Source organism: Carica papaya, chromosome 3 (genome assembly GCF_054855325.1).
Source record: "Carica papaya isolate Zhongbai chromosome 3, ASM5485532v1, whole genome shotgun sequence".
Lineage (NCBI taxonomy): Eukaryota > Viridiplantae > Streptophyta > Magnoliopsida > Brassicales > Caricaceae > Carica > Carica papaya.
The window spans coordinates 4,243,856-4,357,613 of NC_142311.1; the positions used below are offsets into that span (position 1 = coordinate 4,243,856).

At 34.0% G+C, this 113,758-nt stretch overlaps 7 protein-coding genes and 1 long non-coding RNA gene across 10 annotated transcripts; 4 read left to right on the forward strand and 4 right to left on the reverse strand.

Moving 5' to 3' along the window:
* Positions 1-24,398: 24,398 nt before the first annotated feature.
* LOC148266621 (uncharacterized) lies at positions 24,399-26,413 on the reverse strand. Its single transcript, XR_015817609.1, has 3 exons — positions 26,054-26,413; positions 25,903-25,983; positions 24,399-24,457 (listed from the first exon to the last, which is right to left on the reverse strand). It is a non-coding gene; the product is annotated as an uncharacterized LOC148266621 (long non-coding RNA).
* A 1,779-nt stretch (positions 26,414-28,192) lies between these two features.
* LOC110814116 (3-ketoacyl-CoA synthase 2-like) lies at positions 28,193-30,507 on the forward strand. The gene is made up of 2 exons (XM_022041471.2): positions 28,193-29,155; positions 29,616-30,507. Exons 1-2 carry the CDS (start codon positions 28,412-28,414, stop codon positions 30,396-30,398), a joined length of 1,527 nt encoding a protein of 508 aa, XP_021897163.1. The 5' UTR covers positions 28,193-28,411; the 3' UTR covers positions 30,399-30,507.
* A 1,475-nt stretch (positions 30,508-31,982) lies between these two features.
* Positions 31,983-33,787, forward strand: LOC148266622 (uncharacterized). Its single transcript, XM_088214686.1, has 2 exons — positions 31,983-33,047; positions 33,114-33,787. Exons 1-2 carry the CDS (start codon positions 32,537-32,539, stop codon positions 33,785-33,787), a joined length of 1,185 nt encoding a protein of 394 aa, XP_088070812.1. The 5' UTR covers positions 31,983-32,536.
* A 19,436-nt stretch (positions 33,788-53,223) lies between these two features.
* LOC110814084 (3-ketoacyl-CoA synthase 20-like) lies at positions 53,224-55,121 on the forward strand. The gene is made up of 2 exons (XM_022041424.2): positions 53,224-54,098; positions 54,274-55,121. The coding sequence occupies exons 1-2, from the start codon at positions 53,370-53,372 to the stop codon at positions 55,048-55,050; spliced, it is 1,506 nt and encodes a 501-aa protein (XP_021897116.2). The 5' UTR covers positions 53,224-53,369; the 3' UTR covers positions 55,051-55,121.
* A 3,019-nt stretch (positions 55,122-58,140) lies between these two features.
* On the forward strand, positions 58,141-60,548 carry LOC110814038 (3-ketoacyl-CoA synthase 20-like). Of its 2 annotated transcripts, none has more exons than XM_088215201.1 (2): positions 58,141-59,072; positions 59,495-60,548. In XM_088215201.1, exons 1-2 carry the CDS (start codon positions 58,362-58,364, stop codon positions 60,266-60,268), a joined length of 1,485 nt encoding a protein of 494 aa, XP_088071327.1. In that variant the 5' UTR covers positions 58,141-58,361; the 3' UTR covers positions 60,269-60,548. The 2 variants fall into 2 exon arrangements, with proteins under 2 accessions (XP_088071327.1, XP_021897047.2); XM_022041355.2 differs by having other exon boundaries at positions 58,143-59,090.
* Positions 60,549-60,695: 147 nt separating this feature from the next.
* Positions 60,696-71,492, reverse strand: LFR (ARM repeat superfamily protein). Of its 2 annotated transcripts, none has more exons than XM_022041458.2 (9): positions 70,989-71,492; positions 63,909-64,215; positions 63,358-63,527; positions 63,090-63,232; positions 62,724-62,980; positions 61,610-61,715; positions 61,377-61,515; positions 61,161-61,288; positions 60,696-61,051 (listed from the first exon to the last, which is right to left on the reverse strand). In XM_022041458.2, exons 2-9 carry the CDS (start codon positions 64,096-64,098, stop codon positions 60,796-60,798), a joined length of 1,389 nt encoding a protein of 462 aa, XP_021897150.1. In that variant the 5' UTR covers positions 64,099-64,215; positions 70,989-71,492; the 3' UTR covers positions 60,696-60,795. The 2 variants fall into 2 exon arrangements, with proteins under 2 accessions (XP_021897150.1, XP_088071325.1); XM_088215199.1 differs by having other exon boundaries at positions 63,909-64,275.
* Positions 71,493-79,932: 8,440 nt separating this feature from the next.
* On the reverse strand, positions 79,933-82,290 carry LOC110814119 (uncharacterized). Its single transcript, XM_022041477.2, has 3 exons — positions 81,052-82,290; positions 80,749-80,938; positions 79,933-80,630 (listed from the first exon to the last, which is right to left on the reverse strand). The coding sequence occupies exons 1-3, from the start codon at positions 81,475-81,477 to the stop codon at positions 80,131-80,133; spliced, it is 1,116 nt and encodes a 371-aa protein (XP_021897169.2). The 5' UTR covers positions 81,478-82,290; the 3' UTR covers positions 79,933-80,130.
* Positions 82,291-95,260: 12,970 nt separating this feature from the next.
* PKP-ALPHA (Pyruvate kinase family protein) lies at positions 95,261-113,499 on the reverse strand. Its single transcript, XM_088215202.1, has 6 exons — positions 112,759-113,499; positions 112,331-112,421; positions 110,958-111,151; positions 110,349-110,470; positions 109,450-109,928; positions 95,261-96,060 (listed from the first exon to the last, which is right to left on the reverse strand). Exons 1-6 carry the CDS (start codon positions 113,335-113,337, stop codon positions 95,759-95,761), a joined length of 1,767 nt encoding a protein of 588 aa, XP_088071328.1. The 5' UTR covers positions 113,338-113,499; the 3' UTR covers positions 95,261-95,758.
* Between the last annotated feature and the right edge of the window lie 259 nt (positions 113,500-113,758).

A 113,758-nucleotide genomic window follows, 5' to 3' on the forward strand; every position in this document is an offset into this window, starting at 1 on the left:
AAGTTTAAAAGTAGTGAATGCAATATCCGTTATTAGTCCCCTAGAAACAAAAGCATAGTCAAGAAAAAATTGACTTAGCAATTGCATTTGGTAACAAATTTCATCATAATATTACAGAGCCAAAAAGGCCATCAATTAGAAGGAATTTTAGGTTTGAGAACTTTGACATAAGTGTAATAAAATTATGATTAATGATAGCTAAATAAAATCTATAAGATATCTTGTGTATTTGGAATATTAGGGAACATTTTTATAACATCCCGAGCCCAGAATTTAGGCTTAGAATGATATAATTTAATTTTTTAAATAATAATAAAAAAATTGTAGGGCTAATTTTAATTATTTTGAGATATATGAAATTTGGATGAAATTGAAAATAATTTTAGAAAGCAAGTCGAAACTATGAATAAATAGAGGGTGTGTTTAAAAGAAAAGTTTAAAAACAATGGTCAAATTACAAAAAATGAAAGTGCGGTCCACGTAGGACGACTATGTCAGTAGCACGGTGAGTTAGAATGCATCGCGTGGCAGGTACGCTGACACGAGCTCCACGCGAGCGATCCGCATGCCAGGGCGATCCGGCGGCCCATGTTCACTCCCCCCCGCATGAACGGTCCGGATTGAATTCCCAGATAAGTGTGATCAGAGGCCCACACATCTTCGATTAAACGGCCAAATCTATTTCCCTAATAAGCACGAGCGGATGGCTGAAGAGGATTCACGCGGGCCCGGATAGACGGCGAAGATCGAGGGAGGGGGTATTTAAGCGTCTCTTCCAAATAAAAACCCTAACCGTAACCGACACTGACTTGCTGAAGAAGAAGAAGAAAAATGACTAGAGGAGAAGCCTAGCCACCAGTGTCACCGCACCGGAGACCCAAAATGCATAGGTGAGTGCGATTTTTGTTCCTATTTCTTCGCCCTTTAACCGCCTAACACATTTTTGATGCAGAATAGCCGAAAACAACTGCGACCCGCGAGGAAGAACAATAGAGCTTGGCTGAGCCACCGCATTGAAAGGCGAAAATCGTCGGTAAGCTTTGGTTTTCCCCTATTTTCACTAAAAAAACCTTATAACCATGATTTAAATAGATTTTCACTGATAACTAGTTGATAACAGCCTGACAAAGAGGAAAAACCTCCAGAGAAGGAGGACCAGGTGGCAGAGCATAGCAGCGCTGCCATGTTGGAACCCCAACCCGACCTCCAGTGAGATATTTGTCTTTTTTTGGTCGTTTCTCACGTATTTTCACGTCATTTTGACATACATTTTAATCCTAGGAAGAAAATCTAAAAAATCTAATAACCGAGAACCATATAGTAGCGTAGTGAAAAAGACGGTGTTCTAGACACCGATCCAAGGTAAGAATCCATCACCCTTTTCCCCTGCTATGGTGAAATTGAACCTAAACTGAGAATAAATAAAAAATTTAGCTAATTTGCGATCCTTTAATTGATTAAAATATAGGTTTCCAATGGAGTAAGTAACCAGTCAGTTTATGCCTGTTTGAGTTTTAATTACAGTAGTTATTTCTTTAGTCATTTATTATGCTTATCTATTCACTATACTGCTTACTTTAATTTATTCGTTTTAATTCTATAACTAACGTGATAAAGCTTCTTAATCTATATTGTCCTGTCATTTTATTGTGTATATAATACGTTTTTTTTTCGATATAATACATGTTTATTTTATGTACGTACTCTAAAATATGAATTCCATACTCATGTGTTATTTGGAATACAGATGTATGTGTCTCTTAAGCCTAAATAATAAATAAAAGAAAAAATATGTGTGAATTAATGGTGTTGAATTAAATGGACTTACTAGGTATCTTGAAAAAGAGTGTACGAACTTGATGCATAAGATGAACCCTATTATAGATGTTACCCTCAGTTGTACGAGACTAAAAAGTCTCATACCATAAGGGGTTGAGAATTGTTTTAATTACGCTCATACCATACAGGGTATTGAGGTGGTTGTGTATTTTGGCACCCATTACCGGACGGGATATGTGGATGATCATTTGATTGTAGAATGAATGTTTGTGTCCACGTGTAGTGGAGATCCCTATGGACCCCCAGCACCACCGATAGGCAAGGTAAAATGATAAAGATAAATATGGTAAGAAATTCATTTTTGAAAAATAACATAAGGTCAATTGTTATATGTCCTTTAGAATGCGCCTTGCAGATTGCTATTCTAATTCTTACCTTAATAAATGACATTTAAGAATTTACAAGTGAGTTGAGAAAATATTAACATTTTTAGTGAAACGAATAATGAATACACTAGCGTTCGAATTTTATTAAAAATGAGCTCCATTGGTTGTTTTATGTTTTCTACAATCTTTTTATTTTTTGTATCAGTGATAAGGTATTGATATTCTTACTGAACTAGTGTAGCTCACCCTTTATTATTAACCATTTCATATCAGGACGACCAAGACCCAGATCTTGAACAACAAGAAAACTAGTTAGGAGATTGTCTCTTCCGCTTCTCCAGTTTTGAGGAGAGGTTAACCGTATTTATTTTCTTTTATTCTTTTTCCATTAAAGTTTTCAAAGGCATTCCTATAACCCTATTGAGTATTTTAAGTAAATTGTGCAAAAGATGTAACCTTAAACTCTAATTGCTTCCGTTAAATTACAAGTTTCAGTATTGTTTATTTCACTATTTTTGAGTTATACGCCCAGAATCCTAGTAGGGGGTTTGGGCTTTTACAGTTGATATCAAAGCCAGGTTTCTCAGAACCATTCCTTACATATAAGGTTAGAGTAAATTTAATGTTACCCGAATCTCAAACCATTGTTATGAACTGTAAGTAAATGAACATGAGAAGAGGAAGGCCCCCGTTAAATAGAGCAGCCCAGGAGGGATCGTTTTAGAAGGATGTTGATCGACTCTTCGAGATGTTTGAGAGACTCATTTCTACACAGCAGACTAGGGAGGAGAGAAGGGAGTTGTCTGATCCCCTTCCACCCCTCCCACAATATGAGCCACCTCCACATCGAGAGGATCCAATAACCCCACGTTACAACTCAACTCCTCCACAATACCAACCTACATCGCTGCAGTACAATCTGGTACCTCCACCGTACAACTCGGTGTTGCCACAGGGCCACCTGATTCCTCCCCAGCATAATTTGATTCCCATCCAACAAGAACTAGCTCCACCTATAGTGGACATAGGTTACATTGAGAGCTATGAGAGACTTAATCCATATATTTTTTATAAGGGCATCCACTTTTGAGAAAGCTGAGTACTAGTTAACAGAGATAGAGAAGGCTTTCGCAACCCTTATGGTGGTTTCTGAACAGAAGGTTGTCATTACCACTTACACACTTGTATGTGAGGCAGGACGTTGGTGGCAACTTAAGTAGGCTACTCTACCCACTCTAGTAGTCACTTGGGAATAGTTTTTAGCAGCCTTCAATGATGAGTATCTTCCAGAAAACCGCTGACATTTGAAAAAATGGAGTTTGTACACCTAGTCCAAGAATATTTGTCAGTATCAGAATATGCTCAAAAATTTTTGAAGGTAGGCCGATACTCCCTTGAGATCATGCTAGATGAAAGCAAGAAGGCAAAAAGGTTTGAATGGGGTCTTCATCCTTAGATCAAATAATAATTATATGTCTTCAAGCTTGACACTTATTCAGTGAGACATAATTAATGGAGATGAACCTTTGTATTTTTTCCTCAGCAGTGGATAACTCTAGGCCCCTAGTTTCTGATTGCAGGCCAGCACCTACTACATTGAACCAAAAGAACAAGATACCAAGGCCCGCAACTCAAGCTCCTCCTTAGGCCCCGATAGTAGGATGCGGTAACGTTTGCCAGCACTGTAGCAATAATAATGGAGACCGACCTTACTATCGCCTCAATAATACCTGTTGCATATGCGGGAGTGCCCAATACTACACGAAAGAGTGCTCGAGGAATCAGAATAAGACCAGACCTACAGTGCAAGACAGAGTCTACAAACTCACCTAACATGATACTGACGCCAATCCGGATGTGATACAGGGTATGTATACTATCTGTAATCACGTTGCACATGTTTTGATTAATATTGCTGTTTCACATTCTTTTATTTTACATACTTTTACTCAAAATTGAAATATGTTACCTAAAAGTCTTGATTTGATATTATTTGTATCTACACCTGGGAACGAAACATTACTAGGGAATGTTATATACAAAGCTTGTATCATAGAGATAGTTAGTAGAGAATTGAGCGTAGATATGAAAGCATTTGACACGAGTGATGTTGATGTAATTCTGGAGATGAATTGGTTACTAGCGTATCACGCTACTGTGGACTGTTATCACAAGAAACTTGTATTCAATATTCCCAATGAAGTACTTTCACTAATTAATGATATATTAGATATTGTTGTCGCATGGTGACTGTATTGTTTATTAAATGCCTTTAACTTAACTATTCTTTTCCACGTTAGGCAAACCTAAAGAAGAGATTTGCATTCAAGATATCCCTATTATCTAAAACTTTTCAGACATATTCCCTGATGAACTACTGGGACCACTAGTAGATTGAGAAGTTGAATACGCCATTGATTTTCAGCCCGATACCCAATCCATCTTGGTTGCCCCATACCGAATGAGTCGTGTCAAAATAGAAGAACTGAAAAAACATATCAAAGAGTTATAGGATAACAAGTTCATCCGACATAGCATATCTCATTGAGGCGTCAGATTCATGTTCGCAAGAAAAAGTGATGGGTCTTTGAGATTGTGTATAGACTAAGAGAATTGAACATGATCACAATCAAGAACAATATCCCATTCCTAGGATTGATGATTTTTTTGATCAGTTACAGGGTGCCTAGATTTTTTCTAAGATCGACCTACATTCAGGATATTATCAACTAAAGATCAAGGTAGAAGACATTCCTAAGATGGCCTCTAAGACCCGATATAGGAATTATGAGTTTCTTGTTATGTCGTTCAGATTAACTAATGTATCTACAATCTTTATGGATTTGATGAACAGGATCTTCAAGCCATTCTTGGATCAATTTATTATAGTTTTGATTGATGATATCTGGGTTTACTCTAAGAGTAAAGAAGAACACGCTCAACATCTAACTCAAGTCTTACAAGTTCTCAGAAAAAAAACACTATATGCAACGTTGAGTAAGTGTGGATTCTGTCTTGAGAAAACTTCCTTTCTAAGACATATAGTATCAAAAGATGGAGTATAAGTAAATTCCAACAAGATTGATGCAGTGATGGGTTGGAAGTAGTTGACTTCAGTCAAGGATATTATAAGTTTTTTGGATATGACAGGTTATTACCGTAGGTTTGTGGAAGGGTTAACAAGTATAGCAGTCTTCTTGACAAGACTTACGAAGAAAAATATAAAGTTCGACTGGAATTAGAAATGTGAAAAAACTTTACAGAACTTAAAGGACGACTGACTACTGCACCAGTGTTGACTCTGCCGAATAGGACATGTGGGTATACAGTATACAGTGATGCGTCCTACTAAAAACTGGGTTGTGTTCTAATGTAGCACGAAAAAGTCATAGCTTATGGGTCCAAGCAATTAAAAATTCATGAAAAGAATTACCCCACCCACAATTTGGAGCTTGCCGCCATTATTCACACCTTGAAAACCTAACACCATTACTTTTATGGGGACTATAAGAGCTTAAAGCATACATTCACCCAAAAGGACCTCAACATGCGTAAGAGGAATTGAATAGAGCTCCTTAAGGATTACGATTATAAGATCTTGTACCACCTGGGCAAGGGTAATTTTGTAGCCGATTCCCTTAACAAGAAGAATACACGTATGTAAGTTCACATAATAATCCCTGAGTGTAGGATGATAAAGGCCACATACCATATACAACTCCAAGATTTAAAAAGGGTCATATGTCTAGCTCACTTAGCAGTATAACCCAAGTTAATCAAGAGAATAAGAGAGGCTCAACTGGCGAATTTCACTCTAGCAGCTCTCAGAAATGATATAGAACAGGGTTTGAATTTAGAGTTTCTAGTCTCTGTAGATGGGTTTCTCAGATTCCAGGATAAGTTGTGTGTTCCTAGTGATAGTGAGTTGAAGAGAGATATCATGACAGAGACTCACATTTTGAAGTTCATCATGCACCCAGGAAGTAGCAAGATGTACCAAAGCATGTGGCCCCAATTATGATGGATGGAAAAAAAATTATTGATTTCATCTCCAAATGCCTTATATGTCAACCGGTCAAAGCAAAGCATCAACGCTCAAGCGGACTACTTCAGTCGATGCCTATTTCAGAATGAAAATGGGAATATACCACCATGGGCTTTGTAACAGGATTACCTAAGGTACGTTCGAGACATGATGCGATCTGGGTAATTGTTGATTGACTCATTAAATCTTCCTATTTCTTAGCTATCAGAATAATGGATCCCTTGGAGAAGATAACTAGAATTTATATTCGGGAGATAGTCTGTCACACCCCGAAATCCAATAATGAAGCACAAATCTACTCATATCATTCTTCATATAATGGGCCCATAAGACATGCATATATACAGCTCAAAGATTTAACATAAAACTTAACATCTCATGTGATATATACAGTAGTGATATATACAGAACATGATATCAAAATTTAGAGTTTAACAAAACAAAATAAAAATTTCTAGAATATGAAAAAGTATACATGCACTGAAATCCTTTCACAAGTTTTACTTGTCCGACAACAGTTTTGTCTCTTTTTTCTCATCTAAAAAATATCAGGGTAAAATTTAATGAGCTTCACTAGCTCAATAATCATTCTTCTAAAACCTAGATCAAACATCATGCAAAACACACAACATGTGGCAAATGCAGTAGTAATGTTTTTAATACAAAATTTATTTATAATTTTCACCATTTTCTAAACCAAAATTTATTATTAAACACAATTATTTCAGACAATCTAATTTTATATTTTTCCAATCAAATTTTCAATTACACTCGAATATCATTTATAGTCTCGAAGTATCACCACATACACTTGAAAGAACATATATACACTTGAAAAATAATCTCTAAGATTTCATCGTGCGATGTCGTTTATATCGTCATCGAAGAGAGATAAAATGGATCCCTCCATCACATGGATAGCACACACACAATATCACATTGGCCACAACAGTTATGTTTGCTAAGTGATCCACACCCACAAACACCTATCCACGTCTTGACTAGGTTTCAAATTCTATTTATGTGCAGATTCACCATACCCGCTGAACTTTAACCACACACACACTCCCCTCCTCGATTCAGACTAAACGAGAAAGTATCTAAGTCCATACACTATTCACTCACATCCGTTCCTTTTCTAATTTCTTATTTATTTTCCTTTTATTCTATTTTCCCTTTAAATATATTTAAGTTAATTTATTTCGTAACCATAATTAATTCATTTTCTACTTTTATTTGTTTTCTTATGTTATTTCTTTTTTCTCAACCTTTCACTTTATTGGTGGTTTCTTTTCACTTATAAATTTTATTCCTTATCACACATTCAAATATTTATCAGTCCTTAAATTTTTTTGGTTTCCATCTCTTCATGATGTCCAAAAAAGTTAGGATTCACTTGTCATATGTCCCACAATCAAATGAAACCATGTCCAATGATACAAAGACCAGGAAAATCAAGTGTCTCAAACTCATTCCTGGCAGTTTCCATTACCGGAAGATGTCCAGGTTTTGTTCTTCATCAAGGAATCAAGTCAGTATATGTTCTATACTAAAACACACACAAATTTAAGAATACACATGCATAAACTCTTAAAATCCCAATTCAGGTTTGGAATGAGGAAATATTTACCAAAGTTCCTCAAACGGATTGCATTCCACTCGATCAACAACCTAAAATTACCAGACATAAACATAATCAAATTTAATTGACAGAAATGAATTAAACCTAAGGAAAACTACTAATAGTGGTTATTTTGGGTAATTACCGACAACAATCTCATTCTTCGGTATTCGACGAACCACCACTTCAGCTCCTTACGCAGGTGTGGGGGATTTAGTTCCCAAAATCTATATGTATACACATACATACGTATTAGCATCCATATTCACCAAAACTCCACAACAAAAAAGGAAAATAAAGGTTACCTGATTCGGTTTGGGTGCTGTGAAGGCCAAACAACTTTACGTTTCCCAATTTACACCACTAGAGATGATTTCTGGTTTTCCCGAGAAGACCCTCACACTCACCGTGTTGAGGTAAGCACTCTAGCTTCCAAAACCTTCACACACGCACGTGAATACCCATTTCCATCAAGAACTCACATCAAAAGAGAAAAAAGAACTCACCTGGTTCGAGTGCAATGCCCTAAAAACTCGGAAAAGCCCCGAGTTTGATTCCCAGCTTTTGGAGAATGGTCTCCTTGGTTCCTCGAGAGCACTCCTCACTTGCCACAAAGGTTGGATGATTTGGTTTCACACCTACATGCCAGTTAGAGTGAGATATGAAAAGGGATTCTCAGAAAAATAGAAAGGATGAAACTTACCAATTTTTAAAACACCAATATCACGTGTGACACAACTTCAGAATCCACCAGCAAAGTGGCCTTTCTCGATCGTGGTTCCCGTCCCTTTTTCTTCCTTTGGCCTTCCATCTTTGCAATACCTCTTCCTTCCTCTTCGGTCGCATTTCCTTCTTTCCTTTTGGTTTCCTTGCTCGTCTCTTGCTCACGTGGTGTTCTCTTCTCCTTCTAGGCCTAAGCCTTACTCAATCTCAGCCTCCTCTCTCACTCGATTAACTCATCTATTCTCCTTTCTAATTTTCAGCTCTCATTTGTTGAATGGAGGAGAAAAGCCTAATTATTTCTTTAAATACCCATCACCCTAACCATCTGATCTTGTAAAACTTAATCTGGGCCATTCAATTAGATGAAATTTCAAGTTGTTAGATCTCTTAGATGGTGCGATCAGGACTGTCCATTTCCTGATTTCTTTTTACCCCATTTAATTCTTATTTAATTGTGCTTTTGCCATCTTTTTTTTCACACATTTTCATCTAGGTCCTTAAAATTTATAAAACCCCCTAATTACTAAAATTTCTTTCATTTAGACTCTAAACCCTAATTTAATTTATTTATTTACACACCTTTTTATTTTGGAGACCGGATATTACATAATCAGACTGCATGGAGTTCCAGTGACAGTGGTATTAAACAGGGATCCTAGGTTCACCTCTAAGTTTTGGACAAGCCTTCAACAAATAATAGGAATAAAATTATCTCTCAGTACAACATTCCACCCCCAGACAGATGAACAATTAAAACGAACTATCTGTACGCTGGAGGATATGCTCAAGACTTCTATTCTAGATTTTGGAGGGCACTAGGATGACCAGTTACCCCTAATAGTGTTCACTTATAATAATAGTTATCAGGCAAGTATTGGTACGGTTCTATATGAGGCATTGTATGAACAATCTTGTAGGTCACCGATCTGTTGAAAAGAAGTAGGTGACAGGAAATTGATTTGCTCAGATCTTGTAGATGAAACCATAATGAAGATTTCCAAAATTAGGAAAAATATTCAAACAACCCAGAGTAGATAAAAGAGTTATGTGGATACCTGAAAGAGAGATTTAGAATTTGAGAAAGACGATCGAGTGTTCTTTAAGGTCACCCTTTTTGAGGGCATCACTAAGTTTGAAAAGAGGAAAAAGTTGAATCCCCAGTTCATCAAACCATTTGAAATTTTGGACAAAATTGGGATATCCGCCTACAGACTAGTACTGCCTCCATAACTATTCAGAGTCCATAACATCCTTCATATGTCAATGTTGCGCAAGTATAACCCTGACCCATCGCATGTTTTATCTAACAAGCCACTTCCATTTTAAGAGGATTTATCTTATGAGAAGATACTGGTTAGCATTTTGGACCAAAAGAGCAGAGTGCTTCACAATAGAAATTTTTTTTAATCAAATTTCTATGGCAAAATCACTCGCAAGACAAGGCCACCTAGGAGTTGGAATCAGACTTTAGGGCTAGGTATCATCAACTGTTTGACTAGGGGGCAAAAATTTAAGGGACCAAATTTTTTTACAAGGGGAGAGTTGTAACATCTCAAACCCGAAATTTAGGTTCAGAATGATATAATTTAATTTTTTAAATAATAATAAAAAAATATGTAGAGTTAATTTTAATTATTTTGAGATATATGGATTTTTGATGAAATTGAAAATAATTTTAGAAAACAAGTCAAAACTGTAAATAAAGGGGGTTGTATTTGATAGAAAAGTTTGAAAATAGGGGTCAAATCATAAAAAAGAGAAGTGTGGTCCACGTTGGACGATTACGTCAATAGCATGGTGAGTCAGAATGCGCCGTGTGGCGGGCACGCTGGCACGGGATCCACATGGGAGCTATGTGGGCAATCCACATGCTAGGGCGATCCAATAGGTTGTGTTCACTATCGTGCGCACGTGTGGTCCAAATTAATTTTCCATATGAGCGCGATCGGATACGGTCCACGTGTCCTCGATTGAACAACCAAGATTTATTTCCCTAATAAGCGCAATCGGATAGTTAAAAAGGATCCACGCATGCCTGAATGGATGGCCAAAATCGAGGGAGGGGGGTATTTAAGCGTCTCTTCTAAACTAAAACCCTAACCCTAACCGACACCCACTCGCGGGAGAAGAAGAAGAAGGGTGGCCGAGGAGAAGCCCGTCCATTGACGCTGCCGAATCGGAGACCCAAAACGCACCGATGAGTGTAATCTTTCTTTATGTCCTTCCCATTTCTCCACTCTTTAACTGCCTAACACATTTTTTATGCAGAATAGCTGAAAACAATCGAGACATGTGAGGAAAAACAGCAGAGCTCGGCTGAGCCACCGCACTAGAAGGCTGAAATACCCGATAAGCTTCGATTTTCCCCTCCTTTTGTCTATAAACACCTCATAACCATGATTTAAATAGATTTTCACCGATAACCAGCTGAAAATAGTCTGATCGAGAGGAGAAGCCACCAGAAAAAGGAGAGCACAGTGGCACCGCCATGTCAGAACACCAACCAACCCTCGGGTGAGATATTTGTCTTTTTTTGTCATATTTTGCATATTTTTACGTCATTTTGATGTTCAGTTCGATCTTACCAGAAAAACCCAAGAAATTCAGGAATTGAAAACCGTCGGGTACCATAGTGAAAAAGACAGTGTTATAGACACCAACTCAGGGTAAAAATCTCTCACCTGTTTTTCCTGTTACGGTTAAATTGAAGCTAAACTGAGAATAAATAAAAATTTTAGTTAATTTGCGGTCCTTTAATTGATTAAAGTATAGGTCGCCAATAGAGCAAATAACCAGTCAATTTATGCATGTTTGAGTTTTAATTGTAGTAGTTATTTATTCAATCATTTATTATGTTTATCTATTCACTGTACTACTTAATTTAATTTATTCGTTTTAATCCTACGGCTAACGTGATAAGACTTCTTAATCTATGTTGTCCTATCATTTTATTGTGTGTATAATATGTTTTTGTCAGTATAATGCATGTTTATTTCATGTATGTATCCTAAAATATGAATTCCATACTCATGTATTGTTTGTGATACAGATATACGTGTCTCTTAAGACAAAATAGTAAATAAAAGAAAAGATATGCATGAATTAATGGTGTTGAATGAAAGGGACTTACCGGGTATCTTGGAAAAGAGTGTACGAACTTGGTGCATAAAGTGAACTCTATCGTAGACGTTACCCTCAGTCGTACGGGTCTGAGAAGTCTTATACCGGAAGGGGTTGGAAATTATTTTAATTATGCTCATACAGAGCAGATTATTGAGACAGTTGTGTGTTTTGGTGCCCATTATCAGACGAGTTATGGGGACAGTCATTTAATTATAGAGTGAATGTTCGTGTTCACGTGTAGTGAGGATCCCTATGGACCCCTAACGACACTAGTAGGTAAGGTAAAATAATAAAGATGAATATGGTAAGGAATCCAGTTTTGGAAAATAACGTAAGGTTAATTGTTATATGTCCTTTAGAATGTGTATTATACATTGTTATTTTGATTCTTACCTTAATAAATGACATTTAATAATTTATAGATGAGTTGAAAAAATATTAATGTTTTCAGTAAAATGAATAATGAATGCATTAGTGTTCAAATTTTATTAAAAATAAACTTCATTGGTTGTTTTATGTTTTATACAACTTTTTAATTTTCTGTATCAGTGGTAAGACGTTGATATTCTTACTGAGTTAGTGTAACTCATCCTTATTATTAACCATTTCAGATTATGAAGATCAAGACCCGAATCCTGAACAGTAAGAAAACTAATTAGGGGATTAACTCTTCCGTTTTCTCAGTTTCAAGCAAAGGTTAATCATATATATTTTCTTTTATACTTTTTTCATTAAAGTTTTCAAGAACATTTTTATAGCTCTATTGATCATTTTAAGTAAACTATACGAAGAATATAATCCTAAACTCTAATTGTTTCTACTAAATTATAAATTTCAGTATTGCTTATTTCATTATTTCTGAACTATACGTGTAGAATCTTTAGTAGGGGGTTTGGACTTTTATAATTTTTGAAAATATTATATCTTTACGTTAGTTTTGTATGGTGAAGTTTCCTCATTGGCTTGTTAAAGGAGTACAAGGATTTATTTAGCTTAACTTCTTTAACCAATTAAATTTCATATCTAACAGTTCATCACAGTACTATGCTTCAAGTTTACCTAAATAAAATTAAGTAAGTGTTCAAAACAAAATCAAAGAGGTGCAATTTTCAAATAAATGATATATTGACTTGGTAGTTAGTATGCAACTTATTATGGAAAAGCAAATGTTCTCTACCACATGTTGTACATAGCATGTGCACTCCTCTATTTAGTTTATTGGAAAGCATAATACTTTTCAAAGTGGTCTTTACTTTTTAAAGACAATTTTAAAAGATAATATGAAAAATAAAAAATTATATTATATAACATGTGCATTTTAATATGTTACATTTTTTTTTATTAGTAGTTCATAACGAAAAATCAAGTTGATCAATAAAATTAATGAATATATTTTTATTAAACTATTAATGAAAATATAATAGCAAATCAATTAATGTATATATTACATGCTATACAATATATGAAAAAGTATAATCTTAAAGCTTTATTTATTTTGTAGAAACCAACTTTAAGTTATCACGTGTTTAAATGGGTAATTGGCTGTTAGCATATTGTTCTTAATTATTAACTAATGAGAGAGAGGATAGTAATGATGAGGATGCTTTCATGGAACTTTTCGCATTTGTGTTATAACTCTGCTGCCATGAAGCACGTTTGACAATAGCCGGATTAAACCACACGGAATGTCCCATTATTTATTGTGTTTGACTATTATTTATCATATACATATATATATATATATAACAGAAAGCTAATATTCTTTTTCTTTAAGTAATTTCGTATTTAATATTATAATATATACAATAATTATTTACTTAAAATTTTAAATAGTTAATTACAAATCATATATTAAATAAATTTAAATATGAAAATAAAAATAATACATTAATATATAATATTTATTTATCCAGTAAAGTAATAATATATATTATATATATGTTGGATATACATTCAAAAAGTTTTTGTGTTATTCGAAAATATTTAATTTGGCCCATATATTATTTTCCGTGAAATATCACCCTATAGTTTCAAATTTTGTGTGAATACACTCTTAACACCGCCAACATGTCTAAGATCATTATATAGATACCCAAAACTTTTATTTTATTTTATTTTAATTTTTATTAAAATTTTTGTTTTATTTTATTTTATTTTAATGATTAATTTATAAGTTTTTAATTTAATTTAATAGAAATAAAAATAATAATAATAATAAAATAGGATAAAATTATTTTTGAAATTTAATTGAAATTGATTTCGAAAAAAATGGGTGAAAATTTAGATTTTGGAAGTGTTTTTGAAAAGAAAATAAAAAACCGGGGGTCAAAACGCAATTTAGAAAAATAGTACCACGTCAGCAGCCACGTCAGCCGCCCGGTCAGCAGCCCCGACCAACCAGGACACGCCGCGTGGCAGGGACGCTGACGCGGGGAGCTACGTGGGCGATCCGCGTGCGCGCAATCGGACGACCCAGATCCGTTCCCGCGCGCACGTACGGCCCAGATCAAAAGCGCGCATGGACGACCCAGATCTCACGCGTGCGGACGGCTCATATTTGATCAGGCACGGACGGTCTAGATTGCATTGCGATAGACGGTCCAGATTTATTTTCAATTTAATCGCGATCGGTTAGTTCAGATTAAATTATGATGGACGGCTCAAATTAAAAGGAGAAGGTTATAAATAATCGCATCCAGACCCAACCCCAAACCCTAGCCGCCAGAACTCTCGTCGGAGAAGACGACCCAGCCACCGAAGGAACCGGCCGCCGCCACCCGCCACCGCACCGGAGAATTTTTTGGCTGCCAAACGAGGTAAAATTTTTTTTCTTGGCTCGTTTTTCAATGCTAAACCTCCCTGTAGCCAAATTGGAGTCAAACCACCAGCCAATTGGCCGAAAAACACCGCCGAAGTCCAGCGGCGCCGCCGCGGGTTTTCTCAATTTTTGCCTCCGATGAGGCCCTTCCTGGTTCCCGTTCGATGTAATTTTTATACCACTGTGACCATCGTCCTTTTCTCTACAGGTTGACTGGAGCAAAATACCAAATCGCAACTCGCGCCGGAGGAGCCGCGCACCCGAGAGCTTCACCGCCGGTAAGTCTCAGTTTTCTGGAATTTTTTGGCCCACCGAGGGCCCTAGAGATGTTTTATCATAGGAACCAAAGCAAGTTTGGCCGAATTCGGCCAAAAACGGCCAACCCGAGGCAGATCGCCGCCGTGGGCAGCGGCGCCGTTGCCGAAATTTGGAAATTGGCCAAAAGGGGCTTGGATCTGATTTGGGATTTTTTGGGGATATGTGCAGGTACCGGAAGTGTGTTTCAGTTTCTGGAAAAAAAATTTAGGGGATCTAAGGACTGCCCGTAGGCACAGTGAGAACCCGATTTCAGACTCCGAAACAAGTAAGGATCCCTCACCCTATTTTCTATTATGGCATTAAAGCTTAATAAATGATAAAATAGTATGTTATGAATTAATAGATATGTATAATTAATTAAGGTTGCTAATGGAGCCCGAATCTGATGTATTTTTCGGTCAGGTGTTGTTTGATTTATTTTACAGTTTTGAATGCAGTATGGTGTCTGATGTGTCTATTCTATGGTTTCGTATGCATAAATTATGGTTTCATTTATTATGATTTGAATTATTGTGAACCCGATGTTGTGTTGCCTTGTTTGGTGTCAATTACTGGTTTACGTGTTTATGTTTGATTGGATAATTGAGATTAAGAAAAAAATGAAAAAAGTTATATGAATTGATAAATGGATAATGTCGACAGCCTGACTAGATATCCTGAGAGATGGTGGACGGACCGGGTCCATAAGGAACTCTACTGGGAACGTGGTCTCTCATATCGGACGAGGTATGGAGACTTTATGTGTTTTGGCGCCCATACCGGATGGGGTATTGAGGTTTATGGTTTTGGTGCCCATATCGGACGAAGTATGGGGACGGTCCTGGAATTAAGTTATTAATGTGAATGGTTCACGTGTAACGGGGACCCCCTATAGATCCCCATGAATACTAGTAGGTTGATAAAAGAGGAAATTTATTGCCTGATGATTGAAATACAAAAGCATGATATGTGTTATGTTACAGAGTGTGCATGATCTTATGATGTTTATGATGTTATTGTTTCTCATAAGTTGTTTTCATGAATCTCATTGAGGTAAGTGGACAGTAAAGATTTTTATTATTGATAAATGAGTTTGTTATAAATTATGCTCTATTGGTCGTTTTTGTTTTCTACCAACCTTTACTTCTGTGACAGTGAGATAGTGTGATATCTTTACTGAGCTAGTGTAGCTCATTCCTTACTTAACTATTTCAAATCAGGACTTGGTTCCCGAGTCCGTTCTGCAGGAAGACAGTGAGTAGAAGCTTAAGAATTTATTAATTTTCCTTATAGTATTCATTCATAGTAATTCCTTTAGTTAGTTCATTCTTTCATACGTTTTGATTATTGTGTAAGGGATGTTAATCATAATCTATTTTATTTCGCTTCCGCACTTAGGATAAATATATACATTTTCTTTTAATTTTCGGGACCGTTACATACCCACATGGTAGATAATGTGTTCACATATAACATATTGGTATTTCATTCTATAATCTTGCTCTTTATCATGATCTATAAAAAAAAAATAGGATGAAAAAAGAGGCACATAGTTAAACCATCATCGGAGAGAAAACCTTATTAAGATTTTGCAAACAACTACACAAAAATGAGAGTTTTGGAAAATGTAAGATACTTAAACCTCCCGCAAAACAAGTGTACATACAACATGCTTGTACCTCATCATCGTCTCTACATGGGTTTAAATGAAACGTCGCATTTTGGTATTCCCTTCATTGTGGGTTTAACGCATGACCCATTCATTTCAGCCCAATATCCATTAACATCCATCCTCAAGGTAGAGAATAGATGTTTTCTGCTCTCATCTTGATCATATGCTGCTTAAGCAACCAACTAAATGAAGCTTTTATAAAGATATCCGCGAGTTGTTATCTGTTATTTACATGTTTTATCATTACACTTCTATCTTGAATTCTTTGATCAAATGGCACATTTTATTTATCATATAAATCTTCCACAAAAAACTAAGATATTTTAATTGTTTTAAGTTTTTATTAGAAATCTTTTACTTCTATTTATATTTTTTTATTAACATAAAATAAATATCTATTTTTTGTATAATTAAAAATTTTTTGTCAAGAATTATATTATATGGTGTAACACATAATACCGTAACGCCCCGTTTTTTTTTTCCAACGGTGTGGTCTCAAACAGTTCAATGGCCAAATACTAAAATCTCATTCCAAATCAGTCGCACACATAGAAAAAAAATTATCACAACCTACTGTTCAATGTCAAATATAAAACTTCAACCATAAATGCATCATTACAGTGAAGTACAAACTCATACATCCCCAGTAGATACAATCTACACTACTACCAACTATTTACATACTCAATTCTATCAGTAGAAATCCTTGCACTGTTGTTCTATATGCTAGGCTCGGAAATCAGCAACTCCGATCTCGACTCCATCCCTACTTCATCTGTAAATAATAAAGAGTGAGTATATATAACTCAGTACAGTAAAAATTAAGTCACAAGCATAACATGCAAACCAAATTAAAACCCCATTTTTAAAATGTTTTCCCTTTCCGTCACCTAAGTCATACTTTCTTACTACCCTTTAACTCCTCAAGATTAATACGTATCCCCGGTATTTTAAGTGTTACTCATACCAGGTGTGATCATCCCCCGATATCACCCCCTCGACCCTGGTTAGGCCACTCAACTATAGAAATGTTCTCATCTATCACCAGTATCGGCGACCATCAATTAACCTTCTATCACTCGACCCCTAGCAGGCCATTCACACACACTAATACTATTTTCTTCCATCACCAACATCGGCGACTCAATACCTTACCCCTTGGAGACCCCCAACTATCACGACTATCGGCGATCGACTTACTCTTTCTAGATAGCGACAACCAATATCGGCGTCCCCTAGTATTCCCCCAGTGCAACCACCTCAAAGACAATTTCATCCCGTTCTTACTCAAGATGCCCAGTAAACTCGCATACTTGATTTTCCCCACTACTGGTATACCATTCTAAATAGTTCCTACACCACAGCATTGTCCTGAAGCTCTTTTATACTTTTAACATGTGTACAGAACCTACACACATCTCCCCATACAACACACACTCACACTTAGCACGTATATACCAGTACACCCCTACACCTAATGCTCACTTACTAAATTCCTAAACTTACAGCAACTACACCAACCTACATGCACATGCAACTCACACCCGCACACAACACATCTACACCAATACACCTCTATTCCAATCCCTCACACACACCTACTACAGGCCTCCCTTTCCTACTCCCTAATTTCCAGAATACACACACTCTACCCTCACATGCCAACCTTCTCTGTTAGTACTCAACTCACTCTCTATCCCTGCCTTCACTTCTCCCCAAATTGTCTCGGCTTCCCATCCTTTCCTCCTAGAGGTATCAACTCTCACAGTACCCTACTTTTCCTATCCTCCTATGCCAGCTCCTCCTCTACTACTCTCCTATACCTATTTTTTTCCTAACCAATCATCTCTCCACACCTCTCTTATCTCCCTTCACTTACCTCATTCCGTGCGCGTTCTGCCCGTCTTCACTCACTCCTATTCACCTCACCTCCCTACCAACTCGCTGACACCTTTTTAATCATCGTATTCTTCCCTCTAACGGAACTCACTCACTCACCGAACTCCTCAATCTCTCCTCCCGCGGCCTCCTCCATGTACCTCCACTCACAGTTCATTTTCACACCTCCACGGTTTCACCGTCTCTTTCCACTCTCCTATTCCATCTATCATAGTTTCCTACTCCATTTCCTAAGCGATTCCTATATTTCCTCAAACTACGATCACAATTCCACATTCATCCTAATCCTACGCTTGAAATTTAAAATTTACCGTACCTCCCATCTCTATCTTTTCTTTCTGCACTTCCGTGGCTCGCACCGTCACCGTCTTCCTTCTCCTGCTCTCTCTTCTCGTTCATTCCCGCTCCGGCTTCTCTCTCTCTCTCTCTTGAGAACCTTCTCCTCCTCTTTGTTTTTCCTCTTCTCTCTCGAATCTTCTCTTCCCCCGACTCCTCTTCTCTGTTTCTCCTTTTTTTTTCTTTTTCTTCTCCTATTTATATCCCAGCTACCCCTCATCCTGCCCGACTATCTCACCTCATCCCAACCGTCCATTCCCTCTTCTCCGAATGACGTCCTCCTCCTTTTCTCCAAACAACGATGTTTCCTCATCCTCTTCTCCAAACGGCACCGTTTCCTCCTCCTCTTCTCCAAACGACACCGCTTCCTCCTCCTCTCCCCAACTATATAATTATGTTCATATTTTATGATTGTTACCATATACATATATATATATATATATAAATACAAGAATTTTTTAATCCAATATTTAATTACTACAAAAACAAATCTAGTTTTTATTAATTATATTAACATGCTTATTCCATGCATTCAACGAAAAATTATCATGTGCTCGAGGAGTATAAGTGAGTGTTGAAGTTTTATATACAAATATGTGATATTCTTGTAAATTTTACTTTTACAAAATCTTAAGAAAAAAATAAAATGAAATCATAATACTTATTGACACTAACTTATCGTCAAAGATAGGCACAAGGTGAATATGGGACGGGTTCGTCAATTCTCATGCCCTTCACTAACAAAAACATAAATTCATATCCGGCTCATACTTAGAACAGGCTGAAAATTTTTACCCACAACCCCCGCGAATAAAACTTTCTATAATTTGTCTGCACTATTTACACATTTTTCAATTTTAATTTTTTTAAAATTATTTAAATATTAATAAAAATAATGTAACAGTCCGAACTCTCATCTAAAATCTTGACATAATAAAATAATTTTTATAAATAACTTGTATAACAAATCTTAAAGAAATAAAAGTACATTCTGTGTATACTTAACATTAAATACTGTTTAAATAAAAATAAAAATAAAATAATCTTTTAACAAATCTCTCATTGTTTAAGAGTGAAATTCTGATTATCCTTATCTGAAAAAAAAATAATGAATATGTTGAGCTTAATATACTCAATAAGCGTTGAAATACTAATAAATAATAAAATAATTCATCTAAATTAGTAGAAAATATAAACTTACCGATAGAGAGAACTTAAAAATATTTTTTTTTAATTCTAAAAACATGTGGTATCTACACCTTAATTCTTTCACTAAATTTTCTAAATCAATTCATTCAATAAACATCAAAATTCAATATAGACAGTTCGGTAAATATTGGAACTTAATATTTCAATCTCATAATTTAAGCCATGCACATGCACAATTCAATAAACATCATAATTCAGTATCACAGTATTATAATCTAATATATAAATAATTTAGTAAATATCATAATTCAGTATTTCAGCATCATAAACTTTACACATGACTTAAATTTATTCCTATCAATCTAACTCTTATTAAAAATAGTTTTATCGTGTGTGTCATTTATGCTAATATCAACAAAGGCAGTAAGGATCCCCTATACCAAGTGGATACATCACAGTTTACTGTTTAGAGTTCACAATTCCACAGTATCGCTTAGCCACGTTTGACTGAAGCCGTATCTATAGGTAAAGTTCACCATGGTCACACGACAAGAGGCCACACACATACGTATCACCCCTTGTTGATAATGGTTAAATGAGTTTTTCAAGTATTTTAATATTTTTTCTTTATTTTCATTCACTAATAAATTTTTTAAATTTGTTATTTAATTATTTTTATACCTACACATACTATACATAATCATCAAACTAGTATCTTTTATGTATCCTTAATATCCTAACAGTTCATATCATGACAACCAATACATATAAGAATTCAGTTACCAAACAGAGTATAAGAATTCATCAATAAATTCAGTAACAAACATAAATAAGAATGCAAAAATTAATAATTAAATTTCGTCAGAATCCTACACTAATTTATAATTTAATAATAAATTTACTTTTTTATTAGAGACCATAAATTTAATTTTTGAAACAGATTAAACTACATTTGTAAGCACTTATGCACTTACCTCTTTCCACTCCCAAATCTAATTTTCAGAAAGTTCCTGGATGTGAAATCTACTCTATCACAATATATTTTACTTCAGTCAATGGTGAACTCAAATTATCTCCTAACTCACATTCTAGATGTTCTAAATGAATTATTAAGTTATGTATACGTAAAATTTAATTAATATTTAAAGCATTCAAGTTTCCTGAGTTTCGAACCACACGTAACCATTGGAACCTCCGTATATGCCTTGAAACGTCGCCATGCATTGTCATCATCACTCACACGCGCCATTGCCAAAAACTGCCACACACCGCCGCTACCCGACCTGTAACCACCACAGAATCGGCGCGCGTGATTGGATATGCTTCATCTTCATCTCGCACCCAAACCTCGAAGTCAGATCACTAGAACCCGACACTATATGCGCATATAAGCTTTCTTCCTTTGGACAGGGCCGCCGCATTCAGGTTCTTCTTCTCTAGCAGATTAGCCGCACCACACCTCTCTTTCTAGCTAAGACACGCACACGGCGAAGCCACTTTTGCTATCATCTACTTCCATCGCGATCTACATCACACAGGTTGGATCTGTTGTAGCTTTCTCTCTTCGTGCTCGGGATCCCTTTCTTCATGAATCTTTCTTTATCTTTTATAGCTGGAGAAGAGAAGACTCTCACACGACTCTTCTTCCTTCTCCAGTGGCCATCATCTTTCCGTCTTCTTCTTCTTCTTTCTACCAGAGGCTCGCAAGTCTCTAGTTCTCTTTTTTTTTTTCCTTTTATTATTATTATTATTATTATTTATTGCTTTTTTTACAACCAGCTCATCTTGTCTTGAGGTGTTACTAATAAAATATGATTTAAACTAATATTTAAATATTTATTAATAAAAAACTAATTTATTTACATAAAATTAAAATCAGTTAAAATTTTTATTAATTATATATACATAGCAAGCGAGGCAGGCAGACGTGGGATAGATAAATTATTAATTATATATTCATCTTATACTCATCATTATGAAGTTTTGCTCGTCCTACTTAAAAGTATATTTAGGTGGGTCAGCGGGTCACTCGCCTCAATATCTCTACTCATTAAGCAAGATCAAAATTCCTTTCGCATTTGATGGATACAACTCTTTTCCTTAAAATTTGACAGTTTTTTTTATCAAAAATTTATTAGTTTTAATAAGTAAGTGGCATATTTATACTAATAAATAATATTACAATCTTACAACAATAACAAATAAAATGAACAAATAAACTCGAATATCATATTTTTACAAAAAAAAAAAGGGCATTAATCATTCAACTATGAAATAGTTGCTAATTATTATTTTTATAATTTACGACAACTATAAGAACCTTGTCTAGGGCTCTTATTTGAATATAATTCTATGTTTAATATTTTGATCATGCAACCCATTTCTTTAGAAATATTGCAAAAGTTAATTAACTAATTTTATTCTCTTTTCAGAAATCTTCTGCCACATCGCGAATTTTATTACGCCTTATTCTATAGTTAATATATATATATATATATATATATATATATATATATATTAAAAGGTGTGCTTCATGCGACTCAATTTTTGATAAATTTTTTAACTACCAAGCGTACCATCAATTAAAGCTTGCTAAAATTATAATCTTCTGTTTTATGTTGACCTTGTGACATTATTATTTTTATTTCAATTACTTAGAAACTATACTTGGTTCATATTTTCTTGGAAAATTAATTCTTATATCTTTAAGTTTATTAGCTTTATAATTAAAATTGTATGGAAATTGTTAAATTTATCAACAACCAGATTATATCGATTTTTCATTTTTTCTTTGGTCTAAATTACTGTTACTTTAATTATTCATCAATTAAAACATAATTAAAATATTCACATAATGAAATAAAAAATAAGTATAAAATATTGAATATACACACTAATTACAAAAGACAAATAGTAGCATATATAACATCATAACGAAATTTTATTTTTCATTCATAATAGTATATAAAAATTAAAACAAAAATATATTGTTTTTGCTAAAAATTTTATAAAAATTAATAATTGCAAAGTGTTAAAACTGTAACAAAAATTCTACAACATTTTACTGATCTTTTTTTGTTGAAATCACTGTGATAGGTAACATAATATCTATTCTTAGTATATGATCCATTATTTTTTAGAATTAATAACATATATAACCAATAATGTACATTATTAATGATATTAGATTCATAAATATAATTATTAGCATATATTACATATATATATATATATATATATGAGACCCCACTAAGTTTAGTAACATAAAACTAATAATTTTTTACAATAAAGGAAGAAAAATGAGTAGAAGAAACATATAAAAGACTAAATTAAATTAAAAATAGCAATAAAAGATATTGGTCTAATATCGACAAAGTATAAATAAAATTTTGTAAGAATTAAATTTTGTAAATACCGGATATAACATTTCATTCTAGTACAAATTGGTAATACACTTTAAAATTAAGGTTAATTAACTTTTACTAAAAAAGTTTTAAAAAAGTTTAGTTTTTTTTTTTTTAAATGTGCGGTTATTTTAGTAAAATAGTTTTGTAGTTGTATATTAATTATAAAATTTACTTTTATATCGTGCATGTAAATTAAATATTTAGATATACATAATGAATTTAAAAATTAATATATTATGTACGTATGGACAAAGCTGGCCAAGCTACGAGAAACTCTTACTTGGGGGAAATTTCCCCCACTCACCTGAGAGATTTTTTTCCCACTCACCTGAGGGAAAATTCTCCCCCTCTTTAACTCTTTCAATTTTCTATCATTCAAAGGAAATTTCTCCATCTTCATCTCTTCCAAATTTTCTCATCCAATGAATAATTCTCCCTCTTCAACTCTTTCAAACTTTCTCATCTGGAGTTAAGTTTCTTCCTCTTTAACACTGTTGGTAAGATGTAATATTAAAAGAACCGGAGTAAGACACACTTCTAGTGGTGGTTTCAAGCTGCAAAAAACTAAATTAGAATGTGCACGTGGCAAGATTTGTCATAGTGGATCTAAAATTTTTGCTATGAAAAAGTCAGGTTTAATAGCAGAAGAAATTTCTCCACATATGAATTTTTTTGTGGCACTTATTTTTTGCAGCATTTCACCGATGGTTATTTTTTAATCGAAGACATTCTTAACAGCGAAAAAAATGCTATTAAAGGTCGTAAAAAGTGTGACAAATATTTTATTTTTTTGTTTTGATGTATTGAAGTCTAAAAAATGAGATGTTAACCAATTTACTAGGTTTGAAAAGAACTCAACATCAAGTCATGATTATTAAATTTTAAATAGTCATTAATGTATATATATCATTTAACATTATTATTGTCACGTCCCAATATTCGATATGAGGAGCAATTCCTGCTCATGTCATTTCATGCAATGGGTCCAAAAAAAAATATATACATACGTAAATAAAAAATTATAATACAACTTAACATTCTATGTGATATGTATAGTAACTATATATAAAAAATATGATGTCAGAATTTAGAGTTTAATAGAACAAAATAAAACTTTTTGAATATGTACAAAATATACAAAAACAAGAACTCTTTTTACATGTTTTACTTGTCTACTAGTGGCGCTGTCTCTTCATTCTCATCTGAAAAATATCAGGGTGAAATTTAATGAGTTTCACCAACTCAATAACTATTCTCATTCTCTCAACCCAAATAAAATTTTTTGCAAAACACACGTAAGAAACAAAAGTAATAAAAATATTTCAGTGCAATATTCATATTCTTATTTTTACTATTTCACATGTTCCTGATCGATCTGATTAATTCTCTCGAATATCGCATACAAACCTCAAATGTATATCCCCATACTCTTGAAAGAATATAGATACACTCGAATATCATTCATAATCTCAAAACATAATTACACACACACAAAAATCACAAATATATTCGAACAATCATTTCTATTGTTTCATCGTGCAAGGCTGTTTATGTCACCATTGAGAAAAAACGAAATAGATCCCCTTATTGCATGGATAACACACGCACAAATCATACAATGACCATAACAGGTACGTTTGCTAGGTGACTCACACGATTCACGTCTGGATTAGATTTAGAACTCTATCCATGTGTATGTTTACCATACCTGCTGAACTTCAGCCACACACACACACACACTCCCCTCCTCGATTCAGACTAAACGATAAGGTATTCAGGGTCTATTCACTCATATCCTCTCATTCCAAAATTCTTAATTTGTTTAAGTGATCATTTGTTAATCTCAATTATTTCTTTTCCTTTCTATTTTTACCTTTTTATTTTATTTCTTTTTCCTTTTAAATTTTTTCTTAATTGGAAATTTTCATTTTCAATTTCATATTTTATCAGTTCAAATAACTCTAAGTCCATTAGGTCTATTTTCTAGTTTCGTCTCCTCATAAGGTTCCAATTGCGTAGGTCTACTGATCATAATTTGGGTTCTTTTTTTATCGAAATTAGGCCAATGTCCATTCAATTTCAAAATTCATAATTTTTATAAAATGAATGCACATTTCAAAATTTAACCTGGTTAAGATTTAGAAATACTTACACTCCTATGCATCTTTCTGGATCCGTCTGAATGTCTAAATTTTTTTGTACACACGACATAATTAATTAAAATACTTCGAAATACTAAAAATTAATTTAATCAAATTATAGGTTCTAACAACCACCCAACAGAATACCCGAAATTATTGAAATCCGTATCCAAAAAATCTTTCGGCTCCCCGTTCGGCGAATCAGATTCATATTTTTCGAGAAAAACTTTTTAGCTTTTCGGACAGCAAATCAAATTTTCGTTTCCCAATGAAGACTTTTCAGCTTCATGAACAGCGAATCAAAACTCCAAAATGGTGGATCGAGTTTCCATGCTCAAGGAAGACCCTTCGGCTTCTCGAATGGTTGGTTTTCCCCATTTTTGAGGAAACTTCCTTGGTTCCCATGGGGGTAGGTGGCCTAGCCGAGCCCGCGCGGCCAGCCCGACACTAACCCCGCCCCACCACCGCTCAACCACCCCCAAAACTTGAAAAAAAAACTATTTTACCTTTCAGTGTGGGCAATTTGGCCTCGGCTCAGCTCCCGATCGCCTCCTCTCGATCACCCTGCGGTCCTTTAACTCCTAAACCTGCACATACACACATACATGAACACTTGTTTGGTCAAAAACACAAATTAAAAGAAGAAAAGGAACGCACCTAACTCGGGTGCAGTGTTCGAAAATCCAAATAGCCTCGGGTTTGGATTTCACCATCACACGGTGCTCCTCGGCCGCGATTCCCTTTCTTCTTCTTCCTCATCTGCGGTTCTCTCTCTCTCTCTTCTCCCCTTGCACAACTGTTCTCGGTTTCCCTTCCTCCCCCTTGGCCACTCCTTTTCTCTTCCCTTTTTCTCTCCTTTCTTTTTCGTTCCCCTCTTCCCTTCCAGCATCTCTCTTCTTTCCTCTCTCTTTTCTCTCTTTCGACTTCCCCGTGCAACTGCCTTCTTCCTCCTTTCCCCAATTGCCTCTTTCTCTCTTTCTCCCTTCCTCTTTTCAGTTTCTCCTCTCAAAATGAAAAAAAAAAACCTTAATCTCTTCCCCTTTTATATCCGTTCCCTCAACTGTTGGATCTTCATGACTCGATCTAGACCGTTCATTTTCTTTTAAATCTCCTCCATCGATCTCATCAAGCGGTCGGATCTGGGTCATTCATTCTCCTGATTTCTCTTGTCCCCTTTTATTTTTTTTTATTTATGTTTTTGCTCTCCTTTTTCTTTCTCATTTTCATTTTCATTTAGGTCCCTGAGATTAATTAAAAACCTCAAAATTTAAAAATTCCTTTTATTTACATCCAAACTCCAATTTTATTATTATTATTTTTTTCTCTTAGGTGCATATTACAATTATTAAATTTATAATTATGGCAATAACTTAGTTAAGTGTATCTTTTATCATTAAACTTAATAATTTTTAGAAAAAGAAAGAATGGCAACGTTCACTTTCGTTTTTAAAATGATCAGTAAACAATAATTATATTAATTTTCACTGTTTTCATGTTCAACACCTTTCTATTTGCTGAGCTCTTAGTCTGAAGTTGCCCATTTTGTGATGGTCGTTCAATCCATACTTGTCTAAGTGCCCGATTTAAAAGAATTTTTGTTTACCTTTAAAAAATGAGAAAAAAACAAAAGTTATACTTGGTCCCATAGGTAAAGTTTTGGCCAAGTTAAATAATAATATAATTTGTAGCTACTCGCATATACTATTTTTATTTTAGTAATTGAGTGAAAAATACTCAAAACGGAATGATTAAATTCTATTAAAAAATATTATGTCATGTAATAATTAATGCATACGCATATAATTTGTGGTCTTTGAGTAAATATAATTGTAATTATTAGTTTTAACAATAATAATATTTACTGTTGCTATTAAATTATTACAGATTAATTTAGAAAAAATTACAGTACATTCACGTACATGTTTCAACCTTCTAAACTAAGCCTAATATTTCGTATATATGTTTGTTTAATAGCTTCTATAACTAATTATATATTACTTTCCGTTATTCTAAAAAAATAATTCGATTATCACGTGATAAACAATTAAAGTTTCTTCTTGCTAAAGTAAATTAACATATATTTTCAAATTGTTATTTCAAAAATAATAAAATAAGAATTTGTTTCGATTTTTTTTATTTTTTTGGGTGCTTTGAACTACTCATAAATTTTCCTCCTAAAGAACTTTAAGTTTATAGAGCTTTAAACTTGAAAAATCTTAGATCAAAGTATTTATTTTTCAAGTGTTACTAGTTGCTCTTTTAATTTAAAAATAGAAGTTAATATTTTACTAAGCCATAAGAAAATTAGATAAAAAAAACTAAATGCTAAAAAAAGTGATTAAGTCCTAAATTTTATTTTGTGTTAAAAGTTCTTCAACTTTTACTTCAAATAAATTTATAAACACTCTATGTATTTCGTAATTTTTTGAATAAAAATTTATAAATTTTAGTAATTAGAAGAAATTTAACAAAATTAATTTTTTAACAAAAAATAATATAATTAATTTTTTAATGATAACACATTCAAAACTCGCAATTTAACTTAAACTTATAATTTTATATAAAATAATATAAATACTAACATTAACCTCTCTCTCTTTTTTTTTTTTTTTTAAATATGTTTTTAAATAATTTTTGTTTGATAAGAAACCAATATATACAAATACTGAATATATGTTTAATCTACAAAGCTTTTATTATTTTGGCAAATTTGGTAAGAAAAGCTGTCGCATTTATTTTTTATACAATGGAGTAGTTGCTTTGAGCTTCCTCACCTTCATCTATAAATAACACCCTCCTCCTCTGCGCAAAGGTATTACTCTTTCAGTAAGCCCTGTTGTTTTTTCCCTTTTGAAGCGTACGTCAATCTATTTATTTATTTCTTTTGCAGTTCAGGGTTCCCTACTCTCTCTCTCTCTCTCTCTATATATATATATATATATATATCTATTTATCTATCTCTATCTTTTCATCTCTCTAAAAGCTAGCTACTTCGTTTTTCCTCAAAGAAGAAGGATGGAGACCTTACCTGAACCAAGAAACAATAACCTACCCAACTTCTTCCTCTCTGTTAGGCTGAAATACGTGAAGCTTGGTTACCACTACTTGGTCTCCAATGCGTTGTACCTCTTCTTCTTTCCTCTCTTCACCATTATATTAACTACTCATCTCTCAACATTCACCATTGACGATTTCATTGAGCTAAGCAATCACATGATCAAATACAACTACATGGTCTTCATCCTGGTACTTATTTCTTCTGTTTTCTTGGCCACCCTTTACTTCATGAGCCGTCCAAGAAAGGTTTACTTAGTAAACTTTGCGTGCTACAAACCAGACCAGTCTCAAATATGCAGCAAAGAGCTTTTCATGAAGCTCTCTAAAGAGGCAAGGTGCTTCACCGAAGAAAATATAAGTTTCCAAAAGAAAATCCTGGAGAGGTCAGGTTTTGGACAAAAGACATATGGACCCATAGCCTTGATGCAAGAAAACCCTACCCAGTGCATGGCTGCGTCGAGGAAGGAGACAGAGACAGTGATGTTTGGAGCCATTGATGAACTGTTGGAAAAAACTGGAATAAAGGCTAGAGATATCGCCATTCTAGTAGTCAACAGCAGTTTGTTCAATCCAACTCCTTCTCTTTCTGCTGCCATTGTGAATCGTTATAAGCTCAGAGGAAATATCCTGAGCTACAATCTTGGGGGTATGGGTTGTAGTGCTGGTCTCATCTCTATCGACCTTGCAAAGCAACTTTTACAGGTGGGTTTTTTTTTTTTAATTTTTTTAAAGAAAAATAGATTTTCGATAATAATAACCAGAAAATGTACAAGTTATTACACCAACATTTACGTACAGGTCAGTTAATTACATCACATGCATATCTTTCTTTCTAAATAAATTCATACAGACTTTGTCTTAGATTTTTTAAGTATAATAATCATCATCTAAGTTTCCCAGTATTGCATAGTGCGTCCCTGCGTCAAATTAAATGCACTTGATCAATATACTAAATGCATGTAAGATATTTATTGGATACTTGCATCATAACATAGGTGTAGGGTCTTGTTGGGTAAAATTGCATTTATTTATTACAAATATTAAAAAGTAGTGATGAAGTACAAAAAAATCTAAACAAATTAAAATTAAAATTATAGTAATCATCAGATTTTATTTAAATATTATTTTTTATCATTTAACTAATGACTGATTTCTATAATAGGTGAATCCAAACTCTTATGCCTTAGTGGTTAGCACAGAGAACATAACCCGGAACTGGTACTTCGGTAACTATCGTCCCATGCTCGTGACGAACTGCTTGTTCCGTGTGGGCGGTGCAGCAATCCTTCTCTCCAACAAGTCATCAGATCGTCGGCGGTCGAAGTATCAGCTTATTCACACTCTCCGTACACATAAAGGCGCCGACGACAGATCTTACAAGTGTGTTTTCCAGGAAGAAGATGAAAACCAAAACGTCGGCGTTTCACTGTCAAAAGACCTAATGGCTGTAGCCGGAGAAGCTCTTAAAACCAACATCACCACTCTGGGTCCACTGGTTCTACCCATGTCGGAGCAACTCCTTTTCTTGGCAACTCTTGTAGCAAGAAAGTTCCTGAAGATGAAGGTGAAGCCATACATCCCTGATTTCAAGCTAGCTTTTGAACATTTCTGTATTCATGCAGGAGGGAGGGCGGTATTGGATGAGATAGAAAAAAACCTTGAACTCACTCCATGGCATATGGAGCCTTCTCGAATGACTTTATACAGATTTGGGAACACTTCTAGCAGTTCTTTGTGGTATGAACTGGCTTACTCGGAGGCCAAAGGAAGGATCAGAAGAGGTGACCGGATTTGGCAAATCGGATTCGGGTCGGGCTTCAAGTGTAACAGCGGTGTGTGGCGTGCGCTGAGATCCATCAACCCTGCTAAAGAAAGGAACCCTTGGATGGATGAAATCGACGAGTTTCCCGTTGACGTGGCAAAAACTTCCACAATTAATAATTAATACCACATTTAATTAGCTATCTCTGTTCTTTTTGCCTTTTTTATTTTTATTTTTATTTTATTGGTATTTGTTATGCTTAATTTTAAGGTACATGTGCAAGTTTCAATTATGTCATCGTCTTAATTAAGCTACTCCAGCGATTACATGCGCAAAAGTTTGGGTTTATGTATACGCTGATTGGTCAAATATAATGTATTTGACTAAGAAAAAACAAAACGTAAAAAAAGACACGCTTTGCTTTTAAAATTTCTTGGCAAGAATCACACTACCTTAATTAATGATTAATGGTCACCTTTTTGGAATTTTTCAAAATAAAATTCAAATATTAAAAAATAATCAACCCAAAAACTAAATATCTTTTACAAACATTTATATATTTCAAAATTTTAATTAAATATACATTTAATGTTTTGATTCTAAATTTTAAGAACAAATTTCTTTAATTTACTTAATTTATTAGTTTTTACTGAATGATCGTAGCTTCTAACCTCATCCATGCTGTAATTGTCTAGTACTGATGAATATCGAAGACAAAAATTTTGTTGAAAACCAATAATTAGACATACACCACATCAGGGATAGAAACTAGAGGGGACCCGAAGGCATGAAAAACATGGGCATGCTAACCTTTTTTTTAGTACACTGATATTGTTGTTAACTAGTCTAAATCACGAGATTTTATTTTATTTTTTTTTTTAAATATATATAAGCTTTTATTTAAAATTAAGTGGCTATACAATACCACCAGTGTGAATATTGATCGACCAAAACCGATACCACTATAAATCTAATTAAAGCTTAGACAATTTAACTGAAAAGGAAGAAGAACAAGAAGTTTCGTGCGCTCAGATCCTCTGCCTCATTAATATAGTTGTAAACGAAATATTTTATATGCACATAATTTTAAATTATAGAACCAAATTATTACTTATATTTAAAGCTTCTTACTTTTTCAACATATTACCAAGGTAAGTTTGTACATGTTGCTTCTTAATTTTCAAAAGGAAAAAATAAGTTAAAAAGTTTATTAATTTATTTTGTTATTATATTTTATCTAAAAAATATGAAATAACGATAAATAACAAAATTTGTAGTTTTTCTGTATGTATAATTTATAGTTTTAGAATCAAGATTTTAGCTTATATAACTTTTATTACTTTGTAACGAATGCCTATACATACATCAACCAACCATTGTTTTTTCATATTTTAAATTGGAAATCATATTTTAATTTTTCTTATTTAGCTTTGAAATTTATTTTATTTCTCGTCTTTCAACTTTTTTTTTTCAATTAACTTTTTTAATCTACTTTTTTCAAAGGAGAAAAAAGATTAATAAAAAAATTTATTAATAGATGCATAACTAATTGACAAGAAAATCCCATGTTGGAACCCCATATGGTTGTTCAATTGGAAGTGTTCCTATGTAATACCCAGCTGCTGCCCAGCTGGGTACAAAAGAAAAGAGTACAAAAAAAAAAAAAAAAGCAAAACATGTGGAGTACATATACATATATATATATATATGTATATGTATCTATATATATATAATTAAACAAAAAAAATAAAGAAAGAAAAAAAAAAAGAAGAATCCAGAGGTGCACTCTGGGAGCAGAAGAAGGAAACACATAACCATAATATATATATATATATATATGTATACATAAGTAATGAAAAAGCAGAAAAAGAAAGAAAGAAAAACAAAAGAAAGAGAGGAAAGAGAGCGAGGAGACAGAGAAAAGGTGGAGCGGCATCGATGGGAGAGAGAGAAGGGTCGCACGGTGTTGTGGGACGCCACGACCGAGAGAGAAAGAAGAATAGGAAGAAGGAAGGAGAAGAAGAAGTATTAAGATTAATCAGAAGATTTATTAAGATTAGTTTGTGTTAAACTAAAAAATAGAATTAGTTATTTGTAATGTAACCGTTTTAGTTTTCTTCTGCTAGTATACAGCACCAGATGGCAGTATATGTATTCCAGTAGGCTGTAAAAGGTGAATTCAGAGAGTTTGTTTTCTTCATCATGCTGCTCTCTCTTTGCTCCATTTTTGCTCTCCTTTTCTTTTCTATTATGGTATCAGAGCATATTAATTAACCAATATATATAGCGCAGTGATTGAGCTCCAAAACATTTAATCTCCAATGGCTAGAGATCAATCAGATGACCTCCAAAACCCGTTTTTCCTTTACAGTGCCAACCATCCCGGTTTAGTCTTGGTGTCCAATCTTCTCGATGACAACAATTACAACACATGGGAGAGAGCAGTCAGGATAGCACTGAACGCCAAAAATAAATTGGGCTTCATAGATGGAACCTACGATCAACCGAGCAACACCGACTCCCATGCCGCAGCTTGGTCACGTTGTAACAGCATGGTAATTTCTTGGCTGCTGAATGCTGTAACAAAGGAGATAGCTGACAGCTTGTTATACCATGAAAGTGCACAATCTATCTGGACCGATTTGCAGCTTCGTTATCAGCAGAGCAATGCACCGCGTATCTACCAACTGAAACAGAGCGTGAACAACCTTGCTCAAGGGTCACTCAGCATCAACGCATATTATACACGAATGAAAACAATCTGTGACGAACTCAAAACTTATCAACCGGCTCCAACCTGTCACTGTGGAAACATGAAGGCGTGGAATGATTATTAAGAGAAAGAGTTTGGCATGACTTTCTTAATGGGATTGAATCCCTCCTATGCTGCTGTTTGAGCCCAAATTTTGATGTTGGAATGTTCTCCGTCTATTTTGAAGGTCTTCTCGCTGGTGGTACAAGAAGAGCGGCACCGTATAATCGGCTTCGACGCACACGCAGAAACGGGTCAAGGGTCTGGCTCTTCCGTTGCCCTAACTCAAGGTAGGAGACGACCCACCTGTTCACACTGTGGACTTATGGGCCACACTGTGGACAGGTGTTACCGTCTGCATGGCTACCCACCGGGTCTCAAGCCCAAGCCCAAAATACATTCACCGAGTCTCTGCAATGCTTCAGTTGTTTTTAATGATGGACATGTCCAAACACAAGCCCAAGCCCGCAACACCTCAGCTCAGTCTCGGCCCACTCCTGGAACCAGATCATTTAACCCAACTGGCCCTCAATCCAGGCCCGTTTTTTCCTCTGCCAACCAAGCCTTGGCCCATGAAGAATTTTTTCCAGAACACAGGTCTTCGTCCTCCTCGGGCACGCATCCGATTGCGCGACCAGTGCAGAATTTCACTTCCTCCTTCGACGCACGCTTACCGGCATTTAATTCCGTTGCTTCCGTCGATGACTTAAGCGCATCGCAAATTCAGAACATTATTGCTCACCTAAGTGCACGTCTCCACCAACCGAACTCCATCATCTCACCAGACAGCCTCTCTCTCTCTCCACAAATCACGCGGTAGGTATATCCTCCACACCCTTCTGCCTTTCCAATTTCACACACACACTTACCTCTGAATGCTGGATCATTGACTCTGGAGCCACACATCACATTTTTTGCATACCCACCCTTTTCACAAATCTTAAACATGTTGAACCCATCCCAGTCACTTTACCAAATGGTAGTTCAGTGTTAGTCAATCAAGTTGGAAATGTACTCCTCACCGACACTCTAACTCTACATGATATTCTATTTGTTCCTCATTTTTTCTTTAACCTTGTCAATGTCAGCATGTTGACCACTACCCACAACTGCACGATTAATTTTTCTCTTCATTATTGTGTCATCCAGGACCGCACTCGGGACTTGTTGATTGGGAAGGATAGACGCATTGACAACCTCTACTACTTAACTACTACATAATTTCCTTTTCCTGCTGTTAATTATGTTTCCACTAACTCTAAAAGTAGCATATGGCACTTTAGAATTGGTCATTCTTCCTATGTAAAGCTTCAGTATATTAATAAAGATTTACAGACTTCGAATATTTCTCATTGCGAAATTTGTCATTTAGCTAAACAACATAAATTGTCTTTCGTTTCTAAAAATAAATTATCTGACCATCCATTTGATCTAATCCACATCGACATTTGGGGTCCCTTCTCTACACCCACTATCGAAGGATACAAATATTTTCTTACAATTGTTGATGATTGCATTTGGACTACTTGGGTGTATCTCCTTCGTCAGAAGTCCGACATTCTTACCATTTTTCTTAATTTTTATACTCTAATCCTTACACAATATAAAACTCTCATTAAATTTGTGAGATCTGACAATGTGCATGAGTTGAATTTCTATTCATTTTTCAAGTCAAAAGGCATTGTTTCTTATCATTCTTGTGTTGAGACTCCCCAACAAAACTCTGTTGTCGAACGAAAACATTAACACATTTTAAATGTTGCACATGCCTTACTGTTTCAATCCCATGTTCCCATTGTGTATTGGGGCGATTGCATCTTGACTGCTGTTTACCTTATCAACCATACACCTTCTCCTTTGTTATCTAATAAAACTCCCTTTGAACTATTAACTCACAAAAAATCATCCTATGATCATTTGCGTACCTTTGGTTGTCTATGCTACTTCTCCACTCTCAATAGTCATCGCCATAAATTTTTACCTCGCTCTAGGGCTTGTGTCTTCCTCGGTTACCCTTCGGGTTACAAAGGATATAGACTTCTCGACATCGAGAGCAATCAAATCATCATCTCTCGTAATGTCATTTTCATAAACATATCTTTCTATTTCTTTCATCCCACTCACCTGATCCTATTCACAGTGACTTTTTTCATGACCGTGTTTTACCTCTTCCTCTCCATACGCCTACACACTCATCAGTTCTCTTGATACACCTATCCACTCACAATATGAGTCTTCCCAAACACTATCATCTCGCCCACTACGTGTAAGACGACCACCTTCTTATTTGTCTAACTATCACTGCTACCATATAGATACACATGCACTTTATCCCATTTCTTCCTTCCTTACTCATACAAAACTTACACCTTAATATCAAAACTTTATTTGTGCCATTTCCTCCCACACTAAGCCTACAAACTTTTCTGAGGCTATCCAGTCCGATGTTTGGATGAATGTGGAGCTACGTGCCTTAGAGAACAATAACATTTGGTCTATTGTTTCTCTCCCACCTGGGAAGAAACTTGTTGATTGTAAGTGGGTTTATAAAGTTAAATATCAAGTTGATGGGACCGTAGAAAGACACAAAGCCAGTCTGGTTGCTAAGGGCTACACACAATAATTTGGCATTAATTTTCTTGACACCTTCTCTCCTGTTGCAAAATTGGTTACTGTCAAAATTTTGCTTTCACTTGCTACTATCCATGGTTGGAGTCTGACTCAGTTGGACGTCACTAATGCTTTCCTTCATGGTGACCTTCACGAAGAAGTTTATATGACTATTCCTCCAGACTATTCTCCTCGAGAGGGGGAGACTCTTCCACATCAACCTGTTTGCCACCTACACAAGTCAATCTATGGGTTGAGACAGGTTTTCCGACAGTGGTTTCATAAGTTCTCACAAGTGTTACTTCAAGAAGGTTTCCATCAGTCACAATGTGACCACTCCTTATTTGTCAAGCAGTAGGGTAATGTCTTCCTAGCATTGTTGGTGTATGTTGATGACATTGTTATTGTTGGTAATGATGATCAGACTGTCGAAGAGCTCAAAGTTACACTCAAATAAAAATTCGAAATGAAAGATTTGGGGACTCTACGATATTTTCTTGGACTTGAAATTGCAAGAAATGACACAGGAATCACCTTATGCCAAAGAAAATATGCGTTGGATCTGTTAACTGAGACTGGATATCTTTGTTGTAAACCCTCATCTACTCCCATAGATCCCAATATCAAGATGTCTAAAGATGTTGGAGAACTTCTGAGTGATATCACAAGTTATCGACGACTGATTGGAAAATTTTTGTACTTAACCATCTCTCGCCCTGACATATGCTACTCTATCAATAGACTGAGTCAGTTTCTTGCTGCTCCTAGGACCAGTCACCTTCAAGTTGTTTTGCGGATTCTTCAGTATATCAAGAAGACACCTGGACAAGGTCTCTTCTTCCCTTCATCATCTACCATTCAGATTAAGGCCTTTTCTAATGCTGATTGGGCCACATGTCCTGACACTAGAAGATCTCTAACTAGCTATTGTGTCTTTCTTGGGTCTTCATTGGTCTCATGGAAATAAAAAAAAACAGCAAGTTATTTCTCGGTCATCTGCAGAAGCCGAGTATCGCTCCATGGCCAACACTACTTGCGAAATAGTTTGGATTCTGAAATTGTTACGAAATTTAAAGGTGCAACATCAAGGTCCTGCATTACTTTACTGTGATAATCAGGCAGCTCTACACATTGCTTCAAATCCAGTATATCATGAAAGAACAAAACACATTGAACTTGACTGCCATTTTGTTCGTGAGAGGATTCAAGATGGTACCTTGAAGACGATGCACATATCTACTCGGAATCAACTGGCATATTTAATGACAAAGGCACTTCATCCTACGCAGTTCGACAATTTATTAAACAAGATGGGTACAATAAATTTGTACTCTCCATCTTGAGGGGGAGTATTAAGATTAATCAGAAGATATATTAAGATTAGTTTGTGTTAAACTCAAAAATAGAATTAGTTATTTGTAATGTAACCATTTTTGTTTTCTTTTGCTATTGTACAGCACCAGATGGCAGTATATGTATTCCAGTAGGCTGTAAAAGGTGAATTCAGAGAGTTTGTTTTCTTCATCATGCTGCTCTCTCTTTACTCCATTTTTGCTCTCCTTTTCTTTTCTATTAAGAAGAAAGGAAAAATAAAGAAGAAAAAGAAAGAAAAAAATAAAGGAAGCTGTGGGAAAGGAGGAAGAAGAAGAAGGAAGAAGAAATAAAAAAAAAAAAAAAAAGAGAAAAAAAAAAGAAAAGGAAAAAAAAAAGAGAAAGAAAAAAAAATGAAAAAAAGGGAGTGCAGCCACCGAATTTGTTGGTGGTGTGCCACATGTGGCAACGTGCATTGATTCCATCATCAGGGTGTGGCATATTCGATAACACGCATGTGATGGCACGTGGTGACGTTGGCAACTGGGACCGCGTGTCCCAAAGTAAAATTCGTTCTTCATTTCGCGTAATATAGTTTTTAAAATTATTCATAATTTAATATGTAACGACCCTAGAAATTCAAAAGGAAATATATATAATAATCTTAGTGCGGAAGCGAAAATAAAATATTAAGGTTAACATCCCTTACACAATAACTTAAAAGTACTAAACAATATCACGGAATAAGTTCTCTAAAAGAAATACGAGAAATAAGAAAAATAAAGGAAACTATAAAGTGTCTAGCATCTACTCGTCATCTTCTTGTGGATCGGGCTCGGGAACTAGGTCCTGCTGATATGAAATTGTTAAATAAAGAATAAGCTACATTAACCCAATAAGGACATCGCACTATATCACAGTCACAGAAGCGAAGGTTTGTAGAAAACAAAACAACCAATGGAGCACAAATTTTAAAGCAATACATTTATTTAAAATAAAACCATTTACCATTTTTCTTACCTTTGGAGAACCTATGAAAACAACCTATAAAGACAATAACATCATACAAATCACAATTTCATGCATAATCAGTAACATAAAATACATCATAAATCTATATTCATTAACAATAACTGATTATCACCGTTTCTCGTTTTCACCAGTCTACTAATATCCATGGGGATCCATAGGGGTATCTCCGCTACACGTGAACCACTCTCCTTAGCAATCTTAATTCTAGGTTCGTCCCCATACCCCGTCCGGTATGAGGGTGAAGCGGGTCGTCCCCATACCCCGTTCGGTATGAGTGCTAAATGACCAAGTCTCCATACCCCGTCCGGTATGAGACAACGTTCACGGTAGGGTTCCTTATGAACTCGGTCCATCCACCATCTCTCAGGATATCTAGTAAGGCTGTCATCTTATCCATTTATTAAATCACATCTCATTTCTATTTGTCCTTAGTCTCCATTACCAAGTTGAACGTAATCACATAAACAGTAAACATGCACCCAGTAATACAATCATATCGTAAATTCTAAAATCACACAGTAGTGAAGTAAGCAGTGATACATGCATTTAAAACTATAGAGTAGATAAACCAGATACCATAATACATTTAAACTGCAAAATAAATCAAACAGGAATCGACAGAGAAATATGTCTGGTTCAGGCTCTATTAGCAATCGTAATTAATTATGCATATCTATTTAATTTGTACAAAATACAGTATTATCATTTATTCAAACTTTAATTCCATGATAGGAAATAGGATGATGAGTCTTTACTTGATTTGACGCCGAAAACTAGATTGTCACTACGCCTACGGACGGTCCCTGGGTTTCTTAAATTTTTTCTTAGGAACTGAAACGTGCTTACAGTACCAACACATGTCCCAAATAACCCAAAAATCAGGCCCAGGGCCTACTCGGCCAATTTTGGAATTCCGGCACCGCGGCTCCACCGTTCAGGTTAGCTATTTTTTGCCTTTTTGACCGAATTCAGCGAAACTTACATCGATTCCTGTGAGAAAATACACTTAGGGCCCTCGGTGGGCCGAAAAAATGTAGAAAACCGAAACTCACCAGCGGTGGGACTCTCCGGTGCGGCGGCTCCTCCGGCTCACATTGCGGTTGGGTGTTTTGCTCCGGTCAACTTGTAGATGAGAAAACGGTGAAAAAATTACATCGAACGGGAATCGAAAAAAGCTTCATCGAAGGCAAAAACAAAAACACCCCGCGGCGGCGCGGCTGAGCTTCGGCGGCATTTTCAGGCCAATTAGCCGGTGCTTTTGCTCTGATTTGGCCATAGGTGGGTTTAGAATCAAATTCTGAGCAAATGGTAGAACTTTTACCTCGTTTGGCGGCCGAAAATTGCTCCGGTGCGGTGGCGGGTGGCGGCGGTCGGCTCCCCAGCGGCTGGGCTGTCTTCTCCGGCAAGGGGCTATGGCGGCTAGGGTTAGGATTTGGGTGCGGTGGGGTTATTTATACCCATCCGCTTTTGATCTGGGCCGTCGATCGCTTTTAATCTAAACCGTCCTATTATGATTAAATAGGGAGTGAATCTGGGTCGTCCGTGCGCATTTTTTATCTGATTCGTCTGTGCGCATGAGAACGGATCTCTGCCGTTCGATCACGCGCACGCAGATCATCCACGTGGCTCCCTCTCGCGTGGCCTCCCGCGTCAGCGTCTCTACCACTTGGAGTCTCCTGGTTGGTTGAGGCTGCTGACCGAGCAGCTGACGTGGTGTAACTTTTTTAAATTATGTTTTAACCCTCAGTTTCTGATTTTTCTTTCAAAAATACCCCCATAACCCAAATTTTCACTCATTTTTCTCAAAATTAATTTCAATTAAATCTCTAACTAATTTTTTACCCCTTTTTATTATTATTATTTTCAATAAAATAAAATAAATTCAATTCAATTCAATTCAATTAATACATATTTATATTTATATAGATTTAATAAAAATAAAATTAAAAATAATAAAAATAATTGGGTGTTACAACTCTCCCCCCCTTAAAAAGAAATTTGGTCCCTCAAATCTGTCTTTTACTCTCGATCGAACAACTGGGGATACTGGGTTCTAAAGTCTGATTCTAGCTCCCATGTAGCCTCCCTTGGTGTGTGGTTCTGCCATACGACCTTTACAAAGGATATTTTCCAGTTGCGGAGTAATCTGCTCTTTCGATCCGTAATGTTGACTGGTACTTCCTCGTAGGATAAGTCCTCCTGGAGTGGTTGAGGTTCGTGGGTCAAGACATGAGAGAGGTCCGGGTTGTACTTGCGTAGCATGGACACATAAAACACATTGTGGACCTTGGAAAGTTCTGGAGGCAGTGCTAGTTTGTAGGTGGCGATATCAATCCTGTCTAAGACTTCAAATGGTCCAATAAATCGGGGGTTCAGTTTTTCCCTCCTACCGAACCTACTAATTCCCTTGAAATGAGTGACCTTAAGGAACAACTGGTCGCCTTTCTCAAACGCTAAATCTCTCCTCTGGGTGTCCGCATAACTCTTCTGCCTCCTCTGAGCCGTCTGAATGTTCTTTCTGATCTTAACTATCTTAGATGTAGTCTCCTCTACCAGCTCCAGGCCGAACAATTTTCTATCGCCCACTTCTTTCCAACAAATCGGTGATCTGCATGGGCGCCCATATAACGCCTCATACGGAGCCATGCCAATGCTCACTTGATAGCTGTTGTTGTAAGCGAACTCTATCAGGGGTAGATGGTCGTCCCAATGGCCCCCAGAGTCAAGGACACAAGCTCGGAGCATATCCTCAAGTGTATGGATTGTCCTTTCTGACTGTCCATCAGTCTGAGGGTGGAAGGCAGTACCGAGGGACAGCTTCATTCTCATGACTTGCTGAAAGCTGCTCCAAAACCAAGAAGTGAACCTAGGGTTCCTGTCAGACACCACTGTCACTGGGACTCTATGCAATCTGACTATTTCTCGGACATACATTATTGCCAATTTATCTAAGAGATCGGTCATCCTGATGGTTAAGAAGTGGGAAGACTTGGTAAGCCGGTCAACAACTACCCAAATGGCATCATGTCCTGAGCGTGCCTCAGGTAACCCTGTCACGAAGTCTATGGTGATATGTTTCCACTTCCACTCTGGGATCGGTAAAGGTTGAAGTAACCCGCCTGGGCGCTGATGCTCTGCCTTGACCTGCTGACATATCAAGTATTTAGATACAAAGTCAGTTATGTCTCTTTTCATCCCATTCCACCAAACCCGGGGTCGCATACTTTTATACATTTTAGTGCTTCCGGGATGCATGGCAAACTTTGAGCTATAGGCCTCTGTCATGATATCTCTCTTTAACTCACTGTCACCAGGAACACACACCCTGTCCTGGAATTAGAGTAACCTATCGGCAGAGACTCAGAATTCTGAGCTAACTCCCTATTTTGCATCGTTCTTGAGGGCTACTGGGGCGGGATCAGCTGACTGAGTTTCTCTTATTCTCTAGATTAACTCAGGCTGGACGGTCAGATGGCCCAAACATGTGACTCTCATCAAGTCCTAAAGTCGAACCTATTGTGTGGCCTCAATTTGTATGCATTCTAAAACCATCAAATGGGCTAAGATACCTGCACTTTTTCTGCTGAGTGCATCGGCTACCACGTTGCCCTTACCCGGATGGTACAAAATATCATAATCATAGTCCTTAAGAAGTTCTATCCACCTTATCTGACGCATGTTGAGATCCTTTTGAGTGAATATGTGTTTCAAACTCTTGTGATCGGTATAGATCTGAAAAGTCTCTCCATATTAATAATGGCCCCAAGTCTTCAAGGCGTGTATGATTGCGGCAAGCTCTAAGTCATTGGTAGGATAATTTTTCTCATGACTCTTTAACTTTCTGGACCCATAGGCTATGACCTTCCCATGCTATATTAGAACACAACACAGGCCTAGATAGGAGGCATCATTGTAAACTGTATATCCCCCCTATCCACTCGATAAGACCAGCACAGGCACAGTAGTCAACCGCTTCTTTAGTTCTGAAAAACTTCTTTCACAGTCCTCATTCCACTCAAACTTGGCATTCTTCTTTGTGAGTCGTGTTAGGGGAGCAGCTAGACTAGAAAATCCTTCAACAAACCTACGGTAATAGCCCGACATTCCCAGAAAGCTACGAATTTCTTTAACTGATGTCAATTTCTCCCAACTGAGCACCGCTTCAACCTTTTCAGGATTCACTGATACTCCATTCTTTGATATGATGTGTCCTAGGAAGGGGGTCTGCTCAAGCTAGAATCCACACTTATTTAACTTTGCATTCAGCTTCTTTCTTCTAAGAACCTACAAAACCTGAGCTAGATGGTGTGCATGTTCCTCTCTGCTTTTTGAGTAGACTAGGATGTCATCGATGAACACGATAACAAATTGATCTAAGAATTGTCTGAAGACCCTGTTCATTATATCCATGAAGATGGTTGGGGAATGTTGGTTAGCCCAAATGTTATGACCAGGAACTAATAGTGTCCGTACTTGGTTCGAAAAGCCGTCTTGGGGATGTCTTCTGTCTTTATTTTCACCTGATGGTAACCTGATCGCAGGTCTATTTTGGAGAAGACCTGCGTACCCTGCAACTGATCGAAGAGGTCATCAATGTTGGGAAGGGGATACTTGTTCTTGACTGTAACCCTGTTCAATCCTCTGTAATCAATACATAGTCTCAACATTCCATCTCCCTTTCTAGCAAACATGACTCCAGCACCCCAAGGGGACACACTATGTCTGATAAAACTACTGTCTTGCAATTCAGTGATCTGTTTCCTCAGCTCCTCCATCTCAACGCGATTCATGCGGTAAGGAGCAACCGAAATAGGCTGGGTGTCTGGCTGTAGATCTATGATGAACTCGACTTCCCTATCCATTGGCAGTCCAGGTAGTTCATCCAGAAACACATCTAAAAAGTCTCAGACTACCGAAATCTCTTGAATATAATTCACTTTCTTAGGTTTGCCCTGTACCACGTCTGGGTCGGCTTCGGCATCCTGCTGGGTGAGGTTGTAAGCCCTGCCCTGGATAGGAGGTCTGCCCTGATTCTGGTTCCTTGGGCACTCTCTCGCATAGTGTTGGGCACTACCACATATGCGACAGATGTTATTGAGGCGGTAGCATGGTCGGTCCCCGTGATCCCTGCCGCAATGCTGACAGATCTTACCATGTCTTGCCACTAGAGCCTAATAGGGAGCCTGGATCACCAGTCTGGACCTCTTGTTCTGTTGGACAAGTGCAGTAGGTGCTGGTCTTCAGAGCAGACCTGAGGGTCTATGGCTCCCTACTGACTGAGGGAGGGTGTGGAGGCTCCTCTCCACTAATTGTGCCTTGGCTAGAATGGCCGAATAAGTTCTGAGCTCTAGTATAAATAAATGTTGTTTGATCTTTGGGTGGAGGCCCCATTGGAACCTCCTAGCCTTCCTACCTCCATCCATCGACGTCTCAGGAGAGTATCGACCCAACTTCAGGAACTTGCGAGCATATTCTGACACAGTCATGTTCCCCTGGACCAACTAGACAAACTCCATCTCCTTAAGATGTCGGATGTGCTCTGGGAGGTACTCTGCATGAAAGGCTGCTAAGAACTGTTCCCAAGTAACTGGAACATGGAAGGTGGTCTGCTTGAGTTCCCACCAGCGGTCTGCTTCTCCCACCAGCATATAGGTAGCGATGGTGACTCTCTGCTCGGGAGTCACCCCTAGGGTCTTGAAGGCCTTCTCCGTCTCCGCTAACTAGTACTGGGCATCTTCAAAATAGGATTCCCCTGCAAAAATAGATGGGTTCAGCCTCCTGTACCTCTCTATGTAGTCTGGGTCAATTATGAGAGGAACTGGGTCACGTGGAAGAGGGACTAGGCCAAGCTGATGATAGACTGGGGGGCCCTGTGGTGGTACTTGCTGATATGGCGGGGGCACTGGATTATACTGTGGCAGTGTCGGGCAGTACTGTGACTGGGGCACCAAATTATACTGCAACAGTGGCACCAGGCAGTACTGTAGAGAATCAGGGTTGTACCGAGATGGCTCAGGATCATCTCGCTGCAGTGGTGGCTCAACCTGTAGCAGCGAGGGAGGGTCAGGCAGCTCTGTCCTCTCCTTTCGGCTCTGCTGGGCCGCAATGAGTCTTTCTAACATCTCAAATATCTTGTCCATGTCTTCCCTGAGCAAACCCTCCCAGGCTGTCCGATTTAGTGAGGGTCTTCCTCTTCTCATCTCTCTATACTTGATTCACAAGGAAGAGTTGAGTGATAATTCATTATTTGGTGTTTCTCTAAGTATTATTATGTAAGGGACGGGTCCGAGGAACGCAGCTTTGATACCAACTGTAACGACCCCGGAAATTCAAAAAGAAATACATATAATAATTTAACTGCAGAAGCGAAAATAAAAAATTAAGATTAACATCCCTTACAGAATAACTTAAAAGTACTAAACAATATCACGGAATAAGTTCTCTAAAAGAAATACGAGAAATAAGAAAAATAAAGGAAACTATAAAGCGTTTAGCATCTACTCACCGTCTTCTTGTGGATCAGGCTCGGGAACAAGGTCCTCCTGATCTGAAATGGTTAAATAAGGAATGAGCTACACTAGCCCAGTAAAGACATCACACTATATCACCGTCACAGAAGTGAAGGTTGGTAGAAAACAAAACAACCAATGGAGCACAAATTTTAAAGCAATACATTTATTTAAAATAAAACCATTTACTCTTTTTCTTACCCTTGGAGAACCTATGAAAACAACCTATAAAGACAATAACATCATACAGATCATAATTTCATGCATAATCAGTAACATAAAAGATATCATAAATCCGTATTCATTAACAATAACTGATTATCATTGTTTCTTATTTTTACCAGCCTATTAATATCCATGGGGATCCATAGGAGTCTCCCCGCTACACGTGAACCACTCTTCTTAACAACCTTAATTCCAGGGTCGTCCCATACCCCGTCCGGTATGGGCACCAAAACAATAAACCTCAATACCCCGTCTGGTATGAGGGTGAAGCGGACTGTCTCCATACCCCATCCGGTATGAGCGCCAAATGACCAACTCTCCATATCATGTCCGGTATGAGACAATGTTCACGGTAGGGTTCCCTATGAACCCAGTCCGTCCACCATCTCCTAAGATATGTAGTAATGTTGTCATCTTATCAATTTATCAAATCACATCCCATTCCTATTTGTCCTTAGTCTCCGTTACTAAGTTGAATATAATCACATAAATAGTAAACATTCACCCGGTAATACAATCATATCATAAATTCTAAAATCACACAGTAGTGAAGTAAGCAGTGATACATGCATTTAAAACCAAAAAATAGATAAACCAGATACCATAATGCATTTAAACTGCAAAATAAATCAAACAAGAATCGACAGAGAAATATGTCTAGTTCGGACTCCATTAGCAAGCGTAATTAATTATGCATATCTATTTAATTTGTACAAAATACAGTATTATCATTTATTCAAACTTCAATTCCATGATAGGAAATAGAGTGAGGGGTCCTCACTTGATTTGACGTCGAAAATTAGATTGTCAATGCGCCTACGGGTGGTTCCTAGGTTCCCTAAATTGTTTCTCGGAAACTGAAACGTGCTTACGGTACCTACACATATCTCAGATAACCCAAAAATCATACCCAGGGCCTACTCGGCCAATTTTGAAATTTCGACACAGCGGCGATTCGCCTCGGGTTGGCTGTTTTCGGCCGTTTTCTACCGAATTCAGTCAAACTTGCATCAGTTCCTGTGAGAAAATACACTTAGGGCCCTCGATGGGTGGGAAAAATGTAGAAAACCAAAACTCACCGGCGGTGGAGCTCTCCGGTGCGGCAGCTCCTCCGACTCACGTTACGGTTGGGTGTTTTGCTCTTGTCAACCTGTAAAGGAGGAAACGATGATCACAATGGTGGAAAAATCACATCGAACGGGAATCAAAAAGGGCCTCATCGGAGGTAAAAACTGAAATACCCCGCGGCGGCGCCGCTGAGCTACGGAAGCATTTTTCGGCCAATTGGCCGGTGTTTTTGCTCTGATTTGGCCATAGGTGGGTTTAGAATCAAATTCTGAGCAAATGGTAGAATTTTTACCTCATTTGGAGGCCGAAAATTGCTCCGGTGTGGCGGCGAGTGGCGGCAGTCGGCTCCTAGGCGGCTAGGCTGTCTTCTCCGGCGAGGGGCTCTAAAGGCTAGGGTTAGGTTTTGGGTGCGGATGGGGTTATTTATACCCATCCGCTTTTGGTCTGGGCCGTCCATCGCTTTTAATCTGGACTATCCGATCGCGATTAAATAAGAAGAGAATCTGGGCCGTTCATCGTGATTCAATCTGGGCTGACTGTGCGCGATTCAATTTGGGACGTCCGTGCCCGATGCAATCTAGGCTATCTGTGCGCGCGGGAACGGATCTCAGTCGTTCGATTGCGCGCATACAGATCGCCCACATGGCTCCCTCCTGTGTGGCCTCCCGCGTCAGCGTCTCTGGCACCTGGCGCATCCTGGTTGGTCGGGGCTGCTGACCGGGCAACTAACGTGGTGTAACTTTTCTAAATTATATTTTGACCCTCGGTTTCTGATTTTTCCTTCAAAAATACCTCCATAACCCAAATTTTCACCACTTTTCCCCAAAATTATTTTTAATTAAATCCCTAACCAATTTTTTACCCCTTTTTATTTTTATTATTATTATTATTTTCAATAAAATATATTAAATTCAATTAATACATATTTATATTTATATAGATTTAATAAAAATAATTGGGTGATACATAATATGTGTTGTCTATTATAAATAAGAAAAATTATTCAAACGATATCCAAATTTCTAATAGGATTGTAAACCGAGTCAGAAATGATTCTTAAAATTTTTTCGATTACACCGCAAGTAGGAATTGTGTGTATTCCATACGGAGACATAAATTATATGTTTATATAAATATGTATATATAATGCAATATATATGAATGTTTAAATGTATGTGTAATGTAATATAAATATAATTAGTATGTCTAATTTGTATTCGTTTGTGTTTATATAGTGTATATATATCTTCATTGTTATGTATGTGTGTGTATATATGTAAAAATATACAATAAATGAGATATGAATTAGTAAAAATAGAATTGATAAGAACATAGCTGATAAGAACAAATACGTGAATAAATTTATACATATATATGGTATGTTACGTGTGATTGTGTACATGTATTTAAGTATAAACGTGTGTGCATGTTGTTGGGGATATAAGTGTTATGTTCACGATCTAATTATTCGTGTAATATATTGAATATATTATTATTTGACAATTTATTTTAATATATGGCAATAATATTTTATTATCATATTATTTAATTTATGTGATAAAATTCTTAATTAAATTTGTAGGTTTTACATCAAGATGGGGATCTTGATAATGAGAGTAAATTTTTTATAATTTAATTTAAAATGTTCTTAGTCATTGGATTATCAAAATGGGACATTAATGATCCGGTAAGGTTAATATATATGTAACAGTCTCTATAAGATAAAGATTAGTTTATCTCATTAATTAAATCACATATATAATGATGTATATGGAGATATGATCATTGAACCGACCCAATTGAGAATTTCTAATGGTTAATATTACCTTAAACTGTCAATAGAGTATTCTCTTATTTTTTATAAGAGGTAAGAATTTTTTTAGACCTGAGATCATTATGGTAATTGATAAGTCATTTATTATACTTTGATTCTGAACACCTATGGTCATAGAATTGTAGTTGAAAAGATATTGAGTGTGATTAAATGCTTGTAGAATTAGTGATTGGTCAAGACAGAATCTGTCAACTTGGGTAATAAGTTTAAAATTCTATGTTGTCATTTATTATAATGACTAAATTAAGACCTTGAGCATGGCAGTTGAATGAAATGAGAAAAGAGTTTTTTGTGTTATTCTTTAGTCAATTATAATTGACATGAAATATAGTTGTTTACCTATTGGGATTTGATTGTTAAATCGTATCATAGGGTTAATCTAGAGCAATAATGATGGAATGAAATATTACATATTTCTTTAGCGGGTTCTTGAGAGTAATTGTACATTTCATACTATCCAGTCGTTGAGAAGTGTTGCTAGATGCCAACCTTAATTAGTAAATTGGTTTGACCAATTTGCTACCGGTTTAGTATTGAACCTATGGGATCGCACACTAACGAGTGTTCTGACTTTTACTAAATAGATTAATTATTTTAATTATTTGATAATTAAATTAGAGAATTTAATTTAATCAAATAAATAAAAATTTTGGTCTAAATGGAATATTATTATATTCTTTGTTAGCACCAAGAATATAATTAATATTGTAGACAAATTGAATTTTTCTATTTTTGAAATAGAAAATTAATATTCATATTTTGGTTATTATATTATTAGTGTAATAATATAATATGTGTGGCTATTATAATAATTGAGATTATTATAAAATTTATTTTGAAATTAAATTAGTTTATAAAATTATTTTATTAAATAATAATAATTAAAAAGGATGAACATCTGTATATGAGATACATATATAAATATTTAGGTGTTAAAAAAAAGGAAAGTGGATGAGTCCAAACTCATCCAAATACTCATCCAAATAAACTTGGACGTCCACAAGAAGAGTCTAAAAGGAACTCCTCCAGTCATGCCATCTATATATATATATATATATATATATATATATATGATATATATGTGTGTGTGGGGGGGGGGGGGGGGGGTTTAAAAATAGAGAAAAAAGAATTAAAAAATCAGTCGCACATGACAAGAAAGATTGGTGAATTCTCTGTTAAGATTTTGTTAGAAAATTTTAACATATTTATATTGTTTAATTTGTCCATACGTTCCGTTAATCAAAAAGTTGAACGACAAATGTTAGTTTCGGTGTGGATATGAATAGAGTGTTCGTATTTTTGAGCAATTTTAATTTGAGAACCCGCTGTCAGGTATGTTTTAAATTTGATCTTTGACCTGCAATATAATTTTTAAGCACAATTAGATCAGATTGGATTGTTGTTTTTATATTCTGCTATGTGTTATGCACATATTACAATCCATCACATGTATTGGTAGAGATTGTGTGTGTAAATATAAATATATATTCTATGTGAGACATGTAGTGAGGATACATATATGTATTGTAATATATATGTGTGTGTATTAATATGTGTGTACATATGTTATGCATATGAAATGTATAACCAGTGTATGTACGTATAAAATTTGGGTACACTGTACTTGTTGTATGTTCTAGTGCAGATTTACGATGCACTGTACTTGCTGTGTGATCTGGTACAGTTATGTAAAGAATCTGAGTATCATGTGCTTACTGTGTGATCTAGTACAAGATGATTCAAAAAGTATTTTGAAATATATGCCTCTTATGTGTGTGATGATATCATATATTTTTTTTGTGTATGTGTTTATGTTTTATTATGTATAGAAATTAATATGTTAAGTATGAAATAATTGAATTGAACATGAGAGAGATTTGGAAAGAGTGTGAAGTGTAAGGACTCTGGATACCTAATCATTTAGTTTGAATCGAGGAGGGAGGGTGCTTGTGTAGTTAAAGTTCGGCAGATATGGTGAACCTGCACGTGGATAACGTGGATAGGTAATTGTGAGGGTAGGTCACCTAGCAAACATAACTGTTGTGGTCAATGTGAGATCGTGTGTCCTATCCATGCGATGGGGGGATCTTTTTTGTCTCTCCTCAATAACGACATAAACTGCATCGCGTGATAAAATCTTAGTATGATATTCCGAGTGTATTGTGATATTTCGAGTGTATATGTGATATTTGAGTGGATGTATGATATTCAATAGAGAAATATTAAGAATAAAGAATGTGAATAATAAAAAAAAAAATTCATAAATAATATTGAGGAATAAGAGTAGAATATAATGAAAAAGATTAAGATAAGTTTTCGTTAATGTTTATTGTGTATTTTGGTTGTGATATTTTGTTTGATATTTTCTTGATTATAAATATTATTACACTTTATATATTACGTGAATGTATGTACGTAAGTCTCTGTTATATAATTTTCTTTCTTACTAAGCTTATGAAGCTCACCCCAATTCACTTCCCATCCAAGTCATAAGAAGTTCAAGATTAATAGAAGATGGAGAAGGAAACCTTATTTGTTTCTATCTTATATTTGTAAATTAATCTAGATGCTTCAATTATTTGTAAATAAATAATTATCTAGTCATAAGTGATGTGTATTAAAGTGTAATTCTGTTGCATATTTAATATTTATTTGTTACACTAGTTAAAAATATTATGCTAATGTCTGTACCCACCAACATTTGCGTTCGGGCTGTTACATCCTAATTAGAGATAAACCCAAGAAATTGCACCAACTAGACTAAATAGACAATACCAAAGCAATGTTTTATTTGGTCTTAAGTCTAGAATTTAAAAATCCTTGTAGAAAATGGTTTGTTTTTAATTATTAACATTATTTTTTACCAATATAAATTCTATAATTCAGGTGTAGAATTTTTTATGCAAATTTTTATGGGTGAAAGTTAGTTAAAATAAGATTGATAAATTTGGCAAGAAAGTTTCATCAAATATAGTAACTACTTTATCAATGAAAAATGTAGATTTTCTTTGTCCATGATTATGTTCAAGACAACCATGTCAAACTTCATATTTTCATTTTTTTATTAAATTTACAACTATTGCCACTCCTTTTGAATTTATTTTTGTCAATAAACATGATAAAAAAATTTTCCAATTAAAAATTTGTATATACGTAATGTGTACAATAATAGCGACGAAAGAAAGAAGCAATCTTATAAAAATAATTTTTGAAACTAATGAAAAAGTTTCATGATAATCTAACCCTTCTTTTTCAGTAAATCCTTCGATAAAAAATCTCACTTTATTTCTCTTCACTAATCCATCAACATTGAACTTGACTTTTTACACATATTAGCACCTATAGCCCTCTTGTCAGGTGGTAGATCAGTGAGCATCCAAGTCTTATTTTACTCCAGTGCATTAATGTCACTCTTTATAGCTTTTGCCTCATTTTGAATTCCTGTAAGCCTCTTGATAGGAACAGGGTTCACTCTAACAGTTGATGGAAAACTCAAAGCCTTTATGCTTATAAGTAAGTTTGGCATATGAAACACTATAAGATATAGGTATAGGCTTACCTACAAATGTATTCTCATCATCAAACAATTGTGAATAGGTGATTAGAGTATCAATCTATACATATGCAAAGTCCTTTAGGTAAGAGAGAAGTCTTCTAATTCTAGTGGATCTTCTCACTAGTTAGAAGGATTAATACTATATTTATCCTATCTTGGCATCACATGAGATATCTCTTGATCAAGGGATGGTAAAGTAGAGGTTGGACTTGTATCTATATCATTTGGATGATGATTGTAAGGATCTACTTCAGTATCCTTTAAGCTGAAATCATTATCCAATTTTTTTTTTAGGATAAATATTTTATGTAATCTATGGCTCAATGTGTAGCAAATCAGGGGAATTGGGATTAATATCTTTGTTGTTTGAAAATCTGGAAGGAAAAATGTTCTCATGGAATACTATATTTCTTGAAATAAATGTCTTACGGTTCTCGACATCAAGGAGTTTGTATCCTTTAATACTGAAAGAAAACCACAAGAACATACATTTCTTAGCCTTGAGGTCAAATTTGTGTCTATTATTGGTTAAGGAGAAAGCATAAGCTAAACACGTAAAAACTCTTAGCTTTATATAAGTTGGTTTGGTCTTAAATAGAAGTTTAAATGGAGTTTTGTGCTCAATGATAAATGGGGGTGTTCTATTAAGCAAATATATGATTGTGAGGATGAAGTCACTCTAGTATTTTTAAGTTGAGACCACTTTGGAATTTCAAGATTTTAACAAATACTTAATATTTGTTGATGTTTTCTTTTTATCTTTCTATTATATTCAAGTGTTTCAATAGAGCTCTTTTGGTGAACAACTTTTTTCTTCGAGTAGAAATCCCTCATTTCAAATTTCTTTCTATCTTCCTACGTTTGTCTTAAATTATGTCCCCACAAAGGTGTAAAAATTTTGTAGGGTAAAGCTAGTATCATATGAGTAAATTTTTCAAGTGTATCTATTGAAGTCATCTATAATAGAAAGAAAATAACATAAATTTCATTACAAAGTCCTTAAATATCATAACTTATAAAATTAAAATAATATTTAGATTTACCTTAACTAACTAGAAACGGAAGTCTATTGCACAATGTATAGAAAGAATCTATCAACAACGTAGTATAACACTCTTATATATACCCCTCTCCTTCCATTTACCCAAATCTAAGTTCCTCCATCTCTCCCAATTTCCTAAAATTTCTATATTTTGGATAGGTTTCATCTCAGTATCTAACAACAATTTCTTAGTTTGAACACCAAAAAGATCGCGGATTATCTTGTATTCTTTATTTTTGTACAAATTTAATATTAATAGATTACAAACTTACATGTAGAAACTTTTATTTAAGTCAGCATGATATCATTTATTAGTAACCATTATGTAATGCTTTTTATTATTATAGTCCAGTTAACAAGATACATATTTTATTTTTTTAAATGTATATATTTTTATTTTGAACACTAATAATTCCACGTAATTTATAATTTATTGATAAACAGCATACTAACATAAGAGATAAAAAGGATTTTTCTCATCATCAAACATGAATAAGACAATTTATTCAAAATCGAACTTGAAAACACCTGATTTAATCCATCTTCTCATGAAATTATCCATTGAGAGTCCATCCAAAAGCTAAAAAGAAAACAGAGCAAGAAAAGAAATGGGCCAAAAAATATTATGCGTTGATATACTTTGAAGAAATTATATACAATATACATATATGGGGAAGCGTGTAATGTATCTATTATATTTATGTGTCTATATCTCAGCCATCATAACCCCTCAGCAACAAGTCAATATATATATACGCACGCAAAAACGAAAAAAAAGTGTCGATTTGCATACACCCACAATTTATACAAGCCGCAAAGTTTTAACAGATTTTTTGTTTTATTATCCGAAGACATGAATATATCAAGATATGTTTTTATATTGATCACGTGGATGTAACATATTTATGAAGGTTTTGGTAGATATCTCTTTGACTCTTCTCCCTCTCACCTCTTCACTCTTATCTATTTCTAGTTTCCTCTTGCTGATCTATAAATATGTATCCTTTCTCTCGATTTCTATGTCTTGGATACAAATGTTAAGCACATATATTATCTACTCTTATATTTCCTTTTAGTGTTTGTATATATAAATATATATAGTTTGTTGAATCACTCGCCTAAGCATCCACACTTGTTTCGTTTAATTAGCCTCAGAAATTTCTCATCTCCAAAGTAATATCTACTAGTTAAACAAGAAGAGAAAACAATTACCAGATGAAGCAGTACGTGGACATGAATCAAGAGAACAAACAAAGTAAACTTAAATGCCTGAAACTTGGTCATAACTCCTTAGTTTTCACTGTTTTATACCTCCTTTTTTTACTTCTCATCGCCATTAATTTAACCCATCTCCCAACTTTAACCATCAAAGATTTGATTCATCTACTCAACAACCTCAACTTTAGCTCTCCAACAACACTTCTGCCATGGCTTTCCATCATCTTCTCAGCTAGTGCTACCCTTTACTTCATGACTCGTCCAAGAAAGGTTTATGTAATAAACTTCACGTGTTATAAGGCGGAACCAGCCCAAATATGCAGCACAGAGATTTTCATGGAGCTAAGTTCTCGGACGAGACGATTCACAAAGGAAAGTTTAGATTTTCAAAGGAAAATCCTTGAGAGGTCAGGGTTTGGTGAGAAGACGTATGCGCCGAAAGCATTAATGCAGATTCCCTTCAAACAGTGTATGGATGAAGCGAGGAAAGAAACAGAGACTGTAATGTTTGGAGCAATCAATGAGTTGTTTGCAAAAACTGGGATAAAGCCAAGAGATATTGGAATTCTTGTAGTGAATAGCAGTTTATTCAATCCAACACCTTCTCTGTCAGCTACCATTGTCAACCATTACAAGTTCAAAGGAAATATCTTGAGTTATAATCTTGGTGGCATGGGGTGTAGTGCGGGACTTATTTCTATAGATCTTGTCAAAGAACTTTTTCAGGTAATAACTGATTAATTACTTTGCATTCGTCTAAATTAATATTTTTCCATCTCCTCATTTAAACAAATCTGTTTGTTCATATGGTTTTTACAAATTGTTAAAATATAGATTTTGAAAACCAAATTAAATTAATGTTGTAATTTCGAACTTACTGTAATATTTCTTGTCTAACCAGGTGCACCCCAATTGTTATGCTCTAGTGGTTAGCACAGAGAATTTAACACAAAACTGGTACTTCGGAAACAATCGCTCTATGCTCCTCACAAACTGTCTATTCCGTGTTGGTGGGGCTGCAATCTTACTGTCTAATCGATCATCGGATCATTATCGTGCAAAATATCAACTATTTTGCTCCCTTCGTACACAAAATGCTAGCGATGACAAGTCCTTCAATTGTGTTTTACAGAAAGAGGATGAAAGCCAAAAAGTTGGCATCGAGCTCAATAAAGATCTCAAGGTTGTGGCTGGAGAAGCACTCAAGACCAACATCACCACTCTCGGGCCATTAGTTCTTCCCATGTTTGAACAACTACGATTCTTAATAAACTTTGTGGCAAGAAAGTTTCTGAAAATGAAAATGATAAGGCCATATGTTCCAAACTTCAAGCTTGCGTTTGAACATTTCTGTATTCACACAGGAGGGAAATCTGTGTTGGATGAGATAGAAAAAAGCCTTAAGCTTGATCAGTGGCATATGGAGCCTTCGCGGATGACATTATACAGGTATGGGAATACTTCAAGTAGTTCTTTGTGGTACGAGTTGGCATATTGTGAAGCCAAAGGAAGAATCAACAAGGGTGATCGTGTTTGGCAAATAGGGTTTGGGTCAGGCTTCAAGTGCAATAGTGTTGTGTGGTATGCACTCAACTCCATCAACTCAGCTGGAGAAAATAATCCTTGGAATGATGAACTCAAGGAGTTTCCTATTCAAAGTGCTGAAATCATCAACTAAAATATTTCTAACTAGATATCAAATAGTAATTACTACATAGGATTAGGATTGGATTTAGTTGCATATCAAATATCGTGTCTTATATTTTCTTTTTAATTTCTTTCATAATAAAAAATACTAATAAGAGTATAATTAATTATATATGACCTAGTATAGATCACATAATATTCTCATTGCAAAGTTAATTATTCGAGTTCGACTCATATTGCTCACACCCATCTCAAAAAAAAAAAAAAGATTATATAATCTAACTCGTGTATCATGTAAATTTACTTATATGATAACCAAATCACTAATAATTTGTCATATTTATTAGATTATCTAAAACTAATAAAAATAATAAAATATATATATATTTCATCAAATAAATTCATTTGTTTACTCTATTGACTCTATTCATGGAACTTCAACATCTTCATCCCTAATGGACTAGTTAAGTGTTAGCCACCAGACAACAAATCCATCAAAATTCTACTCTCCATCACTTTGGAGAATTCAATTCCATAAATAGACTTTAATATATATTAGTTATAGAATCTCTTAAATTATTTGTTCAACTAATTATTTTAAAAGCTTAAACTCTAGCATAGATCCTCCAAAACTTTGACTGAAATAAATCTTTGATAGAAGTTGAACAATTTAGATTTAAAAATTAGATATCAAATTATTAATATTATTTTAAATAATGAATTAAATTAATTATTTTAGAATATTAAACTTATAGAAAATTATTCAATTAATCATTTATATTCTAACATTATTAACTCTAAAATCTAATAAACAAACCTGTTGAAAGGTCTTACACACTTATGGTAACTCGTTATCTTATTTGATATAACACTAAATGTAGCCTAATGTATTTTGAACTACAGGATTAAAATTAGTCCAAAAATATATAGAGATTCATGGCATGTCTGAGTAAATTAATAAAATTCTAATATCATGTAATATTATATGGGTTCAGTTCCTATTCTTCTTAACTTTTAAACCTTGTTAGAGTTAAACTTGCAAAAAAAAGAGTGTTTCATAACCTTCTTTTTATTTGATGTAGATAGCTACAATATGTTAATTTGGTTTACACTAACTCTATTTTTAGTTTAAAACGGTTAAAATTTTTTAAATTTATCACAAATGTGAATGGATTAAGTGCCTCAAAAACTTTTTAGTTTGTGCTTGTGCATCTTACTTATAGGACTATACCCATCTAAGGGCTCATTTTACTTTCTTTTTTTTTAAAACTTTAACGAACTAGTTGGTTTTAACTTCTTAATTTTTATTTGAATTCTAATTTTGTTTTCTAATTAATTTTTATTACATATATGTATTTATATACCATATAAAAATAATAAGATAATCATAAACTTAAAATATAGACTTCTTTTAACACGTACCAAAGCACCATGTGATTGCGATAGTTGCACATTAAGCTCTTCTTCCCTTAGCCAATTTATCTATATATGGCTAGAATTCCTCTCTTTACCAATCTCATCTTCTCCAATAGATCCACCTAGCATAACTTCTCCATCACACTTAGACCAAAAAAATTCTTTATCATAGAAAACATAATTTATTCCCATAATTAATATATATATATATATATGAAAATGTCCATGGCTTTATTCATAGTACTAGAACTAATTAAATCATCTAAACATATACCTTCCCAAACATATTCATCGGCCAAGATCACTAATCAGGCTTTCTCTTCTTAGTTTCGAAAAAAGCAAATGTGTCTTCTATGAATTCCTATCTCTCTTAATGAGGAGGTCTACCTATAAATAATTAACTTAAAATATTCTTTTGAAGATTGGGATGTTCTCGCCAACATCTTTGGAAGTTAAAAATAATGAAGTTGCAATGGAGTTTTTGAATCTTCAAAAGAATGTCCCAAGAAGAATTCTTACAAGGTGTCTCCTCCTCTCTTAATCCGTTTAAGTTCATAAATTATAAATAAATTTTAAATATCAAGTAATTTAGAATTTCAGAATCAATAGGGTTAAGACTTCCTGTATGACCAGGTTGGGCCAGCCCATTCGTTGTTAGGACGGGCCAGCCTAGCCCAATGACTTGGCCCATGAGGGTCCATGCTCGGGCTTAGCCCACAAGGCCTTATAGGCTGGCTCAAGCTAGCCCCTGGTCCATTTTTAAATACTTTTAAATTCATTTACTAATATTTTGATTATTATTTTGTTTGTTTTATCATTTTAATTGTTTATTATTTACGTTTAAATCTTAATTTCTAGTTTGTTTGGGATGGAGAAAATTGCCCAGCTACCCTCGACTCTTCCCACCCATCACAACATGTCAAGACAGGTCTGGCCTGTTAATTTTTAGGTTTAATAAATTAAAAACATAATAACTCTGTAGTCAATAATTTTATGGTAAAAGTGTCAATAGAAACGAATCATATTTAGTATATTTTTTTTTTCACTGATTATGTCCCAAGCAAACTCAGTTATATGCAACAGGTCGAAATGCATAAAAGAATAAATTGATAAATTATATATATTTTAATATTTTTATTGTAATTAACTTAAGACACATAGATTGTGTATTTCTACATATATTTTAATATTTACATCTATAAATATGTATTCCACAAACACCACAGAAAATACATCTAAAAATTTCCAATTCATCTCGTACTTCTTTAATGGGGGAAAGCTTGAAGGTAACGAGCTAGCTTTGAAGCTTAAATTTACTTTCTTGAATGACTGAAAAGTTTCAAACTTAAGGCTTAAAGGGCTTTTGAATTTAATGAATTTGATGGTCTAAAGCAAAAAAGTTCGACTTACATACCAAACAACCAAATGGGTCTAATTTGGGGGCACGACCTATACATGTATAATAATATTATTAATATTAATAAAAAGATGAAGTGGTATGTGAGAGGCAGTGAGAGAGAGAGAGAGAGAGATACACGCACAAGCTTCCTTGACACATTCACCTCAAAATGCAAAGTTTAAGATGGTAGCAAAGCAGACATGTACATTGTGTACATATTAGGAAAAACGAATTCAATAAGTTTAAGCAAATATATCTGTTAGTATATATGTGCATGTTTTTGGTGTGTTGTCCATATGTCTTTGATCTTTCCATCTTGCTCTTACCTCACATCTTCTTCCTTGCACTATACATTGATACCTTCACCTCTTAATATCTAAAAGCATCTGTTAAATCTTTTCTTTTTTTTTACGTATAAACTCTAATATTTTTTTTTTTTGTAGTCTAATTTTTTGTTTCTTTCTAATTTTTATCTCCAAAGCTCAAATCCGAAAACAAAAAATATATATATATAACATATATGCATTATGAATCCAAAAAGAGAGAATAAGATTGTAGGGTCTTTTTCTTGTGTTAAAAGCAAACGCATGATGCTTGCTTTTCACTCCTTGTTCTCCAATACTTTCTACATCCTTTTCCTGTTTCTCCTCGCCTTCATTTTTTCTCATGCTTCAACGTTCGAGCTCCAAAACTTTATTCAGTTACCTAATCATTATAACTTCAATTATGGAAAAATAACTTTATTATATCTTTCTAATATCTTTCTCGCTATTCTTTACTTTATGAATCGTTCAAAAAATATTTATTTAGTCGATTTTTCATGTTACAAGCCGCCTGCAACTCAAATGTGTAATAGAGAACAATTCATGACACTTTGTGTATTAAATGAAAACTATACAAAAGAAAGTGTAGCTTTCAAAATGAAAATTGTAGATAGGTCAGGACTCGGACCAAAGACGTATGCACCCAAAGCCTTATTACAAATACCTATAAATCAATGTTTAGCCGAGGCAAGAAACGAGACAGAAACAATGATTTTTGAAGCGATTGATGAACTTTTTAAAAAAACTAAATTAAACCCTAAAGATTTAGGTATAGTTATAGTGAACAGCAGTTTATTCAATCCAGTGCCTTCTCTTTCTGCCACGATCGTCAATCGTTACAAGCTTAGAGAAAATATTTTGAGCTACAACCTTGGTGGTATGGGTTGTAGTGCTGGTCTTATTTCTATAGATCTGGTAAAGGATCTTTTACAGGTTTGTGATTATTATTTATATAATAGATACATCTCGTTATTATATTGCATTCTCACATTAACTATTCATATATAAGGTAGAATATTATAAATTTTTTATTGATATTATCTCAAATATTATAATTAACCTCTAATAGAATACAACAATAGTGATATGAAATCTAATAATTAAACTCGAATGGAATAGATAGAAAGAATGTTTATTATTAGTGAATATATTTATATTTGATCTTTCATAAATTTAATTGCTTTTTGGAGTTTTTTTCTTTTCTTACCTAGAGAAACACATTGTAATTGTAACCAAAACTAAATTGTCATCCATTCTTATTAGGGGAAAATAAAGGTGAGTTAATTAATTACTTGTATAGATTAAATTTAGTTTTCATATTTGATTGTTGGTTACAGGCACACCCCAATTCCTATGCTCTAGTTATTAGCACAGAGAATATGACTAGCAGTTGGTATGTTGGTAACAATCGACCAATGCTCATCCCAAACTGCATATTCCGTGTTGGGGGTGCTGCAATCCTTCTCTCCAACCGATCATCTGATCGTCAACGCTCAAAGTACCAACTTCTTCATACTGTTCGTACTCACAAAGGTGCAGACAACAAGTCTTATAATTGTGTCTTTCAGCAAGAAGATGAAGTCCAAAAATCTGCTGTAACACTCTCAAAAGACCTAATGCTTGTGGCAGGGGAAGCCTTAAAAACCAACATCACCACCCTTGGGCCGTTGGTTCTTCCCATGTCAGATCAATTCCTTTTCTTTGCAACTTTTATAGCAAGGAAGTTTCTGAAAATGAAGATGATAAGGTCGTATGTTCCTAATTTCAAGATGGCTTTTCAACACTTTTGCATTCATCCGGGAGGGAAAGCGGTATTGGATGAGGTAGAGAAAAGACTTGAACTCACTGAATGGCATATGGAGCCTTCACGGATGACTTTATATAGGTTTGGAAATACTTCAAGCAGTTGTTTGTGGTACGAATTAGCTTACTCAGAAGCAAAAGGAAGGATCAAAAAAGGTGATAAGATTTGGCAAATCGGGTTTGGATCGGGTTTCAAGTGCAACAGTGCTGTGTGGATTGCAAGGAGAGCAATTGATCCCGTTAAAGAGAAGAATACCTGGTCTGATGAAATTGATGAGCTCCCTGAAGTAGCAGACTTTATTGATTAATGCCTAGTTTAATTTTATTTTGCAAGAACTTATGTTTTTTGTCATTCTTTGTAATCAAAAACTAGTGTGTGTGTATCTCTGTGCGTGGTATGCTTGTGTACGTATGTAATATTAAGCTCTGATGTGGAATTTATACATGTATCTTTTCTTCAAACTATAAATGTGCGTTTGGTGGAATCCTTTTTCTTTGTAAGGCAGCATCAAATGCATATCAATGTAAGAAATGATTGTTGTTAAATTAATGCGCACTGCATGTTTAGCTATGAGCTTTATTGCTATACGAATTTTCTCCCTTTTTTATGTGTTTTTTTAGGACAAAACATCGATGATGATATAGTCATTTGCAACCTAATTATGATTTTTATTAATATATAAACAAATAAATGTGAAGATCGGTGCTGAAACTTTAAAAAATTGCAACAGGAAATGAAAATAAGAGCACTAGAATGTACATTTACAAAAATACAATCCTTAAATGAGTGTTGAACTAATATTCGTTTTACCTAGAGGAAAAGATCAGTGTTAAGTTACATGCCCCAGACACCCCGAGCTGCTGCCACTTTATTGTTAGGTCTAGAAGTTAGTTCATAGAGTATCCTGGCAAATGTATCAGAATACCTACCATCTGAGAAGAGCATCTCTGCAAACGCATTCTCATAAGCAAGCAGTAAAACCCTATTTTGCGGCTCAGACACGAGGCTCTCCAGTATCATTGCAGCTTTTCTGCAGACTTCAGGAACAGGATGTGGCATCTTGATCACTTTCAATAGTCTATCAATGGCCCTAATTTGGTGAAACATGCATTCGATACTTATGTTAGTTCCGCTATAAATATTACCAACCAAAAGTTACACTCTTCAAAAAACAAAGATAAAAGAGTCAACAGAATCACCATCTCTCGTTGGCAAGTTTCAATCTGCAGTCCATATTAACTTCTGAAAGGTTATAGAGTGCTCCAACAGCAGCAGCTTGTGCATCAAAGGCTTGAATGCTCAGAAGATCAATTAAGCGCTTATGTATCTGCAGTACTAATCAAGTCAGCATTACAATTTATAGCAAGTGCAATACATTCATATTGTGGAATCAAGCGCAAGCAAAAAGTATAAACCTGTGGAACAAAGGGAAGAAGAAAAGGTTCATTATCTGGATTTATTATCATACGCCCAAGTAATTCAGCTGCAGCACAATGCCAGGCTTTGACAGGAGATTCTAAAATGCCCATAATGGCTTGAACTGCGCGTTTCTCACTGTTTTGGCAAAGCAAATTAATGAACTTCATAAAGTAGGACTTATAAATAAGAGAAACATATACTGAGGAAGAAAGCAGAACCAAGTTCTCACGTTATTTTGATGTAAGATACTTTTGCTGAGCTAAAAATTCGAAGATCCAGCAGCGGAGCAAGATTTACAATTGTCTCAAGCGCATTTGTGACCAGTTCCTCATCCTCTGCCAATATTTTAGATGCATTTCAAACTAAAGAATCAATGTAAAAACATTTTAAAGAAAATTTCGGATTAGCATGAGCAGGGAAAATTGTTATATAAAAGTATGAAGTTTTAAACGAAGCACCCAGAAAATCTTGGTAAGAAACAAAAATTATCATGCCAAGCCAATGAAGTAATTTCAAAGGAGAAATACAACCACTAATTAGGAACAATCAATATCCTAAGCAAGTGAGAAACCATAGATTATGGATATGCATCTCACATATTGTTAGGCTCATTCGGATACATAAATTATGAAGAGAAAAGAGTATTACTTCCGGGGGGAAAAAACAATAGTTCATCAACATTGATTGAGAAAATGATTTATGTAAATGCATGACAAGCTCAACCATAGTTATTTAGTTAGTATGCTTGTTCCATTTCCATATCTTACTCCCCAGAGAAAGGCAGGACTGAGAATTTTAAAGCAATAATGGCATTGCTTCAACATCTGATGGTTGCCAAAAACAATTAATACGAGAAAAAGAGAACCAATTTTAAACTCAAACTAAGCCGTAACTTTTAGTTTTGCGACAAAACATCTTCCTATGTTAACAAAAATTATTGGAAATGAAAACAACTGAATATTCATTCAGTCAGGGCTACATCCTCTGTTATTTTTGCTAAGCCATCAATGCTAACTCAACAACCTGCTTAAATAAATAAATTGATTATTTATAGACCAGTACAAGTAATGATTTCCTTCCATTATTTTCATTTGGATCAGAATTACAAAATAACAAAGCAGCAGAAGCAGAGTGACAGAACAAAAAGGATGAAAGCAAAATTACAAGTATAGAAGAATTCACAGAGGTATAACAGTCCATATAAATGTCTCCAATCTCTAAAGTAGAACCCAGGTCAGATTTTATTCAAAACAAGCCTTCCCTAAATAATATCCAATTAAAAGAAAGATCTTATGCATGAAGGCAAATTCAAGAGAATGCAGCTTGTAACCAAATTTAATCACCTGTTTTGTGATCTTCAATGCACTGGAACACGGTTTCCAAGCAATGCCTGTGTTGAGCCATAATAACTTCATTATCCGGCATGAACGAGAAGTTACGGATAACATTTGAAGCTCCAACAGCACACTGCTGTTTTTCTGCACGCCCCTCATCATCTAGATTAAACAGCCCATCTTCATCCAACCACCACTGTGGATGTTGAAGTTTGGCTGTAATTTTTATAGTTGAGGCCTCAGCTAAGGAAGAACTCAATCCCAATCTGCCATATATTTCATCCAATTTCAGGATGCAACTCCCGAAACAAATAGCAGGTTTCCAGAACTGGAAAAGTCAAATAGAAAATAGATAAACTATTATTTTTTGCTCACCCAGACCGAGGAAGAGTATCATAAGTACCCAGAGCCTCATACTCATTGCCAAATCCTGTTACCAGAGAATTTGCACCTAAATTCCTGATCCTAGGTCCTTTTGAGAGCTCTTTTGGAAGTGCAATATCACGCCAATCATCTATCTGTTTCATTTAGAATTTATAATCACATTATAAACATTGAATAAATATGTAGCAATAAAAACCAAGTCGTTTTATATGAGAATAAAAACATAACAAACAGAAAATAGCAAAACATAAGCCCATACAACTTGGAGAAGAGCATCCAGCAAGCCGGGTATTTTGGCAAGAGGAGTTGCGTCTTTCCGCATATCATCCTTTTCCTTGAAAGACAGCAATGTGAGTGTATTCAATGCCCATATGAGCTCACTCTTCAGTCCACTTTGAAGAGCAAGAACTATCCTTTTATGGTTCTGATCTGGATATAGAATCAGTGCAGTGAAGACAGAGCGTGTAATTATAACAAAAGAACCTACCCTTTATCATTCCTAAGTTAATCATAGAAGCTTCCTTCTTGCCCTGTAAAAATGTATACACCTTGTAACAATATTTAACAACGACCAATAATGGAGTTCCCATTTCTTCTTTCTAATTTACCAAAACGTAATACATTTGGGCACTAATCTTTATCTTAAGGGGAAAATAAACTCAAAAGGCATACTGTCACTCTCTCGAGAACATCAGACAATAAACACATATTGAATAAACTGTGAAAGATTACCCCCATACTGGTGAAATTTGAAATAAAACCGAGCTGTTAAACAAAGATAATTTCAAAAAGGTAGGGTTACAATCTTACCTGCGAAGGAGCTATGAACCTGGAGAGATGGACCCAGTAGAGCTGACGGAGCCGTAGCGTCGGCTGCTGCAGCTGCAGCGGCAGCAGCAGCGCTACCACTCGTGCTACCAAATGGGCGGCCCCTCTTAGCCGCCGGAGCGGCGGGACCGCCAGCTGAGCCACCGCTCTTGCCCGGCTCTCGCTTCTGCATTCTCTCTCTCGCTCTGCAGTCTCTCGCTCTCTCGCTCTCTCCCTTATCTGATTTAGGGCACGGTTTGGTATTTTCCAACAGAGAAATGGACCAAGCTCCAAGTTGTTGCCCCCATACCTTCACGCAGAAAAGCGTACACAAAGCATCCCATTTTTTTAACATTGGGTCCGTTTGATGCTGATGGTAGTTATAAATTGTGAGTTGGTAAAAAATATTATAATATAAATTGTTATGAATTTTATAAAAATAGTCATAAAAAATTTTATATTTAATAAAAATAAGCACAAATATTGAAATGACTAAAAAAAAATAAGACATTTGAATAATTTTGTTTTTTAGTTTTTTTTTTTTTTTTTTTTTTTAAATTAATTTTAAATTTCAACAAATACGTAATTAAATAATTATTATATGATAAAAAGATGTTTACATGTTAAAAAATAAAAAATTAATTTAATTTATTTGTATGGTGATATTAATAAATAAATTTTAACTTGGTTATTCATTTTTTATTTTAGTAACATCTGACTAGTTAATAATAAGTTTGTGTAGTGATAATTTTGGAAATCATGTGTAAACTTTTTCCATAAAAATATGAGCAATTTTAAAAAAGTAAATAAAATTTGTTTCCATATTTATATAATGTAAAAAGTAGACATTAAACAAAGTACTTTTAGTTTTTCGTATTTGATAACAAGAAAAAAAATCACCAAAAGAAGCAACAGTTAAAAACTACTGCCAAACGGGACCTTAATTACACGACATTTTACTCCTTTTTTCTCCAAGCTACTGCCATTAGCATTTCAGTTAAAACTTAAACAGGTGTTTATATATAAATTCTACATGGCAGGACATAGTTACATTCAAGGTGAAGAGTTATGAAACATACTCCAATTTGACTAAAGTCTATAAACATAGCTAAATGCTCTATTATGTCTTTAGAAATAGAGCTGAACTTTTTTCTATGTTTGTCCTAACTAAGAATTAAATTATTTTCCTAAAAATGTAATGAAAATTTAACTTATTGCACCATGGGAGCTTCATCCAAACACCCTCATCCCCTTTAATGAATAAATACAATGCAAAATAAAGTATTGTTTCTCTGAAACTAAATCATTAGTCTGCCATTATATAGGATAAAGAATACTACTGTTCTCTCAGACTTGAAAACTTATCAATTCACCTCTATCTTAATTAATAAACCTATAATGAAAATATAAATTGTTTATTGGATCTTAGCATAACCGCCAAGAAGAAAAGCGAAAAAACCCAGAAAGTTGCGAAAAGTGAAAAAGGGTAATATGTTTTCCCTCTCTTCCTTGTTTTATACGAAATTAAGGGAGGCCCTGAGTTTACCCTAGGAACAAGAAAAATGCAAGCTCTTTCACACAAACTAGCTTTTCACAAATCTTTTCTTTTCTGAATCTAGCTTTCTATTGACCTTGATTCTAACTCCCTTAGTAAATTAGGATCACCAACATACCTGTTATGTTTAACCATACCCCTTCTGGATTGCTGAGAGATTAATTGGGTTTTCTTTTTCAGGTTATTGTTAGTCAACCCATGCCATCAGATCATGAGGATGGAAAAGGCGACTTCCAAGAAGCACGGAATGAAATAGAATGCAATAAATATAGATGACAAGCTGGCAGAATCCTCCATGTAAAACCACAGGATCATACACTAACTAAATGCAAATTCATCATACTGTGAAGCATCCCAAAATCTCTTTTTTTAAAAAAACCCAAGTTTGTTAGTTTAATATTTTCATTTGACAGTTTTAGATCAAGTTGGAGGATGAGAAGGGAGAGAATGGTGCCATGGAAAAGGAATTGAAGGTTCCAAAAGGTTGCTTAAAGGTAATAACCCATGAGATGGAAACCTTAAATGAATTTTGGAGCCAAGAGGCCATGGCCACCCAGCTCGAATGCATTTGACATGGAAGCTTGAGGTTGGACCACTCAAGTTTGAGGTTAGAGAATTCAATAATTGTCCAACTACTTTTAGGCCTATAGAACTATATATAGATGAGCCCATTATAGAAGATGATCCTGTTGTCAAATAGCACATGCACATAGAAAAAGATGACTGAAAAAACTTTCAAGATATATGGTTCCAAAAAGCAAGCTAAGCAATAGTCCATTGTGTTCCAATTTTCTGGTATTATGGTGGTCACAAGTTTCGGAGTATTTTCTCGGACTTTACACTTGCAATTTTTTAGATGTTTGTATCAACCATAATGGTTTATTATTCCAAGGCTTGTTGATTAGGAGTTTTTTGCTACCATGGGTTAAGGTCTAAAAGCTTCTATTCAATGGTATTCAGAGTCAAGTCCAAATCTTCTTATCCTCTAGTTCACTAATTTGTGAAGTTATTCTATCATGTATAACCCGCCAACCTCGTAATCATGCTTGTGTGATACAGAAACACACATAGACATATATACAAATAGTGTAGCCAACAGATTGGTGAGGAAGCAACGAGGCTATTAACTAAAAAGCTAAAAATAGTCCTCGTGTTTGGAAGAATTGAGTCAGGGAGTTCCTGAGTTGATCAATATAGAGATAGCAATATCTTGACGTTGTAATGTCAAAGATGAGTAATCAGTGCAAGAAGTAAAGGATTACACCCTTGAGAAGTATGAAAATCTGAATGTTATATTCAGCAACATGAGTATTTTAGTCTTTGGGTTTCCTTCCATAACTTGACGTGAACATGTTTGCCAGTAGCAAATTCAATGTTTGTGGCTTTGTTGCGACAACCAAGCACCCTGCTCATCCTATGGTGGTTGCACCCAAAAAGAGATTTGACACCACTATTTTCACATCAAGTATGGCATCTTTGATAGGAGGATCCATGCCACATGCTACAAAATGACCGAAACCTTCTCTGTTAGGTCTGGTCCACTCATAGTGTAGCAAGCTGATAGTTCATAGAATTAAGGTGAACTCTGTCTCACCATTTGTAATTGTCACTCATCTTTCAGTGACTCCTTACAAGATGACATGATGGGGGAGGGATTTGAAAGGATCGTTTTAACTCCTGGAACCTCACACAATGTAAGCAATCAGAAACTTAATCGTCTAATTAACTCTTCCTACTTGAACCACACTCAACGAATTGAATGCAAATGAAGGTAACTGAAAAAATTAAAAGAATAGAAAAGACGTCACGGCTTATCCAATAAACTAATTTCAACTTCTTGACTCAAAAGGTGGTCTAAAGCTCTCTCACTTGAAAAACGTTTAAAAAAACATTCACCCTCAAAATTACCAAAAGCTAACTTAACAATAAACTGAAATTTTTATTGATCTCAAGATTGTAAGTTATGATTACAAACCTAATTGAGAAGCCTTTATATGGGCCTTACTAGACTAATAGGACTAAAAGTAGGATTACATATTCCTACTTAGAATCTTAAACTTAATTAGACTAGGAAACAACAAAAATATTAATTAAATAATCTAATCCTAATCTAAACTTGAATTAAATAATCAAAATAAATACTAATTTACTTGAATAAGACTTCTCTTCCTCTTGGCCAAATCTCCATGTGATTTATCCTCTTTTGAACTTCAAATTTGTGTAGAAATCCTCTTGAAGTGCAGCATAGGAAACACATGTGGAAAAGGACAAGTGAGAGGAGTCCTTCTTGGGTTCCCATTCCCCTTGCCCGCATGCTTCACCCGCGCAGGCAAGGCTTCCTGCATGCACGCAGCTTGTGTGCATGCGGCTCCGCATGCGTGCAGTTGCACGTGTATGTAGGTTGCTTATCCTGCACAAGCATACATTCCTATTGTACGACACAGCTCCTCCCACGCACTCAAACTTTTTCCACGCATGTGTGGCCCATGGGTGCAAGCTGATCATCCCGCATAAGTGCACAATTGTGCGTGCGGCCAATGGGCCTCCAAGGCCGCAACATAGCTCGGTCTTCTTCCTTTTGGCACGATCTCCTTGAACCATGACCCTTCTTGGCCATGAGGCCTTGATCTGCCTTTGGCTTGGACCAACGCTTGGTCCTTCTCCTTCTAGGCGAACCTCCAAGCCCACAGGTTTCTCCTTGAGTTTCTAGCTCGCTTTCTTGCTTTGTTTCAGGCTTGCTTTGTGGACGACTTTGTTTAGGAAAGTATTTAGGGGTGACCTTACTTTCCTGTTTTGAATAATCTGTTTAGGAAACAAAGTATACCTAGAATTGCTTTCCTTCTCAATGTGGACTTGGTGGTTCCTTACGGACAACCTCAATTCGAGGGCACCTCAATTCGTGGAGGCCTTTGGGATGCTTGTTAAGTGGCTATGAAATTATAGACATTGTCAAGTGGCTGGGAAGATGGTTTAGGACAATAAAAAAGTTTTCATAATCATAATCATCTTATCCAATATTAGTAATCTTACATGAGGCTAGCTCAGCATCCATCTTCTCATTCTATATTCTATCATGCACGCAAATCATCCACAGTTGCATAAAAACTTAATTACCAAGCAGAAATTATTAGCTGAGAAAACTGACCATGATAATAGCTGAGAGCGAAGACACCTGCCTGTGGAGATCCATTGGAAGTATAACCAATATCAAATTATCAACAGCGTTGTCAAAGTGGAAATTTTGAGCCCATTGACTATGTAAAATTAAAAAAAAAAGTAAATTACCAACTACGGGATCAAGTTGTATCATCTTTCCTGAACAGAAAGCCAAGATTTCTGTTTCTTGTCCCTATTTGTTCTCTTGGATCTGGTCATCTTCATAAGAAAGCTGGTGGAAGATCCCCTTTACTCATGTTTATGTTTTGGATGGCTGTTGTTAGAGGAACAAGATTGCTATGCTACCACGCGAGCTCCAAAAACTAAAAGGTTGGTCACCTTGGGCTAAGTTCTATCATATCATTGAGTTTACCTGTGTGGTTCTAGATTGGACCGGTTCAGGAGCCAGGTGGGAAGTGATTATGTAGGGGACGCCCATCTTTTGTGTTAGACTATAATTGTGATTGTTATGCATTTTGTGTCTAGGTGGCAAGATGCTTGTACCCTTCTCCTATCATGTAGTTTGGGGTGGTTGATCTTTGGGTAACCAGCTCCTTTACAGTAGGCTTGTACATCTTCTTAAAAGAAAAAAAGGTAGGCTTATACATTTTTTATTATCAATAAGAGACTTACTTTTCAGAAGGAAATATTTCCTGGACGGAAAGAAAATTCATCAAAAGATGCACTAATTCAGTAGCAAAAACAAGATTTCCTACTAATTATAATCACTTATCACTCTGACAGAAAAAATATATACATATGTATATATCCCTAAATCAATCACAAATCTAGGAAAATTATATCAAAGTGCCTTAAGATTTTAAATATTTACCATGAAAACATTTTAGGCAATTACCTGGAGCATCTCAACCTACATATCTGACTGTGGCATAAATGAAAAGAGAAAAGTAAAGGTCAAAGCTGTATTAAGCAAGTTAAGTGAATATTATTTTAACAATCAATCTCCATGATAGGAGGCAACTCAATCAATGTCAAATATCTCATATAAGCAAAGTTCATATCAGTGTGTAACAATAAAATATCCACGAGAGAGGGCAATTTCTCACACAGTTTAACACACATTGAGAGACCAGATGTTTATTTCGTTTCATGTCATATCCAAGTGGAATTAATATCTGCATGATTTTGCAACTGGTAAAAGAAATTACTCATAAACAAAAGTTTTCCAAGAATTGCAACCAAAATTAACCAAATTTGTTAAAGCATTTATGTAGCAAATATAAGTCATGTGAACTACTAAAAAAGGGAATCAATAAACTGATGAAGTGTGAGAAAGGGAATTAATCGATCAATGAAATCAAAGAAATGAACCTTTTAGGAAGAGAACATGAGTTGAATGGCTCTTGCAGAATCCTATTAATGCAAAATAGAAGTTAGATAATTTCCTTACCCACTCCACAGGACAACCTGTGTGGTCCTGTAGAGCACCCAAGATTCACATGTCTTGTCAAAAACTTTATAAATTGATTTGCAAACTTTAAAATGATTGAAAAAAAGATGAAACAATGTCCACATTCCCTTGTTTGCAGTGAATTAGGAGTATGCACTTACTTGCATTGGAATTGCAGATGAAAACTGAATTGTATTAGAGTACTCGAAAAAGGAATTAGATTTTTTCCTTAAAGAAAAAAGGAATTAAATTCGCTATTTCGTATTCTCTCATCAATATCATATACTATCTACTACCACCACCATGAAACCACCAATTTATATATCTAACTTACAGAATGATAAGCACCTATTTCTCAGTTTCACCAGTTTATTTCAAATGAAGGAAAGCTAGCTACTAGTACTTGCAAATGATATAGAATCCATAAAAAACACAGAAGCAGCAACATATAAACAGGTAGTCAACGCCTAAAATTCATCAAATCTTTTGTCTTGAACAGGTTAGATTAATGCCAACTCCTCTAAGTGTCTAATCAAGTGAAGAAAAAAAAGGATATATTGAATCTTAAAAAAGTTTCCGATAAATATTTAGGCAGATATATAAAGCTTATGGGCAGTTCTGAGTGGAATTTAACTTGAGGAAGTGAACATCAGTTCCACATATCCCAAAAACTTTGTGTATCATATCATGACAGAGCTAATTCTTTTGAGCCATAATATCAGGAACTGCAAAAATAAAATGACACACAATAGTTAAACGAATTTGGTATTCGACAAAACAAAAGACCGATTGATTTGGTCTAGACCATAACTGGCCTTTTTCTACCGCCTGACTTGAGTATGGAAAATATTATATTTTCAATCGCCTATGACAAGATAAAGAGGCTTATGGAGGCCAAACAAATAAGTTGTTACTCTTACCTTCTAATACCTACTAAATTCCATAATAAAATGTTACTTACAGTGATTCCTTTGCGCAGAAGCAAGCTCCAAGTTTAGATGGTGAACGCTTACTGATACCGAACAACTGAGCAAGCTGGCGATGAAATGGTGGTAACCGGAAAAAACTACCTCAATTATAGTAGCCTGAGCACACGTTCTGTAAGCGACCATCGGATATTCGAACCTGACGGCACAAACCTCCAGTTCTCTGCAAATTTCTCATTCGATTTTCGTCGACATTGTTGCTGATTTGAATCAGCGGCAACAAACATGAGATTCCTCAGGGCCTTTAGAAAAGAAGAATGGCTGCGAATGAACCAATTTCAGGGAGAAGCATAAGAATAACTAGAATTTGGGGATTTATTGTTGAAGACATAGAAGAGAAGTTGTGAATTTAATGCAAGGGAACGACGAAGGTGACAGCATCTGTTGAGATTTGCAGTCGAGTGGCTGGAGATTGGAGAATGAAGTAGCGGCGGAAGAGAACGAATTTCAAAAGCCGCTTCTTTTTTTTTTTTTTTTTGTTACGAAAGGTGGTAAGGAAAGCATTAAAAAGAGAACCCAAATTTACTAGGTCCAATCTGCCATTAGTGATTACAGAATGAGAAGGGTAGTAAGAGGCCCATTTAGCTAAGTTATGAGCAACTTCATTTTTGGGCATTCTTCTTGATGAAGAGGATAGCAGGCTTCATGCTCCACCCGATTAGCTTGTCATCTCACTACAAAGCTTCAATAGCAATCTTAGGAGTCATAACATATCATAGTTCTTTAAAGATTAGTATCGCGCAATTTTTCTCATAAATGAATTTTAAATAAATTTTTTTAAAATTACAATCTTCGTTTTAAATGACAACATCAACGAAGAATTTATTTTTAATGATAGTTGTATTATAGGTTTTATTGTATAATTTTATTTTCCTAAAACATTTATGATCTCTGTATCATATTGAAAAAATATCCATAATCTCTGTATCGTATTGAAAAGGATTGCTTCCATTTTGATTAATTTCTGTTCGAGATTTATTAAGTATATTTGCGGAACAATATTAAAATGTGCATCATGAATACATTTGTTTCTCTGAAAATAAACATAGTTAGTCATAATAAACACATATAGAAAGTTTTTTTCTCATTGATGAGCAACTTATGTTTCTCTTATTAGTATAAAAAGAAAACAGGTGATTCAGTTTTCAACAAATAATTATGTTAATTTATCAATAAGAATACCACAATTAGAGGTCATCCACATATTTCTAGTACGATGACACTTCAGGAAGATATGATTATAAAAATCTTTCTTATTTTCACAGAAAACATAAGATTTTTCAACTAATGAAAGGTTAAAGATTACACTCAAGAGACATTTTCTGATAATTTTTTACTAAATATTTTATGTCTTTCTTGCATCTTTGGGCTTTAGAGGTTCTTCCAGACTAAAAAACCAGCAACATTATTTTTAAACAGAATATATAAAATTGCAATGAATATGATAGGTAGATACCACATCAAATCTTTTAGGTTAAAAACCCAATCTAGCCTATCTTCCTCCAAAATGTTAAGGAAGACTTTAATTTTAGAAATCTATCAGCAATCTTAAGAGTAAATAGTTGACACATAAGGTTTAAATTTTATTATATTTTATCTTCGTTAAGTGGCTATTCACAGTAATATAACCTATAACACTTGAGGAATTAGGCTCGAAGCCTTTAAGGGGTGAAATCTATAAGTCCAACCACATATTAGTCCTCGCAACATTAGTAATTTACTTACAACATCCAACAAAGAATATATTTTTATTTTATGTAATCTGTTTTAGAACTGAGAAACATTTGATTTTAGAATTGCTTGCACTATGTCCATATCTCTAAGGTATTTGGCCTCGATAAGGTCAACCAATGGTTTATTGAACCTCCACTGAATTTAACAGGTCCGCTTCTTCAAGAAAGCAATATTGAATTCCTTAGCTCTTATGAGACCAAGCTCACTCGCAAATTTAGGTCTACAAATTTTATCTTAGCTTAAAAACATGTAGCCATGGCACAGATTATCCTTGATTCTCCACTAGAATCTCTTAGAGATCTATCAATAGCATTTAGGATTTTGGTGGGGAGCACAAATAAGAAAGTAAAGTAAGTATGGATAGAATTTAACATTGATTTGATCTATATGGCTCTCCAGGTAAAGAAAAAAAGATGGTTTATCTATCTAGTAAATTATTTTTTCATCTAACCTAATAAATTTTAAAAGTTGGCAATCTTTTTATTTTTTTATTAAAAAAAGAAAGCCCAAGGTGCATAGTCTAGCCAACTAAGCACTTGAGACTAAAGCTTTAACTCCATTTGATTTCAACTCCACTTACTTAGATTGGGGAGAATAAAAATAAAAATTATTTGGAATAAATGATTTTGTGAAATTCTTTTTGGAACTAATATTTGTTTTAAGAACTAAGTTGAATAATTATCCTAATCTTTTACTATTCATTTTCAATTTTGCCTATGGTATATTAATTTTTGCACTTATAAAAAGTTCAATTATTTTAGTTAAATACTTGACTTTTTATCTTTCTTCAATCAATCCTTTTATTTTATTTATATATTAGAATAAATACATTTTTAGTATGTCATTGCTATGTGGCAATTATATTATCAATTTACAACTATCATATAGATTAACTTGTTTCATTTAAAATTTTATACAATGTCAAAAGAGTCAACATGACCCATTTGAAGACCATCTCTTTTAACTCTATTTATTCTTTTACCTTTCCATCTTGACAACGTAAATACATTTCATTTAGTTTTCATGCAAATTTTTTATATATTTAATGTATACGATACCTATGTAATTAGTTTTTAATATAGATGTCATGACGATAATATATCAAATCTTCTATTTATTTTAATGGAATTGACAAATTGAAAGATTGTTTTGAAAACAAAATGAAAAAGTTAAAAACTTGATTGCAACAACTGAAAGGTTAAGGACCAAATTAAAAAAAAAAAGAATTAAAGGTGATGCACCATATTTACAATTAAGCAATTTCTTTAATAAGATGAAATACAAAATGATAAAGAAAATAATTTTTAGCAAAATTTAACGACGTAAATTCATCTTATTATAGTTAAAAAAAGATATAAATTTTAAATAGATTCCATAAATAAACTTTATTTATTCTAAACATAGCCAAAGTAGGAATTTACTTAATTTGGAGAAATATATTTTTTTATTACAAAGAAATGTTATACAGACATTGTTACATATGATTAGGGTTTTTTTAATAGAATATAATCCTAAATAAATTATGAAATCTTAATTAGTTATCCCAATTTGGAGTTAATTGAGATTTAAGAAGGATGCTAAGAGTATTTGGCTCTAGTGCTACCTATAGCCATTTGTGCGGAACATGCAAAGGATTATATACCCAATATGACAAAAGATGTAGCCTTTAATAAAAAGAAGGGTCAAACATAATTACTAAACAAAATTTTGCTTCACCTCATGATCTTTTACTTGCATTTACAACTGTTATATATTTTCATTAAATTGGTTCAGTGTAACAGCCTTGTTTAACGAGGTATCAAAAGTGATCTTATGAATGAACTCTACTATGTGGGGTGAGTTAGGGATATTGAGAAATAAAAAGTTGATTTCTACATTATTCTTTACCATAGGTTGGTCATTGTGGTTGGTCTTCAATACTAAGGATTCAACCACATGTAAGATCAATGACCTTATTCAAGTATGACTTATGTAGTAAATCAAAGCTTTACATGAGGACTTAAGAAGATTTATCATCAATCAACTTATTCTATCAGTTGATGAGGTTTATAGTGATATTGTTGATAGCTATCCCACTCACCCTTCATTTAGGTTCCATCAGGCCAGAACAAGTGGAGGTTCAACATTAATGCTTCGATTTAGGACAAATTAGGACTAGTTGGGATCAGTTATATCCTTAGTGATTCTAATGGTAGAGCTAAGTTCATGTTTTCTAAAACATGAGTATAAAAAATCTAATGAGGCTGAGCTCCTAGCCATCGAAGAAGCTATTGGGATTACGTTACCTTATAAAGTTATGGATGACTAGGCATTGTTGGTGGAGAGTAACTCTATGGATATTGTAAATTGGGTCAAAAGTGGTGGCACCATTTGGCAGTTCAATAGCAAAATTCTTAGAAAATACAATATAGTTATTCAAGTTTATTCACTTTAAACGCGTGAATAGAGAGAAAAACTCTATGACGAATGTACTTACTAGATTAGGTGTCAATGGAAAGGTTGACATTTTTGCCTAGATTTAATTATTATACTATTCGATCATGATTTTTTATTTTCTACTCGTTTTTCTATTTTATTGCCCCTTGTTTATATGGCCTCTTATATCCAAACCACATATAGGAACTTTTCTCGCTCTTGGGTTGTGTGGCAACGCAAATTAAATATGTTGCTTTTTGGGATTGGGTCCATTACATGCAAATAAGTTTCAGGTACTCCTACTCATTTTTGGTTAGCAACTTTATTTTTAGCATTTTGACTTAGTTTTCTTTATTTGTATTTTTGTCGCTTTGTTCTTAGTTGTAATGATGTTTTTAGCTTTGTTCTATTTTTTTTATTTTGTTTCTTTTTATAGTTAATTTATGTGTTTTTTTTTTTGTGTTTAGGTCTATATATTGTGGCTATTTTATCCTATTTCTTGAACAATTTCGTTGACTTGGATCGTGATACATTCACTTACCATTAATTTTCGTTACTAACCCGTGAATAGAACATACATTATTATGATGAATCGCTCTGATCATCTTATGTTCATTGTTTTTTCATTGTTGGGGTCAGTTTTCTTATGTTCCCACCTTCTACTGCATTTTTCTTACAAAATGTGGAGTTCATCCTTGCATGGTCATGGCTTAAGGCACCGTGGCTTTCTTATGCTACTACTACTAGTTGTAGCAAATATCTTTATATGGCTAAGGTTTAGGGCACCTTGGCTTTCCTATTTTGTTTCTACTTGCACAACAGTTTTTTAGGTTGGTCTATATTTGGCTTGGTGTATCGTTATAGTATTATCAAAAAAATTTCATTTTAGGTTTACACTGAAATCTTTCAGAACTTTATATTACCATCGTTGTTTCAATAAAATTTGCTTTTACTTGTAAAAAGATATATTCTTATTGTGATCATGATTTCTATTTATATGAAGATTCTTATATTCTAATACTGAGTTTGTTTTAACTTTTAATTATATATAATTAGAATGAGAATATAATACATATGAGATAGAAAAATGAAAGAAAATAAGATTTTAGTTCAATAAATTTCATACTTAATTTAATTCATGTATTTTTTAGATTCTTTTCTCAACAAGTGGGACCAACAAAATCATGATTATGGAATTAATCATAAAAATCAAATTAATGATACGTAGGTGATGACTACTTTTTTGCTATCAAATAATTACTCGTTAATAATTAAATGAGGGCTGAGCTAAAGTCAATGAAACAATCGTTTACTAACTTGAGGTTCTTTTTCTTATCAAATCAATTTCTTTATTTCGTAACATTCGAAGAAAAAAGATAGAACAACAATCAATATATTTAGTAAAAATAATTTTTTAAAAGAAATAATTGTTTTACGATTTTATTTAGCAATATCAGTGAGCCGACAAGAAAACTAAACCATGATCATGAAAAAAAATGAGAAAGGGTTGAAGCAACATCTTGTAATCAGAACAAACATATCAAAGACAAAGAACCCCTCACAAAGGCAATCTAAAAATTAAAAAAAATGTGTTTTCTTTTCAAGATAGTTATAAATAAATATGCTAACATAATACATAACTACTTCAATTAATGACTTGCTTTTGTTACTAAAATAAGGAGAAAGAACTACGAAAGCAGTAATATTATTAAACTTGGCTATCTCTTCGCTACTAAACATAACCAAACAACGAAAATTAAGATAGCAAGAGGGAGTTTTACGAATACTCGTTATTTTTGTTCAAATTTTTATCAAAACTACTTTTTTTTTTATTTAATTCTTGTTCATAAAATTAGAATTAAAAGAAAACTCAACGTAAGTATTAGGATTGATTTTGTAACATTAACTTAATTTCTAACCACTGCATACCATTGAGAATTTCGTTGTCATTAATGAAAAAGAGTAGTTGTATATTTTGTAGAAAGAAGTCACCCCCTTTCATTTCACGTGCGTGTAGATAAACAAATTGGCAATATGTGTGTGTGTGTATATATATACAAGTAAAAAATCTCATCGTTATATTTTTTATAAAAAAATGGGTTTGTTAGTGTGAAGTACATATGTATGTCAGACATATAAGAAGAATTTGGTGAAGTTGTTCACATGGGAGAAGTCACACGTTCTGTTTGGTTTTACATATTTGGCATGCACCTCTCGCAACTTCTCAACTAACATCCAATTGTCTTGGTCACTTTTTTCACATTCACAGCAACTCTAAGCATCAACCATTACACATGCTTATCATATATGTATATCTGTGTTTATATATATATATATATATATTTCAGGATTACCCATTAACTCTCTGTTAAACAGGACCCATTTCCAAGTTAATATTTAAACATTTATAAATATATATATATATATATATGTTTGTATCTCAAGATTTGAGAAAACCTAAAGAAACAGTTGCAGTTTTCTCCTTTTGTTGGTGGGGTAGATGGAGTCAACAACCAGAAATTGCATTTAATTCAATTTTCGAATCAAAATAAGGAGATTCTCTTCTGATTCCATGAATATATATATATATATATATATGTGTAATGTAATGATATCGTCATCCTCAACATATATGTCTCTCTCTCTCTCTCCCTATATACATACACGCGCATACTCATCATCCATCGCTTCTCTACTATAATCTACATCTATACATACACACATAAACATATATGAAATTGTGTTCGTCCATCAGTGGGTAACACGTGTGCCTTTCCAATCAGTATTAAGTGACATTGCTGCCTCAACATGATTCATTCATATATATATATTCAGATATATATTTATATTTGATGAAACCAAGCAGTTCGGTCAAGTTCCCTGCAATCTTTGACGCTATTTTTATATTACTAGTTTTTTAAAATCAAGTTACATCATAAGGGACAAATTATATGGATAGACTGACCTTTTCTTGTTCATAAAAAAAACAATACGAGAAGGTGTAATAATTAAAACTCCCTTGACTTTGATAAATCAATCTTATTTCTTAGCTATATACATCAGCAGGAGTTGCATTCTTCTTCATTTTGGAGGAGAGGGAAGTTACCAATTGAACTGCATGTATATACATATACTTAGTGGCCTTAACCAGTGTATGCAAATCTCAAGTTCGTTCATCTTAGGGAGAAAGAAAGAAAAGAAAAGAAAAGAAAATGATTGGCCCATAAGTACAGAAGGTTTGATGGGGGGTGCAAGAGTGATAATATATGGGAGGTGAGTCATATAATGGTGTTGAGAAAAAGTTAATCATCAGAAATTGATGAAGAGACTTATTTGTTAACCATGGTTTGTGTAATGTTGAATAAATCAATCAATTAGTTATTAGTGTCATAATATAATTTGATTTGAAAAAAAAGGCAAAAGTAATGAAATGATTGATGATAATGTCATACACCAAATTATTAAATCCCACTCTTTCAAGCAGATAATCAAAGGAATAAAATGATTAGCAACGCTTGGATTAATTAATTTTAGTTTAGTGGTTATTTAAATTTTTATAATCATATGAGAGATTTTAGTTAAGAGTAAGATTAAAATATATATATTACGTTGTAATCAGAGCATCCATGATAATTATTTATGTTAATAATGATATTTTGAATAAGAATTTTTTTAAGTTTTAAGAAATTAATAAATAAAAAAAGGGGGGGAAGTAAACTGTAAAGGGAGATGGAGAGGAGGACCACATGTCGCATAATGTAATGAGTCCATGTCAAAGTGAATAAAAAGGAGGCAATGTGGGACAGGTTAAATGATATGATTGGATAATGTAAAGCTAAAGGGAGTTTATTATTACGTGTGTGTATGTGTACATACACGTATTTTGAAATAAATGAGGGGATTAATTTGTGGGAAATAAAAATAATTTAGATTTCTTGGGGGCGAGGCAAAGGGAGAGGTGATAGATAAAGCAGTGAAGTTGTGGAGACAGGGCAGGGCTTCCATAAAAGGGTATTATTATTATTATAATTGTGAAAAACTTGGGTTGCCCAAAATTTGCTTTTTTTTTTTTTTTTGCTTTTGCAATTCCGCACTCTATTATTATTATTATCATTATTATTATAGGGTAGAGAGAGAGAGAGAGCCCACTAGATGTCTTATCACCTGAAAATTAAGAAAAGGAAACAGACCCCACAATCTCCTCTTTCCATTAGATAACATATTTGACATTTTGTACAATTAAAAGGGTATATACTAAAAAATTACTCTTATTATTTTTAAGGTGATAATGGAATATTATTTACCCACCCTTTGCCCCACAACAATGATTATAACAGATGTTTATAATTTTTTTTTTTTTTTTTTTTTTTAAAGAAGAAATATATATATATAGAGAGAAAAAGAGAGAGAGGGAGCATGGAAAGAATAGTCTTTGGGCTTACGGGTGGGTAGCCCTATACATGTAAAGCATAAACCAACCAACCAAAGGTTGCCTCCTCATTAAGGAAGAGAAGAAACATATTGTTAGGAGGAGGAGGAGCAGAATTCCATTTAACAATCTGACACGTGTCAAGGACTCGGAATTGTTGAAATAAAAGAGGTGGTGGTTTCAGTTTTCACCCACGACCAATGAATTAATTTAAAATTAAATTAAACACGTTATTCTAATATCGAGACTACACGAGCATCTCCCATTTTAAAGAGCATCAAAAGAGGGGATAAATATAAAACTCTCCTCCTCTGTTCCCTTCTCCCCATACAACATATTAATTACTTTATCTAATAATTTTATTACATTGATCATAGATTTGCTTCCCCTTACACCATATTAATCCCTTGCAAACAAAAAACAAATATAATTACTACCCGATTATATATATATATATATATATTTCCATATTTTTCTATAAGCATGATTTCATTTCATTATCAAAATATTTTTTTAAAACAAAAATGTCCAAAATTTTCTTAGGGTTTCTCTTTGAAGAGAGATGCCAGTCCGGTTACCATCTTCACTCCTCTCTCTGCACGCTTCTGTTTCACCGCCGGGGGCTGCCACGGGCCCACCCCCACCCCAACATCGCACTCATATGGCTCTGTTTCTTCACCGAATAGCAGCTCCAGCTCTCCGCAGTCCCCAGTTTCCTCTCCATTATCACCCTTCTTCTCTGGGCAGGGAGTATGGGCTCTGGTGAAAGGAGAGAGCCATTTGGCACGCATGTAGTCGGCTTTTCTCCAGGGTGGGAAGTGCATGCCTTTCTTCTTCAAGCTCAGCTTCGCTGCCTCCGACACAATCGATATGATTTGACCCAGCCGCTCCGTCTTCCCGACGAAGATGTATGGAAGAGATTGCAGAGTCGCCTTGTAGGCCGCAGTTGATCGCGCTATCTCGAACTCTGATCGGAAGTCAATGTCGATCAGCAACCTTTCCTCTCCCTCCACTATCACGTCTATGTACTCGTATTCACCTGTGATTCACAATCCAATTCAGAATTTATCTAATTCGATTATTCTCTAAACATTTTCATTTAAATTTCGGAGAGGCCGAGAAAGACTGCAGGGAGAGGAAGAGCGAAGGTGGAGTACCGGCGGGGAGAGTGAAAGATTTCTCCCATTGGGATTTGCAAATTGAGGAATTGTAGCCCATATTTGACAAACCATCGGTAACGACCTTCCTCATTTCGTCTTTTCGCTTGATGCTTTTGTTCTTATCGACGATCATGGCTGTGTCGGCTAACAAGTTCCTTTCCGCCACGCTCGGGCATTGAATCAAACTCTGTTAAATTATAACAACAGTAGGTCAAATTATCAATCTTCCCTGTTTGGTTGCTGAGAAACTTTTAGGCAATTTTTTTCAAACAGAACCCCGTTTTGGGGAAAAAAATTTACCTTTAGGAAATCGAAGCTGTCGCCAGTTGATCCACCGTTGATCGAGTCAGAGAAGCCACCGAACATGTCAAACTCATCGTCAGAACTATCAATGTTTGGGTTGAAGCAATTGCAGCGACTGCGGCCACATTTCACGGCGGATAGCCTCTCGCTGTTGTCCTCGATAAAGTTCTGCACCATGTTCGCCAAGCAAACAGAACTCGGCTCGAACTCCGTCCCAGTGACTCCTCCATCTTTGACATTCGGAGCTTCATCTACTGTAGCAGGCTTCTCCGTAGAGGAGCTCTTCAAAACGCTTGGGAGTTGGAGATCAAAGAATCGTCTGAACCGCGATTTGAGGACCGGCTTGGTCGAGTCGGCACGAAGCGGTTCTCGTAATGCCTGAGCTTCGGCATTGATTGGTTGGATCTTCATAGGAAAAGGCATCGCTATGAAGTTGAAAGAGAAGAGGAGCAATTTCTTTTCAGCTCTGATCAGGTTTCAAGTTCAAAGATTGGCAATCCCTCTCTGCTCTTTGAATGTCGTTGTTTCCTGAGCAAGTTCCCTAATTATAATACTCGACTAACGCGCCATGTCAGTTCTGCTCCATTTCTCTGAACTCAACGCTGGGACTGGTCTTAAAAAGTCACAGGACTATCGCAAGAGTGACTAATCATCAATGACCATTGTTGCAGCAGTACATCCAAAAATCCATGAACTCCCAAGAACAAAACATTTATATACAGATGAACCAGGAATTAAAACACCTTTAATCCCAAAGAAATCAGAAATCCATGCACATTCACGATCTACACCCTCTACTAACCCAAACACAGGCAAACAACCCTCTCTTAGAACACAAATCACCGGTCAGAATGATCACCAAAACCAATCGCGCAGATCAAAACGAAAATCTACAGATACAGATCAAAAAAAAAAAGCTACCTTCTTCTCCAATTAAGGGATCAGCTCCTGATAATTCACTGAGAAAGCAAAGAATTATATCCGAGGCTCTGGAAAATGAAAACAAAAAGGGGTTGCTTTTAGCTTAGGGTTGTTCATGGAATACGTGACGGCGATAATCGGAGAACGAAAAATCGCGTACGGATCGAGAGGTAATCGCTTCGAGAATATTCATCTCGCCGGCGATACAGTCGGTGGCGGTGATGGTGGTGGAGTGTGAGTAGAGCAGCAGTGAAGACAATGGGGGGTGTCCGGGTGGGTTGTTTGTGGTGTGGACTTGAGGGAGGGAGGGCTGTCTGGGTTACGGAGTTATATAGGAAGGTGAAACGAAGGAAGGCCCGGGAAGGAGGGTCCACATTGTTGCTGACTAGGCTGCGTCCATGACACGTCGGACTCAAGCTGGCAGTTTTGCCGACGTGGAAGTTAATTGACGTGGTATTTAGTTGAACGAAAATTTCAGTGAATAGTCCTGGCTGGTAACGTGGAATATGCGTGCGGATAAAACTGGACGTGGGTAATGGGTTTAGATACAGTGTTCGTGCTTGAAGATTGTTGATAAGTGTGCGGCTAAGATATTGCGACACGTGGCTTTCTGTGGGAGACATTCAGTTATCTGATTCAATTTTAACCGTAGGATCATTATCTGGACGTTTTTTAGTGAGGGGTTCATAGTACACGTGAAATGTAAGACCACCAGGTGAATGGTCACATAAACGTATCTTCAGGTAAATGTCATAATTTTTTTTTTTTTTTTTTTTTTTGAGGAACTAAATTTCAGGGATATTATATCTAAATCTAAATTTGGATAATATACTTAACCGTTCGTTTTAAATAATTTCATAATATAAAATATTAATGCAAACACATGAAGTCTTATGTGAAATTCAATAGAGCATGTATTATAAAGTATGATGATTTAAAATATTTGAATCTAAAGAAAAGTAATGAAAATGTGAATCACACAATATAATAATATATTAAGTTACACATTTGTTTATCTAACTAACAAACATTTCTTCTATATTCGTTCTTAATAGAAACATATCTTTCAAGTTTTAACATCTCCTAGGGATTTTTCTTGGTCAATAAAATCATATCAAATATAAACTATCATTTTATTTTATTACTCAATATAGGAATTGGGTTTCGTCACGAACCCTCCACTTATAATTAAATTTATTATTTTTATTTTTATTAAGCGTTATCTTAAATTGACTGATCAAATTTTGTTGAGTGCAGTATAAAAGATTTCATCTTAAATTAATTCATTATATAACTCAAGATTTCTTTTATTAATCAACAGTCAAATATTTATTTTTTTTCTTTGTTAAATTAATTTTAATATATCTGATAGCATAATCTAACCAATTACTTTTTTAATAAATTTTTTGATAATTCGAGTTTAGATATTATTCTTATTTCTTTCAAAAAATAAATATTAATAAATCATTGTATCATTTACATGCATCACCGTTGTTAATAAAATTAATAAATATGTTACTACGAAAATTAAGTCACGCTAAAATGTTTTTAATTATCACGATATTTGATGTTTGGAAGTCCAAATTTTGTTAATCATAGTATTAAGATGATAAAAATTAAATTATTCTACTCTTCCTCTTGAATTTAAATTAGATTTAAGGTACTCAGGAGTGAAGAAAGAGAAAGCATATATATGTGTATATTATAGCATAATATATGTTATTATGGAATAAAAATTCTATAAAACTATGAAAAATAAATACTACTTGAAAATATATTATGTGCACAAAATAATCAAAGAAAGGATCCGTACTTGCATCATGACACTGACTTTCTTTTAAATATTTTTCAATCTTCTTTTTTAACACCATAATAAATGTATATGATTACATACCAAACTAACATCATTGGTTAGTGGATAATATAATCATTAAATTTTATATGATTAACTAGTTAAATTTTGTACGTTTTATTTAAAAATTATAAATTAAAATTTCATTAAAAATATAAAATTATGTCATTTTAAAAATATATTATGAATTCACTAATACGATCTAATATTACAGTAAATAATTTTAAATATTATTATGTTTCTGAATAGAAAAAATATTTTATGACGATTAAAATTTTTTAATTAAAATAATTATAACGTATGAAAATTAAAATAAACACAATATACTATTATATAAATGTATTATATATTCACTAATATAATTATTAAAATAGTTTCAATAATTATTATGTTTATGAATGAAAAAAAATATATTTTAATTATATTCTTTTAATTAAAATAAATACAATAGATTAAGATGGAGATTTTTTTTGAATAATTCAAATAATTTACTTTCTTATATAGTGTTTAAAATATTCAAATTTTTAGGGAATTTTTAAGTTTATTCTCTTTGCTTTTTCAATTACTTTCAGTAACATTCCTATTAACATACATAGAATAAAAAGAAGAGAGAAAAAAAAAAAAAAAGTGAAAAAATGAAAAAGAAAGAAAAGATGTATTGATACTTTTGGTATATATAATTAACTAAAGAATTATTACTATTTCCTTTTTTAAATGAAATCTTCTCATTTGTAAATTTATTATGTTAAGAGTAGGAACACCACTTATATTTTCTCTTTCCCAATAAATCTAACAGATTTTTGTTTTCTAATTTTTGACATATAGATTCACCATAAATCAATTATATCTACAGTGTATATAAACTTATTTCTCCTCTTGAAGCATCTAATAATTAACCCTTTTGAAATTGATAAATAAAATTTGGTATGATATCATTTTTAATCAATAACCTACTACAATAGTTAGTTATTGTTATATCATACCCAAAATAATAATTATTATTATTATTATTATCACTTATTATTAAAGTCAGTAGAATTTCTTAAATTTAAAAAAATATTTATTTTCTCGTAACGTAATATCTAACTTAAATTAAATCTTAAGCTAAAAAATTTTTACAATGTTTGTGGTATGTATTAATTATTTAATATTTTATAGTAATTTAATAACTTACATAGTAATCATTTAAATATTGTTGACAATTTATATAATACTAAATAATATAAAATTATTGAAACTAGTATAAAATTTATGCATATTTTAAAGTAACAATACTCTTGTATTAATAAATATGTGGTACTACTAGTATCAATCAATATTATTGATTTCAACCAATTAATTCAGATTAAATGAATCGAGACAAGTACGTAATTAGAGTAATCTAACACTTATGTAGCAATGCAAACATTACTTAATTTTAGCACAAAAATATGCTTATTTATTTTCGCCCAAAAAATGGAAGAATATATTAACGAACATTGAACCACATGAATCCTAAATTTAATTGGAAAAATAATTGAATTAATTTCTGAAATTTATAGTTTACATTATTAAATGAAATTTCTATTTACTAAATCGAATTTTGAATAGACCCTTGAATTACATTAATAATTATTACTTGGGAGTAATTTGATTACATAAGCTCTCAAAGTGTACCACTTTATTCGTACTGTAATTATGTTCCCTGAATATTTTAATTTCCCAAAATGAAATTCCCTTTTTTCAAAGGAGAAAATATATATATATCCATTCAAACAGTACAAAAAATTGGACCGTTGGATTCACCAAATTTGAAACTTTGATATTTCACACATAAGTCAAGAAAATAAAGGTAAAGACTGACTGATTCTTCATTGGTACGCATGTCTGGTCATTATCTTCATTGTTTGTGTATTAGAACACGAGAGATATAATTTTGCCTAATTACTAATTACCCACCTTTTAATTTAATCTCTTAATTTAAACCAACACTATTAATTAAACATAAATGGGAATTTCTTTTATTAAAATTCGTCAATTATTTATTTATTTTACTAGTTGTTATTCCAAAAAAGCAAAATGTATACTTTTCCTCCAAACAGGGTTTTCTTTTTTACCTTTTTCCTTTCTTCATTTATTTTAAATTTATTACTCATTAAAAATATATATTGATTATCATTATAGGACATTCCAGCAAGCAACCGGCGCTCCCTCCAACTTGTGTGTTATATATATATATATATATATATATATGTGTGTGTGTGTGTGTAATATTAGAGTACATAAAGATTCTTAATCGTGGGTTATAATTACAAATTATCTCAAAAAAAAAAAAAAACAATAATATAATTCTTTACAAGTTAAAATTCTATATATTTTTTTTTTGTGAATTCAAGTCATGAGATATGTATTTGTTGTCTTATATAAAAATAAAAGTAATATGTCTTTAATGATAATTAATAAATAAGTAAATAATTTTTTAAAAAAAATTATTAACAATAATAATAATAAAAAATGATAATTAAAAAACTTTTGAAATATTTTTTTTTTTGAATATGGTTAATTTAGAATGAAGAAAAGCCAAAACTCAACAATTTTGTGAACCACAATCCTGTCAAATACACTGGTGATTTGTCACCAATCCATTGGTAACTTATTATATACACATATATATATATATATATGTATATTAATAATTTTTATTTTCTCTCTTTATGTTATAACTTTAGTGTGGCAACACCACTAATATCACTTTAGTGAAACTTCCTTTGATGATGTCTATTGAAATTATTGATTCTCCTTAAAATTATGTAACTCATCATTGTCTTCCCCTTTTTTTTTTTTTTTTTTTTTTTTTTTTTTTCTCTTTCCCCTTTACCTTTCTTCTTTTGGGGGAACATGCTTTTTGGACATAAATGAAATTAATTTCAATATAAGACTTTGGATTACTTTTTGTAAGTCGAGCTAAAAATAAATAAATAAAGTTTATAGTTTTATTTGGTGAAAAACTTTGGATTTTGCATTAACCCACCACCCTCTATTAATCATATATCCTAACAATTTGTATTGAGCATTGAGTTATTTTGAAACCCTAATATCCCACAAATTAATAACTTTTTTTGTGTTTTGTCATTTGTTTAATAAATTACATACTATAAATGTTAAAAACCTCATATCTTTTTTTTATTTTTATAAATATAAATTTTTTTTGTCTTATAATATAATAAAAAATTTTAAAATAAGACAATACAGTTAGATTAAGAAAATTCACCATAAAAAAAAGAATAAGCATATTAGAGAGCCAAATGGTGCACCACTAACACTACCATTTTCTTTTCTTTTAAGCTTTTTATATCAATTGATATTTTTTATTATTATTTTTCTTACATAAAATGACCTTCTGCTCTACTCGGAAGGCTTCATAAGTAACAATAATTATTCAATATCTCTTTTAAATAGTTTTATGTATTAGTATGTTAAAAATATGTATAAAATTCTATTCGATAGGCTTCAATGAAATGTTGTCAGATCGAAAAATAAAGAATTTGATTTTTTTTTTTGACTTAAAATAACTAAAACATTAATTATGAGAAAAATTTTATCTTAATTAGTTCAATCATTTTGAATAGGTAAAATAGCTTTTATGTAATATATACTTTTTTCTCATTTCCAAACATAAACGCAATGTAATACACATTATTTAGAAATTACGTTTGTCTTACTCAGTTAGTTAGTACAATATTTATTTATATCTATTTTTTTTTTTTTTACCGAATGTGTAATATAAAAGTTAAAAAGAGATTAAGTGTGATTTTTTAATCATCCCTTGCATAAATTCCTCCTTTTTTATTTTCTAATTTAAATTTTTTAGAATAAAATTAACATATATAATAATAAATTGAGGTTAAATTCGTATGTTGACAAACAAAAAAATTAAGTAAATGAAAAAAGAAAAAATTATTTGAAAATAAAATAATAAATTTATTTATTAAAATATTATTATGTTATTTCCCCTGAAATTAGAGGACTGAATTTTATTTGGGTGAGCAGTAGACCTAAACAGAGGACCAACTACCCTAAATCAAATGGCAACTGCCACCTGCAATCTCTTGAACCAGATAATAATAATAATGCCTTACCAAACTTTAAGCCTATGATATGCCCACTCCTTCAAATTCCCATACCCTAAATCAAAGGCGTAACTGTTTCTTTATTTTTCGTTATACAATTAAAGTCTCTTTATGTTCGTAATTAAATGTTCTAATTAGTTTCAAAGATAATGTTTTTAATTTCGGGTTGGTACTTTAGATTGTAATTATGACAAAATAGTGTTAAATTCTAAAAAAATTAATCTTTCTTTTAAAAAAAATACCAAATGTTTCCCGTAATTAAGATTAAATCAATCGGTCATGTAAGAATCATTTGTTGTACATCGGTTGACTTACTCCATAAAAATCAAATTATATTTATAAGATACACCATCAATGACTGTTTGTTTGTATCCATTTAAACAAGAATGCACTCTCCAAATAATTTTATTTACAAGAGATAGATGATGACGACCTCCGGCCCTGTTTGGGAGTATTATGGTTGGATTTTTGTTTTGGGTTTTCTTTTCTTTTTCTTTTTTTATTTTTATTTATTTATTTAGGGAGTAGCCAAACAGAGCACTATTTGTTATGAACCAAAAAATAGTTTTCTCTTGTGGTCATGAGGTTTAAGGTCACAGTGTAAAAATAATGTATGATGATGTGGATTTCAAGTTGGAAAAAGTCTTGAAATGTTGAGGGCCCCACATATAGACCCTAGAGGAGGAGGAGGGACCATCTTTTTTTTTTTTTTTAAATTTCATATGTAAAATTATATCTTTATAGTATATGTTGATGCAAAGAAATAATCAAATCCATCAAATACATTTGACCCCTATTAAAATAATAATTAAAGATCATGTGAGCTAAGAAAAGAGATAAATTTAATAATAATAATAATAGAGATATATAAAGTTAATTTAATAGTTTATCCTCATACAATATATGTTGACCATCTAAATAAATTCCGTTTAACAATTTCATTCAAACCACATTCAACAAATTATTTATCCATTCATATTAATTTTAATAGTGGTAACATAGCTATATATATATATATATATATGTACACACATTCTTTTTCTTGTTTTTTATTATTATAAAAATAAACTATATAAGAGATAAGACTGTAATGTATGATTAATACGCGTTTGGAAAGAATTCTTATTTATTAAAATTTATATATAATAAAATTAGCTTACAATCAAATAAGAAGAATTCTAATATACATTCCTTATTATTTAGGATTAATATCTTATTAAGTTAACATTCACTCCTCCTTTAAATTCAAGATGGAATAAATATTAATTTATATATAATAAAAATAACTTACAGAGAAAATAGTATATACAAGAAGAATTCTAATCTAATAAAAATTAACACTCATTCCTTTAAACTCAAAGTGGATGTAGTGATGTTAACTTGAGTTTAGAAATTAAGTTTTGAAAAAAATAAAAAAAAAAATGACTTTTTTTTTTTAAAATATAAGTAATCTAATTAGAATACAAAAACCAAGTGGATAGTATCTTGAGCAACATGACTATGAATAAGAGTGACAATTAACTCTAATGTATTTGGTATGCTCATAAAAGATATTATTATGTAACACTTTAATTATCATAATATAAATGAGTAGCTAAAGAATTAATTATATACGTGTGTTATAATAACCAATGAAGCAAATTGATTCAAAAGTAATGTTGCGAATAGCATGATACGGGTTTTATGGAGTGTATTTATAATGATTTACTTTTTAATATATGAAAAAAAAAATACAAGACCAAGTAGTAAAGCAATAAGTAGTAAGATCACTTGCTCAATTAGCACCATGTAACCAGATAACACTTGTGAAAAGTTAATCACAAAATAGAGTCTATGAAAGAGAATGATTTGGCACAATAAAAATCCTAAAGAATTGTCAAAAAGTGGCAAATCATGTCTTTAGTGCTTATTTCATTTCATATGAAGTATTTTATAATTTGCAAACCTAACAAGGAAGATAGGAATAACTGAGAAGATAATGCATAAAAATTGATTCTTATAATCACCATTTAGAAGATAATGTTTCACATCAATATTGAAATGTGTCATTTTTTGATAAAAAAAAATAACTAAGAAACTACGAAAACAGTCAATCATAACACAAAAACAAATATTTTTTTTTCTTTATCAGTGTTATGTTCTTAAGAATATTTTCCAACTATAAAGTGTCATTTGCTATGCTTAACTAATCCATCAAAGTATGGGTTTAGGCTTTTCATCTTATAAACATATTTGCAACCAAGTAGATACATGCAAAAAAGGGAGAATAACTAAATCTAAGTATGAATTTTTCCTAACATTTAAAGTTCTTTAAAGCTTGTTACTAAAAAGGTCTACTTGCCTCATGATAATAATGAGACTTATGAAAAGTTATAATAGTACAAAATACAATGATAATCACTGAGCAGATGGATTATCCTTTTACCTCGACAAAACAATATTGGACAACAATAGTGGCATCAAGGATAATATCAAAAATTAGAATAGTTTTAACATGAGTAGATGTAAGTGTAGAAAAATTATGATTGAACTTACTAGAACTATAAATAGAAATATCAGAATTGAGAGATAATCAACAGACTGATTAATAGAGAATAAAAAATAATAATAAAAGAGTGAAACAATTTTTGAAATGATAAAACCATGGTATTCTCTCAAATGTTGACATGTTTAGAGATGAACAATCTGTTAGATTTTCTAAAATGATAAAAAAATATGGTATTATCCTAAACACTAATATATTTAGAGATGAACAATCTATTAGATATAGGATCACAATATCGATACTTTTACGCTTTGTCCAAAACTAAAGAGAAAACATAGACATCCATGAGATTCTAAATAAGTGTATTCATGTGGTTGCAATAGGATAAAGAAAACATTAACTATAGAATAATTAGTTTAAAGAGTTTAATAATTAAAAAAAAAACTAAGTTTATATCATTATTACAAAATTAATACAAGTGTTATTAACTCGAACATCTATTTTAAGAAACTAATCCAATAAAAATGTGAGCAATCATTAATAAATAAAACAAAATATTTATAACCATTCATAGATAAAATAGAAAAAAAGCCTCAAAGATCATAATGAACAAGTTAAGAGGAATATTATGTAAGAATCATTCTAAAGGATAAAATTGATTGTTTAATAAACTGACAACTTAAAATTAAATGACTCTGATCTTGTAAGTTCTTGCAACCATTAAAAGACCAAAGAAGAAAGTTTACTAATTGAAGCATGGCTTTAATGAAGATGTTGTTAACATAAAGTAAGTACAGTGGGTATGGTAAGTATATAATGTTTAGGAAGATAAAAAAATGTAAGCTCAAATAGTCTTATCATCTTTTAGTTGATTCCAAGATTTTATGTTATATATGGATCACGTACCTGATAACAAAAAGGAAAAGACAAAACAGTGAGTTCTAATTCACATAGTTTTCCAACATATGTAACTTTTAAAGTCGAATTAGTTACTAAATACATATAGGGATCGTATTTAGGTATGAAATAAACAAATAGTCAGCATGAATGATGGTTATTTTACTATTTATAGTTTAAATTGATGAAAGATAGAAAACAATAATTTTAATAGAGATGAAAGAGAAGTTTAAGGTCATAATTGCTATAAGAAGTGAAATCTAAGAAAAAGAAGAGTTAGAGATATAAATAAAGTGATAAGTACTACTATAAGAGGTAGTCTATTCAACTAGCATTCTAATATCACTAATTGTAATAACAGGGGGTTAATGTAACATGTTAAGTGGTAAAAATAAGACAAATTGTTGATTATAATGCTAAAATGACAACAAAGGTTATGGTGTTTGAGAATGGAATGCCGATTTAGACAATAAAAAATTGTTAAAAATTCCACCTAACACATGCATATGTATCTTCTATTGATTAGACTCATATTAGTGAAATGTGATTACTCAAGGTACAAGGAGGCACTATTTGGTATTCACATGTGTACAGGTGTTATTGAAGTTGTGTTTAGAGAAAACGTCAAGGCTATGCTCATTGAAGAGAGAAGTTTTTACATGAGACTGATGATAAAGTGAGGTTTTAATATAACTTGATAAGGAAACTAAAGATAGAATCACTTCTGGATGCTTCAAATTTTCAACAACAAGTTGACGGGTAATTAGATTATAAGCATAGTGAACAAAAAAAAAGGCACATAAGAAACTGATCTTATGAGAGAAAAAATAGCCAATGTGGCTTTTATACAATTTAACACAATGGAAATTGTATTTTTGAATTGGATCATGGGTTCAGAAAGAATTCATGTTTATAATTAGCATGATAACACATGTTTCTTAAATATATACATAAGATAGTTTTATATATGAGCTAATATTTACTTGTGTAAATAGGAATACGAACCCAACAATGTACTTTAGAAATACTTGTTTCATTGTATTGATAAATACAATAGTAGAATTGTATAATGAGTTTTTTTAAAATATAAATTTATATATTTTATTATGTATGTAATTTTTGCACCAAAAAAGATTTTAAGAGAAAAAATATGATGGTTTGTGTATATATATATATATATTTAAGAGGAAATTGATATTTTGTATTTTTTTTTCTTCCAAATACTTTTTTTCCATTTACCCTTAAGTTCTGTAGAAAGATCTATGATTACTTTTTTAATTTTTTTAACTAACTGTAAAGTATAATTATGATTTGAAATAATTTGAGTGCAAATTAATCTTAGAATAACTGAAGAAATGTTGTTCGACATTTATATATACACTATTTATATACATAAAAAAGAGGGCCCACTGAATTATGAGATTAAGGAAAAGGGAAAAAATGTGGTCGCCGGTCCATTAATTGGAAAGAGATTGTTTGCTTTTCTTTTTTTTTTAATTTCCCATAAAGTCCCCAATTTATTGAGTTTCTTTTCAAAATAAATTAGATATATCATTGTTTTAAACTGTTTGTGAAATTATTGTACTTTTTTTTTAAAAAAAAAAATTATTTTTTAGTGTAATATAGTATATATTTTTAGGGTTAAAACTAATATAGTATATATTTTTTTTACAAACATTAAGAAATGAACGTTATTTTTTTTCATAATTTATGGAATTCTAATATTTTATAGAGACTAAAATATGTTAAATACATGATTATTTTCTATGAAAACAATGTGTTTTAGAATTATATAAGAAGAAGTATGCAATTATTAAAATAGCAAATTATTTTATTATCAAATTGAAAAATTTCTAACCACGAATAAATTAATATACAAGTTATTTTCCTTTTTCAAGAAAGATGTCTATGTTGTTTGTAAGTATATGTTTTATTTTTTTCAGTATTTGAAATAGAATAATATTATATTATTGATCTATCTCATTATATATGAATTTAAGTGGTCATGTGATTTAACTTTTCTTACGTGTAGTTTGACTTTTCTTAAGTTTATACGCGGTTAAAGTTTATAAACTCATAAAACTAATAAATCATAACAAAAAAAAAAAAAACAAGTGAAAATGATGTTAGTTATTATTTTTATCTAGCTTATAAGCTTAATATAAATAATAAGTGTTTAGTAAAATTGTGATCTACAACTTGAAAATTTGATAAAATGAATAAAAGGGATACATGAAAAGAATTTTATAATTTTTAGTAAAGACATTGTGGTATTTAAATATATATATGTATTTATAAATATATATATATATATATATATATAAGACAATATAGTTTGTCAAATGTGGTAGAAACGGAGGATGAACCAACTGAGTATGGATGGAGTGAACTAAAATACAAAATGGAAGAAGAGAGTTTACTATGTTATGTGTAAAATCACACCTATATTTGAATGCTAGAAATTTTGTTTGAATTAAATATGTAAATGATCTTTACATTTTGAAAGTATGTTATAAGTAACTTTTGTTATAGTTTATATATTTCAAATATTGCTAAATGAATTTTCTTCAATTTTATTTACACTTATAACAAAGAAAAGTTATAAAAGCACTTTATTTCAATTAAGTAAGAAGTTAATTTAAATTTGAAATATATATATATATATATTAATTTTTTATTGTATTGTCATTTCTATCTGGAAAAAAGAAAAAGAAATAATGGAGGAAGATGTTTTTTTAAAGGACTGATTAACATGAAGCAGGTAGAGGGAGTTATAATAGCATTTAAAATTGGTGGTCACAAAGTCAAAACTCACGAACATGTACTTTCATATATTTCTGTGTCACGCTCGCGGTGGGCAGTCAGAACTCATTGCTTTGAAAGATTTTTTTGATTCGTTCTTCGTCTTCCTTCAAATCTGCAATGCATGATTAATTATCATGTTTTTAATTTCTCTTTTTTAAGAAAAAAATTGGGTATCCTGAGGACATTTTTATTGTGGTCAAGTTTCTGAAGGTTTTTATATAAACTTCTTGGTTACACTAAAGATGCCATTCTCCAGGTGAAGAGAGCTTACGGACTTGAACTGTGAATAATAGTTGGCTGTTTGGATTCACCCATGAAACAAAATACCCAACTATCCAATAATTCAGTAGACACAATTTGCAGTCTAAAAAAAAAAAAAAAAAAAACTGAATCCTAAATAAGTTGCTCACACTCACACTGCATTAAAGACCAATGTTTGAGTTCGTCACCTCTACTCTTAATCAGTGGTTATTTGGTCGTTCAGTCATTAAAACCAATAGTCACCATAACTCAGGCACTAGAAATTTCTTCCTTTTATTATTTCAATCCCAACTGAAGACGTTAATAACCACTAACTAGTAGATTTTCAACTTTCTCAGTGAGAGTACAGTTGAACAAGAATGCTAAAACAGTTTAGTTGTGTGTTTATTTGTAATTGGCAAGTTCCAGTTGCGTATATTACCCATTTCGCACGACAAGTCCCTGGCTCCACGAAAAGCTACTCATGATTATTCAATACTAACATACTTTAATGAGTTTCAAGGTCAGTTACTAGTGTTTGAAAATATGCATACTCTTCGTGACATGATTAACGCTTCAGACGAATGTTTGAAACATTATTTACCAAGTTCCAATCTGTTGGATCACTGAAATTCTAGCACTGCATTGTGGGTGGTAGGTCATCGTCGTGCTATAGAGAATTACCTGCTACTATACACTTCTCACGAAATTAAAGCTTCCAAGTCATAATCATCCATATCCAAATCACCAAAAAATATGTATACAATCGGAGGCACTAATTTGTCAAACCACTAAGAACGTTATTTCAACGGGACTGGTTAAATCAATATACTACAAAAAATCTTACTGATTCATAACGTCAGAAAGATAAGACACAGGATAAGAGCTGATAAGACATTGACGTTTTAACAAGGGAGATTTATCTCAAAAAATAATGTGATAATATTACTCTCAGTCCACGCTTCACTCCAAATTCTAAGCTGAACAAAAATACAACAATCAATGACATATATTGTTTCTACAAACCAAGTAGACCAAAACAAATCACTAAACTCTGCTTTTTACCGCACACTTTTAAACATATCACGCCTGCCTATGCAAAGTTAAACCACAGGGTTTAATTCTGATCACTTGTCATGAAAATCACAGAAGCTGAAGCTGCGGGATAATCTTGCCTAATCTTCCAGCTGAACAGTTGAGATCTATACCACCAAAAATCCCAGCTGTGAAAATTGGATGAAAATCTCATGATTTGCCTCTGTTCTCTCGTAGCAATGATTTTTCTTTACCAGTAATAAGTAGATTTTTAACCAATAACAATTATTACTATTCAATAGATAACATAATCTATAAAGATTAAAATGGCGGCCAAGGTCTTCGATCGAAATAAAGTCTTCATGGAACATTCATAACCTGAATAGATTGCAACATGTCAGAGACAGCAATGACAAGGTCACCTGATTTGATCATTCCCCTAGCTTTGAGCAGTGAGAATGTTTTATTAAGGTTACTCTCCATATCATCAGAGAAGCTCAAGCGGAAAGGTATCAGACCCCACTGTAGGTTTAGGCGCCTCCTCACAGAGGTTGTGGTTGTAAAAGCAAAGATTGGGCAGTCAGGACGACAGCGCGAGAGGAGAGATGCCATGTGACCAGTCTTGGTATAGACAAATAAGGCATCCACCTCTAGGTTGTTAGCTGAAAATGACAATCAAAACCACATAACGAACAATGAATGGTTCAAAAATAACAAGGACAAAACAGCTTGAACTCTTTGGTCAAGGAAACCTACCACTGGTAAGGCTTCACCACTCATCCCAGCAGAAAATGAAAAAACAGATATACTAAGGATATACTAGTTGCAGGCTTTTCATGTAAATAACAAAACATACAGGTTATAAAACAATTATTAGGATGACATCAAACCACTTACTTTAATGTCAAATACTATTTGATAAAGGATATATTTGTCTAGCATTATATAAAGCAGTTTTGCTTCAAAAATTAATAAAAATGGCAGACAATTTCTCTCTTTTCCCTATATAGGTTGGTTCTCTTATTGTATAATTCTATTGTTAGGATATTATTATTGATTGGCAAATTAGGTACATTTGTAACTTCTATTGTTCTCAGATTCATTTTCCTTTTTGCTAATTTGCTTTTCTACCATTCCCATGCTGTATATGAGGTTTAGCATTATATAGAGCAGTTTTTTTCTTCAAAAATTAATAAAATAATAGCAGACTCTTTCTCTCTGTATTTTCATGGTTGCTATTAGAAAGAATCTAGCCACTGCATTATTTTATGAGTAATGTCCTGTCTCCTCTCTCAAATATCTCACTCTTTTTTCCTGCGTCACCTACGGGAACCAAACCTAGAGTAGGAGACAGCAATGCGATAGAAAGAGGAGCAATGACCAAAAAAATTTCCTCATTTATGGAAAAAGATGCAGAACAAAAAATCCTGAAATGAACGTCTTTCAATGCCAAGAGATATATATGTAATTGCAATATTTATGTTTATTTAGTTATTTACCTTATTTAAGAACTAGGTATTATCTATTATTGATTATCCTAATTAGTTGGTGTACTTTCCTATTTAGTAGATTCTTAGATAGGCCTAAAGATCTCCTATTTTAATTCTATTCTAGCACTTACATAAATGGTAACCTACTTGTAGTTATTTGGTATGCCATTCAAATGATTATTATACAAATGTTGAGTTATTGATTGCTTATTGAGATATGAGATATCCAGTTTTGATTCCAAGAGAAATTTCTCTAAGTATTATATTCAAGTTCTTTTGTCCTACATTAGAAATATTACTCTAAATTCGTCAATTAGATGTGGTTAGACTTTTTTTTTTTTTTGAGATAAAAAGTGTGATGTATATATTAATAAGGTACTTAAAAAAAGGAGGTACCACCCATGTACAAGAGATTTACAAAAAAATAATATATTAATGACATTCCAAAAATTCTCATCTCTAATGTCGTGTCGTGACCTAACAAAATAGTTCCAAAATAATGTATCTCTTAATTTATACAGCCCTAACTCTTTTCCTTTAAAAGCTCTAACATTTCTCTCTTTACACAACCCAAAAAATGGTCAATGGAATTAATTCGGCCACATTTCTTTTAACACTTAACCTTTCCCATGCCCAAATTTCCCCACAAACAGACCCCGCCATTACCTAGTTGACCCCCAATAAACCGTAGATCATACTCCACAGACCGTACGCCGTAAGACACCAAAACAGTCAATGATTGCAGGATTTATGCATGCATACAAAGATAGCATCTATTTACTAAAATCTGTCCTCTGGACCTTAACTTGTCAATGGTTAGAATTCTCTCCCTGCAAGCTTCCTAAGAAAAAAAAAAAAACTCTCGGGGCCCTTAACTTTCCAGATTTGCTTTGCTGGAAAGTTCTGGAATCCTCCATCAGCCCCACTTGCAAGATGCCTGTAATAAGAACTGAAAGAAAAATCTCCTCTCTTCTCCAATTTCCAGATAACATAATCCATAGAAGAATTTATATGTTGTGAGGCCAATATCTGTTGCATCTCTTCATATTCACTGACTTCCCAATCATTTTGGTTTCTTGAAACATTTACCGTCCGTTCAATGCCCTCGTTGGTGACCCGGTAAGCCTCCTCAACCATCATATTTTTTATTGAGCAATGTCATAAATCCTTGGGAACGTTCTCATAAGACATGATCAGACATGATCAGACACTTACTTTAATCAAGCTTTTTTAATATTAAGGAAAACAAGGCACTGGCATCCGGAATCCGGAAAACCACCAATCACTGTGAAAATATTTATATATCTCTGCCCCTTCCCTCTCTGTCTCTACCCCAATTTGAAGCAAAGCCCTGACACATACTTTTTCATCCGACTGAAATAAACTGTGCCCCATGAAGCTTGCTAAACCTGCAAGAATGCTCCTGATCAACCATATCCACCATCACCACCCTGCTACTGATACAGGATCATCCAGCATAGTTTTTACCACTACAGGAGTACTATAAGAACTACTGTATTTTAGCAGGATTTTCATAGTTATTTCATCAGTTTAGGATTTTATTTCTTATGTAGTTATATGTTTACTTTGTTGCTGTTTTTCTAACTATTCTTTTCATATTAAGTTTTATTTGACACCCTATGATGTAAGCGTGGAGAGCATGGACCATTTCAAAGCCCAAACCAAGGAGTGAGTGGTGGCCAAGGAAGATCTAAGCAAGACTCACACATCTTGGATAGATTTGGGTCACTTGGGAGAGGCATTATGATGCCAAGTGAGACCATTACAATAGGAAGAGCAAAAAGTCTACAACAATCCTTCAACTCTTTATTCAAGAATGGATAAATGAGGAAGATGGGCTTGACTCAAGTTAAGAGGCCAAAGGGAGGAAGAAAACAAGTCCATTAACCCAAGGGTATAATGGTCCATACAACTCAATCCAAGTGGAAGAAGAAAATAAGCAAGAGAGGAAAAGAAGTTTTCCCATAAGGGAGAAATCTCCCCAAAACCGTGAGGAAAAGATGTCAACAATGTTGAGACGAAGGAAGCACGAGTTCACCATTATTTTGCTCCTTTTCACGAGAATAGCAATAGTTAAAGCTTTGCCCAAAATTCCCCACAAGTGGCAAAAGAAGAAAAAAACAATGCTAGGGGTGGCCTTTGTTTTCCATATTTCAATCTTAAATTTTCGTTAATATTTTAATATCAAGAGATATTTATGTACTTATAATAGTTATGAATTATTAGGAGTATTAAACTTATTTAGAAACTATTACATAAGGTTCATAAGTGCTTCCTATTTTCTGGGATCCTATTTAGTTATCATCCACTATAGGTCCTTCAATTAATTGATTTATTTTACTATTTAGCTTATTTCCTAGGAAGACTTAAAAGGTTTTCTTGTCTTGATTATGCTTAGTTCCTACGAAGAGTTTACCCTAGCTTAATTGTTATTCTCACGCACAGAAAGCCATGATGAAATCCTGCCCAAGTCATTTCAATCTAGTCGTTTCTTAAGTGGAACCTCTCACTTGAGAGATGGGCATAGGGGCCAGTTACCTGCTAACCCACCTCAGATAAGATAGGTAAAAACCCGTAATTAAAGGATCACAGGATGAGTGTGGATATAAAGTTATAAAACCATCATGTGCCCGCTCCATCCACCCACTATACACATAACTAATAAATTTTGATTTTGCTTTTAATTCTACTTAAATTAATTAAATTTTAAGTAATAAATATTTAACATTGTACATCTATAATGTTATTTTATATTTATTATTGAGTAGAGTATGTTTAAATATGATTTAAAATTATATTTTGTTTTGGTCAACACTTAAATTTTTAACTATGATTTAATTATTGATTTAGATATTTCTAATTTTATTAGAATTTAAAAAAGTGGTAAGCGGGGCAGGTGGGGGTGGAAACTTTTACCAATGGAGAGGATAATGGATAAAGAGATTTTCTACTTCCTTGAGGTGTGAAACAAACATGGATTTATATTTTTACTAGCAGACAAGTATGGGAATAAACAAATTCATCGCATATCTGCCCCGTGCCCATCTATAGTTGAGCTGAGTTTTTTTCTGGAGCTAAGCCACATCCAAAGTCAAGCAAACTTTTGGGTTGAGCCATTTGGACGCCACTTTCAAGCCAAATTTAAGTCAAAACTTCTACAAGTTCATGGGGTATTCCTAAACCATTCTCAATGATTTGAGATTTTTTGCATCATATTTGCATTTTATACTTTTCGGTTGAATTGAATTTGGATCTTATCATTTTGGTCAAATTATTGAAAAGAAAATACAAGGCGATTTTTGGATGTTGTAAACATGAGTGGATTTAGTCATGATCTCTTAGTTAAATTCTATGGGGCATGTGGTTTTGTATAAACGACGAGTTCACAAGATGAGTTATGTCAAGTTTTTTTTTTCAATGTGGATATATGGAGAAAACTAAAACCAGTTGAAACTCTAAAAGATTGCAAGCTCTTATGACTTGTGAACTAAATGAAGATGCTATTTTGGTCACAAGATTATATCAAAGAATATTGCTTGTATGATAGTTGTTATCGGATGGATATCCGGGATTATCTTTCAGAATAGAAAATGTTGGAGACAAGTGTTCCCATGTGCAAGAAAATGTAGTCCCATGAAGAAATTGGCAATTTATATCCCTCTAAGGCTGATTTAAGTACTTAAAAATAGTCATCTGCAAGTTAAGTGATAAGGCTGACATCTTCAAAGAGATTATTAAAATACATTCCATTCACGGAAATATTGAATCTTTTATCATACAAAAGGCATATTTGAAACTTCAACAAAACATAGTGAGCAGGTAAAGGAACAGAAAAAAAATCAACTGGAGGGTCAGAAAGTTCCATAAAAAATCTACAACCTAATGATAAAAAATTAAGAAATAATCTCGGAAGCGTGCAGATAGGTGAAGCAACTCAATTAGCAAAAAGTGTTACCAAAGATGTTATAATTTCTACTAATCAAATTGAGTTACGAAGTGATGGATCTTCTGATTTAGTAACAAACAACGACATTGCTTATGTTGAGCACGAGAAATATTCTAGTTGATTTTTTGGGATGGGCTTATGGAAAAAGATTGGGGCAGGGAAACATCAGTCTTTGGATTGCATCCAGTGAAAACTAGGGAGGGCAACATAATTCTCTTTTGGGATGACAAGTGGATTTGGAGGGGTAATCTTAGGAACCAATTCTCAAGAATATATTCTGTCGCCCAAGAAGAAGAATTTGATGGTGGAGGAGGTCTTCTGGGGGGAGGAAGGTAATAGAGGGTGGGGCTTGAATTTGTCCAAAACCTTAATGATTAGGAGATTGATGAATTTGAGGCACTTCTTTTGCTGATGTGTAAAGTGCAACTGAGTGATGATAAGGATAAGGTGGTATGGAAATTGAATAAGAATGGGTTGTTCGCTGTCAGATTGTACTATGCTCACTTGGTAAAGAGAGATAAGGATAGCATCAACTTTCCGGCTCAATAGATAAGGAAGGTGAAGGCACCACCGAGAATAGCTTTTTTCGCATGGGAAGCAGGTTGGAAATGTATCCTTACGATTGACAAGTTGATGAGAAGAGACAAGATTATGGTTAAATGGGTGCTACATGTGTATGGGAGCGACTGAATCTTGTAATTACATCCTGCTTTAGTGTCCAGTGGTTAATAATATTTGGTCAATGGTGTATAATCTTCTGGGCATTAACTGGGTGAGAGCGGGTACAATTAGGGATGAACTTTGGGCGTGGGATGGGATATGGAAAAAATCGAAAACTGTAAAGCTTATTCCACTTATTATTTCTTGAATGATTTGGAAAGAGAGAAATAATAAAGCTTTTGAGGAGAGTATGGGAGATATGACCAAAATTAGGGATAGTGAATTAATGTTCTTGGAGCTCTTTTGCTGGGTCATGACCTTTATGGGTGGGATAATTTTAAGATCATCTTTGATGTTTTAATTGAGATGTAAATACTGTGTACATGGGTAGCATCCCCTTGGTCTCATATACTTAATACACATTCTTTTTATATATAAAAGAAATTCTAATGATTTGAACTCCATGAAGAAAAAAGAAGCTCTACATGGAGAGCCAACAAAAATATATGTCTAAGTGTGTTTGCCTTTAGCGACCAATATTGACAAGCAAAGGCTAACAATTCTTCCATTGATAGACTTTGTCATACCCAATTAGCCCACTACTCATTTGGAATTCATGATTTTGGAGTTATTTTCTTTTCTCTCACAACAATCTCAAGTTTGACATATCTCAATTGTTTGGAAGATAAATTCTAATTTTGATATTTTTGTTGCTTCAACATTTTAAAATTCGAGTTACAGTTTGCACCAAATGGCGTAAAATAATTCATAACAATAAGATCCTAAATTGGACATATTGCAAATTAGAGATTTTATGAAATTATAATGTTGATGCTTATTAAGGATAGTTAGCTTATTTAGGACTCTCACCTAACGATCATAAGTAGTACAAGTTTATTATTTCCCATTCAGCTAGGATACTCTTTAGTTATTCTCTATTATAGCCTCAAAAGTATAGTTTTCTTATTTTGATTATTTGTGGTACTTATGAATAGGTTATCCTACCTTTTGTTACTCAAACTATTCATACAAATATTATAAAACATTGAGATGTTAATTTGATTTTTGAGATTTGAAGTTTTATTTTTTTATTCTTTATTAGACTTTTCCCTAAGTATTGCATTCAAGCTTTCTTTTTTTTTTGAAAGAAAAGTGTAATATATTTACTAGTACCAAGGAGTGTAACCAATATACAAAAGCATTTACAAGTCAGCCAAAGTACCAATTAGGTTCTCTTATTAGAATAAAGCAGATGACCCCTAATAAAAAAACTTAGGAATTGAAACCAAAAATCTTTAAATCTATCAAAATTAGATTCTATACCCTCAAAAACTCTTTTATTCCTCTCCTTCTGAAGAGCCCAGAAGGTAGGTAGCCAAAGGGATATGCCTTAATCTCTCATCACCTTGGATGCCTTCCATGAACATAATTTCTCCCGTACTGAACCTGCTATTATTCAACTTAAACCCTTATTTCAAAAAAAAATTATCCAACTTAAACCAGAAAGCCGAATTACAAATCTGGTGAGCATACGGGCACCACAGAAGAATTTGATTCCATGACTCTAGGTATCTCACGCACATATAATGCCCATCCACTAAAATTTTCCTCTCCTAATCAACTTGTCCAAAGTCAAGATACTTTCCCCGCCAACTTCCTATGCAAAGAAGGCCATTGTGGGAATTATCTTTACTTTCCAAATCAAGCTAGTAAGAAAATCTTCATAAGACTTCACCCCTTACATGTAGATAATATGACTTCACAGAGATGACACCTGAAGAAATCACCTTGGCTTGTAATCAGATGCTTGAGCATACTTGTTTGCGAGAGATACGTCAATAGTCTTAACTAATCAAGAATCTTCCAACCATTTAAATTTTGACCAACTAGACCAACCAAGTTCATTCCCAAGAGTGCTTAGAAAGGACTCTATAATAGTGGCATCCTTGTTGTGCAAGAAGGCAAAAATACTAGGGAGTTGATGAATCAACGCCCCCCTCATCTGCTCGTCCCTCCAAAATCTAACTCTATCATCCGACCCCACTCTCCATCTAATGCACTCCTAAAACCCCCCTTCTCCATACAAATTCTTTTCCATAACCCTACCATCTGCATGCCCCATTTATCACCAAAGCTCATTCTATTCATAATGTAAAAGAGAAAACTCAATGCTACATGGTCATAAGCCTCTTCCATACCAATTGTATAAAACTTCTCTCCCCACCCTATATTACGCTCATAACAACCTCTATGGCAATTAAGGCTAGATCCAAGATCTATCTTCCTTACACAAAAGATGTTGACATTCACCTACCACACTACTCACCACTTTAGCCATCCTTCTTGCAGGAACTTTCACTTCACTCATCAAACTGATAGGATTGAAATCTTTTATGTTGGAGACTCCTTCCACTTTTCGAATGAAAACCAAAAACCTTTTTTTTTGAAATAAAAAATGTAAAATATTATATTAACAGAATACCAAAACGGGAGTATCACCTATGTACAAAAGATTTACAAAAGAGTTAAGACCTTAATGACATTTTCAAGATCTACATCGCTAATAATGTCATGATCTAACAATATGGTTCCAAAAGAATGCAACCATTTATCTCTAATGCTATATAGACTGCAAACTCTACCCTCAAAAGCTCTCAAGTTCCTTTCTTTTCAGATAACCCATAAAACAGTTAATGGAATAATGTTTACAATGTTTTTTTATATATATAACCCATCCCAAGCCCAAATTTCCTCATGGACCGAATCCGCCATGACCCACTGAATCCCTAACAACCCATAGATCACACACCAAAGGTCCCAAGCCACAGGGCACCAAAGCAACACATGATTACAGGACTCCTCAGCCATCAAACACATATAACACCCGTTCACAAGAATGAAAACCAAAAACTTAGAGTTTAAATTCTTCGAAAAAGAGCCCATACTATGAACCTCTTTCAACATAACAAAATGTCTCCTTTCAAGGTCTTAAATCTTTTATGTTAGAAGCCTCTTCTAGTTTTCGAGTAAAAAGCCATAAAAAAAGTTGAGTTTATATTCTATGAAAAAGAGTCCATATTGTGAAGCTTCTTGAATAGAGCAATCATGTCTCCTTTTAAGGTCCCCCAGTAGCATTGAAAAAAGCTCATATTATAACCACCTGGACCTAGAGCATTTTCTCCCTTGCAACTCATTAGACCCTCAATAGATCTCTTCCTCAGTGACACGAAACATTACCTATTGTTCTCCCAACCTACTAAAATTCATATCACCTAAAGTTGAGCCTCTCGAGGAATCTTATGTGTAAAGATCTTCAAAATAGACTTAACCTCTTCTCTAGAATCCTCATTGCCGATATCATCCTTTCCCTCACCCATAATTCCTCAACATAGTTGCATCATTTGTAATGGCTGGCCAAACTGTGGAATACTTTTGTATTTTTGTCTCCCTCCAGTATCTCTTTCGCTCTTGATTTTTCCGCAATTGATTTCCTTCTTAAGCAACATATACTAACTCAAATAGTATGCCCTCTCTTTTCTCAATGCCTTCCCTTTCTAAGCTCCTTTCTCCCTCCAAGCTATCAATCATCTCTAGCTCAGAAAACAACTCATCCTACTTTTGCCTTCCACCATATAACCTCCTTTCTCCATTGCTTAGCTTAACTTTGACCATTGACAGTTTTTTTAGCAAATCTAAAACTAGCAAAACCGAAACCCCTCTATCTCTTCCCACCACCTCTTTATTCTATTATCAAACTTATGCACTGACAGCCACTTATTATCAAATCTAAACGAACAAGGACTCCACTTGAAGTCATTAATATCCAAATTGATGGAAAATGATACAATGTCGTGCATTGAAGAAGCTTCTGCGTTAACCACCACATTTGAGCTTGGAAAGATATTGATACGATAAACCAATTAATTCTTGAATAGGATGGACTAGAATTTGGTCCAAGTCCATCTCCCTCCAAGAAGGGGGGATCTGTGAGATCGAATTTGTTTACTATACAAGAAAATTCCTTAATAAAAACCATAGAAAAGTTCCCCCCCCCCCCCCCACCCCCCCCGAATATTCTTGTCTATTAAGGACCACATCAAAATCTCCTATGATCACTTGCTGAAGATCTCAACGCCATTCGCACTCCTCAAAATTCCCCAAAAGAGCTATCATGTCCCTCCCCTCCCCTATCCTGTATACTCCCACGTAGTTCCACTTCCATCCATGCAATTTGCACACATAAACTATGGAACAAACCCCCTGAGTGTTATCCTCAACCTCTTCCCCACCGTCCCAGTAGTTTGAAAAATTCTCCAATCCACATCCCTGACTATCCATACCAAGTACGCCATCAAATCAGAAAAGGATTCCATTTTTTATTCTTGAAAAGACATTACATACAGCTTAGATCTACTTTTGCAATCTTTATGATTGTTCTCTTCTTAGAGTCATTCAGCCCCTTAACACTCCATGAAATTAGCCAATTTATCATGAGGACAGTATAAAGAGCCGCCCTTCCTGTCCCCCACTTCCTTGTCTACCATGTAATAATTGAAGTCTATAATCTTCTCACTTCCCTTTCCTCTAAACCACCCACCCCAACCCCCGCCAAAAAAAGAAAAAAAAAAAATTCTTTTTGTTGATGTTGAAGAGTTTGTGTTTGGTTGCTCCTACAAATAATTGTCTTGAATAAATTAAAGGCTTGCACCTCAAAAAACTTGATAACTAACCCCCAATATATAGTTGATTTTTTGGATAATTTTTATTAAGCAAACAAAATTTTCAACTAAACCCACCTCAAACTCCACGAGGCGCTACCACCACCAGCCCTCTTTCCTGAAAAGACCTCTCATCCTCCTGGGTCCCCCTTGTTTCACCGGCTTTCTGCCTCTAGAACCACCACCAACTGGAAATTGTGCAGTTCGAAATGCACCATCTCCCATGCTTCATCTTCAATCTATCCCTCTCCACATTCTAGATCTTCTGGACTCTCCCTGACTTCTTTCCTATATCTTCGTTTTGAACCCTTTCCAGAACCAACTGATTGGGCTCCCTGGTCTACTGACCACCAGCTTGCCATCGGATGAGCTCCCCATAGACTCATTATTTGCGTCCTCTGTTAAACCTCTCTCCCCTATCACAATACCCTTCAGATCCATATACGTAGTCCTGATATTTTTCCTTTACTTGGCCTAGGTTTGTGGACCCAAGCCCATTTACCTTTCTCCCAAACCAAAAATCTTCTTATGGCCTTATTACTTCAACCTGGGCTAGACTCAACTCTAAAGACTTCATTTTCTTAGCCCAATTTTCTCTAGCTGTTTTGAGGCCCATTGATTTTGAATTTGAAATTCAACAAAATCCGAGCCTGAGTCAGATCTCGTCTTCCCTACCTGTTTTTGACCTTCCTTTGCACGACTCACTGTCTCCATATCTGATTCACACTACCCTTACTCCAATTTTGCATAAATCACCGCCTTGCAACTGGGACGTAAGAAAGTGCAAATCAATTCCTCCTACTTCAATGAATATCGTACCTTCTCTTGCCTTTCTAGCACCCTCTTCGCTAGCATTTGCAGTTTTAAAAGGTTTTTCCTACCATTTCACCCAAACTCACCAGCAACCTCCACCATTCCCCAGGATTCAAGGGCGATAATTCATTGTCTCCCTTCAACCCTCTTTTATGTGACCAACAAAAATTTTCTGCCAGCATTCTTACCCATCGCACCCATTAAATTTGCTTCTGACCGATCATGCTTCTCACCGAAGAACCCTCCTAGTAAAACTCCTCAAGGCAACCAATCAAGCACTCTATCTCCTCTTCCCGAAACATAATTGTTGACTTGAAACCCCATCCATTCTCGCTCAGCTTGTTGCCTTCTATTCTTCTGTCTACGAGCTCAAAATTGTAAGATTCTTTTCACAATCAAGAACCTCCTGGTTCAGGAGTACAACACGAAGACCACCTTCAGAGGAGGGTATCTCGTGCGTACAACTCATAATACAAAGGTGCACGACGCCCGAGGTTGAAAAAGATTTTTCTCTCTATAAGTCTAATAATGCATTCTACCGTTCTTGTCCCACATCAATAACTTCCTTCCCTCTTTTAAGGATAAGCAACAGAGCCCCTTTCGACATCCAATGCTACTTAGGTAGTGAATCCCCCAAGAAGCCTATATTTCACATAGCTTTTGCAGCTAAAGAGCTCCCACCGGATCAATAGAGATTCTTGAAAGGATAGAAAATCATAGGGCTTTTGAGAATGCTTTATCTTTTGCTGACAGAACTAGAAACTTTTGACTCTAAACCCTGACTTAGTTTTTCCATAAGGAACATCCCCTTGCTAGTCATAAGGATTTGGGAACCTGAAAGATGGTTCTATTGAGTTATAAATTCTCCCTCTTTTTGTATAAGGAAGGCAACCTCTTGGGACCTTGTTTCTAATGACTATATAATGTCAATATACCGAGGAAAGCATATGTTGTCCACAACCTTAAGAAGGCTAGTCATTTTCCCTAAAATTTGAATTAGTAAAAATTGCAAACAATTGAGTGATTTCAGAAAATTTATAAGGTAAAGTTTAACAAACCAAATGGACTTTGCCCACCTATATGCTCTAATGAATAAGAGGAAAAGAAAAATGATAAATGTAAGCTATTAAGGAATAAGTTTGTGCTGGAAGGCCAACTTCTATGATATAACTACATCAACTACTATTAAGGATGGGAAAATGCCAGAAAGAAAACAACATATATGTCCAACAAAAAAATAAAGACTATAACACAAAGCTAGCCAAGAAAGCAACTGAAGAATAATATACTGCTGATTTAGCAGCTCTACCAATATTCAAAAGAATTATGCAAACAAATAAAAAAAATCTGCAGTGATCTCCACATCCATTAATAATATCATATATACACTCAAAAAAAGAAAATCAATGATATTGCATAAGAGCAGATCCTTTTGGAGATAATAAGGGCTAATTTTTTTTTTTTTGAGATAAAAAGTGAGTAGTAATATTAAAAAGAGTGCCGAGGGGGCGAACCCATGTACAAAAGAGAGCATTTAGATAATAAGGGCTAAATGAACTGCCTAAAAAAGAAACTGAAGAGTAACCTATTGTTCATTAGCAACTCTGCTCAACAGTCAAAAGAACTAGGTGAAACAAATCACAAAGTTTCCTATGATCTCAAACTCCATCAATGTTATATAACCTTTTGAAGGCTATAAGGGCAATATCTCAAAATATAGGAAATTTATTGTAAAGAAGGGATAAGATATTCTTGATCTGTATGCTCCTCCTCCACCAACAAAAGAAAGCAAGTTATGTACACTTGAAATAATGATTACGTGATGTTAATTTTTTTTCAATTATATTCTCTCTCATATTTTACAATAACAAAAGAAATAACATTTTATATAATTCAATGATGAAGTTAGGTGGAGACTGTAAAGTTGTGAACATCAACAATTCTGTTAACAAAATTAATTAGAGAAGGCCTATACTCTGTATCTCCTCTTCTTTATCATTTGCTCTCCAATTCTTATCTTCAAAAAGATAAAAGCCTAAATGATACCCCGAACTTTCTAAAGAGTTGAAGAGATCCAATTGATGAGTATATCTTTGTATTCTTTTCTTTTGTTTTTTCTCTTTTTTTTCTTTTTTGACTAGTCTTCTATTCTTAATTTTCATCTATCTTCAAGCACAAACAAAATATGTTCTTTCTTCTTTCTTCATTCTATGTTTCTCGATTATCTCTAGAACTTAAAGATATTTGAAATGGAGATATTTTTAGGTTTTGTGATTAACTAAGGTTTTCACAAATACACTCAATCTAAAAGATCCCAATCACATTCATGCATGACAGAAAAAGCCATTAACTGAGGAAAGAAAAGCCAAATATGTCTAAAATATTTTAAGTTTAAAAACACACCCATCTTGGCAGCAGAATTGCAAATCTCTTCTGAGATACTATCCGAAAATGAAGATCCTACATGAGGGAGTTCCATGGCTTCATAGTGTTTCTCTTCTCTCCACCACTTTTCAATTCTTAAACTGACACTTCTCAGAACAGCCAGTGCTTTCTCTGGGTACTGGCCCATAGCTGACTCACCAGAGAGCATCAAAGCATCAGCTCTCTGCCTAACTGCTTCAGACACATCAGCAACTTCAGCTCTTGTGGGCGTAGGGTATTCAATCATAGATTCTAGTAGTTGAGAAGCTACAATGACTGGCTTATTTAGGTTCCTGCACAGCTGAACAATCTTTTGCTGAGCTGATGGAACTTGTTCTAACGGTATCTGAGCACCAAGATCACCTCTTGCAACCATAGCTCCGTCTGATGCTCGAATAATCTCTTCCAAGTTCGTCAATGAGTCAATACTCTCTATCTTTGCAATGACAGCAATTTCACTGCATCATAACAGAAAATTACCAATTGTTGGGTTCAGAATACAGCCAAGCAGGCAATAGAAAGCAGAAACAACAAAATACTTTTGAAAGGAGAAATAACAATATATATTTGTGGATGTTGATCAATCTCAGTGTTGGCTCTAAGTTACATGTATTAATGATAATAACCAATGTGTATAAAACACTAAAAATTATAGATATAAAAATGACAGTAAAACAGCTTGATATCTTTAGTGAGATATCACCATATCTAAGACATATAGATAATACTAAAACGGATGTGGCTACTACAAGAGAACATAATCAGTAAACAATCTTTATCCAAAAAAGAAAAAGAGAAAGAGGAGGCAGCTGAACAAGGAGGAAGGTCAATTCCCATACATCAAACAACTAAGGTTAGATAGAAACATGTTTACATACTTGCCACGGGCCCGGGCAGCTATATAGCTTTTAAGATGATGAATCACTTCAGCAGACTTTACAAAGGATATTGCAATAAAATCAACACCTTCTGCAATCCCAAAATCAATGTCCAACCAATCCTGAAAATAAAGACAGAAATATTTCAGCTCGGAAAGTTGTTTCCCGTGTTCATTTGAGAAACTATAAACAACTTACTCCTTTCGTGGATATAAAGTATGTCAACAGTGATAATGAGGAGAGTAACACTCTTTAACGGGCAAGGAAAAAGAAGAAAGAACAGAATGACTTTCGTACTTGGCAAAAAAAAAAGGAAAGAGAATACAGTAGTCAAAAAGTTATTATCGAATAACAGCCGGTTAGAGATCAATATCATATTACAGCCAATCTGTTGCTTTTCCTCATCACGATATGGCTTCTAGCACTCAAGACAATATAGATATTTAAATGGTCCTCCAGGTTATAGTCCAGTTCAGAAATTCAGATATATAATTTTTTTCAATAGAAATTCAGATATTTCATAAGCAAAAAATCTCTTTTTTCACTTTCATTCACTCGTGTCAACCACATGTTGAAAGGAGAAGTCAAACAAGAAGACAGAGAACCAACCTTGGAAGAAATTGTGGGAAGCATGGCATTACGTTCTCGTACAAGACTTCCATCCCTCCAGAAAGTCAAATTTGCTCGGGGAAGCAACAATCCAGGATCAGTACATCGACACTTGACATCAGGACCTATCTTCTCAATCACCTCAAACCTCACCATCCCACCATCCACCAAGAGTTCATCCCCAACTTTTACATCTAGATCAGACCAAAATTAGAATCAGTACAAAGAAGTAAACAAAAGAAAACAACACAAGCACGATAATAATGACACAGGGCATATTTAGATTTGTCTTTTGTTTCCATTCTCGAAGACATCCTGGAAAACAAAGGAGACAAATAGTTTTCTGTTAAGAGAAAAAAATTGCTTGGACAGTTGTCAGTCATCATACTCGACTATCCTTCAATTTAGACGTCCATACACTTGAATATATGTTCTTTCAAAATATTTTTCTCACATTATCTTATATTCTTCTACATTAACTCATTCAAAGCACCAGAAAAAATAAAAAGAGGTTCTATAAATTACACCATGTTTCAGAAAACAGTTCTGTGGAGCCAAACATGTTCAAGATGCATCAGAAACAGTTGTTCTGGGATGAGTTACATATGGTAGCCTGTATGTTATAAATTTCTTAAATATGGGCCTGCACTTTCGAGTACATCTTTTAGACTATGCAGTCTTTCAATCTCCACATTAGACCCGCAGATCATATTTCTGATAAAATAAAGATATGTTACCATTGGGGAACCTTGTAGATTTTCTGGTCCCTTGTCTCTCATAATTATTTTGTTCGTGGGCACCTCTTTGATGCCTTTTAACGTTCTCTTTTTTCTTTCAAAAAAGAACTATATTACTCATTTAACACAAATTTTAACTGGCTTGAACACTGATTGAATTATCAGATATGTAAATGTGTGTGGAGACAATTTCCTATATGTTATACTTAAAGTGATTACATTCATTTGATGATTAATTTTCTAGCCAACAATGATTTTAATCACAATGTATAGAGAAGTATGTGAGAATCAATTTTTTCATGAGTTTGGAAAATCACCCTTAGTTCAACTACGAGGATAAATTTCGATAGATGATAATGGAAATTGAACTCACAGGAAATTCTAAGTAGAACATTAAAACGCATTATTCTAATTCTATTTGAAATTCCCTAGGACATCAATTTTGTCATTTTGGATGAGATTTTCATCATCTACTAATTTAAATTAATCTTGAATTTCTAAATGAACTCCAATTTGTTCCAAAAATAGCCTAGTGTTATTTATATGCAGTTAAACTTTCTTAACTAAAAAGGGAAACAAGACATGCCCATTTTGGATTATTTATTGATAACCAAATCACAACTCTGAGAGTATTACCTTCAGCAAAACCATCATAATTCACATTGATGGTGCGTTCTGGGCGTGAAGAATCAAAAGCTCTAACGCTAAATGTCCAGATCTCACCATCCTGCATATGCAGAGCAACTTACCACAATAAATTCACTTTCATTGGCCACGAAGCATTATTTAGCTTGGCGTGGAGACAGATATCCAACATACAAAATTATCATTACAGTTTATCCTACAACTAGAAATAATTATCGTATCACAATAAAATACAAAATATCAAATTTCAGATGCTACATATAGCTTCTTAAATGATAAAACAATGAGGAGTAAGAAGATAATCCAAAAAACAAGATAATCCTAATTTTTAAGGACAAAAGCACAAACAAAATATATGATCTAAAGTTTAATGCAATATACACAAGAAAAAGAGAGGAAAGGGGAAAGAGAAAAATGACCTCAGCTTTAGCAGAAGGAGCGCCACCTAGGTCGCCCATGTGGATCTCGCTGCCTTCAGTGTCCATCATGATGGCGACGGCGTAGCCCTTCTCTTCATTGAGCCTACGGACTCGCTGGATAACGGCACGGTGCCACTCGCGGGTACCATGGCACATGTTAATGCGGGCCACGTTCATACCGCCCACGGCAAGCGCTTCCAGCTGCTCGAACCCGCACGTGGCGGGCCCGATAGTGCACACCAGCTTCGTCCTTCTCGTGCTCCTGAATCCATTCTCCTTCAACTCCGCCTCCGTGACCGTATCCACCTCAATCGCCGACACGACCGTAGGCGTTGCTGACGTGGCTAACGCCTCCTCCGCCTTCCGGCCTTTACCGTTGTCGGAGAGCAGTATTTGGGACGAAGAGTCGAGCTCCGGTGGTGGCGAGGAGGAGGAGGCTTTGATGGCGAGGGTAGTGCGCTTGGGTAGGGTGACTGTGGACTGACGATAGGAGGTTGCGGGAAGAGAGTAGGAGCGTCTTTGTGGGATAGTGATCTTCAGTGACCGATAAGTAGTAAAAAGCTGGAGAGACTGCGACATGATGATCGAGAAATGTGGTTTCTGGAGGGGATAATTCCAAATTATGAGTTACAGAGACGAGAGCTAGAGAGTTCTTATTGAGATTTGGGATTGTGTTTGTACATGTTAAGGCGGATAAACCGAAGAGAGTGGCACAGTGGGAGGGGATCTAGTTTATTCGCATAGGTTGGGAGATGTCGCCAAACAAGCGGTATCTTTGATATCCTACAACTGAGGAGGACAAGGGAACAGAACGTTTTTACTTCTGATTGGTTTAAAATTTGACAATTTTGAGATCGTCCGTAACTTGTTGTGTTAATAAATTTCTTTCATTTCTTTCTTTTTAGTATGGTTTAAAATTCAATTTTAGAGTTATAAAATTAATAGAAAAAGTAATAGTGAAATATATCAATTCTTAGGAAACAAACTTGTGTGTTAATTT

Coding starts and splice junctions, on each gene's coding strand:
- LOC110814038 (XM_022041355.2), top strand. CDS start 58,362: ATGAATCCAAAAAGAGAGAATAAGATTGTAGGGTCTTTTTCTTGTGTT. Junction 59,091..59,494: donor TGGTAAAGGATCTTTTACAG/GTTTGTGATTAT, acceptor TGTTGGTTACAG/GCACACCCCAATTCCTATGC.
- LOC110814119 (XM_022041477.2), bottom strand. CDS start 81,477: ATGCCTTTTCCTATGAAGATCCAACCAATCAATGCCGAAGCTCAGGCA. Junction 80,939..81,051: donor ACAGCTTCGATTTCCTAAAG/GTAAATTTTTTT, acceptor ATAATTTAACAG/AGTTTGATTCAATGCCCGAG. Junction 80,631..80,748: donor ATCTTTCACTCTCCCCGCCG/GTACTCCACCTT, acceptor TGTGAATCACAG/GTGAATACGAGTACATAGAC.
- LOC110814084 (XM_022041424.2), top strand. CDS start 53,370: ATGAAGCAGTACGTGGACATGAATCAAGAGAACAAACAAAGTAAACTT. Junction 54,099..54,273: donor TTGTCAAAGAACTTTTTCAG/GTAATAACTGAT, acceptor TTGTCTAACCAG/GTGCACCCCAATTGTTATGC.
- LOC110814116 (XM_022041471.2), top strand. CDS start 28,412: ATGGAGACCTTACCTGAACCAAGAAACAATAACCTACCCAACTTCTTC. Junction 29,156..29,615: donor TTGCAAAGCAACTTTTACAG/GTGGGTTTTTTT, acceptor TTTCTATAATAG/GTGAATCCAAACTCTTATGC.
- LOC148266622 (XM_088214686.1), top strand. CDS start 32,537: ATGGCTAGAGATCAATCAGATGACCTCCAAAACCCGTTTTTCCTTTAC. Junction 33,048..33,113: donor CATGAAGGCGTGGAATGATT/ATTAAGAGAAAG, acceptor CTGCTGTTTGAG/CCCAAATTTTGATGTTGGAA.
- PKP-ALPHA (XM_088215202.1), bottom strand. CDS start 113,337: ATGTCGCAGTCTCTCCAGCTTTTTACTACTTATCGGTCACTGAAGATC. Junction 112,422..112,758: donor CTCCTTCTGCTAAAGCTGAG/GTCATTTTTCTC, acceptor CTGCATATGCAG/GATGGTGAGATCTGGACATT. Junction 109,929..110,348: donor GCTGCCCGGGCCCGTGGCAA/GTATGTAAACAT, acceptor GTTATGATGCAG/TGAAATTGCTGTCATTGCAA.
- LFR (XM_088215199.1), bottom strand. CDS start 64,260: ATGTTAAAAAAATGGGATGCTTTGTGTACGCTTTTCTGCGTGAAGGTA. Junction 63,528..63,908: donor GGTTCATAGCTCCTTCGCAG/GTAAGATTGTAA, acceptor TTCTATATCCAG/ATCAGAACCATAAAAGGATA. Junction 61,289..61,376: donor TTCTTCCCTTTGTTCCACAG/GTTTATACTTTT, acceptor TTAGTACTGCAG/ATACATAAGCGCTTAATTGA.